The sequence below is a fragment of the Rhinolophus sinicus genome, chromosome 2 (genome assembly GCF_057876585.1).
Source record: "Rhinolophus sinicus isolate RSI-liver-muscle chromosome 2, RSI-T2T, whole genome shotgun sequence".
Classification (NCBI taxonomy): domain Eukaryota; kingdom Metazoa; phylum Chordata; class Mammalia; order Chiroptera; family Rhinolophidae; genus Rhinolophus; species Rhinolophus sinicus.
Window position 1 is genome coordinate 145,286,138 of NC_142502.1, and position 131,839 is coordinate 145,417,976.

Below are 131,839 nucleotides of genomic sequence, written 5' to 3' on the forward strand. Positions count from 1 at the left end.
GGTGGGTTTTGTAGAAAATTGAACTCAGCACAATCAACCAAGTTCAGAGGCTTCAAGCTATCTGTAGACTTGAATAGTGAAGCAGGATGCCATCACTCTTATCACTCACGGAGATCTTACATGTGGGCTCAGGGAAAGATGTGTCAACATTTGTAAGGGAGACAAAGCACTGCATTGACCCAAGAGTTCTCAGTGGCTGTATATAGCACACACCCCCAGAATGTTCCATAGGTGTGTTACGTAGTGTTTTCTGTTAATTAAACACAATATAATTTTGAGGTACACATACCTCTAGCCTAATTCAGATACTCTCAGACATACCAGAGAAAGAGGTGTGGGGGTGGGAGAAGACAGAGCTCAACCATCTGGCAGCATTCCATAAAACTGAACAGATTCACGAAATATTGCACTGGGGGTCGGGGAGGCGGTGCTAGATATACTTTTACATTCTTTTGAGGACGCTAGAATGTAATCTGTCAGATATTCTGTCTGAATATTTTACCAAGATTAGGATGTTTTAAAGAAACATTGCCACCCTGACTCCAAACCCCAAATTAAAATTACGGCAGGTAAAATTAGAGTGTCACATGCTATTTTAATTCTGTTCTGCTGTATTTCAGTGGCTTCTCATTTAAGAGTACATAATTATTTTCAAATTATCATATATCATTTCACAGTTAAATTAGATTATCAACTAGAATTTCCAGGGAGATTAGAATTCTGCATGCAAACTAGATTCTGATCACGATTTACACTCCTTTTGGACAGTTTTCTTTCCTGAACCCTCAGATCATCTATTTCACAGATAACCATCCTAGAGCACTGGGAAATATTTAAATGGAAGAAATCAGTGCTGTTTCATATGCCATGTTTGCAAGAGACATAGTTTGTCTACATCAGAAACTTAACTAGTATTTGGTCGGGGTATAGATTTCCAAGAACATCAAAACAGTCCTTTAAGGAAATGTAATTCACCTGACCTCTTAGTTCTTAATTATACCTAGGTATGTCTGTTTTCTACACCTTATTTCAATAAAAGAAAAAGAAGCTCTTAAGAGGGTCGTTGCCTTTATACACTTTGAGACAAAATGACTTGGAAACTCCCTGGATAAACTATGATCAACTGCTCTACTTTCAGTTTTGACAGCTTTAATGCTTCTAAACCACCAGGCTCCAGATCCTCTTCTTTCTAAAGAGGAACAGTGATTTTGTTTACATGTGTAATCCGTATGATAATTATCTAAATTTGTTTCTACCAACCCTGTTTGATCTCTGTACTGTCAGCTGATAAAATCTATCCCTTTCATCGGGCCAAATATCTTTCAGATCCCAGGTCAGAGGTCACTTATTTGGGGAAAATCAGAAGACTCTAAGGAGGTTGAAAAGCCTGGATTTTTCTCACAGAAATAATTTTACAACCTTCATGGACTCCTAATTTCCACCAGCTGTCTGATTATTTGATTGGTGTTCATCTATCCCATGAGACAGTGTAAGTTCCATGAGGGTAGGGCCTGGATCAGTTTTGCTCATTATGATATTCCCAGTGCCTGAAACAAAGACGGTCTCAAAAAATATTTGTTGAATTAATAAATGTAATATATATAATACATATTATATATAAATGTGTACATGAATAAATGAGTGAATTAAAGAAACACTCAAAGAGGCTTTATCAATAAAACTTTGGAACTGCACTGTCCAGTAAAGTATCCACTAAGCACATGTAAGCTACTCAAATTTACTTTAAATTAATTACATATAATAAAATTAAAAATCCAGTTCCTCAGCTGCACTAACCACATTTCCAGCTCTCGGCAGTCACACATGCCTAGTGGCTACCAGATTTGACAGTGCAGATCATAAAGCATTTCCATCATTGTAAAAAGTTCTATCAGACACAGCTCAGCTCCAGTAATTCTAAAATTCTAGCCCAAAGAGAGTATCATTTTTTCAGGCTCAATCACCTCATTATTATTGCTGCTCTTTTAATATTAACTCTGTGACTGGAACCTCTTTTCTATAAAACTATTCTCACTCTATGATGAGTATAATCTGAAGATGTTACCTGTTTTTCCTTCCAAAACATTGACAAATCATTTGGCTGCTTTAATTTGTAAGGGGCCAAGGGCCTATAGTTCTATATATTTTCCTAAGCACTCAAAAGAAACCTTGAAATTGAGAAAATCTACTTTGTAAAAGTGAATTTATTATACAGGCCTCTATGTGCTATATCAAGAATAAAAATGAGAATGATATAATGTGTAATAGGAGTCACCATTAGTGTATGAGGAATTTGGATTTGTATGGATTTACTTAATTATGTTAAGTGCACGATTGCACACATTCTGAAATTGTGATTATGTGTTAAACTGGTATAGTCTTCCAAATGAATAACATTCAGTGTGTTTACCGAGATCCTTTTATTTCAAGAATTAAGCACTTTTAAAAATATAAGGCTCTAGTTACAGCCATCTTATTCTATATACTATAAGCAAGTATTTTGTTTTTGAGAACAAAGACGAGAAAGTTACCAGGAGTTAGGAGAACAAAACTATAACATTTATACTTAAAGTAATAATTTGATTTAAATGCCCCCACAAACAAAAGCATCTTTGGTGATATAGGTGTTAAAAAAGGATAAGAGAATGGTGAAGATAATACGATGCTTGGACTCGAGTACAGTAAGTCCTCACTTAACATTGTCAATAGGTTCTGTGACTTTAAGGGAAATAACATACAACGAAAACAATTTTACCATAGGCTTATTGATATCAACAAGAGTTAATTAATTTCCTATGGCATCTCATCAATGTTATAAGGAAATGATTTAAATGACCTGATGTACACAAACCAGGAAACTGAGCACACTAGGAGGAATTTCCAAAAGCAAATCCTTAGGAATTTTCGTCTCTTGTAATAAAAAGCAAAATTCTTCATCTTCTTTTAGGAAGCTCGACTCTCTATATAATCCTATTTTATCCATATGTCTATAAAAAAGGAAGATTCTATCCAGTAAATAATATGTTTACCTTAACAGCACCCACGTTTTAAATTGCATGTTACAAACTTTTGTCAATCTGTGTCACAAAATACCAAACCAGCTTTTGAGCCAAATACATTTTACCACACCATCATTTTCATGTCCCAGGTTTCAATGACAGTTAATAAAAGCAATGAATACCAGCACTATTTTTGACAGATAATCATCTCAATGCCAAACATGCTTGTCAACATAGCTAAAACATTATTATTCATCAGATTCTAGTACTGTCAAATTTTTATACCACAGATGTTCCCAACCATAGGAAATCAAAGATTTCCCTGATAGCACACTTTAAAACTTCAAGCCCTACAAACTGGAAAGTACACAATTAACTCTTTTTCAAGGGCATTTGCTGGGGTTACACCTGTGCCTACTTATGAACAATCTTCAGATTTCTGCTTCACTCTTTCAGTACTTACGTAGTCAGTCTTTATGTCTCAGGAATTTTCATTTATAAAACGCATGTCACATTTGGCAAAAGTGAAATGATATGGTTCCACCACTTGGCTTTTGAGCAATTCAGATCTTGCTTAGAAGGGGTTGTCAGAATGTCAGACAGCAAGTTCATCCATAAAGAACTTTAAGGAATGGTGTGGGGACAGAGCCAGGAGTACAGTTTCCAGGCTCTTGCCCTCACGTGGAAAGGTGCTGGCTCAGGTAGTAAATGGCCATCAACTGTGATTGGATGGCCATCAGCTGTGGCTAATTGGCCGTCAGCTATAACCAGTGAGCCATTGGCCACTAATATAACTGCTGTGGCCATGCTAGCAGAAAATGGGGGCTAGCAAGAAGATGGTGGCTGAGCTGGCAAGAGCGGATTGCAGCTAGCAAGTGGGGTTGGTTGGCAGAGAGAAGTGGACGGCAGGTTGCGGATAGTGTGGCTCCTGCTTTCTGTGTCTCCAACCCAGTCGCCAGGGAGAGTATGGTGGTGTGACTCCCCTATCTATGGCTCCATGGGTGTTCCTTTTTGGTCTCACCATATCCTGCGTTCTCATGTGGGGAGTGGCACCATAGACTCCGCCTGACACCCTGCATGACAAATGGGTTGGGAGGTGAGGGGCTGGATGAGTATAAAATAGAATTGAGAAGGTTCAGAACCCTCATCTCTCTTGGTTTTCATGTGGAAATCCAAGATTTGCCAACACCTTTGAAGTCTGTATTCCTAAAGACCCTAGTTTTGCAGGAGTTAGAAACTCAAATGCCTTCTAGGTTGAACCAAGTAGGCTAGGTTACAGGTAATAAGGAGAGATGAGTGAAAACTGTGATAAACCCCACCTGAAAACATTAAAAAATTTTTTAAAGTAGTTAAAAGGTATCACAAGCCCATTGATTACCATCTGTGGAGTTGCAAATTTGGAGTTTCTGCCTTACCAGACAGCTTGAGCTGGAGGTCAGGAGTGAGTGAGTTACTTGCTGGAATAATTTAAGGAATTTTGTGTTTCAGTAAGAGTCATAAGGTCATACTTTAAAAGGGTCCAGGGAGTCCATTTGGAGCAAGTCTTAGATTGTAAAATTATATCTAATTATGAACTTACTTTAACCTTTCTTCAACTTTTCTCCATCTCCCTCCCCAAATACCTCAACTTTCTGTTGGCTTGATCAAAGCTACTTTGCCTAACATACCAAATTCTTGCTGACTACTAATGTTATAGTCTAAACCAAGGAGGGCAGATTTATAACGTGTCCCAATTTTGTGTAAACCTATAACAACAGAAAAGGAATTCTGAGATATTTGGTGAGTTTTCAAGGCACTGTGTTTCTGAAGATGATCTTCCTACAGGTGGAAGTCCCACTCTTAATGGGAACAGAGTTTTTAAAATGGTTGGACTTTCATGACTCCACTGTAACTGGTACTATGTTTAAATCCTATGCAACTTGGAGCAAGTAAATAATCTCTCTACTTCAATTTCCTTGACTTTTAATGTGAATGATGATGGTATCTAGCTTGTACAGTTGTTATAAGCATCATGTGTTGATGCATTTAAAGGTACAGTGTATGTCACCTAGTAAGTACTCAATAAATATCTCATTGTGACACTTCCCACATCATTTACTAATTATCCAAACATTGATGATACAATGATAATGACATTGAGAAATTTGGTAATAATGCTTAGGTAGAAGAGTGTAACATATGAGGAAATGGATTAAAAACAAAGGGGAAATGACAATTAACATTTCTCGGGTGCTTACATGTGTCAGACTCTGTGATAAGTTCTTTCTTTAAATGTATTAAGTCTCATTTACTTTTCACAGCATGCCCGGGAGTTACGAACTCTTAATAATTGCATTTTGAAAATGACTCACATGGAGGTTTGTACTGTGAAAATCTGGTTAAGTTAGACCTAGATTGCTAAGAATCCTCTTCTTTGTATGGTTCTGGGTTTGATTTGGCCAAAAGTGGAATTTGCATGAGATTTGGAAGACAGAAGTAAAGCAAGCAGCAGCCATTACTTTCTGAAGGTCATCATGGTTAGAGGCAGTAATGGGCAGACAGAGGTGCCACTAGGTTCCAGCGGTCCACTGTCCTCCACTCCACATTCTGCTGTCTCTTGGAACCTTTGGCCCTGCTGATCAAACACAACCTCATTAGGTGATTGAATGTGAACCTTCTGAGGCAAGAGCTCCCCACCAATTTCTCCACCAGCAACCTACTCATGGTCCCATTTCTGCAGTTGGACATGCCTGCCTTCTCAGATGGACTAATGGATGACCCCTCTGATCTTCCAATTCTCCCTTCAGACTTTCACTTCCTCAGTGACTCCCACAATAGCAGTTCTGCTTCCCTCACTGAACCTTGACTGATACAGGTAGTAGGGAGATTAAGTGGCTCCACCAAGGTCACTCAGTGCATGGTGAAGCAGGAATTAGAAGCCTTAATCTGCTTCTGGAGCCCATGCTCTTAACAACTACCATGCGGCACTGTGTTGAAGAGAGAGACAAGGAAGAAGGAGATAGGGAAGAAAGAAAAGAGGAAAGACTTAAAGGATTATAAATGAGGAGGGAGGGAACAAAACATAAAAAGGCTAGGAGGAGTGAGAAGGAAGCAAGGAGGAAATGATAATTAGATGGTAAGACAGGGGAGAGAGGGAGAGAGTAAGAAGGAATAAAAGGTAAAGGTGGATGGGATAGCAGCATTCCTAGCTCTACTTGCTCTGTAAATACTTCCTTTTTCTCACAAAGGGGGAATTTTAAGTATGGCTAATATATGCCAGAGGACTGCAGAGTTCTAGTGCTCAGTTGTTGAGAGAGCAAATTCCCTTTCGGTTTTACTCTTCTATCAGCAACTGAATAAAAAATTTCATTAAAGTTTTTTAACAGAGGACCTAATAATTTCTCAAATTATTCACTTGTTTTAGCCTTTGCTAATCAATTTTTTACAACCTTGTATAAGTCAGTGATAAATATACACTTCTAAGCCAGCAACCTTTATTCAGACTTCGTGAGTTGAGAAATCAAATATTTTTATGCAACAGAACAATGACTAATAATTAATTATAGATCAGCATGTTCATCTGGGATGTTGATCAATTTAGCTATGTGATATTTAACATGATGGATATGGCAAACTTTGCACGTAATTCCAAAATGGATGTGTGAAATATCATTTTCCCATGTGACCACTTGGTTTACCCTAGATATTTACTATGTATAATATATATAGCTGCTAAGGAGACATAGAAATTAGTTACAAATCTTGTTGGGTTTTATTTTCCACTACGAGGCAGCTAAGACTCTAAAAATATCCTCTCCAGGGTACAGAAAGTACTCTTCAAATGTCCTGATGTCCAAGGAGGTGAGAGAATATTATGCCTGATTTAAGGACGAATTATCTCATCCCGCCATCATCCCACATGACTGCCCATGCACTGCTCCTGACTTGCATTTTAAGTATTGGTCAGTACGCTTTTGGCAAGACTGTACCAGAAGAACAGTTTTTATGAGAGGATGGTGATAGAAGATGTGATAATCTTGTCTCAAACCATCCTTTGCCTCTATAAGACAATGTCCTTCCTCTAAGCTCCATGATATCACAGTCCCTAGTTAAGGGGTTAGGCTATACAGGGACAAGAGGACACCAAACTTGTTTATACAACCAGTTGTCCTCTTCCTGTCCCAAGATGGGGTTGAAAGGGCAGGCTCCACTCAGTAAAATATTTAAAATGCAGTTATTTTAGAAGACTAACTCTCTTCTGGATTCATTTCACTAGATTTTGGTGAGTTTTGCCTCTTAAGAGATTAGCACAGCCTCAGAATGTTGTCAGATGGCAAATCTTCAACATTTTTTATTATAAATAATTATTATAGTTACTAATTTTGTTTTAATTATCATTATAATTGTTTATTATATACTATCACTGTGAATAAGAAGGGACAATGTTAGTCCCCTGGAGCTTCTGGGGCTGGGCCTGGAAAACTACTTTTAACCCAACAAGCCCAACCCCTCAGCAGCCATCACCACATGTAAGTGGGCTGTGGCGTCCTAACACCTGCAGCCTTTGTCCTATATGTTTTTTGTCTATCCCCTCTCACACTTCTTTTCCTTACCAGTTTTCAGCCCTCCAAGATTCTGTCCTCCTGGGTTATGTTCCTGTCTGTAGCCTCAGCATGACTCTGGTTACCACCTCCCTGGTGCTAACCTCTGCCTCTCCCTCTTGACATTTACTTTCCATACTTGCTTGAAAGAGAAGTTAACAGATGCAGAGTGTGAGAGAAAGAGAAAAACAGAATGTGTGTTCTGATGCCAAAGTCAAAATTAACTCTAACAAGAGGGAAAAGCTGAAGAAGACGATTCTCTTTGTGATAGCTTAGTTTAGGTCACCCATGCTTCTACGACATTATATCCATCATTGAAGATATTGGGAATCTACCTTGTTTTTCTCCAAGTGATAGGTAAGTGACAAAATAAAAATGCAGAAAAAATTTTGATCAGCGATATCTTTCTACTATTCTTTATATTATGGCAGTTAGTTGTTTTCAACTTCCTTTTGGTACTACAAACAAAACAGAGTTCTCCAACACTAGCTCTTGGTAAGAGGTAATTATACATTATAGAGATGGTAGACTTAATAGTTTTTGAAAAATCATTACATTTCCAGTAATTTAAGAGGCTGTCATTTATACAACACATCCACATTTCAGGGATGTTATGCTGTGATAAGGCGTACCAGAAATTCTACCGAAATATGTTATATGGTAGACATTGGGTTGTTGCACTGTGGGGACATGGCAATGAGGAAGTGAAGTGAGCACTGAATTTTCAGTGAGATCAGGTTTGGCTTTCAACCCTGTCCCTTTTAGCAGTGTGACCTTGGGCAAAGCATTTAACTTCTTTGAGCCTAAGCATCCCCATCTGAAAAAGGGGGCTAATTATAACTATAGGGTTGTTAGATGTTTTACATAAGACATTGTACATGAAAGATCCTGACACATAGTGGGTTCTCAGTGAGTGTTAGCTGAATTTGAGTCTGCCTTTTAAGCATCCTGTAGACTTGAGGAAAGATGCTCTTGTCCTATCAAGTGTATTGATAGAGGATTGGAAAGAACTCTCCAGTTGGGAGAGAAAAGGCTTCATTCAGTCTTGGAGGCCCAACGTCCTTTACACTATTGTTGACTTAGTAATAATTTGCTTGTTGTTCCTTCCTTCTTTCATTCCTTCACTCAATCATTATTTTTGGAATCCCTACTTTTTGTCAGGCAATAGGGATAAAAAGGAGAATAAGACATGGTGGTCTCCATGGATCATAGAACCTAGTAGGGAAAGAAAGTTATATGAGCAAATAAGTGAGAAGGATTAAATATCTATTTTTAAAAATTTGTAACACTTTCCATTGAAGAAACAATTGGAAAAAAACAAGGTAGATTCCCAATATCTTCAATGATGTATATAATATAGTAGAAGCATGGGTGACCTAAACTAAACTATCACAAAGAGAATTGTCTTAGCTTAGTTTATAGTACTTTAGGTAAGTGTTAGCTTAGTTTATAGTACTTTAATTGCCTGATTTCCTTTTTAACCTCAGAGGCAATGGGGGTTTTGATGGGAGTAGAATAGAAGGCTGTTAGGAAATTGAAGCCATTTCAGAGGGCAGTGGGTTGGGTTACTTTGGAAAAGATAAAAAGGTGCCTCATGGGAAGGTTAAACAATAAGGACTGGGTTAAGGAATGGAGTTCAAAATGGAATAAAGATTTCAAGAAGAAGGTAAATATACACATTCATTTCAAGCATGGACTACCACACATTTAAAAAAGAATATTTGTAAGAGAGTATGGCAGGTAAGATGGTGACATTAAGAGCAAAGGGAAACTCTTATGTAATATTTATGAATAAGTTAACCAAATTCCCAAGGTGAAGTGAAATCATCCCTAATTTATATTTTAACATCAAAACCATATCAAAATCACTGATTATTACACTGCCCTAAAACGACTGTTGCCTGTTGTGCCTATTATCAACAAAGAAAAAGTTGTCAAAGTCAGATACCTAGTTTTTGATCAACAAGTATCGAGGAGGCTGAAATCTCCTGCATTAGACCCAGGATCATTAGATCCACTTTTCCTGTTTTCTAGGAAGACTAACTCAACAAAAATTTGTTCCAACCTAGAAGTCACAAGTCTATTTCCAGGTCAAGCCCAAGGCATTTGTGCAACCAGTTCTAAGCCCAGGGATTACAACAACAGAGAAATATCCTGACCTTAAGGGTCTGTATCCCAATTTACTGGACAGGCCAACATGGTGCCCACCATATCTACAGCACCTATCTAACAGGATACCAACCCATAGTTCCTGACAATGAGGAGAGGCCCTAAGCTTTTCCTTAGATAGGGGTGGCCATGGTTTGTATCTCACGGCCTAACCCCACGGTTGTTGCTAATTGGACCAGGGTTGAGCATTTGACTCAAGGAATGCCAATTTGTAGACTACCCTGCAGCCTATGAATTAGTCTGGTTCAAGAGCACTTTCTGATAGTTGTCCAAATTGGACCGAGTTCTATCTCTTTGAAAGATAAATGACGCAGAGGTGCAGTGATGCAGAGAAAGACATCTGGCAATGGAAAGTGGAGCAGAAGTCGACAGACACAGAAGAAAGCAGATTAAAAGGGAGAAGCTATGTTACTGTAGTGATGGGACAGTAGAGGAGAGATCAAACAAGGATCCTGAACAACATTCCAGCTCTGTTTTCTGAGATGGCTGGCTATGGTTCCTATTTTTCCTGGGATGTTTTGTTTATTCAGATTTATCTTGAGTTCTTCTACACCTCAATGCATTAGTCAGAAATGGCTAAGTTTCGTGGTGGTAATAAGTAACATGAATATCTGAGCAGTTCAACACAACAAAAGGTTGTTTTACTCTTTGCAGAATCGGCTCTAGATCTGGAACCTGTCCAGTGCATATGTCCTACAATATTCCAGACTTATTCTAGCTGAGGACTGATCACCTCCTCTTAAATACTTCTCCTACATGTGATTTATTACTTCTACTCCCAGTTATTGGCCAGAGCTTATCATTTGGTCCACTCAACTGCAAAGAAGCTGAGAAATGTGATTTTTCCAAGTACTGGAAAGAAGAAAACTGGAAATATGGGTGAGTCAGGTACCTAAATTAGGGATACCGTACTACCATACTTTTAAGCTTTACTGGGAGCCTTCTGTTAATCATTTTAGCCCCTCCTATGCTTCACTGAAATCCATCAGGTAGTGTTACATTCATGTCATTTACTCACCTTTGATTACTCACCTTTGACACACCTAACCACACCTCTTGCCACTAGCAAATTTGATGCCTCACAATGAATAATAAAAGTTGTAGCAAGCAGGGACTTGCACTGTTGAGTAGATGCTTTTGGCAGCCCCTTTTTCCCTTCTAAAATAAGAACAGAAGCAGAGAATGATGGATTTTTGCCATTTGAGGGGGAGGGAGAGTTAATGAGAGCTAATGAGATCATCTCAGGTCACAAAACTACTATAATTTATTTCTTTGCAAATTATTATAAGAGGAGAAAATTCAATCTAAAAAGAAAAAGAGGAGAAGCTAAAATTTACTGAGTATCTACTATGTGCTGTCACTTCCCACAGACACACTATCTCGTTTATTTATCACCAAAGAGTATCTACGGGCTAGAAATTACTATTTTCCAGCTGATAAAACCATAACATGAAGAGATTATTTGATTTGTCCAAAGTCACACAACTATAATGACTGTGAGAATTTAACCCAGGCTTCCAGACCTCCAAATCCATAGCTTCTCACAATGTCATGAAGCATGAGCAGCAGCAAACCTAAACTACATCTTGGGAGAGACAATTCAGATTTTTCTAGGGCTATTCCTGAAAGAAATAAGGTTCAAAAAGGATTCAATTGATTTTGGAAAACCCCCCAATGCTTTTGAAGATGGTGATCCTTATGTAATCGTTTACACACTCATTTATTCAAAAAGATTTAATGAGTGAAAATAAAAAGGAAGTGAAGATAAAAAGACAAGATTGAAAATCCCTTTTCTCATGTTTCTCACTATATTGAGGCATAGACTCACAAGTAAACAGACAATTATGATTTAGGGATAAGAGTTATAGGAATAAGCAAGTGGTATTGAGTTCCTAACCCAGTGTTGCTATTCAGTTCCCTGTGAAACAGACTCTAAGATGAAGGGCCAGCCTTTCAGGATCAACACATGCAGCGGGAAGTGAAAGAAGCTGAATTAAGCAGGAGAGATTGGACTGTGATGCAGCTGCAACACAGCCCTCAAACTTTCCATGGGAGAATTATGGAGATAAGATGGCCTGCAGAGTTGTCCCAACTGGGGCAATGGGCCCAGGCCTTTATATTTCTGTATCAATTAATCATTGCATATGGGCTGCCCCAAAGAAGGAAGGCATGACCTTAGCATTGGTTCTCTTCAAACAAGGGCCATCTCCAAAATGAAATTTAGCTGAGATCTATCCCTTACTAACACTCTCAGCAGTTAGGGGAATGTGTATTTCAGTTCTGAAGAGGTAGAGGAACCAAGCAGTACACCATTGCATACACTATATCTCCCTTCAGGAAAGGTTTCCCGGAGAAGTGGCCCTGGTGCTGAGTCTTAAAGGACAAACAGGAGTTATCAAGGAGAATGGCACATACAAAGACGTGGCAATCTGAGGAGAGTGCATTCTGGGCAGTTTATCATGCCTGTAAGAACAAATAATGCATAAGGGAAAGCAGCAAGTGCTGAGGTTTAGATGTTCCTGCAGAACAAGCACTCTATGCTAAGGAGTTTGGACTTCTTCCCAAAGGCAATGGGTAGGCATTCAAAAATTTTATTCAGAGAGGGATAAGATCATTCTGGCTACAGGTGGAGAATATATTAGATGGGGATGAGATGGAAGGGAGAGAAGAAGAATCATAAAGACTCTGTGACAGTGATCCCTGTGAGAAGAATAATACCATTCGCCCGAAAATAAGACCTAGCTGGACAATCAGCTCTAATGTGTCTTTTGGAGCAAAAATTAACATAAGACCCGGTATTATTATATTATATTATATTATATTATATTATATTATATTATATTATATTATATTATACCCGGTCTTATATTATAGTAAAATAAGGCTGGGTCTTATATTGATTTTTGCTCCAAGAGATGCATTAGAGCTGATTGTCTGTCTAGGACTTATTTTTGGGGAAACACGTATTTGAGTTGACAAGGAGCAGCAGCAGCAAGAATGGATAGAAGAGGACACAACATTCCTGGGCTGTTAAGTGGACAAAACTGAGAAAACTTAAGAAATCAATTAAATGTTATGGGTAGGGAAAATTAAAAAGTAAAGAGTGACACAGAGGATGGTTCCATCCATTTGTACTTGTATCTATTCCATCCATAAATCTGAAGGGAAATATGGTCAATTCCGTTTTGAACATAATGCCTGTGGCGCATTCATGTGGAGATCTCCATGTGCAGATATTTGCCCTCCTGTGGAGCTCAGGAGAGAAATCTAGGTTTGAGATAGAGTTAGAGTCAACACATGGATGGTAGTAGAAGCCATGAGAATGGACGAGCTCAACCAAGCAGCATGCTTTAAAATGTACATAGACACAGAAGAAAAACAGTATTTAAGGTAAACAGGAGCCCAACAAGAAGTGCTAGAAATGTAGGAGGAAAATCAGGGAGAGGGGTATCTCGGAAGTGAAAAAAGGGGAGCATAGTAAGAAGTTCCAAGTACAGTTGAATGCCACTAAAATATAAAGACAATTTTCCAGAGGATTGAGTAAGTAGGGGCTCACTGGTAACTTTGGCAAGGAATGTTTCAATGACATGGAGAAGACAGGATCAGAACAAAGAGAATAAAGAAAACACGGCTGACGACATGTTCAAGAAGACATTATACTAAGTGAAATGTCAGTCACCAAAGGACAAATGCTGTATGATTCCACTTGTATGAGGTACCTAGAGTTGTAAAATTCATAGAGACAGAAAGTACAATGGTGGTTGCTGGGGCCTGGTGGTGGAGTAGGAGGAAATGGGAAATTATTGTTTAGCGGGTATAGAGTTTCAGTTTGGGAAGATGAAAAGAAAATTCTGGAGATGGATAAAGGTAGTGGTTGCATAACAATGTCAGTATACTTATTGCCACAGAGCTGTGTACTTGAAAAGGGTTAAAATCACAAATTTTATTTTATGTACATTTTACTAAAAGGAAAAGAAAAAGAGAATAAAGGAGTGAATGAATGAGAGATGAGAAAATGGAGTAACTGAATGTAACGCTCTCTCAAGAAGCTTGAATGGGAAGAGGAGAGAGATAGGGTAACAGCTAAAGGAGGGTGTGGGGTCAGGGGGGCATTTTTAGGAGCCAGCAGAGAAGTGCTCTGGAGCTAGCAAAAGTACAGCAAAGAGAAGCAGAAGTGTGAGTTGAGTGAGAAAGAATGATGGTGAAATAGGGGCCTTGAGAGCTGCTGCTGAATCTCATTCTGGTGAACTTTAAGAGAGGTAGAATGATATAGCAGAAGAATGAATTTTGACCATAAAGGATGGCCAAATGTCTTGCTCTGCCCAGATGACGAATTTAAATTGAGAAAATTTAGTAAATCACTAATGCTCTCTATCAGTTTAAAATTCAACATCTAGTTCATTGTCTCTGTTTTAAGCATCTAATAGTGGCTACACAAGTCACTTACAGATTAAATTTGTGAATCACGTAAGTAGTGCGTCATATAGAATGAATAGACACAGTGAGTATTTTGTGATATGTAAGTTCTTATTTTTCAGTTGCATATTGGATGATGTTTTATTTAAGAAACGGCATAAACATTTATGAATTTTGGAGCTCACTAAAATTTCAAGGCGTATTGTTTAATGTTGCATTCTTATTTTTCTATTTAATAAAATTTAAATTTACTTTGTTATTTTTATAGTGTGTTATTTAAAAAACCTGAAAGAAAAATATATTCAAGTCATGGCTTCCCTTGAGTCATATGGGGGAAAAAAAATAAGTACAAGAGCAAATTATTTTCTCCAGAGAGAAAAAAAAGACAGGTTCTCTTTAGAAGCATCACATTTAATTCATATATTTTCAGTGTGTCTAAATGGTCTCTGCAAATGATTATCACACACATCAGAAATAATGCTCAAACATTTCACTGTATTTGTTTCTGTCTAGAAATAAAAGTTTATGAGTTACAAATATAGGAATCTTTGATATATCTATTTATGAACATACACATACACTCACTAACACTTGTGAAAGATTTGGTTATTGGCCACGATTATGTGAATTTACATCATTTCTTAGCTATATGAAGACACAGGAAGTCAAATATAAACAAAAATTCTCTCTCATTTCCAGTTCCCTGACATGAACTGAGTTTTGGGCTTTCTGTGCCAGCTTTTAGGTCCAATCTATATGACTAAGTGGATGGTCTTAATGAGCTCTCCTGTTTGGTACAAGTGTATGATCTTGTCATTAAAAAATATCTTCAGAGTTATAATATGAGTTGGTAATAATGACACTAATATATAACTTTCTGTGCGACTATATGTATTAATCTCAAAAAAAGAAGTAAACTTAAAAAGCTTTAGTTGCTAGGTAAGAAGTATGTCATAACCATCACAAAGAATGTGTAACACAAATATGACACAAAAACAAGCATGTCTTAGGAGCCACCAATATCACACCCATTATATGTGCATCTCATTGAGGACATACAACACTAAAATGAAAAATGACATTGTCCGCTGAGGCCTGGAACATGTGAACCAATTGAAAGTTGTAAGGACGAAAAGGAAAGGCAATTAAAAGATTGGTCTTTTCTGAGATGTCAAGCAGGTGGAAACAAGGTTTCCTTTCAACATTTTCTTTAATAAGTAAGAAATAGGCATTTCCTGTCTTTACATTGCTACTGCTGAAATGTTTCCTTTCCTTTAAACAGGAAAAAAGAAGGATATTATGTTCTTTTAATGAGTCTACTATCTGAGACTTAATCTAGGTGTGCCAAGTACTATTCCAAAGCAACTCAATTGTTGCTTTGACAAGGTCTGTCATACTAACCCAATATTTAAATGACTTCTTAGAAAATATAATTATACTCAATGTTTTTTAAAGGAGAAATATATTCTCTTACATGATTGAAATGCTGTCCTAATAATACAACAGATTCTTTCTAATTTACAGATTAATCAGTATGTATGTGCTATATGAAGTCTTAAACTGGAAGAAAAAACTTTCAGAGTCTCGCTGACATAATAAAGCTTCATAGAAAGATCACTCTATGTTGTTATAAACTCATATCATGTCTCATAAAATTTCTGAAGCCCATCAGAAGATCCATCAAAAATCGGTTACTCTTTATTAATTAAATGTTAAGTTGTCAATGAGGCTGGAACCCACCTTTAAAAACTCTCTGATGTTCCTAAATATCATTTAGAATCAAAGTAAAAGTAAGATTTTCCTAAAAATATTAGGCCATTTTTCTCTATGGTGTCCAAACATTTTGAAACAAAAATCAAAGTGAATGATTTAATAAGGTTTCAAAATGAAATATTAAAATTGAAACTGTCTTGGAAAACCTAGAAAAAGTACCTGTAGCTACATAACCTCCCTCCACAATGTAAATGCCCAGAAAGAAAATGATTCCCTTTCTCTTGTACTTCAAACTACAACTTTCTTTTGATTTTTAAAAAATTCCCCGCAATTAACAAAAGGACTTGAATAAAACTAATCTTTATGTGTGATTATGTTTTTGTCATTGACATAAAGTGCCACTTTTGAATACACAAATATGCAGGTCTAAATTAACTTATCTCCCACAAAAATTTTCTTGAAACAAAAGCAAAGTGGTAAAGCTATTTATTAGCTTTGGTATTTTTTTGTTTGTTTGAATGTTTGTCTATGATCATTAACCAATTGAAAATTGCTTAGTCACTTTTAAATTATTAAATTATTAAAATTTTTCATTAAAAATATGTCAAACACCTAAGCAAGACATGGGACTTTAAAAGAACATGCAAGTCAACAAAGGTAATGTGCAATAGACAAAAACACAATCTTCTAATATTTCTCAGAATACTTTCTACAAATTTTTTTCAAAGGTTCCCATGAATAGACTGGAAAATGAAAGTTTTCTGAATAATATTTGAGTTATCTGAAAGTTACCAGCAATAGTTGAGTTATCAGCAATAGTTGACTAATTTTTTAAAAGATAAAAAATACATTGAATGTAGTAATAGTTTTTAGCTTTTTTGTCTTTTTATAGCTCAGAGGTCTCATTATAGATCATAATTATCCTTATGAGACCAATCGTCAAAGAAGCACTGTAGATGAGGGAAGTATAGGAAATACAGTTTAACATTACATTTAAGACATACCATATACATTGTTCTTTAAAGTAAGCTCTTTAGTTACTTGGTGCTGAATAAATGAATTTTAAGTTCAGAGGTCTTCGAAGAACATCTGCTGTCCTTTTTTTCTCATAAAAGTATCGTATGAAGGGAAATTCAATTGTTTTACTGTTCTAATAACTTGAATCCCTGATAAATTATAATTTATAACTTGTAGAAACACTTTTTAGATGCTGTATGATTCAGGATTAACACATAATCCAAGTTGACATTAAAGTATTGGAATTATTTTTGTTGGGTCCTTTGACACAAAATAGAGTTAACCTTTATTTAATATGTCCGTTTATACTATTTCCCAATATAGAAATCTTTATGTATCTGGTATCATTAGAAAAGAGATTCCTATAAATGTCAAATCTCTATGTTGTACACCTGAAACTAACACACTATTGTATGTCAGCTGTAATTGAAAAAAAAATTTTAATTTAAGAATGTAAAGAGATATTCCACAAAGGAAAGTTTTATAGATAATTGAGTACATCCCTTTAAATCCAAAACTCATTATAGTTTTATTTTAACCATATCTACATTCTTAGACTTTTAAAAATATGCTATACATTCCCCTGTTTTCCCAAACAGAAAAATCAACATAATGTAACTGGTTCTTGATTATTAGAATCATAATTTTATACATTCATTGTTGAACCATTTTTACATTCAACCATTTTATGCATTCAACAAGGCCCTCACAGGCTGTGGTAAATTTATTTAACTCTTTACAGCCTCAATTTCTTCACCTGAAAAGTGTTGATGCTAACTTGAATGGCTGTAAAGAGTGAATTAAATAACTGTAAAGGGTCTAGACCCCCTCCCAACCCGCAGCTCCTTCCTTGTTCTATTTGTCACCATTAGTCCCTTGCTCCTGCCAGCTCACTCTCTCTTACAGGTCTTTGTCCTTTGTAGACTGTAGCAGCAGGAACCTCTCTGACCTGTATTCACCTGATGTCTGCTATTAATGCCTGAAAGTATGGTCTCTGGTAAAACACTTGTGTTTGAATTCTGAGCCTACCAGTTTCTCCTGTGTGATCTTAGGCAAATTTATCAACCTCTCTACACCTCAGTTTCCTTGTCTGTGAAATCAGGGGGAATCATTACACATACCTCATAGGATTAAATTAATTATTTGTGTAACTATCCCTCACACATAGTAAACAATAAATTTTAGGGTCTGTAATGACTGGAGAGTCATTATAAAAAGAACAATTTATTGCTTCTAGTCTGTGGCTAGGGGAATATAATAATTAAGTTTATTTAAGTGAGTTTAAATATTAGAAAATTTGTACAACTAAAGTTGTAAGCTTTAGTATATAGCTTTTTTTAAACCATTTTTTTCTTTCCTTTTTTCTTTTAGCAAGTCAGAAGTTTACTTCTGGGTCCTATTTTGATTGCTGGATAAATGATCTCAAGATTATTGGTATTTTTACCACATAGGACTGGGAAATAACCTATTTTTTTTCTTTCCTTCTTTCTTACTGTTATTTCACTCCATTTTCTCTGTTATATTTATAATGATAGAGTTGAAGTTTCTTCTAAGCCAACCAGTTTATCTGTGTTCTCACGCAGAAATGTTTACCTTTTATTCACGAGTGACTGACCATGTCACTAGCCAAGGCCACAATTCAGCATGTCATTAATAAAAATTCACAGCGGTTGTATTTCTAAATCTTAACACCTAACTCATTTCATAATCAAATAGAAATGTCAAATATTTACATTAGTATTCCATTTCTTTGTATTTAAGTATTCACCTATTTGCCTTCAACTCCTGGCTCAATCTAATCCTCCAGTTGAATAATCCTTTGGAATTTAGAAATGGAGAATAAAAATAAGGGTAGAAAGCTACTGTTGAGGAGTGAATAACAACAAATTGTTTCAGCAAAATCATGTCATAAATGGTATATACTCATGGTTCAATTATATGCAGAAATTGAATACATAGAATAAATAAGTTTTAACTGAACCTCAAGTTATGAAAGAGCATGTTTTCTTCCTTTGTATCAATCTCACTACTCTATACCTATACAACAAGGTTTTTACTGTACTCCTTTTTATGCTTATCAATCAAGACATAATATGGCTAGGGGTTCTAACATCAGTAGAATTCTAATGATAATGTCTCCTCTCTGTTTGTGTTAAGAGACACACATAAGCTCTAAACAGGCACATGTTATCACTAATGTTCTACTTCTCTTCTGTTCCCTGGACGTTTTTGGTTACCCAAGCGATCTGAGGTACCACTTGAACCACACACTTGTTAGATTTGGTTGGCCAGGATTTAGGTGTGGCATGCTAGAGGCTGGAAATTTGAAAGCTTTCCCATAGAGTGGATAAGAACTTGGGGGAGGTGGGTATTCTTGGCAGGATCAGAACATTCCAGAATGTATTTGGCATTTGCTCAATGATTGCAACATAGCGGACATTTTTCCAAGGGGGGAGGTGAGAGGCAACAATGACTGCCAGCTAAAGACCATGCCCAAATCTTAGATCTGACTCTAACCCTAACTTTATACATGATCGCTAATTAGGCCTTTATTACCTCTCAAAACTTTACATGGGACCTACCTTCAAAGTAATTTGACCTGTTCTGATTATATTATTATGTATCATGTAATTATCTGCAACCCCTAGCTCAGTCTACCCCTCACTTACATTTTCTGTCAGAATTTGGAATTGGAGAGTAAAAGATGAGGGTAGACAGCTATGGCTGAGGAGTGAATAGCAACAAATTGCTTTGGATAGCAAAATAATCTCATAAGTAGTATTACATGGTCCTAATTGAATAATGAAATTTTGAAATTGAGTAAACAAAAGTTCAAACTGAGCCTGCAATTATGAAAGGACTTATTTCTTATTTCAATCCTGCTACTTTAAATACGTAGGACAATATTTTTACTGAATTCCTTTTAATCCTTATCTATCAGTAAAACTACTTCTGAGTGACAGTGCTTTCTTGAATACTAGTCTTCTGGAAGATAAGAATTGCTTCTCACAATTTTCCTAAATAGTGTTAAGCCTGGTCTGTCAGAAAATAAAATGTAGCCATCTATCATACTAATGATAATCTTATTCGTTGCGTTGCTTTCTTTAAAAGTATATAATACTAGTGGGCTTTTTCAGCACCTTTTTTACCTCTATATCAAGAGATTTTTTTTTTTTTTTAACTTCCTAGATAGTAGTTTTTGAGATTTTTAAATCCAGAGAGAAACCAGTGAGTGCAAGCAAGATATCCAATAAACAAAAGGGAACTCGGGCTAACAACCCATGGTTTTGGATATGTTATTATGACAGCATCTTAGGAGAGGAATTATGAGTTTAAAGAAATCCTGGTTGAGATTGGGAAGGAGGCCGGAGTCTCTGAGCATAGGGATATAAGTGTTGTGGTCAAGGATCCCAAGATAGCACTGAAATGTCTCTGTGACTTGACTCTAAGAAGTATCTTAGGCTGGAAATCTGAACTAGAAAGAAATTTTAAGTAAAATTTCTGAAGTAAAAGTCTGATGGTATATTTTCTATTGTCACCTCCCAAGAGAATAGTACTAGGGGTTAGAGTTAAGGAAGGTAATTATTATGCTAATATTTGGAGAATATGGTCTTTATCTCATGTATCTCTTGTAGTATCTTGGTCATGTTCTTCACTCCATCATTTGCTTAATACTAGGGCAAAATGTATGACTGCAATTTATAGAGGTCTTGGCAGGCATCAAATCTATGTCAACACGTAAATCACAGGCATTCAGTTTTATTTCTTTTATTAATTTGATATTGCTAAATTAATTAATCAAACTTTCAACAAATTTTTCTCTAAGCTTGACACCCAGGTTGAAACAGTTTCCTTTACCCATATTCTGGAGTCAATTGGTCTATTCTTACTATGGCTTCCCATACATACATCCTTACATCAAAGTCAGGACTAGTTTTCTTTTCACTGTTGAGGCAAAGTCTTTTCTGTTTGCACCCCATCTCTACTTCTCAGCTCCCAAGTAAATTGATTCTTCTAGTCACCAGACATCCTCATTAGGTAGTATGTCTCTCATTTCCCATTCACTGAAATATCTTAGAACTGGATTCTTTGTCTTTATTAAGTACATAACCCTCAGTCTTTCTTTCAAGTCAGATTGTTAGCTAGTTTCCTTAGACACTTTTATATGTATGTTTCTAGACCTCATCTCATTTCCATCTCTACATATCATACTGTCTTTCTCACCTAGGCAGAGTTCTTTCTTAGTAAAAAGGTTAGCACATCCAATACCCAATTTACTTACATCTTCTTCTATCACAGTGATCACGTTTACCCTTAAATCTGTACGTGTCTGGGGGCAGGAAACCACATCAAACCCAAGTTTCATGGAAATATAGTCTCATCAAGTTTGCTGAGAGTAGGAAGTCTATTCTTCTTTTTAGCTGCCCAATTTCTGTGGATTGGGGAGAGATGAGAACCCTGTTATATAGATAGATAGATAGATAGATAGATAGATAGATAGATAGATAGATAGAGATTATATATATATATATATATATATATATATATATATATATATATATATATATATATACAGATTAGCCTCATTATCCATGGAGTATGTATTTGTGAATTTGCCTACTCACTAAAACTCATTTGTAAATTCAAAATCAATACTTATAGTGCCTTTTGGGTCATTCATGGACATGCATAGAACAGCAGAAATTTGAGTCACCTGACGCTCACATTCCTAGCTAAAGTTGAACAAGGCAAAGCTCTGCTCATTGTTTCAGCTCTAATACTGTAAACGTGTTACTTTTGTCGTCCATTTAGTGCCATGTTGTTCACATTTTTGTGCTTTTTGTTGGTGATTTTATTGTTTAAAATGTAGTGCTGAAGTGATGTCTAGTATTCCTAAGTGCAAGAAGGCTGTGACGTTGCCTTACAGAGAGAATAAGTGTGTTGGATAAGCTTCCTTCAGGCATAAGTTAGAGTGTTGTTGACTGTGAATTCAATGTTAATGAATCAATAATATTTGTTAAATAGCATGTCTTTAAACAGAAGTACACATGAAACAAAGTTATATATTAGTCAGTTAACTACAATGTCATGACCATTTGCTCAAAGGAACTTAACTCTGTATTTCTTCTAGGAGCAATAGTTCAGCATTTGTAATTCAGTGTTCACAGTGATTTACAGAACACAATTGCTATGAATAATAAGATTGGACTGTGTTTGTGTATGCATTTCTATGTGGTAAAATTACTGCAAATGGCTAATACCTCACTACACAGCATATTATATTTATAATAAGCCCCTGAAAAATCCTATAAATTAAATCTAGTGAAATTATAGATGCAATTACCCTTTAATCCAATGGTCACATTTCTAGAAATCTATCCCAAAGCTATAGTGACAAATAAAAGAACACAAATCACTATAAATCTTCTAATGGAAGTGTACAACACCACCTTTGAAACAGTCCTGACAAAACTGAACTTGAATCTGATTATGCTTCCAGAGCTAACTACCAATTTACAGAAAATTCAGGGTCAGAGGAATATGTGAAACATATGTGGATGCAATCAGCAAAATCCAGACCACAAATTGTACTGGACAAATGACCTGGATTCTTCAACACAAACCAACAAACCAACAACAACCTCCTACACACACACACACACACACACACACACACACACACACACACACACACAGAGGACTTGGAGACGAAAGTCTCCTTAAAAGAGACTAAAGCACTAACAATACCAAATGTTGGCAAGAATATATAGCAACTTGAAATTTCATGCATTTCTGGTAAGCATGTAAAATAGTTAAACTATCTTGGAAAAGTTTGGTAATTTCTTATAAAGTTAAACATAAGCCTACCCTTGACCAAATAATTCCATTCCTAGAAATTTATACAAGAGTAATGAAATATGCACAAAAAGACTTATGTAAGAATGTTCATAGCAGCTTTATTCTCAATAACCAAAAACTTGCATTAACCAAATGTCCATCAATAGGGGAAAGAATAAACATATTGTCGTAGTGATAGCAATTATAAGAAACAAACTAACCCAACAACATGAATGCATCTCTCACACATTATGCTGAAAAGAAGCTGAACATAAGAGCACAATGTTCTGCAGTAGGAACTAATCTAAGGTAAAACAAACAAACAAAAATCAAAGTAGTTGTTGCCTATCAAGGGGTACGAGAGGCATAAGGGAACCATTTAGGGAAATGTAAATGTCCTATATGATTACAGGGTTGTGGGTTACATTGGTATATCCATTTGTCAAAATTGTACAGCTAAGATTGGTATATTTAAATATATGTACATTTTATCTCAAAAGACTGTAAAAAATAAATGAAGTAAAAATTGGGGAGTGGGTAAAGGCATAGCTGGTAAAGAGTGACAGACTATATGAATCATTGTTGAAGCTGAGTGTTTAATATGTATATTGTTCTGCTTATTTTGCGTATGTTTGAAATTTTCCATAATACAAAGTTTTCTTAAAAAGAGAGAGACTTAAGAGATATAACAACCAATGGCATATATATATTCCTTTTCAGATCCCAATTTATAAAAACAGTCTGGATATTTGAGGATATGATGGAAATATTCAGGGGTTTTCTTTAGGTGTGATAATTCCATTATAGCTGTGTTTTCAAAATAAAGATACCCACCTTTTAAGAGACACATATGGAAATATAGGTGAACATATATGGCATCTGGAATTTATTTCAAAATAAACCAGTGGGTGTGGTGGAGTAAAGATAAAACAAAATCTACCAGGATTTGAAAGCTGTTGAAGTTGGGTGATAGGTACATGGGGTGCATTAGATTATTCTCTCTCCTTTTGCATACTTTCAAATTTTCTAAAATAAAAAAAATTTAAATTATGCATTTTAAAAACATACTCCCATAAATTGAAAAACTGCAGGCTGGCTAAGTCTAGTCAAATGGATGGAACTGTATCTCTGCCAATGTGCAATGCTGATTTTATCTGAGAAGAGACAGGATGGGGGCAGGAGCCTGGGCTGGTAACACTAGAAGGGGGTGTGCAGTGACTCAGGTTGGGAATCTAGGAGCTTCGTACAGTGACAAAGTGGGGTGGGGTTGTGAAGAAACTGATCTATGAGAAGTAACTGTGGAGGCAGGACAGGCAAGAAGAGACACAGATGAGTGAAACTACATGGGGGAATTATGAGAAAATATTAAAACAGGACCAGTTTGGGAATCAATCCTCAGAAAGGCAAAGCTTAGGTCTACCAAGAGATTTTTAAAAACTGACGAGCTTAGGGAGTAACTTTACTCACCAAAGTAACTCAGAGAATTAGAGAAAAGTAACAAGGAAAGATTGGGTTATACACAGGGCACCAATCTAGCTGAGAGGATGAAATACGGAGTATTAAAATGAGAATTGTGAGCTTATAGTCCTATAACTTTACCCTAAACCCTCTCCCTACCCTAACCTGACTCCCCAGTATTCCCTAACCATGTAACAAGAGTTTCTATACTACCACGCCAGAGACTGCAATGCTTAACAGTCAGTATGTTTCTTTTTACTCGAACACTAATGAAGTACTGTTTTAGAAACTCGGATGTGTTCTTAAAAGTATTGGTAAAAAGTTTTAGGAAAGAAAAATATAGATAGTTATGGCGAAGTGTTTAAAATTGTTTTCAAAAATGAATGAAAAACAGGTTCCTCCATCATGACAGACTGAGCTCATTGAAGCCACTTCTTCTGATACAAATACAGAGACATGCTGGGTAACTATAACAACAGAAACAACAATGAAATACATAGCTGAGCTTAAGAGAAAGAAAGAGAAATATCTGTTGACAGGCAGGAAAAAAAAAAAAAGGAAAAGGAAACATTGCGTCCAGGGGAGGGAACTCAAAGCCAGAGGCCTGAATCTAGGCTGTAGGGGCTGGGGACCAGGGTTTGAGTGCACACATACGTGCACACATTTGAGTGTACGCAGGGGAGGTACCCTTGCACCTGCACTACAGAGATTAGAAATGAGACTCCTGCTAATGTCAGGACTTTCAAAAAGCTGCACAGTCGGTGAGAAGGAGCTAGAAAAGTTTTGTCCATCAGAGTGGACAAACAGCAAGAAGTTTGTTTTCTGCTGTAAGTGTAGAAAAACATTCTCTTCTGAGAGAAATCTAACCATAAGCTGCATAATTGGTGAGTATAGAGTTTGGATTTACACTGTCTTTGTGGTAAGAGAATCCCAAGTTGAGAAACTTACATAAAAACTAGTCCAGGTGAGAGACTATATTCAATATATATGTATTTCATAAAGGAATTGTAACTGGAATATATGAATAATTCCTATGAATTAATAAGAAAAAGAAAGGCAGTATAATATTATAGAAAACTGGACAAACTTTTAAATTAAACCCTTCAAAGAAAGGATTTCCAAATGGCCCATATTCTTATACAGTTGCTTAATTTCATTAATCAGCATGGGGAATGTAAATAAAAACTACAATGAGATACCATGCACTCACTAGAATAGCTAAAATGAAAGTGACAGAAAACAATAAAGGTTGGTAAGGATGTGGACATATAAATATAAATACACATGTACAGTAAAAAACAATAAAATAATGATGATAACTGAGTTTTAGGGAGTTAAAAACTAGTAGAACTAAATACTACTAACAACAATAATATGGAAGGTGGACAGACAGGGTATGATCAGAATCTTTCTAGATTCCTTGTATTGTTTGGGAGTTGCTTAAAAGTGTTAATTAACTTTAAACTTTACTAAAATAAGTATACCCTGTTAAAAATCTAAGGGTAACCATTGAAACAATGGATATTTTGAATGTAAAACCACCAAGCCAGTCAATGTAAATGGTATTTTGAGTGAGACAGTTCTTTATGCAGTAATCCTGGTCCCTGTCTATGAAATGCCAGTAGTAGTGCTCAGTCATCGTGAAAAACAAAACATGCCTTCACAAAGCATGCCTAAAAGTTCCCAGTGACATTACTAATTGAAAACTATGGTATTAGAAGGATAAAACGGGGTGGGGCAGATAAGGAAAACATGAACAGATTTTAATAAAAGCTAGGAAAAGGATGGTGGAGAAAAAGCAAGGGAAAAAAATCAATGAAAAACATTGTCACATCTATTGATTTTATTTCACAGACTCTCAGATTTAGAAGATATTTTATTAGAAAGGACACTCTTTTACCATTTGTATTTTCATAGGAATATTTTCGTTTTGCAGAAGAATCCCATTTCTTATATGTCAGCGTAGATTCTATCCTTTTCTCATGAAACCTAATCTGAAAAAGTGAAACTTATAGACATATATTCCTCAGTAAGGTACCCATTAAAATCAGTAATTAATAATAAAATATCTCAAAGATCTAGAATCCCATACTAATGACAATCTTTAACTGGTCTGAATCCATAAAGCATTGGATCTTCAACACTAGATAATTTATTGGTTAGGCCCAGATCTGATTTTTTTATATTTTACCAGATTTTTAAATCTTGGATAAGAAAATATTTTTGATAAAATAATATTTTTAAATTCCTTATTTCCTTGTATTGCAATTATTGAAATACTCCAAAAAAATACTGCTTTGGTAAAATCACTAGTGACCTCTTAGTTGCCAAATGAAATGGACTCTTTTAAACCTTATCTAACCCAACCTCCCCCATTTTAAAACACTTTTCTCCTTTGGATTTCATGACAATGCATTGAGGAATAGAGTGAAGAAATAAAATGAAGCCACTAGAGTCAAGGTGCAAAGTTACTAAGATCAAGCAGGTTGAGGCATGAGGAAACAATTCTATCCTTGTTTTAACTAGCTAGGGAACTTACAACTTTCGAACATTCCAGTCCTGCCTCAACACCTGGACATATATCAGACCTCTAGATAACCCTCTGATTACCCACTGAAGTACTCGTATCCAGACCGCCTGACATCCAATTAGTTGTCTTGGGTGAATCAAAATTATCCTTCCATCCTCTTTCCCTCATCTCCCACATCCAATCAGCAATCAACTCCTGTTCGTTCTACCTTTTAAACATCTTGGGTATCTATTTTCTTCTTTTCATTCTCCACAGCTACATAGTTTGTCCATCATCTCTCACCTGAATTATTTCATATTCTCTTAACGGATCACTGTGCTCAAACATAAATATGATTTATATCACTCCTCTGTTCAGAATCTTTCAACACTTCCTCATTGCCAAACTCCTTGGCATGGCATGGCATACATGGACTTCTGTGAGCTGATCCCAGGAAATTCACCGACCTCATCATTTGGGATGCCCACATCACACCCTATAATCTGACCACACTGAACTGCCTGTAGTTCTCTAAATAAGCCCAGTGTTTCACACTTCCTTTTCTTACCGTGCGAGCTCTACTGAAATGTCCTGGCTCTCCTGGGATGCTCCTGCTCATTTTTCAGGACTCAGCTCAACCACCACCTTCTCTTTGAAGAGTTTTCTGACTTCTCTTGTAAAATTGATTACATCCTTCTCTACATTTCCACTATTCCCTAAACATACTAGAAAAGTGCCTGTAAAGTTGTATTGCACTTATCTATTCACTTGATTATAAGCTTCTTGAGGGCTAGGAATATGACAAATTAATCTTTATACCCATAGCCTGGCACCATAGCATATGCTGAATAAATATTTGATGAAAAAAATGAATGCATGAAGTTTGAAATATAAAAATATGAGTCATTATTCCATGAGCAAATAAATCAATAGGGATGGAAACAAAATCTAAATCTTCACTTCATGAGTTTTCCACTTGTCTTATTATGCATGATTTTTTAAAGGTCCAAAGTAACTGCTTGCATATGTGTTGGTTGCACTAATACTGAAAATACATAGGTTGCATTCTTTGGTGTTCATCTTTGGTTTTAAAGTATAGTCCTTTAAAATATTAAAATCTTAACTAGCTTGTCTTTGACATTTGCCAAATATATCCAAAATGTCAGAGCCAGTATTTGGGGCCTACTAATCTTTTGAGTGAAAGCCCAGGCCTTCAAATTATGTGCTATTCACAGGTTTAAAATAAGAGCATGTTTCATGTCGACTATGAGCTATTTGGAGACTTTGAGGACATTAGCAGATAATAATTTTATTTTATGGAGGAATGCTAGAAGATAGGAGTTCTGAGGGGGAAAAAAAACCCTACTTATTATCTGAATATTAAAATGAACACACACCTTTATTACCCTCAAATCTGAAAATCTCAGCAAAAGGACAATACACAGCCTAGCGTTCTCCTGATCCCAAAGTGAAGTCTGCCTGAACTTTTAGGGCAAAAAAAACCTTTTAGCACATAAGTCATTTGTCAGTATAAAATATGAGAAATTTGGACTAAACGTGAAAAGATGTTTGTAGCAGATGAAACATTTTCAATAAAAGGAGAAAAGTAAGTTTGCAACAGCTTCTTAAGTCATAAGAAAAGATTGGTGTGCCCAATTTCCTCTGCATCATTTACTAGCAAATTAGATTTATTGCATGAGGTTTTGGGGAAAGATATCAATATTGTGATTTTTTTCCTTATGTCATATCTTGAGTATCTTTTTCATGTAAGTTTGAGAGGAGAGTAGAACCAGAGTTTTAGTTGATTTTTATATAGTCAGATGGTGGAGGAAACTTTTAAAAATTTACTGAGCAATTACCCAAGATCAAAACCATTTTATAATTTAAGAGATCAAAAAAACCTAACTTATTAGTGCCCCAGGATTCACTTTCTTACTGAAATGACTAGATAGCTGAATATAACAAATTTGAAAGTGCAACAGAAGGATAGCTGCTTTGGTCAAGGAAATGTAGATATGAAGATGAAGCAGATGGTAATTAGAGGCTTACTCATTTTCCATGATTGGTTCTGAATTCAAAAGACTACAGGTTTTGAAGAACTATACAGTACTGTATGGTGGAGGTAAAGTCATAATTTCAAGAAGAGATCCACATATTTTGATATGTAAATTATTTTCTATACCTGACTTTGGAGTACAAACTCCAACATATGTCTAAATTGAGGTATATCTAGCTTATTATTGTGGCTCAGTTTCAAAGTATGCATATTGACTGAGCATTTACTGTATTCTAAGGACTGTGCTAAGTACTTTACATGTATTTTTCTCCTTTAAGAAAAACTGATCAAACTAATAGTAAATGATGTTCATCCAAAAGATGGACTATCCCTGGAATTTTAATGACAAATATATGAATCCCAGAATTATGTTGAAGTTGCTGGCAATGTGGCCAAATTCTGGGCAATGTGGGGTCTACCTGATGCTGAAAAACATGCTCTATTTCATGAAACTACTATAGGCTTGTGGCTGTTCTGATTAGGTTCAGCTATACATAACATAGAATACAAATAAAAATCTCTTTAAACAGGATAGAAGTTTATTTCTTTCTCACTTAAAAGAAGTCATGGAAAGTCCAGAGCTGTATGGAGCTTACGGTCACCTCCATAGTCATTAGGGACTCAGATTACTTCTATGTTTCTGTTTCAAAATTCTAGCTTTTTTTTTTTAGGATTTCACTTTGTCTCCACTATTGACTTATTAGCTATACCTGTTTGTTTTAATTTTTATGGCTGTTGTCAGGTTTAGAATATGCATTTTTAATTTATCACAATTTACCTTAAAATATTAGTATAACCATCATATGTAATGTAAATTCTAACAATTGAATTCCCCCTTCACTCCTTTGAACTATTGTTGTCAAACATTTTACCTCTACATTTGTTATGAACTCTATAACACAGTGCTATACTTTTTGCTTTAAATAATCAATTTAAAAAATTTTATTTTTTAATGAGGGAAAGTCTTTTTTCTTACTCATATAGTTACCATTTCTGGCACTCATTATTCTTTAGTATAAATCCAAGTTTCCAGGTGATATTATTTTTTTCATGCTCAGGAAGTTGCTTTAATATTTCTTGTAATGCAGTTCTAATGGCAAAATTCATTCAGCATTTTTTTCTTTAGCCTTCATTTTTTAAAGATATTTTCTCTAAATATGGGATTCTATGTGACAGATTATTTCCTGTTTCAGGACTTAAAAAATGCCCTTTCATTGCAGAGTTTCTGATTAGTTTACTGAATTTTTGTCTTTGTTTCTCTGTATACATAATATACCTTTTTTCCTCTCACTGGTCGCTTTTAATATTTTCTTCTTATCACTAGTTTTCAGCAATTTAGTGATGGTGTCTTTTGCAGTGGTTTTTTGTGAATGTGCACAAATATGTGTGCTTAGGGCTTCTTGAGTCTCTGGGTTTATAATTTTTATCAACTGTGAAAGTATTTTCAGCTGTATTACTTCAAATCATTTTTCTGTCACCCCCCTCACCCTTCTCTCACCTGGAATTCTAGTTACACATATCTTAGAATACTTAGTATTATCCCACAGATCACTGAGGCTCTATTTTCCTTTTCGTGCTTTTAGTTTTTTTCGTCGTGTGCTTTATTTTGGCTAGATTTCTACTGCTATGCCTTCAAGTTTACTAATCTTTTCTTCTGAGTGCCTAATTTACTTCTGCGTGTTAACCCCCTTCAGTGAAATTTTTATTTCAGAAATTGCAATTTTAATTTCTAGAAATTCCATTTTTTATGTCTTTAATTTCTCTCTTTCAGCATATGGAGCACATTTATCATAATTGTTTTAATGTTCTTGACTGCTAATTCTACCATCTGTATCATTTCTGGCTTTGTTTACGTTGACTGACTTTTCTCCTGGTTTTAAATAACCTTTTCCTACTGCTTTGTATGTCCTAGTTCTCTTGCTAGTTCCCAGGCATTTTCATGATCTTCCTGCCTACTCCTTAAGCTCTGGGTTTCCCTAGGGTGCTATTCTTGACCCCTCCGTTTCTGTTGTATATACTCTTCCTGGGTGATCTCATCCATTCCCATAATTTCAACTATCATCTATATATTCCAACTATATCTTCTGCAGTTCGATCTCTCTTGAGAACACTAGAGTCATACATATATAAAACTGCCCACTGCACTTCTCCACTTATATGTCCAGAGACATCTAGAACTCAACACAGCCAAAGTGAACTCATCAAATTCCCCCTCAAAAGTTGTTCAATCTCCTGTAATCCCTAACTCGGTGAATGGCATCACTAGCTCATAATCACATAAGGGGGAAATCTGTGAGACATCCTTCCCTTTTCTTGTAGTAGACATTGCAGTCCCCCACTTTCCTTCTGAACTTCAACTCTTCCTTTTTGGGGTAATCACCTCAACTTTCATTGGAATATCCACACCTCCTCATCACAGCTTTGTGGGAAGCTAACTCCTTTGGGTCTAGAGACAGGGTATATATCTTTACCCTAAAATAATTAGCCTCATACCATCCCCTGGCCACCATTTTTAGCTTATGTGGACACATAAATCAATTCTTGAGGCTTCTGGGAAAATAGTTTTTTCTTCTTTCTAAAAGAGTTTCCAAAAATGACTCGCTGTTCTTTTCTCTTCTTGGACCTAGTGGCAAAACTTACAGCCACAGGAATTGTTGGTAACTGTCATTTGACCGTAAAGTTAATACCAAGGAAGGAAAAACAATGAAACAACAAAGAAACATGTCCTTAATGACATCTCTGAGTTGTTTAATCATTCACCCCTGTAGCCTGTCTTTTCATGGGACTTTTAATCTAAACAGTTAATATTGGCTTATTGGTTAAGTCAGTTAGATCTGGCTTTTTTACTGCTTGAAACCAAAAGCATCATAATGGATAACTTTCCTTCACCCTTCACCCCCAAACACAGGCAAATACTCACTATTCTATTAATTCTATCTCTCAAAGTGTCTGATTACCTTCAGTCCTGTCTTCTGCCACTGCAGGGGCTTTAGTTCAGGCTCTCATCTTTTATGAAATACATTTCTAAGATGCATGTCTTATCAAAATTTCATCTGCTTACAATCTTGGTAGGACTTTCCATTGCTTCCAGAGAAGAGTCCACATTCCTTAGCATACTATGCTAGGTTCTTCATGATCTAAGCTGTCTCCTTTAGCTTTTCTGTGTCTCCTCTTGCCGGTCTCAAAACCTCATTCTACTATCAGCCACGTTGAAGTCTGCTGAACCAAAATACTCTTTGGTCTCATGCCTCTAGTGTTTTACTCTTGCTGCCATCCACCTCCACCCCCAATTCTCTCACCCACTTCTGTCCTCCCCCTCCTCAAACACATTAACTCCTAGTCATCCTCAAGTTCAAACATTCTTTGAAGCATTTCCTGACCTTGCCTGGGTCTGGGGTAGCTGTGTATCAAAGCATCTGGTGTACTTTCCTATTATAGTATTTATTACACTGAGTCTGCACAGTAAGCACTTTGAAAACAAAGAATGTTGCTTTTACGTTCCTGTATTGCTGTTTCTGGGACCTAATAGAGTGCCTGGGTCGTAGTATACTCACTAAATGGTCTTTGAATGAATAATTATGTGTTCTGCAACCATAAGGATTTCTGATCTGGAGGCTCTATTTCAAAACCTTGACTTTTCCTGCTCTAAATGTGTTTCTGATTTCTAAGCATTAATTTTTTTCTTCCAGGATATGGGGTTCTAGGTAGGCAGAGAAGGAAAACAAAAGAGTTTGACACAGGTTGACTTTAGTAGGTCCTCTGAAAATCCAGGAATGTGTCCTGCCTTTCACCACCCTCCTCCACCACCTATTCACACCTAGATGACCAGTATGGGTGTAGACTTAGCTGACCAGCCCAACAGCATACTCAGACCTTGGTTCAGGCTTCTCTTATTGCCAAATGAAAGTTTGTATATATATATATATATATATATATATATATATATATATATATATATATATGCATATAAACAATTTTCAACTTTCTACTTATTTTTTGAATTTACACTTTATGAAATTTGTATTTTTTTAAAATTATAGACCTTAAAAACTCTGGATTATTTTACACTGATCAAGTAAAATACAGTGATCTTAACCCTGAACTTTACCTTTGCTGGCCTTAAAGTTAAATGTGACTAATGAAGTGAAGACATTAACTATGGGATTTTGGTATTGTTGTTTCTAACAGTTTTATAACCTAATTGTTAAGGTACTAGAAGCAACTACATTTCTGCAAGTCTTAGGTAAAAAATAACAACAAAAAAACCCCATGAATTTAAGGCAGAGTTTTCGCTTGAAGGAGGGGAAGGAAATGAGTATTTGCGATTCAGGATTTGTGGGATAAAATTAAACAGCAAAGAAGACCGAAATATCAGGAGGAAGTCAGATTTCACTAAGCACTTGTGAGTGGTAAGGCTAGAAGTTGGGGGTGGAGCGAAGTAGGAAAGACTAGCTAAGGGCGGGATCCCTAATACAAGCACCATAATACAAGAAGGGCCTTGTTCAGTCAGCAGCAGCACTAAACACGTTCTCTTCTTAGTGTCAGTGACCATAGTAACTGTGGGGGCCGAGCCTCTCCCCGAGCATGCGCAGTGCAGGACGCGTCCTCAACAATGTATCCCTTTTTTCTTCAGTGGGAAAACTACAACTCCCAAAAGACCATTCGGCGCCGCGGAACCGCCTCCCGCTGTGGTTCTGCCCCGTCTCCTCCCTCCGGCCCCGCCCTCTTGCTAGTCCCCTCCTCTCCCTCCGAGTGTGTGTCAGTGACCCAGAGGCGGTGTGAGGCGGAGGGACCGTCGGGGGGCGCCGCCGCCGCCGCCTCCTCCAGCAGCACCAGCCTTGCCGCGCGCTCGGATTTGCGTCGAGCCCTCCGGGAGCGCACCACAAAGCGGGCCCCAAGCCTCTCCCTCCGCCCGCAGCTCCTCCGCGATCGGCTCCGCGGCCAACTTCCCCTTGCCGGGCTTGGTCGGCTGGCGAGGAAGACGAAACGCCGCGCTGTCTGCTCGCGCTCTCCACACACGCACACTTCACCCCCTCGCTCCGGGTCCCGGAGTCGTGCTGGGATTCCGGCCACCAGCAATTGTCCGGTGAGTGTCCGCGGCTCGCCGCGGGAGGGGTCGCGGTGGGATCGGTGAGGAGTGCGGGCCAGGCGGGCGCGCAACTTCCTCGGCGGCTTCCCGGGGCGACGGGCGGGCTCTTTCGGCCGGCCTGCGCGCCCCCGCGCCGGAGGCGGCCGGGAGCCGAGTTTGCGGCGCCTGCATCCCGCGCCCTCGCTGGAGGAAGCGCCTTTGTCAGGAGCCGGCCCGGCGCGCCCTCCCCCTCGGTCTGGGAGCGGGGCGAGCGGCCGCCAAGTCCGAGCCCAGCACCCCGCGTCGGCCGCCTGCTGCAGATGGGGAGCTCCGCAGAAGCGGGGAGAAAGAGAGAAATGAAAGAAACAAAGCGGGCGGTGGGCTTTTCTTTTGTTTGTGCGAATCTGGTAACTTCTTTCTCTTTCCTTACATAACGCAGACTCCGAAGTTAATCATTCTTTTTGTTATGATTATTGTCATCTCTGAGTGTCTCTCGCGTTTCCTTTCATCTTTGGATCTTAGAGCATTTTAAAACACTAATTAGTTACACCTCCGGGCCCCCTACAAAACAAGTTAATACACCCGTTTCCGTAAGTGGGTAAACTGAAGCCCGGAAGAGCTCTCTAATTGATGGATACGCTTGATCTTCCAATCGCGCCCGGTATCTGAGGACCTGAAAGCGTTTATGAGTAGGAACTTGTTCTCCAATGCCCCGTGGAAAAGTTAAAGATGCTCATTTTACTTATAGGTTAACTTAAGTCTAAAAGAAGTCTGGGTAATTGTTAGGTAGTTCAGACAATCACTCTTTTACATAGTGTTTGAATCTTAGAACCTCAGAGGACTTTAAAAAGGCTCCGAGTGGGGAAAATACTGTAAATCACAAACATCTCACCATCTACTTTTATTTTCGTATGTGCAGGTCTCTTACAAGGCAGAAGAGTAATGATCGGGAAGTGGGAGGACAGAGATTTTTAAATGTAGGTTTAACAGATTTTAATCACTACACACAAGAAAACGTGTCTTGGTTTTAACAGCACCAATAACCTTACCATCGTTTAATCATCAAACAGTATACCAACAAATAATTAAGTCAGCAGTTATCCATAGGTGCTAGTTGTGCTAAGGACTGAAGTTTTAACTGTGTGAAAAGGTCATTTATTTGTTTTGGTCCAAAGGCTGTGTATTTACTCTGCAAAATGTTATTTTGTTTTCATAGCAGCTGATCTTTTGTTTTAGAACTGGCTTTGTCTTTTTCTACATTGAGTATGTATTTTATGATTGAGGGGAAACGTAAGATTTTTTAAATTTAGTTTGCATAGTACTGTGAGTTAAAATTTTTGAATTGTAAAGAATGTTCAGTTTCTACAGTTGTTTAAGCTTATGATATTTTCTTTATATCAGAAAATATTTTCTCAGTGATCAGATTTACAGCTTTCAAAACATTGTCCTTGTACAAATACAGCATATGAATTCCTTATGTTTTTTATTTATACCAACAGCCTCTTCTGAAGGAAAATACTTGACTCTGAGGACAAGTTGGTTTATTTTGGTAGTTGAACCAAACTGAAAGGTACCAAAAATTTAAATCAAGCATCTTTTCTACTAGTTATTTCCTGAGGTAAATAATAATGGGAATTGTAGTAACAGTGTATACTTTCACTTATCCTAAATTCTTTTGAATTTAATTTTGTATTACATAGTTGCCCCCAGGTTTTAGATTCTGATGGTTACATCAGAAAAGGAAAGTGAGACATCTGTTATTTTGATATTTTCAGCCCCCACCCACCGGTAGTCCTCTAACCCATTCCTTTTCTGTAGTATGTTAAAAGAGATCTTGAGTTTAAAACAGAAAATAGAGCAGTTAAATGTATGGAAAGTTGCATGTAGTGAAGTAGTTTTAATACTTCATCTAATAAATTTATGACTTTTAAAGAGAAAACTCACCTAGGTTTTTATTAGTGTTATAGAAGTGCTCTAATGTAATAATAGTAGTATTTGTTGATTTGAATAAAAGTGAGCTGTAAATTGTATCTTCGTGGCAGGTTTGGGCAGGGGAGGGGGAAGGAATGTGGCATCTGTGCCCTTATTAAAATTGTCATATAAGTTATCTTATGGTTGGTTATGTTGAACTTTTTCTGTAGCATTTACAAACCAAATTTGTCAGAGGCATTTTACTTTAAGGAAGCTACTAACAATATCTTTGCTCAATCATAAGTCCAAAGGCAGATGTTAGTATTGGCCTGTGAAAGCTGGTATTGTAAGTTCCCTGATTTCTTTGGGACCCCTTAAAGGAAATGACTGAAAAGTACAGTGCAAGGAACTGGGTCTCTAGTACTGCTAAATGGTACAGAGGCAAGTTTCGAGGGGAAGCCTAAGTATGTTTCCATTTGACTTTGTTTCATGTTCCTTTCAGGCTGTCAAAATGTCACTTGTATATTAAGAGTTCTGTCATTTCAGGATATACCTTGTGGTTGTCCAGTAGGTCATATGATAAAGACTACAGGAGTCCTACTCTGAACAACTGTTTTCAGACAGAAGCTTCTATAGCTGAGAAAGATTTTAAGCTAAAAGACTTAGAACTGAAAACTATTTTTCTAACATTCTCACATACATCTTACATAGCACATCAATATGGACCTATCTTAGTATTTATTAAATCAGAAAGGCTTATATGAATTATTTTATTTCATACATTTTAACTATATATACTAAAACTTCATAATAACAAGTATGTGGTGGCACTGAGATGGTTCTAGGAGATTCTTTGGAAAAATTGTGTTTTTCCAAAAGTTGCATGTGTGTCTTTTTTTTTTGAGGGGAATGAAACAAATTAAGAGCCAGTAGAAAGAAGAAAGAAAATCAACAGAATGAAGGAAACCCAATGAAGATGTTTTTAAAGAGTACAGTATTAAAGAGTCCTGGCAACATTATATAAAGGACAAAATTCTAGCTAAAGTCTATAAACAGTGAATTCCACTTAGCACTTTCTGTTTATAGATTTCTAGCCATCTTTTCCAGATTCCCTCTAAATAGATCACACAGGAAAAGTAAACAGAAATCATTCTTTCTAGGGATTTGGGTTGTTGGAGGGTTTTTGTGTGTGTGTGTGTGTTTTTCTTTTCTTTTTCTTTTTTTTTTTTTTTTCACATCTGGTAGTGGCAGTTTAGTGTTGTTTTTCTTTGTTTAAGTTTGACCTCTGCCAGAGAAAATTTTCCTCAGACTAATGTGTGAGAACCTCAAAACAAGAAATATTGGTCACTGAAAGAACTAGATATAATTTCAAGTTATACCACTAGCTTTTTTTTTGTTATCTTGAAAGACCACTTCTAATCATTTTTCCTTCCAAAGGTTAAAAGTAATTGCCTAATATATTACACGTAATAGGTCCTACATAATTTTTGTTAATTGCTGAATGAATTTGCAAGTAATAGACAGCACAAGATTTCTTGAGTGAATGTCAGGGAATTTCTGATTTTTTTTCTTTTTAAATAGAAATAAGTAATGGAAACATGAACATCTGATTGGAGCCTTTCAATTAGCATAGCTTCCTTTATTTGGAGGAAAAGAGCTTCATCAGGTAGTTTAAGAGAAATGAATTGTAAATGAGTCTAAGAAGACCTGATTATTTTTTCAGAATATTGTACAAGATGTTTTAGTTTAGTTTTTACTTTTTTGCCACAGTAAACTCTGTTTCAGAGAAATAGAGTTCTACACAGTAGTCCTTGTATCACCCCTGTAGTACTTTTTATACACCTCAAAACACCACTTACAGAATAATAGAATATGTTGCTGGGGCTTATAAATGGAAAGATCCTGACATTGTCCTCCCCCAGTTAATCTTGACCATTAAAGTTTTTTTTTTTTAAGTTTTTAATTCAATATACATATAATTTACTTTTCAAAAAAATTATTGCTGATTTTTATTTTATAATGAGTCTCTTGGGATGCTGCAATTCTAAAAATATGTAGTACTGCCCAGTTTCCCACCATCTTCTTCAGTTTCTTTTTCTATATTTTTTTGGCTGCAATTTGCTTTTCCCCCTAAATTGTAAAATAAGCTAAGAAATGTTTAAACATACTTGACAAGAAAGACAGTCAGTAATTTATTATGCTAAACTTCAGCTCAGTTTCAACATACACTGTGTACTGAATCTGTTTTGGAGATAGAAGTGCACTTATTTTGAAGGGGGCTAATGCAGGGATAACAAATTTCACCTTGGGTACCAAATCTGATTGCTTTCGCGGTGGTTGCCTGGACTGTTATGTTCAGAAAATTGGGAGTCCTAGGTCAGACTCAGCAAGAAAGAGTGCTGTGATTAGCAATTTCTGCTGTTGGGTGGGCAGTGGTCTTTTGGCATGAATGCCAGATATTCATTCAGTAAGTATTTATTGGATTCCTTTTACATATCAGGCACTGGTCTAGATGCTGATACCACACAGACAAAAATTTCTGCTTTATGGTGTTTACATTTAACAAGACATAGTCAATAGATAAGTAAGTAAAATATTTCATATTTTAAGGACAAATTACCTGGCTTGTTCAAGAAATAAATAGCTGGAAAAGAGAGGGAGCGGGAACTATCAGATTAAAAGAAACTTAAGAGGTATACCCACTAAATGTAATATGGACCTTAGATAGATCCTGCTTTGAGCAAACTGATTATAAAAGACATTTATGAAAACTTGGGGGGAAATTAGGACATTGACTTGATATTTGATGAAAAGGAATTGTTAATTTTTTTAGGTGTGATAATGGTTTTTAAACAGTCCTGACCTTTTAGAGATATAATGTATTTATGAATTAAATTATGATATTAGGATTTTCGATTTAAAATAATTTGGAGGGGAAAGGAGAATAGATGAAACAAGATTGGTTATATTGAAAATTGTTGAAGGTAGATAGATGATGGCTACATGAGATTTCTTATATTCTCTGTACTTTATGTTTGAAAATTTCCATAATGAACAGTTTACACATAGACACACACATGAAAATAGAAAAGGGGAAGAGAGAATATGTGGGATGTGAGTATAGGATGGGAGGAGGATGCATAAATGACCTTACTGAGAAAGTAGTAGATATTTGAGTAAAGACCTGAAGGAGGTGAGGGGTAAGCCTTGCAGGTAATCTTGGCAAGACGTTCCAGTCAGAGGGAACAGCAAATACAATGGCCCTGAGACAGGAGCTTGACTAGAATGCAAGAAATTACAAGACCCGTGTGGCGGGTTCAAGTGAGAGAGTGTAGTGGGAGATTACGTCAGAAAGATAAAGGGAGGGGAGAGGAGACCAGGTTGCATAGGGTCTCGTTGTCCATCCTTTCTTTAAAGTAAGGGTATTTATTTTATATACTTATCTAAAATAAGTCTACTTTAGTCACCCTGGAAGCTATATACTTATTTCAACAATAATAACATTACTCGAAGTATTTTTGGAACTTTTTAAATTGCCTTCTAAGCCAATTTAAGAGCCACACATGAAAATACTGTATTTTGCCATGTATAATGTGCACTGTTTTGCCCAAATTTGTGAGGGAAAAGTAAGGATGGGCATTATACATGGGTAGTACTAATTCCGTATCTATATAAATGTTTTTAATTCTTTTATTTATGCTTACGAGTTGAAAGTGTAACTCGAGAAATCAGTAACGGTATCCGCATGCAAAAATAATACCCTGGAATATGATAATCAGTTTTGTTGAATTTATAAAGAACTTTCAAAGACGAAGAGTTCTTGGACTTCTTTGATGTGTAAATATCATAAATTTGTTACTGGTACATAAAATTTCTTGTACCATAATATGCTAAAAAATAAATGCTAAAATTCTTTTATAACACAAAAAACAAGTACGTAAATGTAAACAAATAAAAATTTGAATTAAAATGAAAGATTTTTTTTCTTTGAAAGCTTGGGCCAAAATTGTGGGTGTGCCATTATACATGGAAGCGGATTATACATTGTAAAATACCATGTAAAGGGTGCCAAAAAATGTATACACATTTTAAGAAAGAAAAAAACTATTGAAATTGTAATACTCAATATATACCGATAACAAAAGATGAATACAAGTCATGTGTATACATTATTTTGGCACTGAACCCCCGTATATATACTTTATATTTGCTCCTTGTTTTTAAAGAAAATGAGGGTATTAGCCGGATGATAATATTTTATTTATCAGATAATGCTCAGAAAGGATTTGACAGAAAATAGGAAATAACTTCAAGCTACTTCTAAAAATCAGATCCACTTTGAAAAGGCAGTTACTGTTTCTAAAAATCCAATTTACCCATAAACTAAACAGGAGTTTTAATAATGTTCTGGACAATTGTAGCACCATTTAGAATAAGAGTATTAACCTCTGAAAGTTATTATGGAAGATACTATACTTATTTGGATATTTTAAGTTCTCTCTGATGCCTTAAAACACAAGATGCATTAAAACACATACACAACAAGACCATGTACATTTCTTAATACTTAAGTACTCTAAACAGTCATGCAGATAAGTTTCATTTGTGTCATGCATTCAGGACTGACGAGATGGCATTTATAATGTAATGAAATTGTATAGCTTTTGTGTTGCTATGTCATACACTGTGGAACTGAAAAACTAGCACACCTTTAGCTAGATAAATCTGGCTTTCAAGTCATCATGTATTCATATGCTTCAATTCTCAGGTAAATAGTTGTTTCAGGAACATGCTGATTTCCCATAAAGAACTTTTGAAATCTTTAATTTAATAATAAAATCTTTAATTTAATAATTTAATAATAAAATTATAGAAAAATTGGATCTCATCCTCCAAATGTTTGAAAGCCCCACCCCATCCTCCCAAAAAACCTTCCGTAAACTTCAGATTTTTAAAAATCTCCCACTCACAGGACAATATACATGTAGAGATGGCTAGCTTTGAATGATTTTTTTTTAAATAGGCGTCATTTCTTATAGGAATAAGTTTTCTAACCTGAGAAACTAAATTTATTTCAGTGATTTTTACTGATAACATTGAATAAAGAAAGCCATTCTTTTTCTAGTTAATTATGCATAATGGGTAGACACAATGTTTTCTTTTGTATTTTTAACCAGTAATATGTAGAATTTAATGAAATGAAGTGGAATTTGTGAACTTTTATTATACAGTAAATTGCATAGTGACACTAAGAATACAGATATATATAACTGTATAAGGAGTACTTTAGCAAAGCTTCCTATTTTAAACATTTTTTCAGAAAGTTGTTAGGAATCTAGTTCTTTAATTCACTCAGAGTTTTCTTCCCATTGGTGTACATATATGTATATATGTATATAGACAAGTAGCCACACCCTTTCTTCATATACTCCACATATTATCAGGATTAAGCTGTTAGGCTGGATTACTTTGTGTTTTAAGTGCTAATGAACACAGAGCTCATGTTTAATCCTGGGCTTTCCATTAACTCTGAAAGTCTAACAGGCTATTTTTGATTCATCTGTAAAATAAAAATGGCAGTAGTTTTTCATGAAGGACTGAAATTGTATGATGGTGACCATACTGAGATGTGGCTCATTTTAGAAATAGCTTTCAGTCTGTTGGTTTGGTGGTAGGATTATGAATCTGGTTTTCATTTCCATGTTTGTGAATAATAAATAACTTAGGATGGAGGAGGTAGAGAAAGAGGGGTAGGGAGGGAGTAAGAAGGAAGCAAAGAAAAAATTGGCTCTCAAAATAGTAAACGTGACTATTGATAATTCTTGTAACTTGGATCTAAGAGTGTCCATGACCTAATGAGCTAAGATGCAAACTTATAAAACAAGTAGAGAATTGTAATAATAATACAGCTTCCATTTCAACAAAAAAGAAGTTGCTTTGCAAAAGAAGCATTTTATACTTCATGTTGACTTAAACATTATAACCACTATGAAGCATATACTTAATTTTGGAATTAATAATGGTGAGTAACAATAATTAAGAATTATTTAAAAATACAGTTTATTACTTAAGCTCTATAGATTTTTGCAGCATCAGGTTCCAGGTTATTCTTCTCAGTTTATGCATTGCAAGATACTTCTATTCCACATCCCCGGCTCTCTCAGTTCTTCTCTCTCACATCTCTCTTCATCACCCCGCCACTAGCTCTGTTTATCTTCCTTTGCCAGCTTACTCGTAGTAGTGCCCATTGCTTTTACACGGTATTTTCTACGTTTGTCTGCCATTTTGTATACTTATAATGTAAGCTTGGAATGAATTAAGGGCCTTAAAGAAGTCACGTATAATGGGCAAGTGTAATACTTTTCCTATTTGTGTCATACCTACGAAGCTGCTTTTTCTCTTTTCTTGCCCTTGTTATTGGTGTGTGTTCCGATGGAGAGATGGTGTATTCCATCCAGCTAGACACTAAGAGATAACTATGTGACCTATAGGATGCAATACTTTTTGAACTGAGTAATGTTGGAAACAGTAATCAACTCATTGATTTGAAATCTTCATGAGTTAATCCTGCATCTATCCAGAACCTATACCTAAACTAACAAAATTTGATAGTGGAATTAACAGCATAGTGGAATTTCAAAAGCTGTTTTCAGCTGTTGGTATATGTTGTATTTTCCAAAAGTGTCAAATAAATAGGGTCTTAATCATCCCGGTAGTATTAGGTTAATTGTAAATGGCCTTAGGGGAAAGCTGCCTGGACATCTGTTGAGTTTCGTTTTGTTGTCTAGAGGACAGGATAACAAGATCAGTAATGTGGTGAAGTTTATAACTTCTCCTTCCTTCCATGAAATGAATTACAAGGTGATTGGCCCTGATACTTTGCTAGTTGGTAGATGCTCATTGCAGTGTTCAACACGGTTGCCTTAATCTTTAGAAGCATAATTCAGTTTAATTTTATTCTAACAGTCAGTGAAAGCAGTTGGAAGTGCTTTGTTGGTTCTTCAGAAGCTAAGTATTGTGTTCCTGGTTCTAGGCAGATACTGTCTATAGTACCTTATGTTCCTCAGGTTATAGTTACCTTATGTTACACCATATCTAATGAACTGCATGTACTGGAAACACTAAAAGCCGATTTCCTTTCATTTTAGCCTACAGTAAACACAATGGATTTTTCTTCGAATTGTTTCTCTCTACCATACTTTAAATTTACCAAAGGACCAAAACATCCAAATTACAAGGCTAGTTAACTTTATCACTCATGAGCAAATGTGTTTGTTAGATGTGTGTCTTTTGACTTACTGGCTGCTTCTAATTAAAAACCACAGTGCTGTAGACAGACTTCATGTCTCTGAAAGCTTTTTAAATTTATGTATTGCTTTACTGTAGTTTTTATTTAAAATGGGATGATTCCGTTTCTGAACTAGTCCTATCAGTTCACCAAAGAAGCACTGAACTGTGAGGTGGGCTCTTACACTGTTCAGCGCAGAACAGACCTGTGTCTTCAGGGATCCCAGACCTTTGCTTCAATTCATCACTGACACTTATTCAACACAAAGAAAATCACAATTTGCTGAAGCTTCTTTGTTGTGTCTCTTTTAGAAATGGCATGCCAATTTGTTTGCATATACCGTGTTTCCCTGAAAATAAGACTGGGTCTTATTAATTTTTGCTCCAAAAGACGCATTAGGGCTTATGTTCAGGGGATGTCCTCCTGAAAAATCATGCTAGGGCTTCTTTTCCAGTTTGGTCTTATTTTCGGGGGAAACACAGTAGTTCAGCTCTTATAGACCAGCCTTAAGGCTTTCTTTCACCAGAATTGCCTCCTGAAGCTATCTTTAAAATGGCGTCCAAAAAGGATTTGCTAGGTTTCAGAACTGAGTAGGCTGTTAATGATTCAATATGCCCCCTCACTCTCCTCCCACGTTTTAAATTGAAAGCTCCTTTATAGGATCTAGGTGCCCTGAGTCATGGCTAAACTCTAAAGAATTGTCACATGGAAAAACTCACCATGAAGTAAAATTGTCAGAAAACAATCTGAGTCAGAGATCATTCATTGATCATAATGATACAACCTAGAGGTTGTGGGCTTCATTTAAATCTTTGAATGTACTTACAGGAACATGCAAGTCTTTATTATAGGACTTGTAAATGCTGAGGACTTGTTTATCCCCAGTTAAATTTTGGTTTGATTTTTATTAACTATTACATGAAAAGGATTTTATTTTATTTCATTTTTATGAAATAAATGTATCAGAGAGGAGAAGCAGTATGATTCAGGATAAAAACCACTGTACCAGAAGTCAGAGACCTAGAGTTCTAAGCACATTTATTTGGCAAGTGCCTCATATATTTCTAACCTCTCTGGGCTGTAGTTTCCTTATCTTTACAAGGTCAGCAACTCTATAATAGCCCTCTTTGGAACCAATTCGTGTCAGATATAGCTAATAGCTGACCCCAAACTAGCTTCAGACTCTTTTTTGGTACAACGTGGTCAGCAGCTATATGGTTGGCATTCTGGATGAAATCTGTCTGTCATCTCACTCTTCCAGCTCCATGATTCCATGACTTTAAATGAATTGACTATAGAAAGTGTCTTTCTTGTTTCTCCCTCTTTACTGTCTCTTCACATTGAGCATTCAGGGTTGAAACTTGCTGTGTGAATTGAAGAATCCTTTGTAATCAGGGGTAGCATATGTACATTTCATGTAGAACTATAGACTGAATGTTTGTGTAGCCCTGCCCCCAAATTCATATGTTGAAACCTAACCCCCAATATGATGGTATTTGGAGGTAAAGGACCTTTGGGGGGTGATTAGTGACCTTATAAAGGACCCCAGAGAGATCCCTTGCTCCTTTTGTCATATAAGGACACAGCAGCTAAAAGGTAGTCATCAGTGAACCAGGAAGTGGTCCTTTGGCTGACACCAGATCTGTCAGTGCCTTGATTTTGGACTTCCCAGTCTCCAGAACTGTGAGAAATAAATCTCTGTTGTTTCTAGGCCATCCATTCTATGGCATTCTGTTATAGCAGCCTGAACGGACGACGGCATGTTGTGATGTTAAAAACAAATGATTGGGCAGAATTCATGGGGGCACTTAAAACCCCAGATGGAGTGGAAACAAATCAAAATGGCCAATGAAAACTGGATTTAAACTCAGTTCAACTCCTGAATGTTTCTATGGCAAAAACCTCAGGTTAGAGAAGTTCAAAGTGATGTTGGGTCTGTTTGGAGTTCACATAATGAAACATAATGAGGACGCGACTGAGCCAAGAAGCCTGAGTTCTGTCTCGCACACTGTTTTCTAACCTGGTTAGTGTCTTCGTCCATGTAATAGTATCAGACCAGTGCTTCTCAAACATTAATGTATTACCTGGGGTTCGTATTAAGGTGCATTTTGCTGCAGTAAGTCTGGGTGGGCCTTGAGAGTCTACATTTTTAACTAGCTCCCAGGGGTGCTACTGCCGTGTGCCACGGACCCCACTTTGTAAAAGTACATGACAGTCTGAGGCTCGCTCTGGGCTTAGACGGTCTTTAAGTTATAACTCCACTTCTTTCTCTTCAACTCTTACATCGTTTCATTAAACTTGTACTTTTTGCAGCTTCTTGTTCCTAGACTCATTCCCTATATTCTTAGTCTGAAAGCTCCTTTAGATTTGCTGTTTTTCCCTTTTCCAGAACCAACTTCATAGGTGATCGTTCAAGTTGGAGGTAAGGTAGTATAATAAAAAGAGGTTTTGATTTAAAAAAAAAAAAAAAAACATTCAAATCCCTCCCCCACTGATTAACAGCTTTATTTCCCTTTGGCGTTGACTCAGTTTACTTAGCCTCTCAAACTTCTGAATACCTTCCTAGTAGGGTTCTTGAAAGAAAAAAGAAAATAATATATAAAGCCCGCAGCACAGTATCAAGCATAAAGTAGGTGCTCAAAAATTGGAAGTTATTTTTATTTTCCTTATTGGCACCCTGGAGACAGGGAAAGATCTGTCTCCAGCCCAGGACCTGCCTCCTATGTTTCACGTTTAAAATTTCAGCTGCTTAGACTAAAATTCTTCAAACTTAGCACGGTCAAAAAGACCTTACTTTGCTTTTCTCTCCTTATCTGTTCTGCCTCCTTCAGTCCTGTTGGAAGTTAATATTTCACTCTCTACGTGCCCAAGTCATGAACCTGTTGGTTCTGCCTTGGTTTCGTTTCTCAAGTACTGCTTCTACCATCTTAGATAAGGTAAACTCTTCCTAATCTTTCATCTGGGCTGTTTTTGTGTGTGTGTGTTTTAATCTGATCTTGCTGGTACTAGTCTCCTCACGCTTCTCACATCTTCCTCCTCTCACACATCCTCCATACTGCTTTCAACATTATTTCCTAAAAATTCTTAAAAAACAAAACAATTATTTCTTGAATGCCCAATATGTAGAAGACACTGTGCAGGCATTGAGTATACGCTGAGAGAACACAAGGAGACAGTTTCTTTCTAATGAAAACAGACTAGGGAGGGAGACATATTAAAAACAAATCAATCAGAACGAGGTGCTGTGAGAGAGAATAATAGGATTATATTAGGTGGTCAGAGAAAAAGTTCTTAACACTTGAATATTTCAGTGACTTTCAAGAATGAGAAGGGGACAGCTGGGCAAAGAGCAGGACAGTGTTGCTCCAGGCTCGGGGCACAGCGCGAGATGGGGAAGCTGAGTGTGTTTCGGAGTGAAATGATAGGATGCGGTGACGGACAGGCTCTGAAAGACGAGGCGCAGGCGGGATTAAGGACTTCTGGGTTTCTGGTACGAGCAATCACTGGGTTCCTAGTGGTGCCATGTACTGAAACAGGTTCGGGGTAGAATAGGTTGGAGCAGAGGGTGGAATTACAAGTTTTGTTTGTCAAGTTTGAGACTACGAAAAAAATAAACATAGTTTTGTCAGTCCTTTCTCTGGTTCCCCATTTCCTATAAAATCTGTTCCAAATTCTATCTTGGCTTATAAAGTTCTTAAATAGTTGGAGTTTTGACCCTAACTTACCTCTCTAGCTTCTCCCTCAGCTTCCCTTCGTTACTGTGCTTAAGCCATAATGAAATTTCTACTGTTCTCAAAACAGTTTTGAAACTTGGCATATGTTATTCCCATTGCCTGGAATAAATGTCTCCGGCTGAGGCCTTTTTATCCTACAAAGCCCATTGTGAATATTATTCTATAGAATCTTCACCAGGTTTAGGTTAGGGTCTCAGGCCTTTTTATTGTCATTTAGTTAACATTTGCTTAATACCTCTGTTACAGCATTTATCACATTGTATTAGAATTTCTTTTTTAATATATCTGGGCACATTTCACTAAACCATGAGCTATGTGGCTTCAGAGATCTAAGCTTATTGTTTTGTGTTCTGAGGATCTAGCGTACAGGGTACATAGGAGCTACTCAAAAAATGAATGTGTGGCTGTTGTTTGTCCATATGCTGTCTAACCCCACTTCCCTGAACTGGGATGAGTGTTCTTTGCTTCCTTGGGGCCCAGTACTGCTTTTGCCATATTACAGTGGCAATAAATTGTCCTACATAAGTTTCATAAGGACAGGAACTGAATATGGTTTTCTTTGTTTTTCCTTTGCCTAATCTAGTGTTTAACTTGCAATCAGGAGAATGTCATTAGACCACCGTTTCATTTTGGAATACCTCACCAATAGTGCATGGGCAATATGGGGGCTGGAGATTGGAGATGGTAGGAAGGCAGATCTAGAATAATTATCTCAACATATCTCAAATGCTTGCTTGCTATTCTTGATAAAAAGATATATACGTATGCGCAAAAGAAAATATTTATGTTTATAGTAAGATAATTATTTCTTTGAAATGGCTGTGAAGATCACTTACCTTGCGCTACTAGTGAGGTATTCCATTATGGTAGGCCAGGATGAAGCCATGGTCTAATGGTAGACATTTTTCTGATTGCAAGTTAAGCACCATATTAGGCACAGGAAAACAAAGAAAAGCAATATTCAGTTCCTGTCCTCAGGAAACTTGTGTAGGACAATGTAATGCCACTGTAATATGGTAAAAATAGTATCACTTATTATCCCCATATTGTGAAATCCAGTGACACTTTTTCAGTATTCATCTTACCTGACCTCTCAGCAGCATTTGACATTGTTGACCACATTGTTTCTGACTTTTTTGAAACATTCGTCTTCACTTCTAGGATACCATCCACCATACGCCAGCACCTTGATGCTGTTACTTTTTTATTTCAGGTGATGCTGCTGCTTTTTCAGATCACTAAATTTTTGAATTCATCAAGTCTTAGTCTTAGGCTCTCTTCTCTTACTCTATACACTTCCCCTAGGTAATTTCATCTGTAGGTTGAAGATTTCCAGGTTTATGTTTCCTGTACGTGTAAATGTTTCCAGATTTTCCCATAGATGTCTCAAAGGTGTACCTCAAATTCCCATCTCAAGATCAACCTCACAATAGCCTCTAGAGTACCAGACTACAAAAGTTTTTGAAGAGTGATCTATTACCCTTCATAAAAATTAATTACCAGCATTATCCCGCTCTCTAAAAAAATTCTGTTTAGCAGGAAATCGTTTCCATACTAAATAATCATTTCTAAATAATCGATAATATAAATAAATATTCAAATAAATAGAAATTGATTACCAGAAGAAATGTAACGGTTAATCTTTATTGAGCTACTATTATGTGCTAGGCCCTTTGTTTAATTCTCATAACACCCCTTTGAGGTAGGTTATCTTATATTATTGAAGGGTAATAGACTGTAGTGATTATAAATATAGACTCTTAATCAAGACTTCTCAGGTTCCCATTTGAGATAGCTGTGTGACCTCCGGTAATTTCTCTAATCGGCCTCAGTTTCTTCATCTGTAAAGCAGAGATGGTAATATTATTTATCTCCTAAGAACATTATTAGGAGTTAAAGAATTAATATATAAAGATCTTTGTAAAATGCCTGACACTCATTATGATAAACACTGCATCCATGTTACTACTATTACCTTAGATTTATAGGTGAGGAAACTGAACCTTAGTGAAATTGGTCCAACTCTCACAGCTATTAAATGACAGTGCCAGGTGACAAATAGTCTGACACCAGAACTCTCTTAACCACTGGGTTACTTGATTTCAACTAATAATAATTTATTTCATCCTCGTGTACGCAGACTCCATGTTAATGGACTCATTGTGATCATAAGAGCGTTGTAATCGATGTCAGCTCTCAACACCTGGCGTTTAAAATGTAGAAGAGCTCACTTCGGTATGATCTGATAAGCACCAGAATACACATCTTACTTCTATTTTATTCTATGTGCATTGTTTGTTTTTCTTTCTTATTAGCAGTTAAGTCACCAAAATCCCTGAAAAGTGGAAGTACTATACTACTTTTATAGTACTCTTAAGTATCTTTAGTTATTGTGATTTACATACTCTGTTAAGTCTTTTTCCAAACATTTTCAGAATGACTTGGGGGTCCAGTAACATGTTACATCCACATAGAGTGCTTAAAATCAATAATTTTTGATATGTAACTATGACCTCTTTTGAAATTACATAGTGATTTGCCTGTTTTTAAAAGTCTAAGATGTTTAAATTTCTCGTTTTCTTTTGTATTTTAATTTTATTAGCTGCCTTTTCAATAGGAACTTTGATTTTAGTATTTTGATGTCTTTGTATTAAGAGTCTGTGTATAGTTGAATCTGCTTAATTTTATAAGCTTTAGTCTCTCTCATTTAAGCCTTTAGTTAAAAAAGCACATCTTGTTACTATTTATTATAGCTTCTATGGATGATTCGCTCCCCCAACTTATAATTTCTTTTTTCCATTGCTGGTTTTTTATTCTTACTCATTTGTGACCAAAAAAATCTCCTTCATATTAAGACAATATAAAGACAGAAAATATAATAAAGTCTTGTAGACTTTGAACTTAAGAGGGAGCAGTTCTTGAGGAGAGCGGACTTTGAAAAACCAGAATCATCTATGAGGAAAACCCTGTTTTTTCATGTTTTGGGAACTGAATTCTATGACCTAGTGTATTTACACTTGTGGAAACACATACGCTTAAAACAGTGTTTCTACCGGGTTTCCCCGAAAATAAGATTGGGTCTTATACCATATTGCCCCCAAAATAAGACTGGGTCTTATATTAATTTTTGCTCCAAAAGATACATTAGGGCGTATTTTCAGGGGATGTCTTTTCATGTACGACAGTCTATGTTCGAATACAGTCATGTCGTCTTCTTCTGGAACATCGTTATAACATACTAAATGAGTCTGTCTGGCTGACGATCTTAACTGGGATTATTTTTGGGGTAGGTCTTATTTTCAGGGAAACACAGTATCAGTTAAGACTCTTGATACCATAGAACTATTTATGCTTTATCATCTACCAAATTAAAGTGAAGACCCCATGAGCTCTAACTTAAACATATAAGTCCGCTCTCCTCAAGAACTTTAACATCTTCTTTTCCTTTATTATCAAGCGCTGCAAAATGAGCAAGACAAAGATTTTCCCTCGCAATTTTCAGCTTTAATAGGAAATAGCACAAGGTCATACAAAATTGTATTATAAAGTTGGAGCGAAGGATAAAAGTTTAGGGGATAAGGGAAGACTTCCTGATTAGAAAAGGCATATAAATGGGTCTTGAAACATTATCAGACTATTTTATAGGTAAGTAGTGACAATTACTACGATAATTAAAACAATTATTGTTTACTGAGCATTTATTATATATTCAGTCTCAGTTTTGTCACAGCTATGTTACTTTAAAGTTGGGGAAAAGTTGGAAAGAATTTGAATTATGGTAGATCCAAAAGACATATAAAAATCAAAAGTAATGGAGCTTATTGGGACATATCAAATGGGGAGCTTTCTATTTCAGCCACCACAGTAATTCTTAGTAGTAGAAATAAGAGCTTAGACTCTAACAAAAATTACATTGTTTCTCGGGAGGGGATAAGAACTTAATAGTATATATACATTGCCTTCAAAGGTGCTCGATTAATCTAACGTTAGAGTAATTAATTAAGTTCCTGTGACTGAGGATCAGCAATGTTAGCAATTGTAGACTGTATTCTACATCTTTTAGAATCAGCAATGGATTTATTGGTTTTTATGTAGGTATTAGTGAGTTTTACAAATACAGGTATATAGGATGGTTCATTTAAAGTGGACTGTCCAAAATACAGTGTGACTTTAAATGAGTGGTCTTAGAAATTTTATAGTCTAAATATTTACTGAAGACCATTTTCATAATCACAAAAGAAGGGAATAATATATTTTATGAGTTACTAAGAATTCGTCTATTTTAGAAAACTATTAGGAATAGCAATTAGACAAAACCTATTTGAATATGATTTTAATTGGAGTTTATTGAGACATTATTTATATGAAAAAGAGCCCAAATTAGTTTAAATAAATAAGATCTAAATTTATGAGCCTAATATTTTTTCATTGAATGTCAAAGGTATATTCAAGTGCCTACATTTATATTTCTTAATAAAAGATTGTTCTGACACTAAGTTTAAGTCATTTTCACAATTTGTTGCTGTCTAAAAATTTCCCTCGACTTCACATTTTGTTCTGAATGTCTTGATTTCTTTCCTCCACCTACACAATGTTGAAGGCAACTGAAGCAAGAGTTGCAAAGTAACACAGTGAATTTGAGAACCCTGGTTTTTTTAAAAAACAAACCTTTATTATAAGATTGCTTTTTATTGGTACCAAAAGAGAGCTTTTGGCAAGTGTTCAATAAATGTGGGAATAGCCTATTGATTTAGCTAGATGAATAGCTTTGCTATTTGTCCTGAGAGATACTTGGCTCAGTAAGCAAACTGATAGACTCTGTGGTCAAAGGTTTAAGAAAAAACAAACCACCAAACTTACAGATCCAAATATCAACAATTTTATATCTATTTCAGGGCCTCAAAGAGAGGAACAATATGTTAATTAGAATCTTATTTATTTCTATTATGAAAAATAGTCATGTTGGCCTACATAAAACCCAATGCTTTGACAAATGTTAATATGTGAAAATATTAACAGAGATCTTTGCTGAGAATTGTAAGCTGTATGAAATTCAAAGATACATATGTATAGAAATTTAAACATATTATCATATACTCTCTAATAAAACCACTAAAGGCAGGAGACATAATCAGGACAAATAAAGATAACAATAGAAGCAAATTAAGAATGAAAAAAACCCTCATAAATGTCATATTAGTTCAACTCAGTCTGACGTTGGTTAAAAAGGTAAAATTTTAGGAAATTTTGAGATCCTGTTTAAAAAAATTTATTTTTTAGTGGGACAGAAAAAAAGAGAAGTGTTGGTGGCAATTAAAATGTGTATGGTACATTTGCAAATCTGATCACTTAGTTTTAAAAGCATAGAAATGTATCGTGTGTAACTTTATTTGCTTAAAAGACTATTATATGATTAAAAATAGCAAATCTCAGAAAAATAGAAGGAAAATGTTTTTTCCTAATTTTAATAGCTCTGTTAAAATAGGAATGTTTTTCACTTAATCTTTGTATCTACAACTGCTAGCACAGTACCTGACCCATAGTAGGTACTCCATAAAATTTACTGAGCTAACCTCAATTTTTCATTTTAAGGCAGTATTATTTTTCTGTATTTTAAAACTACACTTGCCTACCCCCCTCACCCTCCCTCACACACCTTAGTATCTCAATTTTGTTACAAATAGGTTGTCAGCTTTGAGTGTGAACAAAACTGGTTATTTTTCATCTACACAATCTTAGCCTAAACTGAAATTACTCAGGCAGCTCCATTTAATAGTGTTCCTTCTTTTCAAGTATCTATAGAGTATAGAATGTAGGTTCTAAATTACATGAATTGGAAGAGCTTATTTTTAGCTGAGGTGATTGGGAAAAAGATAACGTGGAGAACCAGTTTGCAAAAAGCATCAATTCCAGTCTGGTGGTCAGTCCTAACAAATGTAGTTAGAGGAAACTGAATTCTGGACTTCCAAATGTTACTGAGGCAACACCCTAGATTTTCCAGGTTAGTTCCTGTTTCAGGTACAGTAATCCTTGGACAAGAAGGAAAAGAACTATAGTTCAGCAATATAGCAGTTGCAGTTAAGGGCTCATTGGAAATAGAGTTAGAAAAACAGTTAAAACAGCACTAAATGAATATATTTTTAACACAGCGAGGTTCTAGAAGGCATTCACTTCCAAGTCAAGCGATCTTCATCAATGTTAAAAACCTGACAGACTGAACGTTGTTTAGGAAACGTTGCTGTGATGTCATAATCTACTAAAAGTATAGTCTCCCAACAAATTTGTACAGAGTTGTGTCTCTTTGAACAGTTTTCAAATTAACTCTTACATCTAGCTCCTTATCCCTAAAGGTAATCTCATCCTTAGTCAAATTTGTCCTGGTTCTCAGTACCTGAAAAATGTGAAAACCATATTCAACATCAAACGGAGATTCCTTTTGATCAGTTTTAGCCTGGCCAGGTTTTAAGTAGTTTAATAAGCATCCCCCAGCTTTATAGACAGTTTCTTATTTCTTTTACATACTTGCCTTCCATCTCACTCAATCTTAGATGAAGAGAGAGCCACATTACTGGTCTGTCTTTCATAATCCATTCAACCTGAGCAAAAGGAAGGAAACTCATCCCGTCTGGTTCCTTCAGGGATCTGCTACCTTCCCTAAAGAGAGATCTGCCTTCCCTCTGGGAGAAATTGAACAACATACACAAATGCTGAGGGAGCCCACACCAGCCATGTGTATTTCTCAATATAGATTTTCTTATATAAATAGTAAAAAATTACCAAGATGTGAAGAGAATCAGTAACTAGAAAAAGGAGCCATGCTGCCTGTGTCTTTGGTGGCTTTCTATGGTTACATCATCCATTTTGTCTTAATGCATTTGGCATATATTTCCCTCTCCATCTTCAGATTAACTTCTCTTATATCAGTTTAACCTGTTAGGAAAGACAACTTTCTTTGAGATGACTTCCCAAGAATCCCCAATGTGAATTTTATGTGTCTACTGCAGCCTATGTTTTGAGTCAGACCATCCCAACATTCCACCCAAATTTGGCAAAATCCCATTTTACCATAATGCAATAACAAACAGACTAAAAGTTTTAATTTGACATAATACATTATTTTTATCCCAGACATTGTTGCTAGACATCTTCTGGCCCTGGTTTGATTGATTGACTTTTGCTGTGTAGAATGCTGGAAAGGACAGCTGCGTAAATTCAGATCTCAGCTTTTGCCACTTAGTGGCTAAATGACATTGAGCAAATTATTTAGCCTGATTTCCTCATCTGTCATAAGACAGTTGTAAAGTTTAACAAATCTCAAGTACTAAACTAAGTACTAAAGTTCTTAGTACTTATTACATAGTAGATAATACATATTTGTTTTCTTCTCCTTTCTGAAACCCTGCTCAAAGCTTTTGATTAACTCCAGAGTAAAATTTGATCTCTTTATCCTGGCTATATCAGGTACTTTTTTTTACCTTCCAGCTGCATCTCATTCAGTTATTAAACATTTATTTGGTGTTTGGTGATAGTCACTGCGCTTACAGAGACATGGTCCTTGATTTCCACAGACTTACTGTTTATTAATCTCCTAACCAAACCCTTCCCTCCAGGGAACCCTTTCCTGAGCACACAATATGGTTTTTTCCCCCTTGCCTTTTTTATCTTTGTGTATGTTGTTTCTAACACCTGAAATGCCTTTTCTCCACTTACCAAAATATAGTCTGTCCAGGACCCAACTCATACACCTCCTCCTATGAAACTTTCCCTGGATCCTCTTCCACCAAAGTAGTAACACTTTTCTTTGGAGTCTTACAATACCTATGGTCTTTTGCTCTAATGTGGTGCCTGTCCTATAGGGATTTTGGTTGGGCTGACTGATTTATACCCCTTTTTTTTAATAACCGTAAGTAAGCAATTGGTGGTGTAGAGAATCATATATATTGCATTCGTTTGAATACTCCAGTAGCGTCTGGCATTGTAGTGAATGCTCAGTAATATTGTTGGATTAATAATTGTATTATTAGTGACTCTAGATGCACAAAATTAAAAGTAGGGTGACTCTAGCCCTCAGTTTGAAAGTTGCTCCAATATCTAAGTTAATTAAACTGCAGGGGAAGCCCACAATTGCTGTTGTTAGAAGAAGTCATTAATAAACATTTAATGGAAAGTACTCATCTAGAATATTGGAAAAAGTGTGGCTCTTTATAATCCTGTTGTGGAGGGATATCATCATCTGGTAATCTAGAAGTATTAGTTTTTTTAACTATTCTTAGCTATTTAGCCAAATAGGGCTGTAAACTATTTCCCTTTATAATAAACTAGAAAAACCTAACTAAGTAGTGTTTTTCTGAGTTGTGCAAGCTGTACTAGGAAATTATGGAATATGGGAATCCCCAATTTATAGCCAGTCAGAAGTAAGGGTGGCCTGGACTTGGCGACTGGCATGTAAAGTGGGGCAGTCTTGTGGGAGTGAGCCATTTAACTTGTGGGAGCTGAGCTAACTCCAGGCAGTATCAGAATTGAATAAAATTGAGTTGTTGGACATCCATTTGGTGCCAAAGAATTAATGAATTGGTTGGTGTTAGAGAAAAATCCACTCAGTTGCATTCATTGAAGGTGATATAAGATGTCGGCAAAAACATAAACCAAAAATCTATGTCTACAGTTAAAGCTAGATTGAAACAAAATATGAGATTTAAAATTCCCTACCTAATTGTGAATTGTGTGATTTCTGGTACAAAAAAGCAGTGGGTTTGGGAAAGTCTTCAGCTCTGTTTATGAAAACTTACATATCTTGTGGAATGTTCAAATGATTATTCCCTCAATCTAGTTCTAGAAGAAGTAGGAGTTACAATATCTAGCATTTTTAAACTTATGCAAGTTCTAAGGTTACATAAGTTCTGATCTTTTTTCCTTCAAGAGTATTTGAATTCCAGATGTCTGCCAGTATCCAGTGATCTCAAGTTTATGGCAGGTTTTTCTTAATGTGATTAATTCCTTTTTTGTTTATTATAACAGCTTTATTGAGATATAATTTATATACCACACAGTTCACCCACTTAAGTGTATACTTCAGTGGTTTTTAGCATAATCAGAGTTGTGCAACCATCATCACAACCAGTTTTAGAACATTTTTATCACCTGAAAAAGAAACCCCGTAGCATTTAGCTATCACCATCCCACCACCTCACCCCCCACTACCCCCCCTACACACACAATCCTCCAGTCCCCACCACCCACCTCAGCCCTAGGAAACTACTAATCTGTCTGTCTCTCTCTCTCTCTCTGGATTTACCTATTCTGGACATTTCATGTAAGTGGAATCATACAATATGTAGTCCTTTGTGACTCTTTCTCTTAGCATAATGTTTTCAGAATTCATGATATTGTAGCGTGTGTCAGTACGTTATCCCTTTCTATTGCCAAATAATATCCCATTGTATAGGAATACCACATTTTATTCATTCATCAGGTGATGGACATTTGGGTTGTTTCACCACTTATTGGCTATTAGGACTAATACTGCTATCAACATTCATGCACAAATCTTTATGTGGATATACTCGTACATTTTCATTTCTCTTAGATATATACCTAGGAATGGAATTTCTGGATTGTATGATAACTTTGTTTAATCTTTTGAGGAACTGTTAGACTATTTTGCAAAGTGGCTGCACCATTTTACTTTCCTACCTCAGGATTCCAACTTTTCTACATCATTGCCAGTACTTGTCATTATCTGTCTTTTTGATTATAGCCATCGTAGGGGGTATGAAGTGGTATCTCATTGTGGTTTTGATTTTCATTTCTCTAATAGCTAATGATGTTGAGCATTTTTTCATGTTGTTATTGGCCATTTGTATATCTTCTTTGGAGAAATGTCTGTTAAAATCCATTACCAATTTTTAATTGGGTTATTTTTTTTTTAATTGCAAGAATTCTTTATACCGGGGGTACCAAAAAAATGTATACAAGTGGACATTTTGGTCAACGTTGCGCAAGCAGTAGTTCCTTGTAATCAGAAGTGTCTGGACTCTGATGGTAACCACTTCGAGCACCTCTTGTAATTGCAGAAGTCAAATGTGACTTGTACTCGTCTTTTGTCATTGGTGTATATTGAGTATTACAATTTTAATAGTTTTTTCCTTTCTTAAAATGTGTATACATTTTTTTGGCATCCTCTGTACATGTATTTAGGTATAGCTATGTCTATATCAGATATGTGACTTGCATATATTTTTTCCCATTCTGTGGGTTATCTATGGCAGTACTTTTGATACTTAAATTTCTCTGTTTTGTTTAAGAGATTCTAGGTTAGCAAAATCCACAAAGTGAAAGTGTCAGCAGCCAATTCAGGAGGCATGGCCGGTCTGGTGAGACAAAAGAAACCAATCTCCATGATACGCCTGTCATCATTTTTACTTGTCTAGTTTTCAGCTTTCTCTTTATAGGATAAAATTATAACAACACAACACAAAGAATAGAGGTAAAGGTGGATATTTAGCCATCTCATGTGATAATACACATTGTACAAGGTTTGAGTTACTTGTTGGCTGGCTGCTCTGTTTTTTAGCATTTGTGGTATCACCTCCAAAACTAATGAAACAAACTAATGTGGAAGTCAAAAGATCTGTTAGCTGGCACCACTACTTAGACCTTCGTCAAATAACTTACCCTCTCTGGATGTAGATTTTTCTTATCTATAAAATGAAGGAATTGAAAGGAAAAATGAATAAACTGAATTGGATATTCTTTAAGGTTCTTTCCAGCTTTAAAATGTGATTATTTGATACAGTAAAACCAATAATTTTTTCTTCTTCTTCCTGCCCCCAACAAGGGAGAATTATGACTTGTTGAAAAATCTTAGGCTGCAATGTACCTTTTCCTCAAAAGGATTGGAGTTAGATGGATTTGGCAAGTAAAAAACTGAGCACTTCAGTAAATACTTATTGTAGAATAGCAAATGCCATCCATGTGAGTTTGCCTTATGGGTTAGAGGAACATGACCTAAGTGTCACCAGTGAGGTGGAACTAAAGGACGAAATAATTTGCACACCTGCTGTGGGTGTGGCTAGAAGCAGAGGGACTGCTTCATTACATCCTTAGAAGTATTCAGAGATCATTGGAGAAGAAACAAGCTCTCAGGTCAGTTGTATCCAAAGGTGAAATCAAAACCTAGGCTACAACTAAAAACATAAGAAAAATTTTCTGAAAAAGCCTAGAAATTGTGAGGTAAGTGCACTTTGTTTTGTTTAGTTTGTTTTCTGGAATGATTTTTAAATGTTGCCAGGTTATTGGTAGTTTATCGTCAGTCTCTGAGCTCAACTGAGAGAATTGCCAGACGTTCAGGCATCATAGATGAAGACAGAGGAGTTTTAAGACACCTGTCTGACTTTTTAAGCAAAGCCAGATATGGAAGAAGAGTAAGAAAAAGGTCATTTAGATTCAGGTTCATTTGCCCAAGTTTGGTAAGTTTGATTCCTACCAGAAATCTACTTAAAGTTTTGTTTTTGTATTTGACTGGCCTCCATGATATTATTAATCAGACATCATTGTACATAAAGCACGTATGAAAAGCAAAAAGAAAGTTCTTACAAAAAAAAAGTGGTCAGAATTCAGATCGGGAAAGAAAAGCTTAGGAATTTAATTCTAGCCCTTCTCTCCCATGTGAATATGGGTCTTTGTCCTATTATAAAAATAGTTCATCATACTCACTTAGAAAATATAGAGGTTTTGTTTTTAATGTCTTCCTAGAGTTCTTTAAGAAAAATATATTCTCTCGGGAGATTATTTTGTATAAACACAGCTTGAAATACACAAGGAATTTTTATACTCTTAATGCTGTTTTTAATCATTAAGGTAGTTCATGACGATAGCATATGAGCACCTCAGTTGCTCTAGGAATTGAGCAAGAAATAACACTCCCACAATTAATAAGAGTCAATATGTTGGTCTAAAGAATGGCAGGTTCTCGAATTTTGTTGTGGCCTAGAGATTCAGTCACAACTACATTCTACTTAGTATGAGTATTGGACCTGTCATGTCCGGCTTCTTCAGCAATTTCATCAGCCTAGAATCACATGACAAGGCAGGCTCACCCAACAGCACAACCTTAGACTATGCCCAGATCATTTGTATAGTTATGTTTCCTGGACTGGATGTGTATCTGTCTACACTGGACAGAAACAGGATACCTGAGCAGATTTATGTCACAGTAACCTAAGCAGGCCTGCTGCTAGTAGAACAAGCAAAAGAAATATTATGCAGATTTACTGAAGAACAGCTTCAGGGGATGTGAAACAGTTGTGGAATGCCGGGAAACAATGGAAGTAAACTTGCTGCCATAAAGTAGACGGTGGTTCATTTTGTGCCAAGGCACTAGGTAAAGAGGTATTATTAGACTTAGGACCACCAAAAGTATTTTTATATAAGAAAACATCGACCCCTAGACTCAAGTTGAGTATCAGTTTTAATGGCTATGGTATACCGTGTTTCCCCAAAAAATAAGACTGGGTCTTATATTAATTTTTGCTTCATTAGGGCTTATTTTTTCATGTACAACAACAATCTACATTTATTCAAATACAGTCATGTTATCTTTTTCTGGAACATTGTCATAACGTACTAAATGCGTCCGTCTGGCTGAGATCTTAACTGGGGCTTATTTTCGGGGTAGGTCTTATTTTTGGGGAAACACGGTCTGTGGTTTGCATATGCAGTTTATTGAACAGGTATGAACTAGCATTTACTCTTGTGACTTAATTTAGCATGCTTTTAAAAATCTTAAATGTAATTGAGCACCAAGCAGGTTCGTTCACCTTTGGCTGTGTCAAGGAATAGAATAGCTCCTTGCACAGCCTTTCACTGTAAGAAAACAACACATTTCTTTTCTTAGGGGAAGGTATTGGGGAATTTGGCGTAGCAAAGGAACCCCTCAAATGAAGTTTACAAGTAGGATAGCCTAAGAGCAGCTAAGGTCAGTAAGTATGGTGCCTTCAGTACCTATTTGCTGAAGCTTATACAATCCCAACTCACCTCTGGGTACTATCATTTCTCCATCCATGTTCATGAGCACAAGATGAATCAGATTTATTTTATTTTAAAGTAAAAAGCTGGAAATAAACAGGATCAATTGAAAATGGGATTGAATTTTCACCTGTTCTTATGCCTCGGATAATGTAGTATTTTATAACAAAACCCAAAAAGTCTGATTCATTTCAGAGTGCTAAAAGGCACTCTTTCTTCACATGTGAATTGTATTCATTCGTCTGTGGTGTTTTTTTTTTAATGGAGTGTTCCTTAACAGATTGAGTATTCCACTCAATCTGTTAAAATGGGCTTACAGTCATGAGAAGGTAGTTTAGTGTCTGTTATACTTCTGACATTTATACAGTTAATTCAGTCAGCCTTTTAAGAAATAGAATATTCCCTTTTGAAGTACCTCGTTCTATAACTTGAAAATAAGCCTGTGTTAAAAATTGTTCTGTGCTTCCCGCTTACTTCCGTTTCTTCCCTTTTGGGCCACAGATTTCCTTAAGGAGGAGGTGAGAGAGAAGTGATTTCTCCCTTCAACCAATAGAATCTAGAATTATACAGTGTTTACCTATTTTGCGTTAACACAGGCTCAGGCTCACCCACACACATGAGGTGCTTAAGTGAAAGAACACTGAGCAGACAGCTTATTCAGTGTGTGATTCCAAGTGTAATTGGGAGACGCTTTAATACTAACTGGATTTTATCCTCTGGTGAGAAGGTTGTTAGTGTAGCTTGTGGTGATAGTGATGGAGTACAGAGGTTCTGTGGCTTAATTTTAAGTGTCACATAGTGCTTCAGGATAAAGGTAAGTTTGTAAAAGTAATGATTTAAATCATATTAGATTATTTATATTTAATTGTCTCACTTTCACATTTAGCTTTAGAAGTGTGTTACGTATGAATTGCCTTTCCTTCATTCTAGGGAAAAGGTTGAATAAATCTCAGGCTCCAAGGCTTTTGTGTTTTTAGGGAGGCTTTTACTGTTACTCTCATCTTCCGTTAGTCTTAAAGAAAGCATAAGAAAAATAACTATGGGTGTTTATTGCCTGTTGACAGAAAACTGAAAGCTCTTCGTTTGTAATATTTTTTTTAATGCAAGCTACAGTCTTAGTTTTTTTACATGCTTTAGAACTTAATGTTGTCCATTGTTTTCTTTTGAGAATTGTATTGCTCTCTGAAGGAAATTGTTTGGTAGCCAGAATGATGGTGTTGTCCTTGTATTTTGGTTAACTGTTGATAGTTTCTTCAGACTCTAGTTTTTTTTACCATAAATCTTCTGAGGTCCTCTCAAAGAGATCTAGGCCTTTGAGATAACTGCAATTTACTGTTTAAACATTTTTGCAAGGCAGGGCAAAATTAGAAAGGCTTTTTTTTTTAATATTGGGAGTCTTGCCTTATAAGGATTTTAATTAATATTCTACCTGAATATTTTGTTGTTCTTCCTCTGATACGGTGGGAAGAGATTTAATAATTTTAGATCTGGTGATTGATGGGGAGGGAGGTGCTCTTTCTGGTAAAAAAAAAAAAAAAAAAAAAAAAAAGCAAAACACAAAAAAACAATAAGTTCCCAGCAGGGTGTTTTTCTGAGTCATTTTCATCAAAAGAAAAGGTATAATTGAGATTTTTTTCTTTCTATATGAAATTCATGAAAAACAATCTGCTTGTTAGAGTACTGACGTTGCCCAGTAATGTGTGTTTTTTATTTTTTATCATTTTCTAATCTATTTGTGATGGACAAGTATTGACTCTCTTCTATATGTATCAGGTGGAAGTTAAGTCAGTGACAAAAGTTGCAAATTACGATCATGATAATTTAAGCTTAAATTAATCATCGTAATTTACCTAGTTGGCATATTTGTAATGTGAAAATACAACAATAATCAGAGTGGAGAGAGAGGAAATTTATAGAAATAGTCCAACTGTATATATATACCATTTTCCTTATGAAAAGAGTTAAATAGGAATTCCATTCTGAGTAATTTAAAATATTCGCTTTGCTAAAAAATAGATGTTCTTAGCATCCCACGCACAATGTCTGTAAATTACTGCTATAAAAATTTATGGGGAAAACATTATGATTTGGTCAAAGAAAGATCAGTTGCTACTTTTGAGAACTTTTCATGAACCAAGGAGAAAACTAAAACTTTCATAAGATGAAACTTTTATTCATTGGTGAGATTAGTAGTAGTTGTCATCTTTTAATGATTTCTCTCTGCCCATAGCTGACTTTACTATTAGAAACCATGTTGGAGATTCATTTGTGATTTGAATTTTAAACTACATTTTCCCCATACCTTTTAAATAGAGCTTATAATGGAATTGTGAAACTATAAAAGATTTAAAGCTAACGTTCCTGTAAGAGCAGGGAATAATATATATACTAAATCTTATTTGATTTAGATGTACTGTTTTTTCCCCTATTGAGAATCAAACATTTATACAGCATTCAACCTTGAAACTAATTGCAATGATTATTGAGGCCTTTGATTGTATTTCTGGGCCTGTTAAACATTAAGAGCAGTAGAACACTAGAATTTTCTACATGGTATTGAAGTCACCTACAAAGAAGAGATAATAAACATTTGTTTAGAGACTAAGAAATAAAGATGAATCTCTGAGAAAATAAAATCTTAAGTGATGGGGCAGCATTACTATAAATTAATTATTGTTAAGATCTACTCTATATGCCTAACTAAATACATATTAGGTATTTAACAAATACTTGAGTTTTTTTGTTTTGTTTTGTTTTGTTTTCCATTAGTAGGTCCTTGAAAACCACTGGCTTAACTTTCACAATTTGGGTAATTTCAAGAGACCCAAAAGTCTATGACTTGTGTATTTAGTGAGTGAACTAAGCAGATGGCCCAACATCCAAATTTCAGTGCAGCTTTGTTGTTGCAATTGGGTCCTGTAACAGATCCTATGAAATGTGGGAAATATTGTCACCAATTTATAGGATGAGAAAATCATGTGCCTACAGAGCTGGTTTTATAGATTTATAATTCACAAAGGACCCTGTATATAGCCCTCAATGGCCAAAGTTCTCAGGGTTGACTCTAGGTACAGTCATAGCTTACTTAGTCCTCCGTAAGTGTCTCTTCTACTTTGAAGAAAACACTATCATAGTGTAATAATTAGTAACTCAGGAAAGTATTTGACTTTCTGGCTTTTCAAGATTTTTTAAGTGAAATGTATCAAAATTACCCAGGACTGCTTCTTCTTCACTCTTCTTCCTCCTAGCATCCCTATCTATTCCCTTTCAAGACCCAGGATTCATGTGATTGGGTAGTCAGAACCCAAATACATTCAAATACTGTTAAAGATTTCAGTGTACGGCATTAATTCAGAAACTGATATAATTGCATATACAAAATGTTTTCTGATAAAACCACCCAGAACATTCACTAGTAAAAATGCCCTTATATATCAAAACTTTATATATTTATTTTTTGAGAAAAATCTGTGAAACATGATTCTGTCAAATTCCGGTCAGTGTGTGGATGAATCACTTCGGTTTTGCTCAATCCAGAGTGGCCACACATGTGTTGTAACAACTTTCCTAACCAAAGGGGCTGTGGATGGGGCGGTTTCACATCAGAGAAGGGACAGAAGACCTGGCAGGCACTGTGACGTGACAGGACCAGCGCAACTTGGAAATCGTGCACCTTTAGGTGGTGACAGGTCACCACTTAAGAAAGGAGGCAAACTTTGAATCTCGAATTCATATTTTAATGCCTTTTATTAAATGTAAAGGGCTATTTTGTTTTCTATTTTTATTTTTATTTTTTACTTTTTGTTTTGAAATAACTTCAGCCTTACGGAAAATATGGGGGGAAATGCAGTGAGTTTATATATACCCTTTATTCAGCTTACTCTAAAGTTTAACAGTCTACATAACCAGAGTATATTTATCAACACTAGGAAATTAACACTGGTATATTACGATTAGCTAAACTCTAGACCATATTTAAATTTAACCAGTTCTGCTAATGTCCTTTTTCTGTTCCAGGATCCAGTTCATGATCCCATATCCCACAATCCCATATCCCATGTGGTTGCATCTCCTTAATCTCCAATCTGGGAGTTTTTCAGTCTTTCATAACCGTGGCACCTTTAATGAGTACTAATAGTTATTTGTAGAACATTTGGCATTTGGGGTTGGTCTGATGTTTTCTCGTGATTAGATCGGGGTTATGCATTTTTCTACAGCATACCACAGAAGTGATGTGTCCTCAGTGCATCATAATCAGAGGATCCATGATATCAAAATATCTCATTACAGATAATATTAACCTTGATCAGTGGTTAAGATGGTGTCTGCCAGGTTTCTTCCACTATGAAGTTCTTGTTGTCCCCTCTGTAATTAATATCTTGGGGGAGATACTTTGAGGCTATTAATGCTTTTTGTTTCTTTTTTAATGCATGTAACTTGGTCAATGTTTTATAAGGAACGGAGAAAACCCAGATTATTCTATTTCAGGGAGTAATTTAATTGTCCAAAATAATCGTTACACAATACTTTTTTTGGAAGGGCTCATAACCTACTTAAGATTAATATGGTTTATTCCTGGAATATAAAAAGATGACCATGGACTTGGTGTTCCATTTTTTTTTTATTTCATAGGTTGGTACAGATTTAAAGTGGTTGGGGGAAAATCCATTCTATTCATTTTATTCCAAGTTTAAATTTTATCCGAGGAACTTTTAAAACTCAGCTTTAAATAATCGATTTGAATTACTGAGAAAATTTAAATGGTTAGTATTATAGAAGTTTATTCGCATGTTAGGGCAATATCATTTATGTAAACTCTTAGGTGGGGGGTTTTTTGTTGTTTAATTTAGTTTCCCAATGTAGTTCTCTCCTCGCCAGCCCCCATCCCCCATGTATTTTCAGCAGTTTCAGAGTGTTAGCTAGAATTTAGGTTGTAAACCTTAGTTTTCTTATCTATGAAATGAGGGTTATAATAGCTCCTACTTCATAAAGTTGTTCTGGGGAATAAATCAGTTAGTTAATACATGTGTAGTGCTTAGAACAGTGCTCGGCCCAGAGGCAGAACCCAGTAAGTGTTAACCACTATGAAAAAGGGGTATAAGCATGAATGGAATGCCAGTGTTGAATGCTGACTTTAGAAAAATGATAGCATTTCCCATGAATACACTTTTATCCAATGTTTTTGTTCCAAATAACTATCTAATCCCACCGAATCTGTTGCTTTCTGTAGAATTTTGTTCAGGACTTTAATGGTTAAACCTAGAGGAATTTTTAGTCCTGCTTTCTGAGAAGCGTGTTATCATTTTAGGAACTTTGGTAATCTAAAAAAATTGAATACAGGCCAAGCGTGGGTAAGGACAGTAAAAATGTTTTAGTCCTTAGTTGTGTCTTTTAAAATATATTTTCTAGATGTGGGGAATTACTGATCATTTTGGGGTAGAGTGGTACTGTTGTACTTAAACCCCCTTCCCCAATCAGGAATACTGCCCTGCAGCGTTTCCTTAGCTGTCACTTTTCAGGGAATATATGAAACCTTCTGTCCCTAGGCTATCGGGACTCATTTCTAATAGGTTTTTCTTCCTGATGGTACCAGGAATTTGCCTTCGTGTAATACCCTACTTTTCTGCTTGGTTTCCCTTCTCCCTTTCCCATTTTTAAAACACACATGCAATGTTCACTTCATTTACTGAAGTTTTTATTGTTGGTAACTACCAGGAAACAGGGTTGACAAATACAATGAGCATTGAGGAAGTGACAAAGGTTCAAATCTCAAAAAGCACTAGTCATAGTTGCATAGTTGTTACTCGTCTATGTTGGAGTGTAACTTATTTAGGGTTTATTTTACACAGGTGTACTTTCTATTTCTAGTCTCTCTCCTAAATGGTCCCATAATAGGGTCTCTTATTCTTATTTAGGAAGCAGCCCCACCAAATCTTGTCTGGGTTGTGATTAGTGGTATCTGAAAACCCAGACTACTTAACTCCTAGGAACTTGAGTTCCCCCCATTTATAAAATGGGAATAAATGATTATACTTGATATATGAGTAGTTGTGATAGAAATTAAATGAGTTAATGTATGTTGAATTAATGTATGGGTTCAAGCTCTGCCAGATCTTACCTGTTTGGCCTTGAACCAGCCACTGACCTTTCTGACTGACATACTCACTTCCCTTATCTGGAAAATGGAGCTAATAAGACTTCCCTGCCTAATTCACAGGGCTATTGTGAGGGTCAAATCAAAGAATCTCATGTGTAAGCACTTTGCTAATTAACATTCTGTGCAAGTGCACAATAGACCTTAATCCAAGGATGATTGAGATTGACAACCCTTTTCCTTTAAAAGGATTCCCCTATGCTTTCCAAAGCCTGCTTTTAGTTTTTCTAGGTATGGGTCTCCTAGGTCAAGAAGATATTTCTTTATCTGGCCTCCACAGATTAGCCTTTCTCTAAACGTGAGGCTACCCAGCACTGGCCTTACAGCTACTGCTGTGGCCACCCTAGGTCTAGTCCCTTTCCTTCAACACTTGAGAGAGGTTATTTCAATATTTAAATATTTTGAATGCATAGAAATATTAATAATTAATCACCATCTAGGTACGATGAGAGTTCTCCCACTCTCACTCCCAGTCACTCTTATCAGTCCTCATAAAATACAGTTACCTTTAAAGCCATTGCCTTCACGCACGCAAGGCTTAGTAATAACCCTTTAAGACATCAGCATGGTGATGTTAATAAGCAAACATTTATTAAATACCTTATTATGTGCCGAGCACGATGCCAAAAATAGGGCAAATTCCCCTCCAAAAAACAAATTGTCATTCCCAATTTGAGATTTAGAGCAGTGGTTCTCATAGAGTGAGGGGTGAGAAGGGAAGACATTTTTGATAATCACAATTAGGGATGCTACTGGCATCTAGGGAGTGTAACGGCCAGGGGTGCTGCTGAACCTCCTATAATCACAGGCCAGCTCCCCACAATGTCAAAATGTTCAGAGTGCCAAGGCTGAGAAACCCTAGTTTAGAGGAACAAATACTGTCTCTGGGAAAGATGTTAATTCTTTCCTATCAGGATGAAAATGAGTTATTTTTATAGGTGATAGAGTATCAGCATATCATTGGCTACCCTAAGGGGGAGGCTAGGAGTTTCCCAGGGGGTGCCCTGTGTCGTGGGAGGGAACATGGGCATCACGTCTTTCACTGCTGTATTGAGAAAGCTAAGACATTGACAGTAATAACCTCACATTCCTACTGCGTGACACCATTGTTTCTCCTATGCCTTCTCTGCTTTTATGGAAAAATGCTGCTTATTAATCCTGCTGATTGAAAGAAGTAAGAAGGTGATTAATTCTTCACTCTTATCAAGATACGGCTATAAATTTACCTCCCTTCAATCATCAGCTAAATTGGTTTTATAAAATGGCTCCACCACAAATATACCAAAACAATTCTTTCTGTTTGAGTCATCCTTTTGAAATCAACCACAGGGGAACTCTAGTGTAGATGGAAATCTGTTTCATCAGAGATAATATATGCAATCCACATTATATTTTTCACCATAAAGCATCATAACATTTTCATGTTTTAAAACATTTTCCCTTTTTTGTCTGCTCGTCCACCAAAATAGAAGTGTTCGAAAGATTAATGTAAACATCTACATAAGGTCTGTTTAGTCCCTTGTTTATTATTTGTTTTGCTTTTTATTCTGGGGGGGCAGGAATTTTGTATTTGTCTTTAGTAGGTAGTAAGCAGAAAGGCTGTGTGCAGTGCAAATAATAAAAGAAAAAAATGTGTTATGTTGAGGAAGTAGTTTGGATAAAGATTGATTTCCCAATTTTCCTTCTTTAAGTGAAACTGACAATCACATATTATAGAAAGTCTTTCATTTGGGAAGACTTACGTAATATGAAAATAATTGTAGTTCATTGGCCTTTAAAGAACAAATGAATCAAATGTATCAAATTAATTAGACTAATTCAAATTAATATATTTTTTATGGCTAATTTTTTGTTTTCCTATCATACATAAAAAATAACACTATTCCATAATATACTTCTTTAAAAACATTTTAACTTGGGAAGGTTCCTACTGATAGAGCAACATGCTTAATTTTCAAGGATCAAATGGAGTTTCAAAGTAGTAAATATTATATAGAAAACAGCCTTATTATCTTAGGAAGGTTTTCTCTAACATTTTTTTCCCAGTTTCAGGTAGACTTCGTGGCACTATTACATGTTTGTGCTAGATCACATTGGGATAGGACTAAATATATGGTGGTCTGACCAACTAACTTAATTGAATACCAAGAGATGGGGCCAATAATTGAGTTATTAGTAACCCATTACAAGTCCTCAAGTGCATAACTTCAGGAATTGAGTTTGAAGAATTCTGTATCTTACCCAGATGTTTAAATATAGAGAATATATAAAGAGAGTGAGTGCTAGAGCACTCTAGCTATTAAGCTTTTGTTAAAGGTTAAACCATTGTGAAGAGCATGACTCTGAACACTCAAAAGATTCTCACAACATCTTTACAACAGTCAACGTGTATTAGACCTGCAATGAAAGGTTCAAAGAGAAATACCTGTCATGGCACATTTTATTTGTAGTTTAAAAATGCCAGTTATATACAAATTGATTAAATGCCATTTTAAATTTAAGAAAACTGTTTAAATTGGGTCATTTAATGTATAAATAACCAATACTAGTCAAATGTTTTACTATAGGTTTTAGATTATTAGATAAAGAAATAGAATCCAAGTTTGAGTGTGTTCTTGTGATTGAAACTTTGATATCACTGATAAAATATCCCAAGGTCAGGCCTTTTAAAGGGACATAAGCAGAGTAAGAATAAGTATGATTGGAAATAATGTTGTTTTTCTTGGCTAATTTGGCCAAGGGCTCTAGAAAGTATAGAATGGTGGGTATATGCCAGCCCAGCTCTAATCCCTTGGCTAAGCTAAAAAGTGTTTCTTTTGCTGTAGAGGCAATAGGACTAAATCTATAGTGCTATGTGCACATTACTTGTAAATTCTTATTTTAGGACCAGATGGCCTATTTCCAGCTCCAAAATTGTCTTCTACGTTAGTCCCTTCATTTTTAGGGATGAGGCAACAGATTGCTTTGTTCATGCATATACTAGTGTCAACCAAATATGGGCATTCACATATCACTTTTAGTTTTTTGCCATATCTATGCACTTATTAGTACTATTTAATATTTAAATTGAGTTCTTTAAATAAATAAGCTTTTTTTAAAGGAAATTACTTGCCACTATAAATGGAAAACCATCACTTCCTAAAAATAGAAAGTAGCTCTAAATAAGAATCCAAATCAAGACAAAGCAAGGTTATTAAATTTTAATTTAAAATTTAAGTTTAATTCTTATTAAAATTCATGTGGGGGAGATAAGAGGATTTTATAGTGTATTTAAATGAAAATTTTCTTAAAATAATTCTTAAGTATGTTTTATTTCTTTAAAATAAATTAATTTAGTAAGCATTTTTTAATTTACCAACAATAAAAGTTAGTATGTTTATCTGAATTTGCTAGTCTAAATGTGTATGTCAGTTATAAGGGCTAAAAGTGGATCAAACTGGCTAAGCTTTCTCCTTTTACTTGTTCTTATTCATAGTGTGTGTTGCTTTCTCTTTAAAAAAAAGTGGTGCTATATAGGCTGTATTTGTTCTGTAGAAAAAAACAAGTAGGCATTTTTCATATATGGGTTGCCTATGAAACCGATTGGTGGAATTATAAAACCAGGAGACTTTTTATGAGTTAGTGTAAGTGTTGTGAAACCTTTGTAACAAGCCTAACAGGAAGACCAGGGAGAGAAATAGATACAGGAAATACTTGGTCCCATTAAACTGCTAATGAAATAGACATGAAAATATTGTGGGGATTGTTTATTACAGTGATTTTTCTGACTTAGCAGAAGTCTCAGTCTTGTTTTTCATACTTGTGTCAAATTTATGTTTTTAATTAAGCTTTTTACTTGGAGATAATTGTAGATTCACATGCAATTGGAAGAAATAATATAGAGAGAGATTCTCTGTACCTTTTACCCAGTTTCTGCTGAGGGTAATATCTTGTAAAACCATAGTAAAATATCACATCTAGGATATTGATATTGATAAGATGCAGAACATTTCCATCACCACAGGAGTCCTTCCTATTGCCCTTTGTAGCCACACCCACTTCCCTCCTACTCCCGCCCCCTCCTTAACTCCTGGCAACCACTAATCTCTTTTTCATTTCTATAATTTTGTCATTTCAAGAATGTTATATAAATGGAATCATTTCTGTAACCTTTTGAGGTTATTAACTTGTTTTACTCAGCATAATTCTCTAGAGATTCATCCATGTTGTTTCATGTACCAGTAGCTTGTTCCTTTTTATTGCTGAGTACTAGTCCACATAATATGAATAAAGCTGCTGTCAACATTTGTGTACAGGTTTTGTTTGAACGTAAGTCTTCATTTCTCTGGGATAAATGTCCAGGAGTGCAATATATATAATTGTCTTAAACATTTCCTTTACATACATTGGAACCACATCAGACAGTGTTTTATCATTTTTGCTTTGACCTTCAGACAAAAAAGCTTACTGCATTAACCCATATTTTTACTTACCATGTTCTGTTTTCTGATATTTCAGTGTTCTTTTCTTCTATCATTTCTGCTTAGAGAATTTTCTCTGCTCATCATATTAGAGTAGAGCTACTGGTGACAAATTATCCAAATTTTCCTTCATCTGAGAATGTCTTGATTTACCCTACATTTTTGCTGGCTGTAGAACTCTGGGTCCACAGTTCTTAAAGTATGAAAAAAATAATGCCTTTCTTCTGGCTTCTGTAGTTTTTGGTGAGAAATCCACTGTCACTCTAATTGCTTTTCTCCCATAGGTAATATAGCTTCTTTCTGGCTGTTTTCAAGATATTTTCTTTGCCCTTGTTTTCAGAAGTTTAATGATGATGTGTCTTGGCATGAATTTCTTCAGCTTTATCCTGTGTGGAGTTTGTCCAGTTTCTTGAATCTGTGATTTTGTTTCTCTTTCCAAATTTGGTTAAGTTTTCAGGCATTATTTCTTTGAGTACCCTTTCAGCTCCACTCTTTCTCCTTTCTTTCTGGGTTCCAGTTACACAGTCTTAGATCTTTAGCTGTAGTCTCACAGTTCCATCAGGCTCTGTCCTTCTTTTTACCCCGTCTATTTTCTCTCTGTTCTGATTCTTTACTATGTCCCTTCCATTCTGCTGTTGAGCCCATCCAGTGAGCTCTTTGCTGAGACTTTCTATTTTATTTTCATTTGTCCAAACATATTTGTAATTGCATATTCAAGAATTTTTATCATGGCTGGTTTAAAATCTTTGTCAAATAATTCTAACATCTCTGTCATCTCAGTTTTGGCATCTCGATTGTCTTTTTGCATGATTTTAAATCTTTCTAGTTCTTGATATGATGAATGATTTTTCTGTTGAAATCCTAGACATTTTCATATTATGTTCCGAGACTCTGGATATTATCTAAACCTTCTGTTTCCACTGACTTTTCCTGACACACTTTGGCCAGATAATAGGGGGTGCTTCCTTTTTACTGCCGGGTGGATGTAGAAGTCCAGATTCCCTACCCAGCCTCCGCTGACACCCGAGAGAAGGAGGTTGTAGTTGCTGCCAGGTAAGGTGGAAGTCCAGGCTCCCCATGGGGCTCCACTGACACTGCTAAGGTAGAGGTAGGTAGGGGCATGTCACCAGCCAGCAGAGTGGAAGTCCTTGCTCCCTACTTGGTTGGCCTGCCCTGACGCTAGCCTGGTTGCGAGGTTGGGTCTTCTCAGTATGGCCTCGTGACATGGAAGTCTAGGCTCCTGACTCAGGTCTTGCTGCTGTGGGTGGAGGTGGGGCTCCAGTGTTTTCTGTGGTGTTTGGCTATAGTAGAGTGGTTATTGGCAAAAGTTTTTTGTCTTGCTAAAGCTGCTCCTTTCTTCTTCCTTTGACTAGAGAGACCAAGCTTTTGTTAGGGCTATCATTATCATCATCTCTGCCAGTTGGCATTTCCAGGTGCTGGATTCTTCAGCTCCAAATCTGGGATGTATTAGGTAAAAAGAAAACCCAGGAAACTCACCACTCTGTTATTGCTTGGGCCCTGAGGTCCTAGGTGGTCTGCCTTCTCTCTATTTTTCAGAATCTTCTTATGTGTTAAACGTCCAGGATTTTTAGTTGTACTTACTGGAACTAATAGGGGAAAATATGTCTACTTCATCTTCCTAGAAGTGGAAGTCCCCAAATTTACATTTTTAATCTATTTAGTTATATCAAATATATAACCGTCACTGGGGAAAATGTTGCATACTTTGTATATTACAATATTACATAATACTGTGCTCATGAGGACTGCTAGAAAATAACATCTTTTTTTAAACAGAAATTGTTCACATTATTAATGAAAAATTTTCCCCTCTAGGAAATAATGCGAAAGGTGTCCCAAGGCTCCTGACCAGTGAACAAAGATTTGAGAAAGACAGCCAAGCTCATGTTTTCTCCTGATCAAGAAAATCATCCATCCAAAGCACCAGTAAAATATGGTGAACTCATTGTCTTAGGGTAAGGTTCCTCCACCTGATGACACGTAAAATTGAATAATACATAGTAACTTTACATCTAGGTTAAAAGTGTGTGTGGTTTTTTTTTTAAATTTATATCCTAGCTATTTCTAGAAAGGATTTAAAGCTACCAAGTAATATTATAAAATCAAGAAAATCTTCAATTCTCGTTTTTATGCCATCACTTGTAAGTGTTCAAATACTGCATAAGCTTTGCCTCATCCTCACCCGCAGAAAGGACAGAGCTTCTTAAAGAGGAAATGAAAAATGTATTTGTCTGAAGTTACACAATCATTCCGTTTGTCTTCCTCAGCCCTTCTTTTAGCAAAATTTGCCCCAGCTCACTTTATCTTGCTCTAAAGGGTCCGTGTAATTTCTATAGATGGCATTCTTTGAGTAAACTCCCTTCTCTCTTTGGCAGCCACTAATGCAGGCCAGTTTATAATCACATTCTCCTCCAACCTCAAAATTGCCCCCGTTCCCTACCTCATCCCCCCCCCACCCCAGATTCACCAATGTTTGGGGAAGGAAGTAAATTAGGAAAGATTATTATTAAGCTACTGCTCATGCCATAATGAAGCAGTAAATAATGAAAACAAGCACGACAAACCCCTGGATCCAAATTCTAGTTTTGCCAGTGTCATTTGTGTGACCTTTAGAAAATAATTTAATTCCTGAGTATCTGAGGAATTTCGTTCCTGTGAGGAGTCATTTAATTCCTAACCTGTAGAAGTGGAGCGTGATGCCAACAGTGCAGAGTTTTTATGAGGCTGGATTAAGTGAGGTGATGTATGAGATAGAACCCAAGTGCCTGCTACATAGTAAACACCCAAAAGTTCTGTTTTGAACTTTTTTCCTATTAGTTAAGTCCTTGCTTACTTGTTTACTTTCAGGATGCGCGCACGTGCACACATTATCATTGAGAAATGCTCATAACATCTAAAACAAAAAAGTATGTTTAACTGCTACTTAGCAAGCATCTCAGTTGGACAGGTTTTACCAACATAATGTGAATGTGTATGTGTACGTTCAAGTAACTGAGGCTTAACAAACAAGTCTAAAAATTCCTTATTTCAAAAGTTCAGCTATTTTAAGGGTTTGGTTTACAATTAAAAGGGATTGTATTTTAAACAATTCATACTGTACTTTTAAAGGTTAGATTAGCACATTCAAAGATTCACCTTTAGCAAAAAATAGAATGAGTCATAAGGAGTTAGATATGCCACCAATCAGCTCTTGATTATCTTTAGTAAAAGAGGGAAGAAAAATATAGGTAACTCAAAGTAAAGAATGAAAAAAAGCATGACAAACACCTGGATCCAAAATCTAGATTTGTCTGTATAATCCAAAAGCTGCTTCTCTGTGACATGGAATGTGGCCAGAAAGAATTTCATTTTGTTCCGTACTTGGGCAGCTGGGGATCAGCAATTGCTAAAAGGAATTTGAGATACTTATAACGTTCTAATAGATAATTAATTGGGGATTGATCCTGCAAGGCGAAGTAAAACATTTGTTAGAATTGTGTGCTGCTTACAAAATATCACCTAAACTTTTTTCCCCCAACAGGTATAATGGGTCTCTCCCAAACGGCGACAGAGGAAGGAGGAAAAGTAGGTTTGCTTTGTTTAAAAGACCCAAGGCAAATGGGGTGAAGCCCAGCACTGTGCATATTGCTTGTACTCCTCAGGCTGCAAAGGTAAAAACACAAAACAAAACTGTAAATTAACTTGGAGAGATTGTGCATGTTTATAGTCTTTAGCATTCCCTTCCCATTCTATACCAGAAGTTTTCTTTTGTTTGGATAGGAGAACATCATTTGGAGACATGATATTTGAAGGGCTGCCATATGGAAGGGCATAGGACCTTTTTTGGGTGGAAATTATAAGGAGACATTCCCTTTTCTTATTAAGAAGCTAGGGGTGAGGCAGAGGCTTTATCTAGTGCTAGAACTGTGCACCTGTCTGCCCTGAGAGGTGGGGCGTTCCTGCTGTGACTAGAGGGCCCTCACCGAGGCCGGGCTAGGAATGTAGTGTAGAAGAAGTGTATTCAGGTACTAGAAACATGCTTGGATGAGGTCATTCTTTTAACTAACTGTCTTTATCAAAGATTCTGTGGTTGCTCTTGTTTTTATTCATTTTTTTGTTTTAGACCCTCATAGCTTTTAGCATAGTGCCTTAAACAAAATAGACCTCAATAATTATTAAATTGAATCAAAGCTATGAAAACAAATGCCCAACTACAATATATCTTGATCTTCTTGCCTATAATGCTTTTAGCCCCTTCTTCTTTTCCTATCAAAATCTTCAGAACCTGGGCTACCATTTCAGGGCCCTTGGACTTTAGTTCCTAGAGTGATAAACAATTAGGCGGGATTTCAGATATTCACATTTCCTGTGAATTCCTCTACTTCCAATTGTGTAACACAGACTGACTCTTATACTGTGATGAGTGAATAAAATTTACAAAGAGTTCCTTGACTTCTGGAAGCACAGACATGTTTAGCTAAGCAGCTCCAAAATGTACATTAGTATTATACTATCTGTATCTCTGTAAGTTAAATAAACGAGAGACAGAGAAATTGGGATATGACGCCTTGTTTTAGGTCACAGCTCAGTCCTTGAAGGTAGTTGGATTTGTAGCTTTGTTTTATATCCAGTGTGGTGTGTAAAACAGTCCTTACATCTTGACTAGGCCTCTTCTCTCACTATGTGACAGCCAGTGAATGTAGAAAATGGACAGTTTCTTTTAGGTGCTTCTTTTTGCTCCTTTGCTGAGAGGGGACGGGATGTGCTAAGCAGGTGGTAGCAATGAACAGCTTATTGATCCAATCTAAGGATCTTCCCAGTATTTCCCCCGGAAGTGCTTTGGCATTTTGGGTGTGCAGGACTTTTTGGGGGTGTACTTCTTTGTGCAGGACTGTCCCACATATTGTAGGATATTTAATATTCTTGGTCCCCACCCACTAAATGCCATTTAAACCCTCAAATTGTTGTGACAGCCAAAAAATGCACCTACATATTTCCAAATGCCCCTTATGCAGCTAATAAAACCTCGGGTTGAGAATCATTATTGAGAAAATAGTTCTAATCCCTACCTCTGCAATATCCTGTTGTATTCTAATCTTTACATTTTTACTGACACACTCCTAATGTTTTCATTGTTAGTCCCGTCTCATCTTTACTGGACAATGAGAAACTGAGGGATCAAAGATTTACTCTTTCCTCTTTCAATTATAGGGGAATGTAGTACAAGGTCACGAAGAAAACTGTTTAGTTTGGCAGTCATCTGGGATGAATGGTTAAACCCTGCCTTCCAGTACAGTGAGAACTTAACTTGGCACGGTTCTTATTCTCAACCTAAATTTAATAGCTTAAAACAGGGATTACAATCTCAAAGTATACAAAAACCTGTGTTTTTAAATCTCTTTAGTCATTAAGAATTAAGTTGCAAAATACTGAGCAATTATTTGATTAAAAAGTCAGTTGCTTAATGCTGAGTTAAAGTAATTGTAGGTTTTAAAACCTGTAAAACAATTATATAATGCTTGTGAATACATAAATGTGTAGTAACAAACAACGACACGCAGAGGAATGATCTACACTGCGTTCTTGAGGTTGGATACATCTGTGAAGAAAAGGAACCAGGGAGGGACATGTAAGCCACCTCAATTGTACCTGTACAGTTTCTTTTAAAAAATGAGAAGCAAACATGGTATTATGAAACTTTGATAAAGCTGGGTAGTTTGTACCCAGGTATTTTATTCTCTTTGTAAAGTATATGAAAAATTCACGATCTTATTTAATCTTAAAACTGTTACTTTAAGGCTTTATCTATTTCAGATTAGCTACAAATTGAAACCAAGTAAACTTTTATAATGCCAAAGCTCTAATGAAGAAACATTTTTTCATTTAGCCCCTCTGTGTATAATCATTCTTTTATGTTTTTGTATCTGTTTTCCTTTTACGTAGTCTGTTTCCACTTCCTTTGTTTGGGTTTTCCCCCCTCTGATAATATCTTCAACTCATATACATAGAAAATGCCTGAAAACAAAACTGAAAAGTTCTTTTCAGCAATGTTTTTAGTTTGGGATAAGTCAGAAGTACAGTCGTAAGCATTATATCCATTTCCTTTGGTAATGTTTAATCATTCTATGAATTTTTCTGTATCTAGCCCAGCATATGGCAAATATCTGTCATCTATAGAGTCACAGAATGGTTAGGAAAACCAGTTAACTCTGCTTATTGGTTAACTTTATGACTCTTAGTTACTTTAAAAATAAGATTCTTCTTGCAAGATTTTGTATTTCCCCCCAGCAGCAGTACTGAGTACTATTTTCAGTTTGTACATGGGATTTGGTTTTGATTGCTTTGTAATTTAAAATAACTTACAAGGGAGACTCAGATTTTATAGTGTTTTTATACAGTGAAATTATGTTCTTACTCTATATAACTACTTCAAAGTATTCTTCTGCACCCCACTCAACCTGAGAAACTACTGTCACAGCTGAAATTATGCAATTTACTAATTTCTAACCTAAATTTCAGGGGGGAATATGTCATATATGCGATAGATTACCTTTCTTTTGTAAATCTGATTTGATTGACCTGCCAGCTAATTTTTGCTATTAATCTTTTCTTTCTTAGGCAATAAGTAACAAGGACCAGCATAGCATATCATATACTTTATCTCGGGCCCAAACAGTGGTGGTTGAATATACTCATGACAGCAACACTGATATGTTTCAGGTATTATAATATGTGAATTCTTTTTTCATACAAACAAAAGAGTTAAAACCTATCGTCAGTGACTTTTGCTGTGGGGGATAAAGGATTACCATATTTTAATGTATTTCATTAAAATATATACTGATTTCTAAACCCCATATATAGAAGTTAGTGTGGCATAGTTAAGAGATGGTCTCTGAAATCAGAATTCCTGGTAAACATTACTTAGTCACTCTATGCCTCGGTCTCCTCCTGTAAAGTATGGGTAATAAAACTTCCCTTGTATGACTATTAAAAGGCTTCAATGTATTAGTACATGTAAAGTGCTCAGAGCTGTGCTAGGTAGCTGGTAAACACTTAGCTATTATAATAGTAGCTATAACAACTCTGTTAGCTATTATTATAAAAAAAAAAAAAAGGAACTAAGAAATATTCTACACACATTCATGACTTTTTTGGCACTACTTCCCACCTTCCTCTGTAGGCAACAAAAACTACAGGCAGTTTCTAACTGTTCCTATCATATATATGTGAAGTCAAACATTTCTCAGCACGTATTTGGTCAATAAAGTGTTTTGCTTTTCTCTTTCTCTCATACCAATCCAGTGCTGATGTTTTTATAAATTGATAGATGAAAAACCAGCCACCCTCAGATGTAAACAAAATTCATGTTATCTTCTCCTTCAATACTGGGTTTTATAAAGCCCTGGGCTGTTTTGAAAAAAATCTTAAGTACCTAATAATTTTGCTGTTACAATTATTGCCCCAATGACTTTTCAGTTTTTCTTTATTTTACAAGATTATATGAATGTGAGAAGGCCTGGAGATGTCTTTAATTATAACCAGTAGCAAAATATTTCTTTGAAGTCACTCACTCCCCCCAGCCCTTTTAATGGAATACCAAATTTTTTTTTCTCTTTTTTTAAAATTTTTAATTTTAAAAATTTTAAGTGTGTTTTTCCAGGACCCATCAGCTCCAAGTCAAGTAGTTGTTTCAGTCTAGTTGTGGCAGGCACAGCTCACAGAGGCCCATGTGGGGGATCGAAACGGCAACCTTGTTGTTAAGAGCACTGCGTCCTAACAAATGGAGCTAACCGGCCGCCCCTGGAATACCGAATTTTTAGAATAGTGTCTCTCTAGTTAATATTAGAATATGGATGTTGCTTTGACAAAAAATTAAAAATAAATAACATCCTTAAAGAAGGTGAAGGTTTGGATCTTAATGAGAACCTAAGACAAGCTTTAGGATGATTTTCCACATTTTGCTGACAACTAGTTAAAATGAATGTGCTTAACTGACTTTTTAAAAATCAAAATGCTGCCTAGATATTTGATTACAGACTAGAATTTTAGTTTCAGAAAGTACCTTGTATTATTTGTTTACTCCTTATATTTTGTCTGTAAAGTTACTGAAGCCATGTGAGTTAAAAATTATAAAGTTAGTTGGAGGCAAAATTGTGATTAAATGAGGCATCCTGAATTATGGAGCAGTGTTTTCACCATCTTATGAAGGTCCTTAAATAAGTTGCAACATTTTTGGTTTTCTCTGTTTCATAAAGAAATAGATGGTTTTTCCCAAAAATAGTAAACTGATCACGCCCTTTCTACAGGCATCATACCGTGGAAAACCCAAACATTTCTACATCAAAAACTACCCTGAGATATATCAGAAACTACCCTGATAAATTAGCCAGTCAGTCTTTGAGGAACTGGTTTTATAAGCATGCTAGGATTGCTAACCTTCTAAACTGAACATTTATTGTTCAAGCCGTCAGATATTCAAACTCTCTGAGCATTGTTTGACACTATGAAGTAAAAGGAGACATTACAAGTTGATTACATACATAGGTGCTACACTAGAGGTCTGCCTAAATGTGAAGTACAGTCTTCTGATTGGGTTGAAGAAGGGTGAGGAAAAGACTTTATAGTAATCCCTTTTTATCTGGACTTTGTTTTCATCAAGTTGAATAGGATTTTGCCAGTCCAACCAGTGGAGAGGCATTCTGACAACAGAGATGGCAAAGTATACAGTATGGTAGAGGGTTGATGGATAAGTTGCTTATAGCCAGACTATACTTTGTGTGTGAACAGAAATAACAAAAAATTAGGCTTATATTGGTAGATGGGAGACGAATTGTGAAGTCAGTTTCTAATTAATATCAGAAATTAGAAACTGGTAAGTTTGGATGGGTTGTAAGGAACCACTAAGGTTTTTATGGGGGTGGCACAGTCATTACTGAGAATGACATGGTAAGATCTATATTTTTAAAGGTAATAGTGGCAATTAGAAAGAGGAAGAGTTACTAAAGTTTATCTTAGCACACGATTATATTTTGGCATCTGTTCACTCAGTCATGTAGGTGTTTTCTCTTTATAGCTACTTAAGATTTCTTCCTTCTTACCTATCATTACCAATATTGCTTTGATGTTTCAAATCTTCTCCAAGGCCCAGATCAAATATCAACTCTTCTGAAACAATCTCTCTTCCCAAATAAGTGCTGCTTCTCAATATCTTGATTCTGAATATCAATTCTCAATCCGATCCTTGGACTACATCTTTTGGCTCTAAAAGAACCTTTTAATTTTTGGAAATATTTTTAGTTTCAAAGGTCTGACACCATTTTCTTTGGATATCATTATCTTTAAAATAGGAAAAAGGGATATCCAATCTTATATTTTTTAACCAACCAATTTCCCCTAACACTCTCCAAACTAAATAAAGACTTTATATTTGATCATAGGACAAAAACACTAAAGAGTTTTATCAAAAGTGTGCTGATAAGAGGAATACTTGAGGCTCAACTATGCATAGAATGACTCTTAAGAGCCGTCATCGTTGTAGAGGGTCAGTATTTTTTCTCAGTCCCATATTCTTCAATTTTATGATATTACTTATAACAAATACATTAATGAACTGATCATTTTTAAGTGTTTACTTTAAAACCCTGTGACACTTGTCCGTTCTGTCATCCATTCTGCTGATTTCCTATTTTCTTTACAATTTTCATCTTTCAAAATGAAATTAATTTATTTACTAGCCAGATCTTTTTAATTCTCTGCCACTTCACCCACCAGAACTCTTATCAGGGAACCTTGTCCCTGAAATATGGCCAAAAACCAGGAAGAAAATAAAAAGGACATCTAGGCATATAAAGTAAATGTCAGAGAAGCCAAGCACTGAAATTCTTTTCACTCCTCCCTGGAGAATCCCGTAGGTTCTTACTGAGAACATTTTGAAATATTGTTCTTTGAAGTTTGGTTACTTGATTTCTCAACCCATAGCAGAATAAGAGTAGCTGGTTAGTGAAGGGGTATGTTGCGAGAGACAAGTACACCCAACAGCAAGAAAGGAAACCTATGAAGTATACATAAGGCCTCAAAGCAATGCTATGTAAGTCTTTAACATAAGGATCACTGTTCTTTGTAGCACCTGAAGACATTGCTATACTTCAGCTGAATAAAAATGGTGGTCATACTGTGAGGTCCTGGAGTCATCTTGAAAGATTTACTTATACGTTAACTATATTCTGTTAAAGAAGGTAGGGTACCACATGGTAGACATATTTCAATCCAAAGGGGTTAAAATTAAAATCTGCAGCCATCTAGATATCTCAGCCATCTTAAACTCTTTATTCCCTGAGGGTTTCGTATATTCTGGGTCGTAAGTTCCCACTTAATTCTACGCTCTAAGTGATTATTATATCAGAGCAAGTCTGACAGATTAGTTTTCAAGGGTATAGATGCCCCCAGAGTTAAGTATGATAAGTTTGAGCTTTAGAAATTTCAGAGGCTTAATGATTTCACCTTATTGTGCATTTCTTGAATGGATTTTCCACTGTGTTCCTTTGAATGGGTTTATAGATATTTCTTTTTTTCCTTAGATTGGTCGGTCTACTGAAAGTCCCATTGATTTTGTAGTAACTGACACAGTTCCTGGAAGTCAAAGTAATTCTGATACGCAGTCAGTGCAAAGCACTATATCAAGATTTGCCTGTAGGATCATATGTGAACGGAATCCCCCCTTTACAGCACGGATTTATGCTGCAGGATTTGACTCATCAAAAAACATCTTTCTTGGGGTAAAAAGCTTTTTTCCTAAATGATGCATTATTTTATAATCACTTCTATTTCCAAATTACAAATGAAGCTCACTTTTATTATTCTTACTAGGAGAAGGCTGCCAAATGGAAGACATCAGATGGGCAGATGGATGGCTTAACCACTAATGGCGTTCTTGTTATGCATCCACGTAATGGGTTCACAGAAGACTCTAAACCTGGAATATGGAGAGAAATATCAGTTTGTGGAAATGTATTCAGCCTGCGTGAAACCAGATCAGCTCAGCAGAGAGGAAAAATGGTAAGAACTGAGATGGAGCTTCTTATTTAGTTACAATAAACACATAGGATGAGTTGGACTGAATGCATTACATTTTCCCAAAAACTCTTAAATCTGTTGCTGACACAGAGTACTAGGTCTATCAAACACTGACTACTGAAAACTATACTACAGGATAATATCTTAATGTTTCAACTAGGACACTACAAAATTTTATTCTTTCATATTATGTTACTATATTTTAAAACCTAAGCTTTTCTAAAACAGCACTCTGTATTTTCTACTTACATCTGTATGTCTTTGACCGTGATATTTATTGGAAATATTAGACTTATGATTAGCTAGATAATTCAGTCATAGATTATGTTTACTATGAGGCAAAAAGAAATGTTACTGCTCAATATTTTATCCTTGATGTTCAAACTTATATTTTTCATGACTGCCTTTAGAGTTTCTTAAATATTTAGTAACAATTACAGGATACCTCAGTTCTTGACTCAGGAGCATGTAAGACCAGAATTGTTATGTAAAAATCCAAAACACAGTGGTGAATGTGTTTTTTGATTCTTGTTTCCTCTAGGTGGAAATTGAAACCAATCAGTTACAAGATGGCTCATTAATTGACCTCTGTGGTGCGACATTGCTGTGGCGTACTGCAGAAGGCCTTTCCCACACTCCTACAGTGAAGCATTTAGAAGCTTTAAGACAGGAAATCAATGCAGCACGACCTCAGTGCCCTGTAGGGTTCAACACACTAGCGTTTCCTAGTATGAAGAGGAAAGATGTTGTCGATGAGAAACAACCATGGGTATATCTAAACTGTGGCCATGTGCATGGCTATCATAACTGGGGAAACAAAGAAGAACGTGATGGAAAAGATCGTGAATGTCCTATGTGTAGGTCTGTTGGTCCCTATGTCCCTCTGTGGCTTGGATGTGAAGCTGGATTTTATGTGGACGCCGGGCCTCCAACTCACGCATTTAGCCCGTGTGGGCACGTGTGTTCAGAAAAGACGACTGCCTATTGGTCTCAGATCCCGCTTCCGCATGGTACTCATACTTTTCATGCAGCCTGTCCCTTTTGTGCACATCAGTTGGCTGGTGAACAAGGCTACATCAGACTTATTTTCCAAGGACCTCTAGACTAACAGACAGTTGTCCTCCAGGACTACAGTATAAATTTATAAGCTAAGTGAGTTGGGTTTTTCAACCTGTTGTCCACATCACGGTTTTTCTGATCTGGTCATTTGCATTAAGATGAAGAATTTTTTAAAACGTTTATAATAAATAGTAACAATTTTTGAGCAAAAATCTGGGAAACTCAAGCAAAGGAATTTCTGAAAGTACCAGACTCCTGAATTCTGAGTTTTTAAAATCTATTTTGAGGAGAAAAGGACAGTTTAATCTGATGCCTTCATTTTAGTGTTTTTGAATCACCCATCCTCAGTGTTGAAAAATTGTTTTGTATAACTGAGGGTACTGTTGGTTCAAACTATGTTAGTTTACAGTTTGTTGCAAACATTGTAAAATACAGCAACATGTATATTACCTTTTTTCTATTTATCTTTATTATAGAAAATACCTTAGAATGTTCTTGATAGAGTAGCATGGTAACGATGGTGTCACACTCTTGGTGTGAATGGTAGTTTAGCAAGCATAGCTGAAGCATTTGCAAAGTTACGAAGAAGGACAAGAGAGCTTCCCTCCCTCCCTCTCCACCCACATCTAAATGTGGAATTTGGTAAATTAGAATACTTTGTAAAACCAAATTCATATTAATTACCATTGTGTAAGAGGTGTTTGTTTTAAACCACATTGAAGATAATCAGGAAATATTTTTTTTTCCTCAGTTGTTTCTCTCAAGTATAGTACTATAACAAAAATTTAATGCTAAGAAACATTTTATATGCTCCTTTGAATATGCAATTTATCTAGATTATCTATTTTTCTCCCATGATAACTAATCTGTTTTTAGTATCAGCAACATTTGGCAAGTTTATTTTTTGGATATAAACTGTAGTTCATCTGTTCACTGTTTCTAGAAAAAAAATCATTCCCATGAGAAAAAGCATAAATTAACAAGAAAAGAGAGTGACTTGATTTGCTTTTAGAAAAGGAAATGTTTAATTAATTATTCTGTATTTGGCCTTATCCAGACATACAAAGGGTCAAATGCCAGTAGTGCCCCCACCCTCATCCCCTTTTTTGAACCTAGCAGACCAGCCTTAACTTTGAGATTGAATCCTAAGGAAAGTTGCCAGTGTGACTTGAGGATATGTTTGTTGGCAGATGAGTGTTATTGACAGCAGAGTGGAGGGACAGAATTGCATGGTCTGTTTATTCTCTAATCCCAATAAATTCTTTTGCTCTCAGAAGCAAGAAAAAATTTCTTCTCCCCTTCTCCTGTCCCCATTTTTTTGTTTAATGCACCACAAGGAAAGTATAGACAGTTGCACTACATCAAACATTCTGTGGCACTTGTAGAAATCAGTACACTTTTAGATTAGAAAGAATCATTATTTTAATCTTTTGTTTTCCTTTTGAAAAGTTGTATAATACTTAATTGACTCTAGCAAAATTTTGTATGTGGTAGCATAGCTTTAATTTATCCTATTACAACAATGTTCTGAATTTTCTTTTGGTTTAAAAAAAACAAAACTTGTTGCTTAGAAGCCATGAACTATTTTATTTTACTTCAACTTGTCAAAATTTCCTTCTTTTTAAAAATGATTATTTGGGTTCACTCAGGAAATGCATGTCAGGAAACTTGTATTATAAGTTTACTAGTTGTGATGTATCAGTAACTGCTGTTACCCCCTTTTCAAAGAAATATAATTAATTTTGAAGTTTTCTAGATTGTCACATGCTTTGTGACTAATGCAAGGAAATCAAGTCCTGTGTTGTATTTGTTCTAGTCATTTCTATTCAGTCTATATATTGTAGCTAATTTTTATTTGCAATTAATTTATTCAAACTAAGTAAATACTTTTCAAAATATATATTTGAATTTGTCTCTGTGAGTTCGTTTTTGCATAACTGAGAATGGGAAACCAGAAGTGATGACCTGTGGATAAATTTACCCCATACTTCAGAACTATTCACTTGACATAGATGAGGAGCTTGCATTTAAGGTATGACTTTAAATCTCTGGTTCTCTTAGGAAAGCATCTCTTACTTATTCATAAAGGAACTTTAGTGGTTGAATAATTGAGGCCTTTTTCTAAGTTAAGTTCTGCTACTGAGTTGGCTCTTTGCAAGTTGCATACTAGACTATTTAAATAGTACCTCAGTAACCATAAAAGGTTTATGTTCTTCCCAAAGTGCCCCAAATTTCCTACCAACTGGGAAAAATCTGCTTCATTTTCTACCAGATTTATGTTTTGAAAACTCAGGTGATTTAAATCAGTAGTTTGGTTTTTTCTGTTCAAGCATTTTGAATATTTGTTCTGTCATTTTGCCAGTGCCTAATGGAACACTTTTACTTCGTTGTATTTAGGACTCCTAAATGCACTCTCAAGAAAGATATTCTTTATGGCTTACCTCTTCTATCAGAGCAGTTTTAATATCTAAATGTTCCTTAATTTGTACAGGGAATTAAATTGCCCTTCATCTAAAATGTTAGGGTCACAAAGCAAAACACAGTAAATATCCAGAAGGAGGAGTCTTTTCCCAGGTTGTCTTCTTGAAGCAGTAATTGCTTATTTCCATCATACAAAACTCTAATACATGTAAAACAGGATAGGAGTAAATAATAATGTAAATATATAATTACATCTAACATGAGTATTCTCACTCCACTCTTCCTTCTGAATACCTCAGGAACCGGGTGATGCCTGACCTTCTGACACGTAGACTGAGTAAAGGCACTATGAAAATTCATCCATTTTTTTTTAAATTTATAAGACGAATATAATTCTAACACTTTGGCCCCTCATCCCAGTGGATCATCTTGTGCTACCCAGCTTTAGAGACCACTGGCTAAAAGATCTGTGATCCATTCTTTCGTGTTTATATTCTAAGCATTAACTCTGTAGCAAACTGGATCACCAAAATACTACATAACTGAACTATATTATTCTATCTCCCACTTTCAGAATTACTCTTATGTAAGTATACTTCCAGGCTATGCCCTTAAATTTTATCCATGCATTCTTACAACAGACATTTGAATATCCACTAGGCATCAAGCCTTGTTCTAAACATTGGGTGAGATAGCAGGGAAAAAAATTCCCTCCCTTCATGGGGTTTGCATTCTAGTGGGGAAGATAAAAATGAGTAAGAAAAATAGAAGATACAGTATGATAGATAGTAAACAGTTTTGAAGGGACAAATAGAGGAGGAAAGGGAGATATAAAGTGTGTGTGTGTGTGTGTGTGTGTGTGTGTGTGTGTGTGTGTGTAGTGTTTGTAATATCCAACAGGAGGGCAAGGAAAAGCCTCATTGGAAAGGTGATATTTGAGTAGAGGTCAGAAGGAGTAGGAGCAGGTGGCTACTTAGGAGAAGAGCGTTTAGGTAGAGGGCACAGCAGTTGCAAGGGTCCTGAAGTAGAAGCGTATTTCTACAGGATTTTCTGTGGTACAAAAAGGGGAAGAGTGATAAGTAAAGTGACAGAGTACGTGGGACACGGGAATGAAGCTAGATCTTGGAGTGCCCTGTGAGACTTCTGGCTTTTATTCTGAGTGAGATGGGGGTCATAGGATGTTGAGCAGGGAAGTGACATGATCTGGCATATGTTTTAAAAGGATCCGGATAAACCAAAGTGAGAGCAGGGAGACCAGTTTGGAGACCGTAACAGTAATCCTGGAGAGAAATGGCAGTGACTTGGGTCAAAGTGGTGATAGTGGAGCTGGTTTGAAGAGTGACCTGAATCTGGATATGTTTTGAAGGTGGAGCTGACAGTATTTGCTGGCAGATCACATATGGGTGTGAAAGAAGAATCAAGGATGATTCCGCTCAGTTAGCCTAAGCAGCGGGAAGGATAGAATCGCCATTTATTGAAGTGGAGAATATTATGAGAAGAACGGTTTGGGGGGAGGGTGCACTGATTGTGGAATCAGGAACTTAGTCCTGGACATTGGATTAAGACTCCTTTTGACAAGATTTTTGCCAAAGGTAACCTGTCCACTTTTTTTTTTAAACTGTCAAATTTCTTAACTATTATGATCAGTGTTCTCTATATATGCTATGCTAGCTTAGAAACAAACAAAAAAGTATTCCTCCTGATAAATGGCGAACTTCCTTTCATTGAAATAGAGTTGGGACACCCTCTCATGTTTCTCTGTTTGGCTGCCCTCTCAGGAAATGAAGTTCTGTTTTCAACTAAGTAACTTCCTTTAGCCAACATGTTCTGATACAGTTTTTCTCCCTTTTTGCTCATGTATACCTTTTTCCTTAGCTCTTGCATTTTTTGTAAAGTCCTCAGTTTTATTGAATCTTAATGTCTTGCTGCTTCAACTCCTTTCTGGCAGTGGCAGAGCACAAGTTGTGTTTTGTTTCTTAAAAAATTTTAGTATTCAAATATTTACGGAAAACAGAATTTTTGAACCTATTATATAAGTCCAGATTTTAATATCCAGTTCCCCTTAAGGAAATATGCCTGTGTTTGATAATATTGTCAACAGAAAATGGAGTAAATAAGATCAGAAGAGTTTTCCTAATAATCCTTGTAAAGTATCATATCTAAACTTGCTGTTAGATGATGTGATGGGGATGCTGCTTTGTTTACGTTGACATTAGGTTGTAAACCCAGCTATATATGTTCAAGTGTTTTAAACAACAGCATAAAATATTTCCTCACCGCTAACATTTTGCTATGTGTCAAACACTGTTCTATGCACCATTCTTAGTATATTACTGATATTACTGAAGGTGCAAACCCTGTGAAATCAGAACTATTGTCTCCATGTTACAGTAGAAACTGGGTATAGCAGTGTCTGGTAACTTGCCCAAGGCTCACGTGGCTCGTAACTAGAGGGATCAGAATTTGAATCTTAGAAGCCTTGCTCTGTACCTGTATATGCGGCCACCACATTTTCCTGCCCCCCTCCCCACCCTTTTTTTGAGTGAAATTTGAAGTCTACTTCTTTATCACAATTTTTCAAAAAAGATTTTAGGTGACTTACAAAAATTATAGTTAAGATTAAAAACCAACAAAAATTTTTGAAGGAACGAGAGAAAAAGAAGTTTGGTATTAAAATAAGATAGAACCAGAAGTGGCATGAGGACGCGAATGGATTTAGTGAAGGCTTATACACTTGCTAAAGATGTCACAAATCAATTTCGTGTAAAGATGTTTAGTAGGTTATTCTATAAGGACAACAAGATCAGTTATAAGATCTATGCAACTGACTGAAAAATAGCAACAGATCCACTGCTGCAGAAACTCATAATCCTTTCTGGTCCTGCCCCTAGAGAAATTCACATCCAAGAAGTACTGCCAGTACTTTATATAAGTGGATTCGTGCAGTATTTGTCTTTCTGTGACTGGCTTATTTCACTTAGCATAATGTCCTCAAGGTTCATCCATGTTGTTGCATGTTGCAGAATTTTCCTCCTTCTTTAAGGTTGAATAGTTTTCCACTGTATGTATAGACCATATTTCTTTATCCATTCGTCTGTTGGACATTTAGGTTGTTTCCACATCTTGGCGTTCATGAATAGTCTGCAATGAAGATGGAAGTGCTAATACTGTGTTTCCCCGAAAATAAGACCTTATATTAATTTTTGCTCCAAAAGATGCATTAGATTGTCTGACTAGGTCTTTCTTTCAGGGAAACACAGTATCTCTTCAAGATTCTGATTTCAATTCTTTTGGATAAATATCCAGAAGTGGAATTGCTGGATCATATGGTAGTTCTATTTTTAAGTTCTTGAGGAACCTCCATACTGTTTTCCATTGTGGTTGCACCATTTTACATTCCCACCAACAGTGTGCAAGGGTTCCAATTTCTCTACATCCTTACCAATATTTTGTGGTCTTGTTTTTTGATACTAGCCAACCTGACAGGTGTAAAGTGATATCTCATGGTTTTGATTTGCATTTCCCTGATGATGAGTGACTTTGAGCTTTTTTTGTGTGTATTTATTGGCCATCTGTATTCTTCTTTAGAGAAATGTCTATTCAAGTCCTTAGACCATTTTTTTATCAGTTTATTAGGTTTTTTTGTTTTTGTGTTTTACTGTTATAGGAGTTTCTTACATATTTTGGAGGTTAATCCCATGTTAGATGTTTTCTCCCATGCCATAGCTTGCCTTTTCAATGTTTGTTTCCTTTGCCGTGCAGAGCTTTTTAGTGTGATGTACTCTCACTTGTTTATTTTTGTTTTTGTTGTTCATGCTTTTGGCGTCATATCTGCTGCTTCCCTACTTTAATGATGGAACAACATATTGAAGGATGTGTTTGCCCAGGTGATAAAGGAGTATCATGGTGCCTGGCACATCATAGATACTCAAAAACTATTAGATAATTATAAAAAAAAAACTGTTAGAAATCTGAACCGTTAAGCTACCAAAACAGTCTCTGAGGAGCAGCAGTAACACAAACAGTCAAAAGAATGTAGGTTACAGAAGTTATTTATTTGACCAGAAAATGTGTTTTCATTGGCTGAAAAGACAAAAATGGAAAAGGTAGAGATACTGCAAAACATGACAATATCTAGAAGGTTGGCTGCAGGAGAAACCCCAGGGTTACAGGAGAAACCCCATGGATGGTGCCAGAAAATAATACAGAGGATTATGCTGGAGAAAAGAAATATCACTTATAGCCAAAAAAGGCATGTCATCATACATTGAAGGTTTTGAGCCTGTTATTGGTTAGGAAAGCACAGAAGGCAGCCAAGATTGAAAGAGAAAATTAAGATCTCCCCTCCTTAGAATTTCCCAAAGTTATACCATATATTACTGTATAACTATTAATAAAAACGTAGACTAGAAACTAGATGGGATCTTGGCAACTAACTTACAGAAGAGAAACCAAGACCTTATCAGGTAAAGTGGCTACTGGTTGATAAATCTGGTAGTAGCACCTCAGTCTCCTATGTCTGTCCTAATACTCTTGATTATCATGAACCTGAGTCACCAAGATTCAGTTAAATTCCCATGTTTTATTTGTTGAAACAGAGATAAATACATTGCACTTTAATAGTTTTTATTTTTAAATTGAAAGTGTCAACAGAGTCTAAACATCAGCTTTTGTTGTCATATGAACGATGGTTTCCAAATGTAGGGGATGATCTGCTTCAGAATTCTTTTCACTAAAAGGCTGCCTAGTTTGGAATTGAAAGACAACAGTAGTAAGAGAATCAAGAGTTGTTCAGTAGTTTCACTTACAGATCTTTGGTGCTCTACGTGAGTGCTCACTCAATAGCAAGGCTCTTGTTTGCTCTTCTATTTATTGTGACGTTAGCACAGTTGTTTTGCATACCGCACCTCTGCAAGAATGCAACGCATTCAGATACTCTTCACCTGCAATTGTCTTCCTTGTCAAATGATCTTTGGAAAATGAGTTAATGAAATGGTAAGTATAATGTCATTAAAATGTTAAATATTTCTATATTGTCAAGCAACTCAAAATCTTTCTTAATCCACTATATAACTGAATAATAATCACAACCTGAACCCCAAGTGCCCATGGAGTTGTCTAAATCTTGAATTATGAGGGGCAGATCCCTAGGTGGAGAGAGAGGAGTTGAAATTGAGCTAGGTGTACAGGGACTAGAGGGAATGTTCTACAGAATGGATCTACATACAACTTGTAGGAGCTCCCAAAGCAGGTATGGGCTCAGATGGCAGCTGAGGGGTAATGGGAGGGATTCCCCGCAGAGGATCTTAGTAACATGTTAGCCCTAAAGTAATAACTTCTAAAGTTGAGGTTGCACAGGAACTGGGGGTGGGGTTAGAGAATTTACTGTGGTCCCATAGTAATTATCCCAATGACCAGGTGTGGGAATTATAGGAAGGAATCATATCAAGAGACAGGCAGCGTCTTAGATATCTTTCTGTCTCTCTCTGTCTCTGTCTCTCTCTGTCTCTTTCCTCCCCCCTCCCTCTCTTGCAGCTTTTCAAGCTGACTTTTTTAAAGGAACAGTGTTCACTTGAGTAAATTCTAACAAATTTGTTAGTGTGGTTTCTATTAGTCACACTGCATGAATGCAAACATTAATTACACTTTTGATTAATTTATTCAAAGACCTCAACTGTGGCAAGCACCTTTGAATCGGTTATACTTATGCAAAGTTGGTCTCTAGTTACAGAGGTAACAGAAGCATGAAGTGATACTTGGGATGTGATGAAATGAAAGTCAAAGACATTACTCTTGGGACCTGGCCTTTTGCAGAGAAGCACTAAAAGAATGTTTACTGCTTTGATATATATTATAGGATTTTTAAAGTTTGAGAGTTAACAATCAAGAGTTTGTTTGAAGGTGCTTCCATAGTTTCATGATTGCTACTGACTTCAAATATGGCCATATTTATTTACCAAAGTGTTTAAATTCCTCTTTAAATACAAAAGGACCATTGAAAATGTCTGGGTGGAATTTCACAAACACAAGGAATTCTTCAGACAAGGCTCAAGTCCAAGCCTTAATCCAGTCTGGCCTCAGATACCAGTCCTTAGATGTTCCTTTATCAAAGTAGGTAACAATGGGCACTTATTCACTGTAAATAAACTAAAGACTAAGTGAGTGAGGGGAGTTAGAAAATATCAAGATAAGCAGTCCCCCTTCAGAGAGGATCCAGTTATACTGAAGCCAGCATTTCCTGTAATTTTGTAACACATACTTTTATGTTTAACTCTTTGGCTCTATCTGTGGTCATGAATCTCATTATCTGCTATCCTATGGGAACAAGATAATCCAATCCTTTGGCATCAGTGAATTAATATTTGTTCTACCTCATCTTAGTTTCTTAGGACTTTGGTGCTCGTCCTATGTGTGGAACTAGACTTATAAAAAGCAGATGGTCTCAGACTACTAAATTTATGGCTTCTTCAGTTGGGGAGCTCAGTAAGCTCTTTGAAATACAATAAAATCAAAGAATCTTAAATGAATTACAAAGTTATCTTTAGTCTAAAAGGGTATCTTCATAGCTGAAAGCGGGGTATAGTTTGGGAGACAGAGTTCATTCAGAGCAGTGACCCAACATGTCTAATTTCCTAACAACAAATTCCAAGGAATCGTCCCTATTCACCTGTTTTGGAATTTAATTATATGTTGACATGTGTCACCAGTTTGAACACCTTTGTCATCTGCAAAAATGTTTAGTTGTAACGGGAATTCAAATAAAACAGTTGATCTTAACCTTTTTATGCCTTTCTTCATAATGATGAATTAAGCCTGCTTACCAATGAGATATACTAGAGGGTGAGAGAGACATGAATGAAACATGCAGTAGGTTAAATTTTTACTCAAGAGAACATTACATTACATTAATTTGAGGTTCTTCACCATTGCTCATTATACCAGCTGACACCTTGAGCTGCCTTCTGGATTCCCAAATACACTTGTTCCGTTCTGTAAGTATACCTTGTAAGCACAGGACCCAGCATTGCTAGAGAAGATTTACACACAAACAAGAAGCTCACATCCCCATTAAGTGAGCTCATTTTCAGATCTATTTTGTGACTTTGTTTCTTTAAAGTTTCTCATTCTGTGAAATGGTGATAGAAGTCTTTACTTAGAGAACTAGATATAATTAAACAGTGACAACTTATGCGGTGACATCATCTTCCAGGTTGGTAAGAACAGAGACTTTTAAGGCCCTCTTTCATTTGCTTCTGTTCATTTCCAGCTAATGTAGCATTTCTGAAATGCCAGCATTTGCTGTGTGTTTTCTGGTGTTTTGTCTAAGAAAACTAAACTTATATGGGCGCCAACAGGTAATGCCATGTTTTTGTAGAATTCCAGGAGATCAGTTCTCTAAGTGAAGTTGGAGATAGTGGAGTTGGCTAGTTAATAAATCTAAAATTTGATCCCATTTCTGGACCAATTATTTTCTCATGGAGAAAAACTATGACTAGCAAATATGTACCAGAGTCTAATATATAAAGGAATGAATGGATCAGAGTATAGTGCAATAGTGCAATGCATCATGACCAAAGTGGTTAGAAAAAACAGCTCAAAGCAAAATTATTTTTGGTGTCTTAAAGCAATAATGTGGTTTGAACCTGTATGACTGGGAGTGAAACTATTTATCTGACTTCATTCTGCTTCTTAAAGGCGAGGGGTTCTTTGGCAATAGAGTAAGCCACCCTCCTCCTTGAAGGGAGTTCTATGCGAGAGAATAAAATACTTGCCGGAGACAAGGTTTAATCCTTCATAAAACCTAAGGAGATAGTGAAAAATAAGAGAATGTCTTGCATATAGTCAGCCTTCAGTTAAATATTCATTGAATATTTGAGCAGAACTGGACCCTTCATCTTTCATGAAGGATGAAGAGCTATTTTTAATTTTTAGCAACATTGAGATTGGAGATAGGAGAGAGGAACTCCACTCTTGAGTTGACTAGGAAAATCACAGCTGTCTTTGCTGACAGTTGTGATACACCTTTTTCTCTCCCCTTGTCCTGTGGAACTCTTGGGGAAACCTCAAAGAAGAAAGCCTGTTGACAACTTAAATTGGAAAGTGAGAGCGGATTTTAATTTGGTCTTTTACTCCACATGAACATCACAATTTATAGTGCTCTATTAAACTTAGTGATTTTAAAACAGTTAAATAAAAATGTCTGGAGAGAGGGATTCTTTCTTTTCGTTCACCATGAAGAGTGGTTGTTCCACTGAATATCTCTTGATTGCCTGACTCGTCATATATGTTTATCTACTGGCAAAGGGAAGCATGTATTGAATACTGAATACCTACTTTGGGCTCATTTATTCAATAAAACATACATTGAACATCTACTAAGTGAGAGCACTGGAGATAGAAAGATGAATAAAATAGACATGATCCCTACCTCACAATGCTGAAAATCTAGTAGAAGAAAGTGGGTAAATAAGCAATTACAGTAGGACGTGTAAGTGCTATGACAGAAATAAAGATCCTTTGAAAGCACATAGGAGGGGCACTGAACCAGACTTGGGAAGTCAGAGAAGGCTCTCTAGATGGAAGTAACATCAGCCAGGGACCTGAAGGAAGAGGGAGGTAGCCAAGGATGGGGGCAAGATGGCAGGGGAGGACAGTGGGAAGAATTCCCAGCAGTGGGAAGGCTGAAGGGAGCCAGTAGAGGTGAGGAGGGAGCTGAGTGATCTAGTCATTTCTGTTCAGGTATCCATTTGCCCCAGTGTGGCTTATGTATTTCAGGGGAAATTGGACCCCCAGCTTCGGGGTTTGGAGGTGCACCTTGTTGGTCTAAACCAGTATTTCTTGGCACAAGCACTACTGGCATTTGGGGCAGGCCAATTCTTCACTGTACAGTACTGTCCTGTGTATTGCAAGACTCTGTAAGCTCCTAGCTCCCACCCACTAAAAGCCCATGGCACCCGTCGTTATAACATTTCCAAACATTCCTAAGGAGGCGTTACTGCTGACAGTTGAGAACCACTGGTCTAAATTATTCATGGCAATTCCATTTCCCTTTCCACTGTGATTGGTTCAAGGGTGGACAATTTAGATCTTAGTGAATGAATTAGCACATAGCAATCTCCTAGTCACCGTGATTGATTCATGCTGTACCAATTAATGGAAGATCAAGATTTTTGTGTGATGGGTATAGACTCACTCCCTCTCATTCTCTCTGGACATAATGAGGAAACATGGGGGCCCAATTGCTGCTGACATCCTTCCTATAACCGCTAGGGGAGCCAGTCCCACAATGAAGCTGACAGAGTGGCTGAGTAGAGAGAAAGAAACTGAGTCCTTGGTAACTCTGAACTGCAACCAACCCCAAGGCCTCTGCCACTGCTGAATTTTCAGTTACTTGAGTCAATAAATGCCTTAATGTTTAAACCAGTTAGACTTGAGTTCCCTGTTACTTGCAAATAAAAACATTAATAAAAGAGGGAAGCAGAGAGAGTTTGGGTCAAAGGAGTGAAAATAAAGGGAAGTATGTAAATGAGAGTAAGGGATATGATGGATGAATAGAGGGGCTTATGTCTTGGGTAGAGACCAAGGAAAACAAGGAGAAGAGGTATGCTGAGTGTGGTTGGATAAAGGTTTTACCTAAGTTAGTCTCTATTCGCTTGGACTGGGGGTTGGGGTTAATCAGAACAGTTCTAGCCTTGTGCTGGGATAACCCAGTGAGGTTTGTATTAACTCCAATGTGTAGAAGAAGAAACTTGAGACTCACCCAGGGACCCGAAGCTAGTAGTTGAGAGAGGTAAGTCCTAGCGAATTTGACTCCAGTGTCCAAGTTCTTTCCACTACTCCCCCATTGCTACTTGCTGCCAAGGGAGTAGAAATAACCAAAGTGGGGACAAATACCCCTCATCAATCCTTTCCACGTGCTCTTCCAGGATGGCAGACAAGACTGGGTCAGTAGGATTGTTTTCCTGTGTAGAAGGGATGGCCTATCTACAGGATGTGCAGTACTGTGTTTGGGGTACAAAGCACAGCTGCGTCATGGGCTAGACGGAGAGGTAAGACAGAAGTTTGCACAACCAACCTCAGCACAAATGAAAGGAACAACCACAGGGTACACTGAGGAGAAGTGGCTTAAAGATTTCTGCTGAGATGAAAAGTATTTAATGTTAATTGTCAAGCACGGAATGTCAGATTCTGTGCATCTACATTTTTTAATTTTAGAAACTTTAAACTTATTTTTGAATATTTAATGCTTACATGTGGTATGTGATACAAAGGTAAACGATACGAAATGTATACAGTGAAAAACACGTCTTTCTTTCCTCTGTCCCCTAGGTACCCTTCCTGGGGACAAGTGGTAGTGACAGAACCAATCCCTGCCCTCCCCTTTCCTCCCTCTCCCTCTCTTCATTGTAAGTGGGGATACGTCAAGCTGAGTTCTCTTCATTCAGTAACAATACCAACCCTCCTAATGTGGCAGCTTTGAAATGTACACACTAAAAAAAGCAGTTATACAAAATTTATGTATAGTAACTTCATTGTCTATAATGACTTCTTACTAAAAAGCCCCCATTCCTGATGTAGGTGGGAAACACTTGATCTTGCTGATTAAAGATATCTCAGTCACTTTAGGTTGAAAACAGTCTCCCTGGGGAAATCACTCAGTCTTTCAGGGTTTCTCCCTCATCCCAGAATTCTCCTCCCCTCAACTGTGGTCCAGGTGGAGGGGAAGCGACAGAGGAGTTGCAGGGAAAGTCTGCCAACCTCCAGGCCTTCCCGGCTTCCCTTGGTGAGGCAATTGTTCCCTTTGGCCTTTGGGCCTACATTGATTCCAGCGACTAACAGCCATGGACCCTGCCACAGTCCTCAGTCCTAGGTGGTAAAGGCCACACGCCTTATACTTTCTTGCCCCAAGGCCAGGCCTCTTCCAGCCCATTCATCCTGTCAGCCTTTGCCATTCTCCCACAGGATCAACTACAGACCATGCACAGGCCCACAGAGACCGGAAACACTCTCTAGGCCTCTCATTGCCTAACGATAGCATTTCCATTTCTCTGTATTTGGCCTAGTTTCAAATGGAAAGCGGGTACACACTTCTGCTGTAGGACTCCCTCACCACACCTCTTATGTAAGGCAACTCGGTGCTTGTACCCTCTGAATGGCCCCACTTCCTGCCTGCTGCTTAGACTTTTACCTTCCTTTCCAGTCATGGAAAAATGGCTGTGACATCATATCCTGTGCTCTTCCTGGCACTAGCTATGATCTCTTCAGGGGCAATGAAGCTCTGCCTCATTGGTGTACACAAACACATTTTTTTCTTTCAACAAAGTCTGTCTTTTGCTAATCAAAAGCCCTTGATCTCAAACTATTCCCTTGCTATGAATTTTTTTAAACCTTATTTTGAAACTCAAAGCTAAATGATGACTTACGCGTTCTTGGCTGGGTGTTTTTTTCTTCCCCATAATTCAGTGTTTGCCAGTGACTCAAGGGATGTAGCCAGGGAGATACAGGTTTATTAGGAAGGCGGATCTGTGGGTTGAATATCCCACCATCGTTATCGCCATTATAACAGCATAAGGTTTCCAATGCAGACAGAAGGGAAGGCGATGTCAGTGTGGTGAGTGTTACTAGATTTTCATATTGTAACACGAGTACATCCACTTCATGCAAAAATGTCGTGGTCCTTGAAGTGAGTATGATCAAAACTGCACTATTGATTCCACCACTATCCACCCAAGTATTCGGATGCAAACTTGACTCATCCTGATTCCTCTCTTTTCTTCACACCCCACATTTAATCCATCTGCTCTTCAGGACCACTAAAAGGACGGGAAGTCATTTTCTGATTTTCACAAAAGCACGGTATGGCCAGCAATGGCCTCATTGTTGAAACCCTAGGCCACGCCACCCGTGTCTGTCACTGGACTTCTGCGATTGTCTCCTTTCTGGTCTCCCTATGTCTCTGTTTGACCTCCTACAATTCATTCTCCACAAAGCAGCCAGACTTATGTTTTTAAAATATTAAATAGATCATGTACTTCCCAGCTTTCCTGCTTTAAACCCTCCAATAGCGTACCATCATTCTTTGACCTGACTCTGCCTTCCTTTTCAGCCTCATCTCCTTCCAAACCCTCCCTCTTACTCTGCTCCAGCCACACTGCCCATCTTTTTGCCCTTAAATACACCAGGTTCATTTCTACCCCAGGTCCTTTGCACCTACTGTTTCTTTGCTAGCAGAGCTCTTCCCTAGATTGTCACACTGCTGCCTCTTCCTCAGCCTTCAGGTCTCAACTCAGATGTCACCAAGTAGCCACATCACATCGCAGGTACCCTCTACCACATTACCCTATTTTGTCTTCATATCACTTCGTTTCTGAAATTATATTATTTGTTTACGTGTTTATTACTTGTCTCCTCCTCACTTGGAAGGCAACCACGTTGGACAGGGACTGGGTTTGCCTTCTTCAATATGGGGTTTTTTGCATTAAACAATGCCTGGCACATAGTCAACACTCAGTAAATATTTGTGGACTGAAACTAACTCATTTCAATCAGAGTGGAAAAAGAGGAAGACAATATTTTTTAACTCCACAAGCACTAGTGGGTACCTTTTTATTAGCTTCCCATTTAGGAAAAAATAATCCAATTCTACTACTTTCTTTGTAAAGGACTCATAAGATTTAACGTGGCTTTCTAGTGAGAAAGTTGGCTGCAAGACAGAACTACAATCTATATTTATGCTACAGAAAAATCAGCTTTTTCAAATAATCAACTCAGATCAAAGTATAAATTGTTAGCCTTATTTGCCAGGTACAGAATTTGAATGATTGCATGCGTGTTGGTATGTGCTTCACCTGCTGCCGATCGCCTGCTATGGTATTTTACGGTTCCTGATTGCTAACCATTGTTTACTTGATTTCTTTCATTCTAAGTGTGGCTGAAGAGGCAGGGTGATCAGAGGCAAGATGTAAAAAAGAGAGGCAATGTTAATGATTTTTCAGGCACACTATGAAACAATTACAACCATCTTCTTGTACTTTCAAAACTGAAAACTAAGCTCTCCTTGACATGTGCTAAAAAAAAAAAAAAAAAAATGGATACACTGGAAAGTCCTAAACAGCTGCACAAACACTGAAGCAGGAACTTTAAAACTCTGCTGTAGGTGACATGCGTTAGAACAAAGATGAAGGAAAATTAAGCCTCATCTTGGTCAGATGAGGTCAAACATTCTTCTCCATTTCTGGTTTCACAGAGTCTGAAATTTCTACCATTAGCATTTCATTTCATTATCCTGAAGTTCTCTTTTAAAATGCATCTATTCCTGGAAATATATTAGAGTAATTCATGAAGATTTTGAAACTAACTAGATCAATGTTCCTTCCAGTGGGAGAGATTACCAGGAAGAAACCACTGAAAGAGAAGAGAGATGACACAGGGAGACTACAACTACCAACTCTGGCTTTCTGCACCTAGAATGGACAGCACAGGACCAGAGTTGTGGAATGACTGTTGATAATATTGTGGAGCAAGTGATGGCAGAGTAAAGTATGCAATATGAGTGAATTTGAGAAAATGGATTTTTTTAAAACTTCACGTGTTGCTATGCAATATGTATTTTGATGGGTTTTTGTTTTGTTTTTCTAGTTAGGGTCCCAGCAGGAAACAGATGGCACATTTAAATTAAAATAACTTGAGAAGGGTTTCTTTCCAAAGAGATTATTTATAAGGGGGATTGGTAGGGTGTAATGGAAACCCAAAAGATAGTCTAGGAACTAAGGGTTATAAAATAGCAAAGTGGTTTTATAACCCACTTTGTGTGACAGAGCATTGTCATGATGGAGGATGATTTATGGCACACTTTAAAATACACTTTCTCTCAACCATAACTCACACCCGACTGACTGCACCAAACAAGTTGAAACTTGTAACACACTGTTACTAAGTTTCTGCACGCTGTTTCCGTTATTGAAGATCCCTGCCTTTCCGTTGAATGGCACTTGGCAGCAGCATTCACCGTAGTTTTTGATCACAACAGAAAGGCTCCGTGCTACACATCGCTTCTGGTACGGCAATTTCTGTCAAGTAAAAACATTACAGTGTGTCTTATCCACCTTATTCTCCGGATCTGGCACCATGTGACTTCTGGCTCTTCCCCAAAGTCAAAATGACCATGAAAGGTAAGTGTTTTGAATCAGTTCAGGACATCAAGGCAGCCATGACAACGCAACTAAAGACACTTACGAAAGAGGACTTTCAGAACTGCTTCAGAAAGCGGCAAGAACGATGGGGTAAGTGTGTTTGAAGCGAGGGAGAGTATTTTGAGGGGGATTAATGGCAATGTGTATTTTACTGTAATAACTTTTTTTAATGTAAACATTCACCGTATTGTTTGATCACACCTCATATATGTAAAGGAACAGAGGGTCAACAAGAAAGTTGCATTTTGATTAGATCAGAGAATTGTGCTTATTCAACATACCACTTACATAATGTGTACAAACAAACTTTCTCACGTTACAAGTAATGAAACTAAATTCCATAGAGCTTGATTCACATGCCCCATTACAGCAAGCCATTTCATACCCAAATCCAAACTGCAGGTATGAATTAAGACATATATAGGATATGCAGCTATAGGCTTACACAAGCACTTAGCACCGGGAAAAAATTCAAACAAGGTCAAAGACCTTCATTAGCAGCCATTATCCTTAGCTGGCCCAGTATATGGTAAGTGGGGAAGTCTCACTGGCCAGGCCAGGCTTCCTTGGTACAGTGACTTGTACCTCTGCTCTGAGATTTAGATTTTAGCCTTGTGATTCAAAAACTCAGTTTCATCTATTCACCCAAGAATAATTAGGTCCTGATGAAGTCATTTATTTGCCAACTTCACAACAGATTTACTGGTAAATCAAAATGTCCATTGAATTTCCCTCAGAAATGTTGTAAAGAAAACAAGACTGGTGTCAGCTGGTCAACATTCTATAACTGTATTGTTTGCAGAAAGAATATAGACAAATGAGGCATTCACTTTTATTCTCAAGAAAATAACTCAAAGTGTGAATTCCATTGGTAGGGGGTCAAAAGCATAAATATCACATGTAAATAACAATATATAGTATTAATATAATGCTTCACTGACCATATGTCCTGCATTTTTACAAATTCCTGGGTACTTTTGATGTATATACACTACAATATGGTAAAACCTCGGCATCATAAAACTTTTTTTTTTTTTTTTTTTTTTTTGAGGAAGGGGAACAGGACTTTATCGGGGAACAGTGTGTACTTCCAGGACTTTTTTCCAAGTCAAGTTGTTGTCCTTTCAATTTTAGTTGTAGAGGGTGCCGTTCAGCTTCAAGTTGTTGTTCTTTCAGTCTTAGCTGTGGAGGGTGCAGCTCAGCTCCAGGTCCAGTTGCCATTGCTAGTTGCAGGGGGCACTGCCCACCATCCCTTGCGGGAGTCGAACTGGCAACCTTGTGTTTGAGAGGACACGCTCCAACCAACTGAGCCATCTGGCAGCTCAGCTCAAGGTGCTGTGTTCAATTTTAGTTGCAGGGGGCGCTGCCCACCATCCTTTGTGGGACTCGAGGCATTGAACCTGCAACCTTGTGGTTGAGAGCCCACTGGCCCATGTGGGAATCCAACCGGCAGCCTTAGGAGTTAGGAGCACGGAGCTCTAACCGCTTGAGCCACGGGGCCGGCCCCCATAAAACTTTCATTAGCCAAAACTTAACTAGAACCCTAATTTAAAATAATTCTTTTTGATATATGTTCCAGTTATCAATTTATTTCTTCTCAGCTCCAAACCCACTCTTCACGGCTTTGCTTTGTGATGGTAGAGCTGAACACTGTAAACGTTTCTCCTTTGCAGCTGGCATGATGCTTTGTCAATAAAGAGTGCTGGAGGACTACTGTGGGAGGAAAATACTTCTCTTCTTCGTTCTGATGTGGTTGTCCTTTCCCTGTGGTGCATGGCAGCCAATGGGTGCTGGAATCGCAACTTCGCTCAACTACCTAGCGAGTCTCACAGGTACTCCAGAAGATGATTTCTTGTTTCCCAACCCCAACTTGCAGCACCTCAGTGAACTTCTCTACCATTCAATGAGTGACAGCTACACCCTCTCCAGTAAGGTCAGAATCTCAGCCTTGGGGAAGTAAGGGCATTTCCAAATGTGTTCCTTCCTTGGATACTCAGCCTTAGTCCTAGGGCAAGCTTCTCAGTGTGGGGGAGGGGGAAGGTGTGAAAATTTGTTTTGGGGGTGGGGTGAAATAATCTTAGCTACCATGTTTCCCTGAAAATAAGACCTAACCAGATAATAAGCCCTAGCATGATTTTTCAGGATGACGTCCCCTGAACATAAGCCCTAATGCGTCTTTTGGAGCAAAAATTAATATAAGACCTGGTCTTATTTTGGGGGAAACATGGTATTACAATGGTTTGTGGTTCTCCAAAGGGCCATAGTATGTAAACAGATATGTAGTGTATCTGCAGTACTAAAATTTCATGGAAGGGAAGCAATAAGGATAAAAAATCTAAAGAGTCTCATTAGGGGAGCAATAATGAAAAAAAGAAGAGTTGGGTAACACTGCCCTAGAAATAGTAGCTGCTCCATCCATTATTCCTATATTCTCTTTGTTGTTGTTGTTGTTGTTTAGTTTCAGGTGTACAAAACAATGTAATAGTTAGACATTTGCACCCCTCACAAAGTGATAACCCACCCACCCACCCTCAATCTACTATCCCTCTGACATCATATATAGCTGTTGCAATTCTATTGACTCTATTCCCTGTGCTGTACTCCACAGCCCATGACCATATATATATATTTAATTATAGTTGATATTCAATATTATTCAACTTCAGCATCAGGTGTATAGAGCAGTGGTCAGGCATCTACATAGTCGAAGAAGTGATCCCCCAATAAGTCCAGTGCCCATCTGGCACCCAACATAATCTTTACATTGATTATGTTACCCAAACTGTATTTCATATCTCTGACTATATTGTGACCACTAATTTGTACTTTCTAATCTCTTTACCTTCTCCCCCATCCCCAACCGCCTCCCATCTATCAACCATCAGTTTTTTTTCCCCTATATCTCTGAGTCTATTTCTGTTTTGTTTGTTCATTTATTCTGTTCTTTAGATTCTACATATAAGTAAGAGCATATGGTATTTATCTTTCTCAGGCTGACTTATTTCACTTAGCATAACATTCTTTATGTCCATCCATGTTGTTACAAATGGTAAGATTTCATTCTTTTTTATGGCCGAGTAATATTCCATTGCATAAATGTACCACGGTTTCTTTATCCAATTGTCTATCAATGGGCATTTCGGTTGTTTTCATGTCTTGGCTATTGTGAACAGCACTGCAGTAAACATAGGGGTGTATATATTTTTTCAAATTAGTGTTTTGGATATCCTTGGATAGATACCCAGGAGTGGAATTGCTGGGTCATAAAGGAGTTCCATTTTCAATTTTTTGAGGAATCTCCATGCTGTTTTTCATAGCAGCTGCACCAATCTGCAATCTCATCAGCAGTGCCTGAGGGTTCCCTTTTCTCCACATCCTCACCAACACTTATTGATTTATTGATGATAGCCATTCTGACAGGTGTGAGGTGATATCTCATTGTGGTTTTTATTTGCATTGTTCTAATGATTATTCCTATATTCTTTAAGGAGTTATCTTTACTTCTTAGTAGTTAATATGTTTTTAGTTACTATACTTAGTTAACATATTTTAGTTAATAATTAACTTTAGCTAATATATCCATTTTGAGTTAATAGATCCATTTTTAGCTAATATACTATATTAAACATTCCCTATTCAAATTACTGTGTAGTTTCTTCCTCTGGTTGGACTGTGACTGATACAGTGCATTTGACTTCTATGAACAAAAGGCAAATAATAATTGAAAATATGCTAAAATCAGAGGCTGAGTTAAAAAAAAAATTCCAGGATATTTCCTAGAACCTGTAGAAGCTATTTACTAGAACCTGTAGAAGCTATTTATGTCTTGTACAGTGGGGACATATTTTCAGAATAATGATCTTGGGACCATGACAGATGCTGAATGACCAAAGACAGATTGTTAGTATAAACTCAGTAGAGCAAAAGATTGATAAAAACTAGGGTTGAAACAAAGCAGCTTTTCTGGGTAGCCTTTAACTAGTACAATGCATCCTACAGATACTGAACATATGTTTTATTTATAACTGTTTTATTAAGTACCAAATTCTGTAATCATGATTGTTATGATAATAACGAACATTTATTGGGTACTTAATATATGCCAGCATTGTTCTAAGCTCCATCACTCTGACAAGAGGGCTCAGGGGAGCATTTTCTCAATCCATTGAGACTTTGCTTCCTGGCAATTGTCATCAGTTTGGCTCAAATAAACTTTTATCAGCTTTCAAAAAAAAAAAAAAAGAAGAAGGCTCAGAACGATAGGAAAAAGCCCAAAATACAAGCAAGGAGTCCAGTGAGGAGGCTCCTGTAGAAGGCCAGGCCTACGGTGATGGTGGCTCAGCCGAGGTGATAGCAGGGAGACAGAGAGCTCGCTGTTGAGTTACTGGTACCCGGATCAGAAAGAGCTCTCTAGCCTCTTCAGCCACCAAACAGTCTGTACCAGAGCAATCATTGGATTCACTACCCGAGAATCAGAACTAGAGATGGAAGTAGAATTTTGTATTTGTTTGTTTAGTTCCTATTTTGTAGCCAGTACTGTGTTGTTACACAGTGCTAGGGGTACCCAAAAAGAATAACCACACACTTTTGAGTACCTTATGGCCCCTTATAAAGTAACAAAGTGATAATGCTAATAGAAAAACAGGTAGAATATATTTGAGACTTTAAGATGGGGACGAACTTTGTAAAGCAGACCCAAAAAGCACAAGCCATAAAACAAAATTTTGACAGATTTGACCACACCAAAATTAAGAACTTCTGTTAAATGAAGGCCATCATAGACAAACTTATGCAGACAGAGGACAGACTGAAAGAAAATACTTAGAAAATATTTCAAACCAACAAATAATTAAAACCTAGCATATATGAGGAGCTCCAGCAAATCAATTAAAGTACCCAACAGAAACTGTTAAAGAAAAAAACAAAAAACACGCAATGACCTTTGTCGCCATAAGAAATATCCAACCTGTAGAGAATTTTTGAGTTTATTTGAGCTACACTGACAACGTATGCCAGGGAAGCAAGATTTCAAATGCTCCAGAGAATGTGTTTTGCAGTTTCTTTTATGCATTTGAAATTAAGGAGGGGACAGACCTAAGGAGGATTAACAGACAGGTGGGAGAAAACTAGGTGGGGATTGAATTACAGGATAGTTAAGATTATTGGCTCTCTTGAGGTGGTTGGGGGGCGGTGGGGGAAGGATGGAGGAGGGTGGTCTGAAAGGGTAGTTCACACATTAGACGGAGGAGTCTGAAAAGAGTCATTTTCAAAGGTGTGCTAACCTAGATGCACAGAAACAAAGGACAGGGTTTGCTTAAGGCAAAGATAAGCCTTTTACTAAAAAATTATATGATTGCGGTGTGACTACCCAACGTGACTTGCCCAGTTAGGAAATTATGATCAGATCACCCAGTGAGGTTACTTTCCATAAAACTCCTTGTCGTGCAGAGAGACCCGCGGGGTCTCTGCTCCTGCTCCCCATACAAGAACGCAGGATATGGTGAGGCCAAAAAGGAACACCCACGGAGCCATAGGTAGGGGAGTCATACCACTATATTCTCTCTGGCGGCACTATACTCTCACTGGAGGCTGGATTCACACTGTCCACAAACCGCCATCCACACTTGCCAGCCCAGCCGCCATCTTCTTGCTAGGCCCCCATTCTTCCTCCTCTCCTTCTCCTCTCCTAGCGTAGCCACAGCAGTTATATTGTGGCCAATGGCTCACTGGTTACAGCTGACGGCCAACTAGCCACAGCTGATGGCCATGCAATCACAGTTGGCCATTTACTACCTGAGCCAACACCTTTCTATGTGAGGCCGAGAGCCTGGAAACTACTTTTTGGGGCTCCGCCCCCACACTCCTTTTTTTAATCCACAACTTGTTAAAGATGGTACAGCAGACTTTATTCAGGACCGTCACCATAGGTGTAAGGAGCACCACAGTGGGATTTTGCAGTGGGGGAGGGAGATTGGGCTCAACTCTGAATACAGTGGGCAAGTGGGGATTCATAGCCAAGGAGCAGAGAGGGGGTCAGAGGATTGAAAATTACTAAGAGGAAACATCAGGAGTAAGGGTGGGGGTGGGGAGTCTGGCTAAACTGACCTAACAGGACTCATGCAGAAGGTAGGCCAGGGTGACCACACATCACCTGGGGATGGTGGAGGATGAGGAACCCAATCAGATAGAGGGAAAACAGATATCAAGGCTGGGGTTGCTGGTTAAACTGACCAAACAGGGTTCTTGCTAAAAGTGGATTTTACAAGGAAGTGCACAGATGGGCTAGGGAGAACATTCAGGAGCCTGACTAAAGTTTGGTCAAGCAAAGAATCTTTGTCAAAACATTGAAGTTAAAACCCAAATGACTAAGAAGGTATATAAATGTTGAATAACTATGGTGTACCCTGAAAGTAATATAATGTTGTATGTTAGCTATATTTTTTAATAAATTTTTTTTAAAAAAAAGAAATACTATGTAACTATGAAAAGCAGAATAGAGACAGGTAGTTCCAAGACATCTTCAAAGACAATGTAGTTGACAAAGGAGAATTATTTAGCAGCATCAAGCAATATAAAATGCATCCAGATGTCAGTGTGTGTGTGTGTGTGTGTGTGTGTGTGCACTTTTTTTTTTTTAAGTGAATTGATCTCAGGGTTCTGTTTGCTTCGAAATGCCTTCGGTCAAATAGGAAACACAAAGGAGCCTGGTTTGATTCCAGGACTTCCTTTTCAAGGCTGCCAGGTCTGTCCTCGTGCAGGGGCTGAGAGCAAACAAGACTGAATATTTCTCTGTGTTTCTGAGAAGGGCTTGTCCACCAGTCCTTGCAGCTGCGTACACCACCTGTGGAATGAATCTGGTGCCCTTTTTCAGTTCATTCTTTCTCATCTCGAACTGCCTGCCTGGACAGATGATTGCTGGGAATGCGCCTGTCTTTTATTTTTCCTTAGCTTTAAAACTATAGCCCCCTAACTTAAATTACAGTCCAAAGTTAGCAGGAACTACTTTTAACTGGAAGCCTGGGACGTGGGGAAGTGAGGGACTGAGGACCGAATTCTTAATGGTTTGGTGCCACGTTATCACTTGATCCTTCCGCTGAGTTATCTTTTGTACTTAAAAATCCCTTTATTTGACCATTACAGTGAGTGATTCTATAAAATGTGTGCAATCAGGATAGTTAGATATTTGAAAATGTTTTTGGCTATCATTTCATAGTGGACTCACCTATAGGTTTAACTAAAGGTATATCAAGATATTCTTTAGCAGCACACCAATTTTAATTATTTCAGTTATTTAATTAAAGAAAATTAACATTAAAATGTATGTACACTTAAAAGAATATAACTTCTGAACAGTATATAAAGACATACTACTAAAGTAAAACCTTCACAAAAGCCTTAGAATTTTATGGGAAAAAAGAACCTGAGCAATTACCGACCAGTCCTCAACCTCCTTATTCCCCCTCCCCCCCTTCATCGCACCATACTCAGTAACCTCACTCCTACATAATGAGTTTCACCTGGGAAGGACAAACATTTATAGTGTAGTTTCAAAAGAGTCCCATTTTCTTTCCCCATCCCAAGTTTATTCATTTTTTACAGATCATTTCATGCTAATTGATGATAAAAGCAACACAGACATACCCTGTTTTATTGCTCTTGGCTTTATTGCACTTCACAGGTGTTGCGTTTTTTACAAATGATAGGCAAGCCCCTCTACCAGCGAGATTACGACACATTTTATTGTGATACTCTCTTTATTACAATGGTCTGGAAGCAAACCTGCAATATCTCCAATTTTGCCTGTAGTGTGATTCACAGACTTTCCGTTTTATCAACCAGACTGTGCTTCGCCTTGACCTGGATGACATAACGCAGCCATCTACCGGCCCACAAACACAAAATAACCGAGTCCTCACATGCAGAGAAGCAGTGAGTACCCAGACATTATTTAGTGCCCTTTTTAATCTTATAATTAAATTCCACACTTTCTCTGCTATTGATTAAAGTATTTAGCAGTCAATTAAAAAGTTTTTTATTGGCCATTAGTATTAAAGTATTTGCTATATTAACAAAAGTCTAAAATATTGTTAGTCAATTATTTTACCATTCAGTATCTAGCTTTGATTTTTAAAATTGTATTACATGTATTCATGTAGAAAAGTTACAAAATACAGCGAACAAAAAGAGAAAACAATTTTTCATGATCTCACCACCTAGAGAAAACAGCATTTTTCCATATGTACTTTTAGTCTTCATCTTAAACAAGAATATTTTGCTTCAAAATTTTCACCCAGATAGACTTGTGTCTACAGAAGTGAGCTTCTGAGAAACCAACGTCCTTTGTGTAGACAGCAGATTTTGCTTTGGGGGGAAGGAAGTGGCTCACATCCTGGCTAACAGGGGATCGTTGTTATTCTATCAGAATTGGCATAAAGCCTCCTTCAGCCAGAAAGACAATTATGTGACAGAGAAGCCAAGATGTGGGCCTGTCTTAGAAGACAGTGCATTAGGAGCAAATTTTACTCACACAGAGTATACTTGGAATTTTCCGTGTCTTCTAATTATTACAACTCAGAAAAACGTGCGTTTGAGTCCCAGCTGTTCCTTACAAGCCAGGTAACCACAGATACCTTCTCGGCCATAGTTTCCTCACCTGTTAAATAGGTACAATAATATTACCAACCTCACTGGCTTCTTGCAAAGGCCAATGAGTTATTACAACTGAGCCCTTTGTGCCTGGCTTGCAGTAAGGTTTCAACAAACCTTGGCAGCAGTGTTGTTATGGTTGTGGATTGACATGAGGATTATATGAAACACTCTTTTTGAAACTACTGCCACATGTAGGAATTATTATTACAATACTTAGTATTATAGGTAGGGTTTGTTCTTAGCCACCCACCTTTTCACTTGGCAGTGCTCCCTGGCTTTTTCTTCTAGTTCAGTGCTGTTATTCAGTAGAACTTTCTGTGATAATAGAAATTGGCAGTAATCTGTGCTGTCCCATATGGTAGCCATTATCCAAATGTGGCTACTGAGCTCTTGAAATGTAGCTAGTGCAACTGAGGAATTTAATTCTTAGTTTTAGTTTTGTTTAATTTTAATTAAACAGTCACAGCTAGTCCCTTGATGTCTGTCTGCTCCTACTCCTGTCTTATCATCTCAGTTGCCTTTAGGAGCAAAGCAAATCCATCTGTATGGACTTTAGTAAATGTCTCCTCATTCACACTAAATTTTGAATAACGTCATTTTCTACATAGTACCTTCTTGATAAATGATAAAATATAATTCTACTATTAAGAAAGGAGAAAAAAACTGGATATATTTCCAGTATTAAGCTTCTCTGCTAAGTCTGGCTTTCCACTAAGCTCTTTGCAAACTTGAATGAGAAGAATTTAATAAACTTTCCGAAAAACATTTGGCAGATTAGTTTAAAAGGCTGCATTATAGATCTGGAATGAAAAGGCGGTACTTCTGCTCTCAGACACCCTTCCTCACAATACACAGCAGGGTAATTCTTGCTGTGCTTTCATTCTGTGTCTTTGGGTTATTTGGGCATCTCTCTGTGGACTCTTGCTCAGAGGCCCCTTCTGAGCCTCAAGCTGATGCTTTCATCCACCACACTTGGTGTTGACCAGTGTGAACTTGACCAGGCTCCCTGAGGGCAGCCACTCTGTACCTCAGAGCCAGTGGCTATGAGTCGTGAGCCCACACCCCATTTTCCAGGATCCAGGGTCCCTGCTTCTCTTCCCTCTATTATTAAGCCAATCTTAACTTCAGGTCCTAGATAAATCAACTGACACATCAAAGAAAAGCTATAAAACCAAAAATAGTTTTGCATTAGGTAAAACTAGCTCTTCCTTTTCTCCTGAGGAAAGGCTGCCACCTGCTGTAATACATTAGCATTGGGCTTTTCCAAGGTCATGGAACAACCACTACATACAATATTAATGTATGCTCAACCCCACCTACCTTCACCTCTGTGTGTCAGAAGTGCAAAGAGGAGGGCAAAGCAAGAGGCATTCCTCTTTATTCCTTGACATAGGGCAAAGAAACAAGCTCATCCAAAATAATGGTGCCCAGAAGGAACTGGCAACACTCCTATTCTGAATATAAGAGCATCTTTACCACTCAGCAGCACTGTTTTTCAAATGAGCTCATAGTAACCTTCATAAAATCACTGCTAAGAGGCTTATTACTTCCTTGATCCTTTCAGTTCTGTGCATCTTCGTCTATTTTTCATAGCCCTGGCAAGTCTTTGGTGGGTGAAAGGATGAGAAAAGAATAAAAATTGATCATTTTCAGGAAAGCATCCTTGCACCTTGTACTCCAATTTTCTGCAAAACTCCCCAAACTCCCCGCCCTCCTCTTCACTCTCCACCCCGACCCTGCCACCATTCATCACCCACTAGCTGCTGTGGTCTGCTTACATACTTTAGTAGGTTTTCCTTACCATTATTTTCCTAGCAAAAAGTTTTCACCACTCCCACCCCCTTTCCCTAAATTATGCCTTTGTATCTGGGAACTTACAAAACATAAAAAATTACTTAGGGATTCCAATGTTGAGTAAACTCATATAAACAAGCTGACATTTATAACTAAGAATGCAATATCAAAAAAATTGGCAGCATAAGAAAAAATAGAGCCAGGAACCAATTACTTTTAAGCAATAATAGCTGAAAGAAGAATACCCCGATGCCTGGTTTTAGCTTTGTAGAGTTCATGGCATTGACACAGCGTCTACAAATGTAAAATATCTGCATAACAGTTGCCAACCTCTTCAGGAAACTGTGTTATTTTTTTCCCTGTAAATCACTGGAGAGCTCTAGATTACCACCCGACATCGTCTGTCTGCATTTACAGGCAGGAAGAAGCAGGTTATGGAGACAGGAAAGGACAGAAATATTTTTGTTGGTATAAGAGACAGCTTTTAAGAAGTTGCCTCAATAGCCAAAGAAATGAACCCTGATAGTATCTGATGTTGCTACAAATGTGTGTGTGTTTCGAATAAGTTTTTTTAAGACAACATTTTATTGTTATAATACTAAATGTTTAAAATTTCACCTCTCTAGCTTTTATTTAATTTTTCTGTTTCCACAATTTTTTTCAACTGCATTCCTTTTACCCACAATTTTGTAATCTACACAGAATTTTTAATGTCCAGAACCATTCCTTTGAGATCCTGTATCAAAATTTACATAATTATTTAGCAGTTGCTGAAGTTTTAGTTTCCAAGTTTTTCATTTTAGTTCATTCTGAAATATCTTTGTGGAAAGTGCTTTTTTCCTTCTAAGTGAATTCACCATTCATTACAGTGAGGGGCATGTAGTAAATAAATGCTCAGCAAATGTTTGTTGTATAAGTAAATGACTGATAATAAATGAACAAGAATGAGAATATGGGGTCAAACGTTAAAAGAATTCTGATGTAAACAAGCTTAATGTCTCTTGATAAAGACTACTTAATAGCTTTCCAAAAGAATCTTACTTATTTGCAATGTCATCAGATAAGAGTTTCAGCACATCGTTTCCATCAATATGTCTTTTTGAATCTTGTTACTTAACAAAAGGTCAAGGTATGATAGTAATACTGCTGAATTCAAAGGACATGAAGAGTCTGAATCAATATGGAGAGTGTGGGCCACATTTCAAATTGGTTTTTAAAGTCTATACTTGACTATAGTTTAATTTTTCATTTCTTGAAGTCCCTGTTCTAACTTGCAAGGCAGGACAAGTAGTCGAATCAGTTGACCTCCCAGACTTGAACACCTTAGGCAGTTTGGAGTTACTGGCTTTAACACAAAGGACAAAGTGGAACTGAATTTGTTGCAAGGTAAAGTTCAAGGAAGAAGGGCAGGACAAGAGGCCCTAGACCTCGGCTACTCAGGCTGGAGTCCTCAGACCAGCTGCATCAGCATCACCTTGGAAATCAGAAATGCAGAAGGTATTAGAAATGAGTCACTTGTTAGAAGTGCAGAAGCCCAGACCTACTGAATCCAAATCTGTAGTTTAACAAGAGCTCTAGGTCATTCTTGTGCGTATTTTGGAGAAGCAGTGCTCTTGACAGTGAAAATTGCTGCTGCCAGTTGTCTGTGGGCTTTGTCACAAAAAAGAGAGCCCACCATGAATATTAAGAATGTAAATCTAAATACAGCAAAGAGCTCTCTGTAATTTTAATTTGGGTCGTTATTTGAAAACATTCTCGATAGGATAGCCTGGTTTTTAAAGAAATCAGATATATTATGGAGAGCTTTAAATATAAGCGTAAGTGTCTCACCGCAACTCAGACTTTATCAAGTACAGATTTTATTTAAATCATCCTAACAGGTAATGGATTATCTGATTTCCTAAATCCTCTAGAGGTGATTTTTCAGCACTCTGCTAAAATTTCTCCAGCTGCCAATTAAAATAACTTGCTTCTCTATGAGATTTCACTTCCTTGAACGAAAGGAACTTTGTTTACTTATATCAGAGATTGTCGTACAGGAACTTTGTTTACTTATATCAGAGATTGTCTATCTTTGGGTGATTGTTAAAAAATGCAATGATTTGGGCCTTCATTCAATTCTCTGAATCAGAGGCTGTGGATTTGAGGCTTAAGAACTTGCATTTTAAATAAGCTGACCAGTTGATTCTAATGTACAACAAAATTTAAGAACCACTGTCTTTCAAGTTTTAGCAGAAAGCTGAACAGCTGATCAGTGATTCTTAACCTTGATGGACAATGGAATCATCTGGAAAGCTTGAAAGAAACACTGATTTCTGGGTCTTATTCCCAAGGATTTTTATTTAATTGGCCTGGGATATATATAGCCTGGGCATTGAGAACCACTGACAAGGTGCTTTAATAAATATTTGTCTCACTGTACTTGTCATCCACTTTGTGTGGAAAGAGAAGTGGCCAGAGGTGGCCATGAGCAGTGGCAAAGGGCGTGGCCAACTGGTCAGGGAATATAAGAAGAAAGATTGGAAATTCAGGGGCGAGGAGATCTGGAGTGGGATGGCCATATGGGAGTGGGTATAAATAAGGTATGAAAATTGCGTGTTAACACCCACCAGAGAGCATCTCTACCACCAAAGAGGCACTAAACAACCAACAGACAAAATGCTTGTTGATTTCACTCAGCCTCCATCATCAGCTTCTAGTGCCAATATAGTAGACTATAAACAGAGTAGCTATGGTGTCAGGGTGGAGGCTATACAAGGGCTGCAAATCATGGGCTCTCTGGGGGGTCAGCTGCAGTGCTGGTCGAAGCTGTACCACAGCACCAGCTTTCCCTCTGTCCAGTCCTGCCTATGTCCCTTCTCCTCCACAGTGCTGATCTCAAGAGCACCTCCTAATAAATTTCCTGCATGACGATCTCCTTCTCAGAGTCTACTTCCCACAGAACTCAACTTGCAACAACTGACAATGCCAAGTGTTGATGACAATGTGGAACAATTATGATTCTCCTATACCATGTGTGGGAGTGTAACTTGGTACAGACATTTTAGAAAATGGAAAGAATCAACTAAAACTGAGCATAAGCATACCCTATCACCCAAGGATACTACTCCTAGGTATTTACACAAGAGAAATTCAGACATGAGGGCAGCAAAAATGATCACAGCAGTACTATTTGCAATAGCCAGAATTGGAAACACCCCAAATAGCCAACAATAGAATGGTTAAAAATCTTCAAAATTTTTATACAATGAAATACTCTATAGTGATGAGAACAAACTACTGCTATGCATGACATGGATAAATATTACAAGCATACTGTTGAGTGAAGTAAGCCAGACACCAAGTAATATGATGTAATTTATATCTGTTAAGTTTGTAATGTAATTCTATGTATATAAAAGTCAAAAACAGGCAAAACTAATTAAAGCTGATAGTGGTTAACTTTGACAGTACAGTAGTGATGGGGTTCAGGACATACTACCCCAAAATATGGCACCTTGGCATATTGAATATTTTAAGCTGAAGGTATTTGAGAAAACAGCAGAGCAGGAAGGTCACTCTGACCTTTCCCCCTTCACTCACCCCACATTTATCCTCTAAAACCAGGTGATAAAACCCTCACGTGAGAGCTGCCCTCCCTATCCCCAGAGGAAAGGAGCATTCTTGTCTGGGAAGATAAAGGGAAGACAAGAAGAATCCTACAAACAGGCCTTGCTAACTTTCCCCCAGTTTAGGACAATTACCTCATATTCCTTACCCTCTCCTGTTCCTCCATGACTGTCCACTCTTCCTCAAACCTAGCATAAAATACTCAGGTCTTCATTTCCTTATGAAGGCTCCTGTGTCACATAAAACTTACGCTAAAAAAAAATTTGTGCTTTTCTCCTGTTAATCTGTCTTTGTCAATTTAACTTTCAGACCAGGCCAGGGAACTATAAGATGGTTGAGGAAAGCTTTTTCCTCCCCTATAGTAGTAACCTAGAGAGGATGAAAAGGGGGGCTCCTGGAATATTGGTAACATTCTATTTCTTGATACAAGATGTAGTTATGTGAGTTTTTTCATTTTATGAAAATTAATTGAGCCATAATTTTAATATGTATATGTTATACATCAATAAATATTTTTTACTTGTTAGAGAAACATACTAATATATTCTTGAGTGAACTAATATGATACCTGAGTTTTTGTTTCTTTAGAGAACTTTAGACAAATAATTAGATATGGGATAGATGAAACAAAAATATAGAATGTTAATAATTTTTAAACTGTGATAGATACCTGAAAGTTCATTTTTCTAGTCTCTTTACTTTGGTGTATTTGAATACTTTTATAACAAAACCAAAAATTTTCCTCCCTTTCTTTCGCCCCCACTCCAGTTCAACTGGGGCAGGGTGAAGCTCACTGGCCCATGTGGGAATCGAACCAGCGACTTCAGCATTAGGAGCATGGCGCTCCAACCACCTGAGCCACCAGGCCGGCCCCTAAAAAAATATTTTTAAATCATGGGTGAAATTTTAATCTTAGGGTGAAGAAGGACATAAAACCCAAAAGTCATAAATGAAAAAAATGATGATGGCTTCAACATCCATTCCAGCTCCTTTCCTCCCTGCCTTCCATTGTAAATGCTGTAAAGTAAAATGCTGGCATTGCTGGGTCCCTGGCACTGAGCATGTCCCTGTGACCTAATGCTGGTTACTGAGGGCAAGGCAGAAATCATACATTATAGCTATATACATAAGCAATACAAATCAAAATACCAATGAGATATCATCTATTTTTTTTTCACCTATTAGATTGGTAAAGATCTAACAGTTTGTTAATACCAAGTATTGTTGGCTGTTTGAGGACACACATGTTCCCCTACACGACTGGTGGAAATGAAAGTTCATATAAAATCTTTTTGAGAGGTAATTTGGAAATATCTATTAAAATTCTCCTGAAAGCAAGAGCAATATTTGAGTGGTGAGAATGGGGATAGAAAGGAGGCAGTGGGTGTAAGAGACTAAAGTCAAACTTGATTACAGTCATGCGTCGAAGAATGACCGGGATAAGTTCTGAGAAATGTGTTGTTATCCGGTGAACAACATAGAGTGCACTTACACAAAGCTAGATGGTAGAGTCTGCTACACTCTTGCCTATATGATGTAGCCTAGTGCTCCTGGGCTACAAAAACAACACGAGATTAAATCAAGCACAAGGGGAAATGATGCAATCAAGACAGATGGTAAACACAAGATGTATGAGGCTACTACTGGTGTAACACTGCATACTGTTTCACAGTAAACTTATTTTTTAATCAGTAGAAAGAGTATATTCTAAAATAATGATAAAATATAGGATAGTAAATACATAAACCAGTACTATAATCATTGATTATCATTATCAAGTATTAGGTACTGTGCGTAATTGTATGTGTTACAATTTATGCGATTGACTGGCAGCCCGGTAGGTTTGCTTACATCGGCATCACCACAAACATGAGTAATGTACTGCGCTATGACATTACAACAGCTGTGAGGTCACTAGATGATAGCGATTTTTCAGCTCCATTATAATCTTATGGGATCACCATAATACCTATTGTCCCTTGTTGACCGAAATGTCATTATGCAGTGTATGGCTGCAATTAGATGGCTAATTAAATGTGAAGGAAAGAGTGCAAAATTACTGGAGACATTAGTAGAAATAAAGTCTTTTTTTTTTTTTTTTCACACATTGGGGAAGTAGCTCCAAACACACTAGCTTTCATCATCATCATCATCAGAACAGATTTGACATATTGATCGCTTTGCTCACCAATGCTATTTGCTTCCAACCTTACTTACTGTAACAGCTATGACTGTGTTCTTCCAGCAGAATCTTCAGTGTTAGCTGCAAGTTCTTGGGTTCTAATCACCTGAAGTTTGATTTTGTTGAGTTTGTCATATGTGTGATTACTCAGTTAAAAATATATCTAATTTCAGCCTTTTTCTCCATGCCCCTCTTTGCTATTGTGAATACCACAATACCACTTTGAAAATACCACATGAAATCATAATAACTTCTCTGGTATTTCCATTAATATTAAACTTTATTTTAAATTCTTTTGTTCCTGTATTGTTCAACCAGATTACAAGGAGGAACCGATCAATTTTCACATGCCCTCGGTAATTGCAATTTTCAGTACCTCAATCATGTCCCTTTATAGTCTGGTCTCATTTGCAGACTAAATAATCACTTTGAGTCAGTTGCTGCAGTGAAACTTGAAACCTGATCATTGAAGAAGCCTGCAATTTAGCAGAAAACAAGGCACACACCAGGATCTTCTGCTCCAGCTGCACATTGAAGATGCTGGTCTTTTTTTTCTTTTTGAAAATGCCCTTACATTGCTAGTTAGTTTAGTTGCCCTAATTCTTTCCTTAAACAATTTTGCAAAGTAGTTTTTTAAGGAATGTTATACTTACCCCTAACTCCCTTAACCACAACTTGTGGGAAATGACATGTGCTGGTTAAGTGAAATTCCTGGTTAAATTTCTTTTTCTATCTCATTGCGTGATGCGAATTTTGAGTTGCTTCGTTTCTGGAAATGATGCTATTACTGAGAGGATACATGCTGCTAGTTGCTGTTTTGAACACACTCCTGATAATATTTTTTGTTGTCATTTGTCTCTTTCTCCTAGAGGCAAATCCTTTTTCTCTGTCAATCTCTCTCTCTCTCTCTCTCTCTCTCTCTCTCTCTCTCTCTCTCTCTCTCTCTCTCTCTCTCTCTCTGCCAGTTAATACCAGTTAATTGGGTTCTGGTTAATTTGAGGTTTTACTGTTAGCAGACCAAATTACCTCAGCTCTAGAAATTCCTTTTTTTTCCCCCCAGAATAAATTCCCTTATTTTTCTTCTTGTCCTTTTAAACTAAAACATATTATTCACAAAGCCGTATTTTCAAACTGTTTGTGAAACCACATTGTTAAAAGCTATCAAAAGCCTATTCTATACTTCAATTTGCCAACTTGATAGCTGGTGGTTCTGAATGTGTAAGCTTCCTTTGAGTATCAAGAGAGAACACAGACTATGGGATTTGAGGAGAATATGGGATATCCTTGCAGATTCAATAATGATTTGCACAGTCCTAAGCCCTAGACAGTGAGGGAAATGGGGGCATACCAAAAAGGCAGCTATCATCATTAATTCGTCCAACAATTTATTTTTTAAGTCTACCATGTGCAAGTCACTGTACTAGGGGCCATGGAGAGGACAAGCCAAGGTGTAATCGTCTGATGTGGAAACTAAAGGTGTATTAATAGCTTGAACAGGAACTAGTATGTCAAAAATGCCACATCCATGGTTTAGGAAATAAATGATATGACAATTGAGAGGAGGAGGATGTCACTTCTGACTAAATGATAAGGGAAATGTAAGGTAAAAGCTATTACATCTGAGCGGATCCTTGAAGAAGGGATGATTTTGGAAACAGAGTTGGTAGAATCTACCTAAACAGAGGCAGGAAAACCCAAGTCTCTTCAGGGGCTGTGAGGCAAGATGCACAGTGGTGAGTAATGACAGAAAGGCTTAAAAAGGCAGGTAGGATCTAATTAGGGAACACTCTTGCAAGCTAAAGTTTGAATCTTATTCCAAATAGATGAACATTTTTGAACAAGGCAGTGGCCAAGAGCTCAGACTTTGGCTCAAATAAATTGAAGCTCAAATCCTGATTCTACTCACTGTGTGTGATGTTGAGCAGGTCACTTAGCTCACTGAGTTGCAGATTAACAATATCTACCTCACATGGCTTTTATCAGAATTAAATGCAATTGGGATATGAAGCTCTCAGTCATTCATTTATTGACCCTCTACCATATCTATCCCAAACAATGAGCTTTGTACTGCTGATACAGAAATAAAGGCCGAAACCAGGTCTGAAAGGAAGGCATGAAGCAATAGGAAAGACAGATAAGTAAACAGAAAATTACAATACTGTGTAAGTGAGCACACAGTCAGAGGAACTGAGTAACTCGGTAAAGGGGATGGTAAAGAAAGCTTACCAGAGGAGGCAGCCCCTGAGGCACCTGAAAGGGGTCTCTAAAGGTGGGTAGAAATAGAACTTATTTCCCAAGGTTTGATTATGTTTATTAATCTTCTTGTGATATTGTAGTTTCTAGCAGAAACAAGCCTTTAAAACTCTAAATGGATTTTTGTTATTATTTATGTTGTTTGGTTGGTTGATTGTTTTTGGCTTATTTCAAATCCAGAGAAACAGAGATGGTGTGGGGGAGGATGCCCTATTTCTTAGCTGACAAAAGGGAAAAAAAGAGTCCATTTGCAACCACGGTAGCAGTGGAAGAAGTAGGCAAGCCAAATCGCTGAAACATGGAGTACAATGAAAGACAGGAACTTGACTTAATATGATGTAACAAATCTGGGTTTTCACTTGGAGGAGACTCATTGTGGACATTTGATTTTCAGCCCACATTTATTTCCTCTTCTGACATGGGGCCCCAGTTTTGTTTTGTTTTTCTTTTTCTGAAGAATCACATCTTTCCTCATTCTTATTTAATGTGTTCTGGTTTCAGGGTTGACTGGATTCAGGCCTGGCCAATCAGAACCTCACCCTGGCCTCAATGGTTGGGATGGTGCATCATCTAATCAGAGTCAGAGAGAGGCAATCTGGGATTTCTGCTGAGCCTGTAGATATGCCTTGGCTACTGGTTTGAACACGGGAAGGTGTGGACTAGGAGCTGCTGGAAGCCATCTTCCTACCACTTCCCACCACTTGAAATCTGGTATTGAAGCCAGCCAATAAGAAGGAGAGCAGTAGAATATAAAGCTGTGATCCTCACAGTAGAATATAAAGCCCATGAGGGCAGGAAGCTTGGCTTTATTTTTAAATATTTTTTATTGATATATTATTTACATATAAAAAAATGCTCAAAATAAATGTTTGAGTAAAAAATTATTACAAAGTGAATATATATATTTAACTACCACCCAGATCAAGAAATCAAACATTACCCTTCTCATACTCCTTCTAATTACTACCTCCTCTCTCCTCTTGACTATTAACATCATAGTTTTGAGTTTTTGAATTTTATGTAAATGGAATTATATAGTATACATTTTTGTATGTCTGGCTTCTGTCACTCACCATTATTGTAAATATCTTTGATGAACAGACACATACATTTCTATTGGCGATATTCCCAAGAGTAGAATGGCTAGGTCATAGAGTATATGCATATTCAACTTTAGAAGATATTGCCAAATTACGTTCCAAAGTGATCTTGTGGATATGTAGTACATCATTTTGCACATGAGGCTGAAACCTTTTTATATGGCCATTTGGATATCTTTTTCTATGAAATACCTGTTAAGTGTCTGACCCATTTTTCTATTGAATTATATATCTTTTCTGGTTTGAGTTGTTGGAGGTTTTAACATTTTTTTTTTTTTTTTTATCTTTAGCTATTATACTGATACCATACTATTGTCATTTTATAATAAACCTTGGTAACTGGTAGAGTATGTCCTCCTATCTTCTTTTTATGAGTGTTTTGGCTATTCTTGGCGCTTTGCATTTCCATATAAAGTTGACCCTTGAACATGCAGGGGTTAAGGGAGCCACCTCCAGTGCAGTTGTAAATCCATGTATAACCTTTGACTCCCCCAAATTTAACTACCCCCAGTTATTCTCTCAATATCTGCAAGGGATTTGTTCCGGGACCCCTCATGGATACCAAAATCTGAGGATGCTCAAGTCCCCTATATAAAATGATGTAGATGGATGCGTATAGTCAGTCTTCTATTTCCAATCATGGATCAAAAACAGTAGTTATTTAGTGAAAAAAAAATCATATATAAGTGGACCTGCACAGTTCAAATCCATGTTGTTCAAGGGTCAACTGTACATTTTAGAGTCAGGTTGCTATTTTTCCACATATAAACTTTTTGTGATTGCACTGAATCTGTAAATTAATTTGGAAAGATTGACATATTTACAACACTGAAACTTCTAATCCATGAATAATGCATATATTTCCATTTATTTAGTTTATCTTCAATTTCTCTCAATAAAGTTCTATAGTTTTCTTTGTAGAGGGGTCTTGTATTCTTTCATTAGATTTATTCCTAGGTATTTGATATTTTTGTGCAATTGCAAATGGTAAAAATTTTTAAAGTTTTCTGTTTGTTGCTGATATATATTAATAGAAAAACAATTACATTTTTGTACGTTGACCTCATATATTGGTTTTCTACTGGTGTATAACAAATTATCACAAACTTATCATCTTGGAAAACAAATTTATTATCTCACAGTTCCCATAAGTCAATAGTCTGGATACAAGTTAGCTGGGTCATCTGTTCAGAGTCTCACTAGGCTGAAATCAAGGTGTCAGCCAGGCCTATAATCTCATCTTAGACTGTGGGTCCTCTTCTAAGCTCACTGATTAATGGTGAAATTCAGTTCCTTGGAATTATAGACTGAAGTTCCTCTTTCATGCTGGCTGTCATCCAGCAGCCACTCTCAGCTACTACAGGCCAAGGCAATTTCCTGTCATGTAGTCCTCTCTGAAACATGACATTTTGTTTCTTCAAGGCCAACAGGAAACCATTTCTCTTCAAATATTTTGATTTCTGTCATCTCTGACCTCTAAACTCTCTTTTAAAAAGTCTCACCTGATTAGGTAGGGCCGCTAGGGTGATCTCTCTTGATTAACTCAGTGGGTCTTAATTACATCTACAAAATTCCTTCACTTTTGCTATACACCATAATTTAATCATGAGAGTGAAAACTCATATTCACAAGTCCACCCACACTTAAGGGGAGGGGATTATATAGGGCATGGACACCAGGGGTCTGGGATGTTGGGGGACAACTTAGAATTCTACCTACCACACCGTGTATCCAGTAATCGAACTGGTTAATTAATTCTAGTAATCTAGAGATTCATTGAGATTTCCTAAATATATAGTTATGTTATCTAAATATAATAAGTTTTATTTCTTCCCAATTCTTATATTGTTAAAATGTCTTTTTCTTAACTTATTGCACTGGCCAGAAACTCCAGTACAATGCTGAAAAGAAGTAGTGAAAGTGGGCTTGTTTGTCTTTCATATCATTGTATCACTAGTGCTTAAAATAGAGCATGAGACATAGTAGTTTTCAACAAAAATTGTTAAATGAATAAATGGATGACAGCAGAGCTGACAGATGGGGAAAATTGGTTCCTCCTTGATCATTTGATGTCAATCAAAAGTTTTCAGTGATATTAAATCTCCTGACCCACAGAATAACATGAGTGAACAAATATTTGGGAGAAAATTAATTATTATGCTCAGTGGAGTTACTTGGTTTTTGTTTGTTTTTTTGTTTTTGAAGAGCACTTCTGGGAATTAAAACATGTTCAAATATCTACCATATAAAGAAAATCCTCCCTCACATCCACATCCACATCCACCTACCACTCCATCTAACCCCTCTTTTTTTTTTTCCTAACAACTAAGCTTCTAGAAACAGTTTACTCATTCTTTGTTCTTCTCCATAAAACAGCCCTCAACTCATCAAAATCTGCTTCCAGTTCTACTATCCACCAAATTTGTCTTGCTAGGATAAGTAGTGACCTTCATGCTGCTGAATCTAATGGACAGCACACATCTTATTAGCTATGGTTGACTACTCCTAGCTGTTTCCAAAAACATTAGTTCCTTTGTCTTCTGTATCCTCAGAGTCTCATGGCTTTCCTGTTATTTCTCTGCCTCCTCTTTCTAGTCTCCCCTGGTTGTTTTTCTTCCTCTCAGAACCTAGTCCATTAACCAGAGGAATATGGTGACCACCTAGAATCAGAATAGTACCCATTGACACGTATCAGTAAGCTAGTTTAATCATAAAGGCAAAGTCTTTTATACAAATATTTTGTTTGCTCACTAATTTGATATATGCTGATATTTGCTTGTATAGATCTGGGCCTAGTTTCAGGCCCTCTTCCCTTTTTCTTTTTTCTCTTCCTTACCGTTTCCTTTCCCTTCCCTTCCCTTCCCAACTCGCTGTACTCTCTCTCTCTCATAAATCTCATACACATCCATCCTTCCAATTATTAACTATGTGTTGACAACTTATAAACTTATGTCTTCATTCAGGTATCTCTTCTGAGTTGTAGGCCTATATATCTAACTGCATCCTTAACATTTCCAGGTAGCTATTACATAGATATCCCAATTAGACATTTCTATTACTGAAATTATGGTACCAAATCTTTTCCTCCTCCATTGTTTCCTACCTCACTAAATGGTTCCACCATACTCCTGGTCGCTCATGTTAGGAACCTTCGGAATCATTCCTAGCATGTACTTATTTCTTAGCTCCTTTGTCCAACCAATCACCAAGTACTGCCAATTCTGTCTCCTATGATACCTCTCAAATATTGGAACTGTCTTAGTCAGCTTGGGCTGCTATAATAAAATACCATGGATTGGGTGGCTTAAACAACAAACATTTATTTCTCACAGTTATGGAATCTGGGAAGTCCAAGATCAAGGTGCCAGCAGATTCAGTTCCTGGTGAGGACCCTCTTCCTGGCTTATGGGCAGCTGCTTCTCACTCTGTCCTCACATGGTGGAGAGACAGTGGGCTTGTTTGTCTTTCATATCATTGTATCAGTCTTTCTCTCTTCCTCTTTTTATAAAGACACTAGTTCCATCATGGGGGCTTCACCCTCCTGACCTCATCTAAACCTAATTACCTTTCAAAGGCTCCATCTCCAAGTACCACCACATTGGGGTTGAAGGCTTCAACATACAAATGTGGGGCAGGGGCGAGGGGGTGTGGATAAAAACATTCAGTCCATAACAGATACCCTTCTAACTGCTCATGCCATACTTTCTCTTAGTTACCTCCACTAACTCATTCTCCACAGAGTGGTCAAACTGATCTTTGAAAAACATTATTGTGTCATCTACTTGCCCAAAGCCCTATCATAGCTTATAATAAAGTTCAAACTCCAACATGACTTATAACTCTCTGTATGGTTTGGCTTTGCTACTTCTGTTTCATTGCATGCCAGCCAATTGGCCTTGTCTTTGTTCCTTCTGCTTACCTAGATCCTTCATGCCTCAGAGGTGGCTGTTTCCACTGCCTCGGACTCTTCACTACCACCATTTCCCTTCCCTGGCTAGATCCTATTTGTTTTCCAGTTTAAATGCTGCTTCTTTGGGCAAGAATCCTCTGTGCAGCTACATTAAATTACACTCACCTTTACAAGCTCTCATACCTTCTTTGACGTTTCCTTGATACATATCCCATCTGTTGTTGAACAATTCCTGTAACTATTTGTTTAATGTCTTTCTTCTGTACTCGCTCTCTGCCCCACCCCAGATTGTGAGGGCTATGAGAGCATGAACTGAATCTGTCTTGCTGACTGCTAGCATATTGGACTCAGAATCATTTTTGATTAATATTCATTGACTGTGAATTGAAGTCTAGATATCTACTTGAGAATGAGGAAGAGTGCAAGGGGTTAGGGAGTATTGGTGTAGGAATATTTCCTCCATCTTTTCATTATAATAGGAGATTTAGAATCAGAATCAGAATATTGGTTCCACTGTTATGAGGAATCACAAGTCTGACAAAAATTAACCTCATCCTGGGGGTAAGTAGTGAGTAACTAAGGGAGCCTCTAACATACTGGGGCAAAATGCAGGCAGGTCAGGCCGGCAGTGAAGAATCAGAGAAGAGAGCAATTTCCCTCTGGATGCCATTAACCAGAGATGCTGACCACCTGGAATCAGAGCAGCACTCACTGACACGCATCAGTGAGTCAATTTAATCATGAAGACAAAACCATTTATATAAGCATTTGGTTTGCTCACTGTTTTGATATATGCTTGTTGTAGGGATCTATAGGGGGATCTGTAGGGGGGTGGAAACTGTCATGAGTCTGACTTTCAATTTGTAATACACAAAAAAAATTTATGTTTTGTAAATGTGTCCTGTGTGTTCACTTTATCATTTCTTTTACTGTGCATAATGAACTGTAAAGCAAAGTTAGGACTAACTTAGAAGAATGGAAATAAGCCTTTGCATATTTATAAAGGAGGACTACACAGAAATAAGCCATACATTTTCTAAAAGACTGCATTCTTGCAGCCAAATATGGGAACTGTCTCTTGGATTTATGAACTGGTAATGAGTACTTAAAACAATAAATTATCTACATTGATTATTTCCTAAGTCATTAAATACTTATTATCAAGCAAAGTTCCCTACAAGATTTTTTTTCCTGTAAGTAATGAGAACCTTCATATTCCATACTTTAGAGTAAGCGCTACCTTTTCTTTGGAGAAGAGGGGGAATCTGATATTTTTTGGATTCAAATAATAAGTAATTCCACTGAACATAATTATTTTTTGGTAATTTGTTGCTGTAGCAGTCCTACTGGAGTTTTAATAGTGTGGGGCAAAGAACATGAGACTGGAAGTCTTTAAATCTGGATTCTAATTGGAAATCTGCTGCCACCACTAAAACATTATCTGTCTCAGCCCTTTGACCTCCATTTGCTCACGTGTTAAGTAAGAGGCCTCTTCTGCTCCAAAGTCTGGTTTCAATGATGTTTTCTTTCCTTTGAGTTTATTATTTTTATTTTAGATAAATTCTTAAAAGATAATAAATAAAACTACAGAAGGGAAAAAAATGCTGTTCTATGTCTAAAGTTAGATTTTTTTGGCAATAAGACAGACTTCTAGATTGAAATCAGATTGTGATTGAGAACTTGTTTTTATTAACACTCGGGAATTCATAAAAGTAAAGAGAATAAGGTGAGAAAACACAGTTACTTCACTTCCCGGTAAAATGGGAACCAAAATGACCAGAAAGTGGCATGAGAGTTAAATGGGCTTTCTAATGCACGTTGGTATTCAAGGAAAGTCCATTGTATAATTGAAATCCATTGTTAAATTAATGTTTTACTGTGGATTATGTTCTGAAGTTGTCCTGGTTGCATGATACTCAGTGTTTTGTTTTTTTTTGTGTGTGTTTTTTTTTCTCTTTATTTTGCTTGTAAAATCTTTTCTCAGTTTGATTACTTTTTCTCTATTTAAAAATATTGCATAGTGGTGTAAGAATTTGTATTTCTGCTGCTTAGGGGGTTCTTTCTGAGTGATGGCTGGTGAGTCACATACCCAGTTGATGTTGAAGTGGTATGGAGAAAAATCCCTTGAGAGGCCAACTATGGTTTCTGTTTCTCTGGAAATGTATGCCTTCCAAATTGCCCATAATTTTCCTAGAAAAATTTTAAGTGAAAATTTTTTTCCTAATAAATGTTTAAATATTCTATTTCATTATAAAATTGCACATTTTAAAAATAGCTTCATATAGTTATTACTTAAAATGCTCCAATTGTAAAATGAGCCAAGACTCATCTTTATCATAAATCTAATAAATTCATAGTGGCTTACAACCATCTAGAGCCCTGTAACATATCAGTGGCAAATTGTTTTTCAAGACATTAGCCTAATGGGTTACTCATTCTGCTTAGCATATGGTAGAAAGTGGTTTATGTTTATCAGTACCAGTTTATCTTTATCTTTCATGCATTATTTCAACAAGTATTTATTGAGCTCTCAACTTGCACTAAGCATTGCTTCAAGTCCTGGGGATGAGGGTAAAGTGGTAAACAAAACAGACAAAACTTCCTGCTTTCATGGAGCTTGCATTCCTGTGGGGGAAAGAAAGACAATAAATAAGTAAAACACATGGGTTGGGGATGGGGGTTAGATGATAATAAAAGCTAAGGATAAAAATAAAGTGGGAAAGCAGATAGGGCATGATATTGCAATGAGAAATATGGTCTCATGAAATATCTCACTGAGAAGGTAAGATTTGAATAAAGACCTGAAGGAGATGAGGGAACTAGCCATTTGGATATCTGGGGGAAAAACATTCCAGACAGAGGGAAGAGGAAGTGCAAATGCTCTGAGGCAGGAGTGTGCCTGGCATGTCCCAGGAACAGTGAGGAACCCAATATGATTAGAGCAGAGGGAGACATTGGGGGAACAGAGGGAGATAAAGTTAGAGAGGTAAGACTAGAATGAGATCATCTAGGGACTTGTGAGGACTTTGTCTTTTACTCTGAATGGGACGAAGCCACTGGAGTTTTAAGCAGAGAAATGACATGATATTATGTCATTATTATGTTGAGAATAGGTTATTCTTGAGCTGATTATTATGTTGAGAATAGGCTAGAGGGTGACAAAGTCTAGGAGACTTTTGCAGTAATGCAGGCAAGTAGGATGATTACACTACACAAGTCCAAGAAGCATCATTTACCCTGCAGTTTCTGTGAATGGTGCTTCCTATAATGAGCAGTATATAGCCCAACAGCTGTAGTTAGGGGCCCTCCAGGCAGGATGAAAGTGGATGCCATGTGAGTGGTGAGACGTGTTTCGTCTAGATATATTTTGAAGGTCGAACTAATAGGATTTTCTGACACAGTAGTTGTGGGATTTGAAAGAGTCAAGTATGATTTCAAAGTCATCTATTATGTTTACAAATTATTAATAGTCATTATACCAAATATTATTTACTAAGGTGAGTAATTCATATTTATTTTTTAATTCAACAAGCATTTATTGAAAGTCTACTATGTAGTATACAATTATTGTTCCATATTCTGTAGGGATATTTTTAAATGTATAATAGCAGCAACAACAGAAAACTCTGTCCTGGAAATACCTATAACTTTGTTAGACAAAGCCTCCATATATAAAAGGACCAAATGAAACAATAAAAGAACCAAATACTGTATAAAGCAATAGAAGAAAAATATGATAATGGGACTAATAAAATGGTATATATATGTGCATATATATATATAGTCACTCACTGTTCCTCACTGTTCCTGGGACATGCCAGGCATACTCCTGCCTCAGAGCATTTGCACTTCCTCTTCCCTCTGTCTGGAATGTTTTTCCCCCAGATATCCAAATGGCTAATTCCCTCATCTCCTTCAGGTCTTTATTCAAATCTTAGCTTCTCAGTGAGATATTTCATGAGACCATATTTCCCATTGCAGTATCATGCCCTATCTGCTTTCCCACTTTATTTTTATCCTTAGCTTTTATTATCATCTAACCATCCCCGACCCCATGTGTTTTACTTATTGTCTTTCTTTCCCCCACAGGAATGCAAGCTCCATGAAAGCAGGAAGTTTTGTCTGTTTTGTTTACCACTTTACCCTCATCCCCAGGACTTGAAGCAATGCTTAGTGCAAGTTGAGAGCTCAATAAATACTTGTTGAAATAATGCATGAAAGATAAAGATAAACTGGTACTTATAAACATAAACCACTTTCTACCATATGCTAAGCAGAATGAGTAACCCATTAGTCTAATGTCTTGAAAAACAATTTGCCACTGATTATATATATATATATATATATATATATATATATATATATATATATATTCCCCTAGGGAGATGGTCCAATTTGAAAATAATTTTACATTTGTCAGGATATGCCCATATGTCTGACTGTTGTACTCCTCTAATCTACTCAACAACTTATTCACTATTTTCTAATACTAACATGACTCGTGTGTTTCCTCTTCAAACTGTGGTACTAGATATACTCTATGGTTCATTCCTGCTCCAGGAGGAAATATATAAAAGACTTCATATCTGAGGTAGGAATTACCTGTTTCATGCGCTCTTCTCTTGCTGATGATAGCTTAAGTTACATTCCCCACAATTTGGTTGAAAATTCACAATCAAACCTTATCCCCTAGTTTCTTCGTCCAGTTTCTGACTTGGGATTTTTCATACCTTTTGACCATTTATCTTACTTGCGGCACCTTGGCTTATGAGGACTTGTGGCTTCTCATGCCTCACCTTACCCACCTCATTCATAACCATGTCTTGCCACTTACTAGTCTGTGGTTTTAATTAACAGAGCCTTCCTAATAATAATGAGATATTGAAGATTATAATAATGAGTTTGATAGCATATATATATATATATATATATATATATATATATATGTTTGTTTTTTTGAGTACTGTCTATGAGCTAGGCTATTTAAATACGCTTTAAATGTTATCCTCACAGTACATTTATGAAGTGGGTACTGTCTTCATCCCCAGAAGAAACTGAGCATTAGAGAGCTTAACATGCCTGAGGTTACTCAGCTAGATAGTGGCAGAGCTAGAATGAAGCCCAGAACCGATGAATACTACGATGCCATAATATGTCCTTCTGTATTAGATGCATAAACATGATACAGAGGGAGGAAAAATGCCAATCCCAACAAAGTTTTCTAAACTCTGAAAGCCTCTATGTCTAATAGCTATCTTTCTAATGTTATGAAGTTATCATTTTAAATTTTGCCTAGTTCGAGTTGGAGATAACATTTGCAATACAGTCCTATTTTTGAAGGTATTGATACTGGAGTTGGTTTTGCATGGCCCTAGACACAGGTATACACACACAGGTACTCTGGACACAGACTGAAAAAGGAGCAGTTGAAAGTTGAAATGCTAGCAGTGGGGACTTCTATTAGACCAAGATCGAAATTAAAGAGAGGAGGGAAAAGGAAGAAAACTAACAAGTATTTACTGAGCTTTTCTTGTTATCAGTTACTGTTTTTTAAATGCTCATTTAATCCTTACAACAACCTATTATTATTCTCATTTTACATGGGAGAAAAATAAGATGTGAAGAGATCCTCTTTAGCAGATGAAGAAACAAAGGAGTAGAAACTGATAGCACAATCACGTAGCTAACATGTCAAAGCGAGTAAAAAACCCAGGGTTAGCTAAATTTGAAAGCCTGTGGGATTAATTACTGCAGGTGGTAGATAGCCCCTGTGATGCCCACCTCCTGATGCTCACAAGTTTGTGTGCAATTTCCTCTCGAGTGTTAGCAAATCTTGTGACTTGCATCTAAACCATAGAACGTGGCAAAAATGATAGAATATCACTCTGTCTTGCTCGCTGACTCACTCTAGAGAGTTTAGAGACACTCCTGGCAGGTTTGATGAAGTAAGCAGCCATTTTGGGAAAACCTACATAGCAAGGAACTGCAGGTGGCCTCTTGTTGCTGAGGACAGTCTCCAGCCAGCGAAAAGCTAGGGCTCTCAGTCCTACAACCAGAAGAATTCTGTCAACTACCTGAGTGACCTTGGAAGCAAATTCTTCCTTAGTCAAGCCTCCAGTGAGAACATAGCCTGACTGATGCTTTGATTGCAGCTTTATGAGACCTTTAGCAGAAGACCAATCTAAGCTGTGCCTGGTCTCCTGACTCACAGAAACTGTAATATAATAAATATGTGTTATTTTAAACTGCTAAGTTTGTGGCAATTTATACACAGCAATAGAAAACTAATACATCACACTATCTTGGTTTTCCCTATGTTTGGAGTGCAGTAAATTCTTAGCAAATGGTAGTTGCTATTATGATGATATATCAAAATGGAAATTTAGAATGTCAGAATCAAAGAGAAATGGAACTGAGAAATTTACCAGTTAAATAATTGTTTTCAAAGTGATCAAGCAGCTGACTTAGAAGATACAAAGAGATGATGATATACAAAAACTCATGTATTACATACTCCCAATAATCGAGTGTATTATCACATGAAATACTATAAAATGTCTAGTGGTGCTTATACCCATTCTAGTTTTAATGGCTTGCACCATACTCAAAGTAAATTGGAAAGTTTTCCTATGTTAAGATAGTCGACACTAGACATGAAGAAATAGTAAAATAATATTCAGATTCCAATTATATTATTATAAATTGTAACATTTTTAAATACTGTAAATATTATGGGTAAAATAATTCAGGGCATTGGATCAAAAACCAACCCCAAATGAAACTATCAGCATAATACTTTTAGTTCATGAGCGCAGGTGGATTTTGCTTACCAAAGATAATTTATACTAAACACACAATGTCATTGTACATATTTAACTATTGCATAGGTTAGAGAATTTGAATGGGTTTCTATTTGACAGGTTCAAAGTATGCTATTGTGGAAAAAAGAGGGGCTAGTACACATGTCTAACTAAATTGCAAAATGATTTTTCTGGTTGTTCCTTCTAACAGTGCCCCCTTTCCCTTCTGTGTTTATATTAACATGTGAATGTATAGTTTCTGTCAAACAAGGTATTAAAAATGGTATTTATTGATTGAATTTACATGTTAACTTCACACTGTCAAGACAAATCTACACTGAATATATAGTAAACATAAGCATAGACCTTTTATAAGTGTTACAGCATTAAAAATTTTGCCCATTGTTCCTCTAATGAGAATATATGACCCTGAAAATTATCACCATTCATAATCTTAACAGGCTTAATAAAAATTATGCCAAGTACAGTGTTAGTAGTATGGTGGCTAATATTTTCTTCTTAGGGCAATGATGATTTCTATCAGTTTTCTTAACTTTCTGTTATCTGCAATATCTGGAAATGAACATTAATAATATACCTGTACATATTTATTTGTGATTTGACTTTCTAATACTGAAATGATTCAAGGGATAACAAATGACTGTATTAATTATTTTGAAATTTATCTACCTATTTAAATTACCTGTCCAGTTAACAGGTTTTTGTTTTGTTTCTTTTTGCAAACCTTATCATCAGCATTTACTTCTCTGTTTAGATTCATGATTATGAATTTTTCTGTTGAAAAATAAAAGTAAACATCATGCTGGATCCCTGAAAGAACTAAGCACAATACTCAATGTGTGTTTTCTTTCTATGGTATGTTATCTACAGATGGATAATGAGAAAAGCAAACCAGTTTGTCTTGTTCTAGTGTTTGCAAGATACCTTAAGGCTATTTAATCCAAGTGCCCACAAGAGCAACTTGGAATCTTTTTTGGAAAAAGGTGGGGTATCAATGCAAATAATTTTTAAAAGGTCAAACTGCAACGTTTAAAGCAACTTTCAAAACGTTGAACCTGACATAGGTTCAAAATATAGGAATTTGCTAAATCCATTCTTAGTATATTCTATGAACTGATTCTAGACTTAAAGTGAAATTATTTTCCTCTCTGGCCTTAGATGAAATTCGTGGAATCTTTCCTTAATATTTTAATAATATAAACTCATCTGGTTTTATAAGAGATCAGGGAGTTAGGAGGATCTCTTCATTATTTTATAGTTAAATTTATTTCATGTTGGGGATTGATATTGTCTCTCTCCTTATTACAAACTGTGGAGAACTGAATTTAGAAAAATATAATGTAAAAATTTCCTCTCAACTATTTTGTTGCTGCCTTCTCTTTTGCCCTTCCTTTCCCCCAACTTTAGCTCTTTAGTGGTTAACAGTATTTCACAGTTATGTTTGCAGTTTTCAAAGTGACTTCTTGGAAGTGAAACTTGAACTGTTTTTTTCAATCCCCAACTTTGACAGTTACATCTTCACTTTTGATTTGTTAAAACACACTGTCTTATAAATGCCTGAAACTTTGATTATTTTTAGGCAAAGAGAGTTTCAAAATTGAAAGCTATCTTACTAAAATCAAGACTTAAGCTCTCAAGTGAGGGCCCTTTTCTCTCTTTTAAAAAATATTCTAAGACTCTCCCTTTCTTGCGGATTGTATTTTATTGGATTAAGGTTGCAAGCCCTCTGAAACCAGGCTGAATTGGATTACTGTTTATAAAGATCACACCGAGTAAGTATTTATAACACACACACTTCAAATATCTCAGCCAGAGAAGAGTGATAGTTGCCTGAGAGGAAAGCCTGGAACTAGATGAAAATTTAGAGGACTCAGTGGGGGAAGGCCTCAATAGAGAGATCCTGTGCTATTTTCAGAGTTCAGTGGGTTGCTGGGAAAGGGGTGACCTTTAACATTTCAAAGGACATTTATTTGGGAAACTCCGAACAGCATTCACTTGGGGTGGGGGGGTGAAAGGAGAGGTGGAATGGTGTGAAAATATCTACTTTAGGTCGTAGGTGATTTAGGGACGTTTGGAGTCGGTTTGGTCTGGGAGGTGGGCGAGGGTCCAGTCCCAGGGAAAGCGGAAGGCGGCACCTGGGTGCTTCTGAGAACATGTCTCAGTGGTGGAAGGGTCGTGGGGAAAAGGAGAGTTCAGCGTGGGTTTCTGTCCTTACGTGCAGGACTATGAGAGGAGGTGCAGAGGAATCGCACGGGCTGTTTCCCGCTCCGGGAGAACGCCGGCTGCGCCCGCGTCGTAGCCCCTCTCCCGAGGTGGCGAGCGCTCCGCTCCTCCCGGCCCGGCCGCGGCCCTCCCGCCCCGGCGGAGCCGCGCGGTG

The 131,839-nt window shown here is 36.9% G+C and overlaps 1 protein-coding gene across 4 annotated transcripts; it reads left to right on the plus strand.

Annotated features, from left to right (window-relative positions):
• The first annotated feature begins 33,701 nt into the window (after nucleotides 1–33,701).
• PELI1 (pellino E3 ubiquitin protein ligase 1) lies at nucleotides 33,702–84,431 on the plus strand. Of its 4 annotated transcripts, XM_074332059.2 has the most exons (9): nucleotides 33,706–33,841; nucleotides 34,743–34,800; nucleotides 35,323–35,393; nucleotides 72,233–72,372; nucleotides 73,938–74,067; nucleotides 77,015–77,116; nucleotides 80,977–81,174; nucleotides 81,266–81,454; nucleotides 82,014–84,431. In XM_074332059.2, the coding sequence occupies exons 4-9, from the start codon at nucleotides 72,302–72,304 to the stop codon at nucleotides 82,578–82,580; spliced, it is 1,257 nt and encodes a 418-aa protein (XP_074188160.1). In that variant the 5' UTR covers nucleotides 33,706–33,841; nucleotides 34,743–34,800; nucleotides 35,323–35,393; nucleotides 72,233–72,301; the 3' UTR covers nucleotides 82,581–84,431. The 4 variants fall into 4 exon arrangements, with proteins under 4 accessions (XP_019573514.2, XP_019573507.2, XP_074188160.1 ...); XM_019717955.3 differs by lacking the exon at nucleotides 34,743–34,800 and having other exon boundaries at nucleotides 33,702–33,841; XM_019717948.3 differs by lacking the exons at nucleotides 34,743–34,800; nucleotides 35,323–35,393 and having other exon boundaries at nucleotides 33,703–33,841.
• The last annotated feature ends 47,408 nt before the right edge of the window (nucleotides 84,432–131,839 follow it).

Excerpts from the sequence above, each read along its gene's own strand:
- PELI1 (XM_019717955.3), top strand. The coding sequence starts at position 72,302 with ATGTTTTCTCCTGATCAAGAAAATCATCCATCCAAAGCACCAGTAAAA. Across the intron at positions 77,117-80,976 it reads GCAACACTGATATGTTTCAG|ATTGGTCGGTCTACTGAAAG; the intron begins GTATTATAATAT and ends TTTTTTCCTTAG. Across the intron at positions 81,455-82,013 it reads CTCAGCAGAGAGGAAAAATG|GTGGAAATTGAAACCAATCA; the intron begins GTAAGAACTGAG and ends TGTTTCCTCTAG.